Below are 106,521 nucleotides of genomic sequence, written 5' to 3' on the forward strand. Positions count from 1 at the left end.
ACTTTTAGCCTATATGATTTCCTTTTTTTCTAAGTGGAAGGAGGGGAGGGGGAAGGCACCTTTTTATTTAAACCTCAGCCACAACTTCCCCGTTTTTTCTTTACCTAGAATTGCAGGCAAACATCTCCACCTCGTGGCGTGAAAAAAAGTATCCTTTGAAAAATTCTGAATTGCTGTTCTATGCAAAGGCAGCAGGCTAAAATGACTTCTGCAAATTATTTTCCCAAGCAAACTGTGCTTGTCAGCAGCACACTTACACAAAAATTCAGGGAGGAAAAAGGCTTTCTAGACTATTGGCTACATATAAACCAACGAGTTGATAATGAATTATGATATTATGATAATGAATTAATGATTATCATAAATAAACTGGTATGATGATGAATCATGTAACATGATGCTGAATTCAGTTACCCTTTCTGTATTCAAAGATCCATATCCTGCACAGTATGAACAGTTTTCTATAGCCTTGTAACCTCTTGGAGGACAGATCATCAGGCAGTGGAGCAAGAAAAAAAAAAGGGGGTTGGCTACAGAGAAACTCCTCACCTCTGCCCTCACAAGCAGACACAACCTGCATCCCTCAGGGCTTTTATTTCCAGGACACAAGCTGACAGGCTGGTTAGTGGAAAATCACTTTTCATGGGCTGCATAACTTACAGTGTTCCAAAACCAGTGAAGTTGGTGCAATGAAATGGGAATTGTAGTTACATCGCATTTAAAAATGTACCAGTAGAGGGGGATACTTCACCATAACAGTTAATTCCTTCACAGCAGAACTTCCTGGAAAAGACAATTTAAACTGAGCAGAAACAAGTCATTGCTGTTCTAGTTCTAAGGTGTAATACAACACAATGTGTTCTGTGGTTTCAGCAGAATTTCAAAAAAAGACAACTGACTGGACTTCAATTACTAGTCAGGATCACACAGGACACCTTTAATATTGGAATTTACTCTGATCTCTTCAAAACATTCCGTGACTATGTTCCACATAATCATTACAAATTCTTTTATAATTTAGAGGGGGAAAAAAACATTTTTCATTACAGTCATTCAACAGAAGAATGAATTCTGGCTCCTCTAAAAATCCTTTACAAAACTTTCATTTAATTGCCTTTCATTTAACTAGCTCCACTGAAGGAGATCACAGAGCACAATAGTAAAGGCAGAGGCAAAGGGTGGTGGTGCAGACCTCCTGGCACTGAAGAAACTTAGAAGATTATTACTTGTCAGATAATCCTACAAATGTATTTATTAGGATGTCCAGAAGCATATGGAATTCTTAATATAACAGAAACTCAAAATGAAAATGTTGCGTTCTGCTCTGCCTCAAAATATATGAACCACACACTGATGTGTAGATGTGTTAATCCATATCCACAAAAAATGGTTTTAAAAGGCTGAGAGTTCTGTTCCTCTCTGTTCCTAGGGGATGCCATGATTCCTGTTTCTTTCATGTTATCTGATGAAAAGAACAGAAGAGTTTTGCAATCTGCCAAAAGCTGAGCTAATTCTGTACTTTTCAGACTGTTTGCCAATCAAATTCTTCAACTGTTCCTTTGCTGACCTTACAAAATATTCCTGATTTAATAGAAAGTTTCTGGTGCCTTGGGCCTTGTTCAGTACATTCAGCTCTCCACGAAAGAGCTGCAACTGCATGCACAACATAAAGACAGAAGTCATTAAAAAAAAGATGATTTATCAAAAGTTTTTGGCAAATGGTCTTTCCTGTCTTAAGGATTAATGTTGTAGTTGAGACACTATTCGCTTTTATGACCTTTCAAGGGAGGGATATTCCTCTTCTTTACATGGTGCTGGGCCTCAAATCCACAAAAAGAACTTCAAGAGGAGAGACAAGCAAGGAGTACAGAAGTTGTGTGTAGACCTGCAAGCCAAGATCTTTGCTCCCTTAGCACAGCTGCTGAAAAAATGGAACATGCTTTGCTTCCTGTAATTGCTAAATTGCAATCAATATTATAAATATTTCTCTATTTACATTCATACTTCTTAATAGTAGAGAGAAATCAAAAGACAATGTTTTAAACAAATTGTGAAAAAAATCCCAGTGAAGTGGGAACAGATCTAAGGTACAAGAAAAACATATATGCATCTACCCATCCCAGAATTTATTGTGTCTAATTTCCCATTTTCAATGACAGCAGCACCTTTTTTTTTTTTTTTTTTTAGGGTTTCATGCCAATTTTTTCAGGAACAAAACATTGTGTAACATTACAGCAGCTCCCAGCTAGTGTTTTTTTCTTTCAGTATTTCTACAAACTTAAAGCTGACCCCGTTTCTTCTGCTTTTTGATTCTACTGCTCTCTGTCCTAAGATAAATTATCATGTAAGTGTCTCTTAACACTTCTTGATGTTTCCTCTACCTGAAGCAGATTTTTTTTTTTCCTTCACTACTGTGAAGCCATCAAATTTAATTAATCCCGGAAATATTGACTCAGTGCTAAGGGAAACATTATCATTAAATTAGAAGCACTGGTGGTGGTGATGCCAGCTCCCCATCTGCAGAGCAAGGCAGACACTCTGTCTCAGAAAGTGGAGCACGTTTTAGGTAGAAGTCTTTGGAGCTGAAGCATTATTTACTCACTTAACTTCAGAAATTCATTGTACTACTTCAGATCGAGGAGCGGGTTGTTTGGCATCTTCTCTTCAACACTATTTCTCTGACATTACATATAATTTGTGCTTCAAAATTCCCTACAAATTGACTGAAAACGTGTTCTTAGAAGTTTAGGGAGAAGAGAGATAAAAGTATCATACAACCCTGAGATCGTTGTTATAAAATAGCCACTTTAATTTTTTTTTTTTAAAAGAAGGAATGCAGACTTCCTCTCTAAATCTCCTCCTTCAAATTATCAAAAACCTAATACTGATTTCCTGCGAATACAGGCCTTTTAAACTCGTCTAATTTGTTGTATGGCATCACATCAAAATTCGAGTTAACATTTCATGACATTTTGTCCAATATCTGACGTCTTTTAATAGCACTCTTTGATCCCATGGCTCTTTAACTTTCGTTGGTGGGAGATGATTTCTCCTTTCTAGGCACACTGCCTCTATTAGTCTTTTACACTTCTCCTATTTTATTCTTCCAGAAAGACTGAAAAACCTATTAAAAGGACTGATAGATACACAGAGCCCACGTTTGGGCAGGGCGGTTCCTCCCCAACTCTCAGAGCTGCTGTAGCCCCATCTCCTCTCCTTCCCAGGTGTGGCTGTCCTTGTCACCCTTTCTCCAATTCTCCTGCCTCTGCTGGGTCTGCTCCTTACCTGGGGATGGACAGACAAATGAACAATGGACCGACAAAAAAAAAAAAAAAAAAAAAAAAAAAAAACAAAACCCTCAAAGATAAATCTCTGCGTCCCAGCCTTCAGCTCCTCACGGGAGCTCCCCTCACAAAAACCCACCTCCATCGCGCCATATTTTTTTTTTTTTTTTCTTTTCCCATCCATTTCTCAGCGCTTGACCGCCGAGATGTTGACTTTACGGAGGTTAAAGGTGGCTGCCTGGGCCAACAAATGGGGTTTAGCAGGAGGGCAGGGCTGGTTGTTGTTCCAGCGGGGAGGTGTCGGGAAGACGCGGCGCTGCCCCAGCCCCCGCTGAGGCGCCGAGTGACGGCGGCAGCTGCGGGCGGTGCCGCGGGCCCCAGGGCCGCCGCCTCCGCCCCGCGGGAGAGGCCGCGGCAGCGCCCCTTCCCACGTCTGAGGCTGGGGGAAGAGCAGGCGGAGCTCCCTCAGGAGAGCAGCGGCCGAGCGGTGGAAATCGGAACGTTGAGGCGCAGTTGAAATCGGAACGTTGAGGCGCAGTTGAAATGGGAACGTTGAGGCGCAGTTGAAATCGGAACGTTGGTGTGCGGGCCCTGCTCGGGCCTGATGGCGATTGCTGCGTGGGAGCCCTAAAGCTGATCCTGACCCAAGGGGGTTTGAGACTAAGGGGCAGTCCTCCTTTCTTTTCTATCGCTATTTGCTGATCCGATAGATCTTTCTGTAGACTGAAGGCAGGACTGAATAAAAGGCTTAGTCTGAATTTGTGCAAAGCCCAAGTAGCCCGTGAAAAGTGAAGTGTTGTACGTATGACAACACGCACCCGCGTGTTGGAAAAACCCTTTTTCTGGCTTAGAGACAGGGCTCCTGAGAGGTGTTTTAAAGACTTTTATTCCATTTTCAGTCTCATGAGAAGGATGAGACAATATAGATGTTACGGTTCACACCATCACAATCAGAAGCTAAACTATTTCCTGATTACAATACATTATAAGTGGTTTTTGACCTATCAGCTTTTGCCACACGATGCTGCTAATACTTCTGACACCAATAACCGATTATTTTACCCCATGTCATCGTGCTGCAATGCCTCTTTCACAGTTCTAATTCTCCAAAATATCTGGTCTGTTTGCAAGGCCATCATTTGACACTTGTTTCCAGTACAATTTCTCTCTCGACAATGTCCTATTCCACGGACTTCCTAAGTCACCACACCTCATCTCAGTTTGCGTACAGATGTACAAGACTATGTGAGCTTTCAGTCAGGCTTTAATAATCCTCTACAAATCCCTTTCTCACACACACATAGAATATAAATTAAATATTCTGCATTGTCAAAACGTTCTGGACTCTGACTCAGATTCTGCCAGTGCCTGAAACATTTGCAGCATTCACAAATTCATCATAACCTGATCTTTTAAAAAAAGAGCAGTCTGGGGGTCTTCCTCCTGCCTGTGAGTACGAAATGCTTTTACATGTTTACTGTTTAATGCAACAGAGCAACAGATTTAAGTATTTAGGTGAGTTCTTCCTAGATAATGTGATAGAAAGGAATTTGATGTTCTTATTCGGAAGGATCTAAACTAAGATAATTTGATTCGTGGAAAAGGCCAAGTTCTAAAAACCAACAGACCCAACAGGATAAACACATTCCCCACCTCACACAGATTCCGTGAAATTTTACAGTTCTGAACTGTACAAACCCCAAAATGATGCATCACCTCAGTTCCTGTGAAAAATGAAGACCTCGTATCTGTTAAATCTCTGTGCTCCTGAGTCAACACAAAACCCAGCACCAGTGGTGGGAGAAAGGAAAGAGGCACACTCAACGTGGAGCAAGGCCTGGGGGAGTATTTGAAAGGGTTGCAAGCAGATTCTGGAAACATGGAACACATGCATAAACACATGCAAAAACACATAAACTTGAAATGTGGAGAACAACCTTGAGAGGAGCTGCAGGGACCCTGGCAAAGCAGGGTTTGGGACATTCTCAGCTGCCATACTTCTGTGAAAAAGGGATTGGGAACAGATTCCCTGTTAATATCTTCTCAGCTGGGATGGCTCTAGGGTCTAAAAAAATCTGCTTTCTGTTAGGAGAAACTATAAAATGTTCAACAAAAGAAAAAAAAAAAAACAACATGTCTTTCATTGGCATAAAATCAGGAGATTTTCTTGCAGGAGGGTGTATTGAAAATTCCCTAGAAAGTAGAATACAGAAAGAATAACTGCCACTGGCAGCAAACTCCAACTCTCAGCAAATACATGTGTTACGAATCTAACAAAACAAACATCACTCAAAGCCTTCCATGTGTGTACTAGCCAGGTTTAATAATTGTTTTAACCTTAGGATTGGGCCTTCAATTATTTATAATTATTGAAGTCCTTTCTTACTTCTATTTCCCACTTTAGTTTTTAAAATTTGGTGTCTATTGAATCCTGTTTTAGGGCTTTTTCTAAACCCAGGGCGGAGAATTTTGTTAACAGTGCAATAAAAATAACTTCATAGTGTTACAAGGAAACATTAAAGACTTTTTTGTGTGCTGCTCTTTCCCTTAAAAAAAAAAAAAATACAGACATTGTTTCTTTAAAAGGCTCCATCTGCAAATCCCATTAGATGTGCATATAAGGTTTCAGATGATTAATAGCTGCCTGCTTTGCTTTGGTTGGAGGGGCTGAGGGTATGTGTGTTAACCCCTCCCTCCCCTCGCTCACATTTCACTTCACAAACTTGTCACTGTCTCCCCAGCACAGTATTTAAAAAGTGTTTCACTCATGCCCAGCACTTCACAAGGAACCAACTCATGGCAACCCCTGCATAAATCTGGTTGCCCCAGTCAGGGCAATGAAGACCTTTAGAATTAAGAGTTCCTAAAATAGCAAACCTGCAGCAGCATCAAACCCACCAGCAAACTGTTGTTTAGGGAGGAGATCTATCCTGTAAAATTTGGAAGAGTATTCCCTCTGCTTCTCCTCTGCTTTTGAAGGCTGGGCTGTCACCAGCCAGGAGCACTGAGGTGTGAACAGGACTGGAAGCAGATGGATCCCAGCAGCAGCAGCAGCTGCATGCGCAGCCCACAGCCTCCCACCCTGCTCTGGGGGTGTGTGAGGAGCTCCCACACCGACCTGACCACAGCTCCAGGGCTCAGCCACTATCCAGCAGCACCATTCTCCTTCCAGCAAAAGCCAGATTTTGCGGCTTACTCCGATTTCTCAGCCTCCTGCCTGGTGACAGCTCCCCACAGCTTCCCGCAGCAGGAGCGGGCTCTTGTGGAGCAGCACCCCTCATTCCAGCGCTCTGACTGGCACCTGGCAGCAACTGAGGCCAGAAGAGGAATAAATCCAGGGCTGGCCTTGGCTTCTGGAGAGTCAGAGGGCAGCAGCCCCAGCCTAGTGAGTGTGGCTGTGGCTGCGGATGAAGACGATGAGGCACCAGCAAATCCTACAAGTGACTCTGAGAAAAAGCCATCCAAAAGGAAAAAGGAAAGCTCAGGTAGGTGATACGAAATCAGGGTTGTGGTGGAGTGCAGGAGACGGAATGAGAACACCTGGTGAGCCTGGGTGTTAAGAAAGAAACTTGATGAGCAAAACATTTCACAATACTTGACTGGGGAAACTTTAGACAGTAACAGCACTCTAACTATCTTATTCTGATTCTGGTCTTTGTATTTCACTCCTGAAGATCTTGGGTACTGAGCTAGGTATTTTACTCACCAGCACAATGCACATTTGCTGTAACTGAACAGGAATCACATGGCGTGTACACACACAATTGAAAGTCCTAGGATGTGGATTTGTACATTCACACCTGCCGTTTGTCTGAGCCAAAGAGAATGGCAGAGAGCAAAGATCCCTCATCTTGAGCTGCCTGTGGTAGTTGGAAATATCATACAAGAAATTTGACATCTCAGTTTATGGTGAGAAGTAGAAGAGGCAAAGTCTTCCCTTAAATGTAAATTCTGTTCCATCTCACTAAATGTTAAATATTTTAACCTTATAACAGGAGGTACTAAAAGTTTGCCCATCAGTACAATGTCCAACAATGCAGAAAATGTACATGGTTTTCATGGTGTCATCCTAGCTGGCAAAACACATTGTTTCTACAGTGTAAAAATCAATAATTTCATAGTTGTGCAAACTCTAACTTGCTGATATCTCAGATCCAAATCTGTGAAATATGCATAAAATTGTTTTTTCTTAAGGAAGATGTTAAAATTTAAGATGCTTATATGCATTCAGGTGCCATAGCACTCATTTACAAGCTGCAGTGTGCTTTTTCCCACAGCCCTGCTACCAAGTGGAGAATATCTTCCAGTCGCCCCATTTCACAGGCAGAGAATGCAGGGACAAAAATATTAATTGATTGATTTCTAGGTTTTGCAATTTAAGTTCATTTATACTACAAAGGCATGTTTAGGCAAAATTTTCCCAAATGCAAAGAAGTTTAAATAAAATAATAATTTAAAAAGTGAACAACACTTTCATTAGCACATCAGCTAGTCATTGGAAAACAGCAGATTTCAGCTTACTCACATTAGAGGGATATCTTTATCCTTAAAGAGACTGATTACAAAGCACATCTCCCTGTTTTAAGTAGAAGAAAAAAGTTCCTTTATTCTCTCTTTATTAGCACTCTTCACAGTTTCTTTTCATACTTGCTGCTGTCCCCTACACTCTTCTTTTCAGGGAGCCTTAAGCAATGACACCCCTGAGAGGTCTGGGGTTCCACCTTCGGGTGATCACTGCAACCCTGGGGAGAGGCTGAAGCCGGTTGGGATCCTGGAAGGAGACACACTCCTTGGGAGACACACAGCTGCCTCTGGTTCCTAAGCAGCATCTTCTTTCCCTTTCCCTTCCCCTTCCCCTTCACTTCCCTTCCCTGAACTTTCCTTGCTCTCCTTTCTTCTTTTTAAACTGGCAGTACAGTAGGAAAAACCTGCCCAAGATGATTTGTCCTTTCACACGTTTGTCATTTCTCACATCCTGTTGTCAAAACTGAAGCAGCTGGGCCACATTTCCACTTCTGGAATCTCACAGAACCTCAAGCCGTGGATAAGCCTTATGTTTCCTGACAATACCCTGTGGAACACAGTGTGAATGAGAGATTCCAAGTTACACATCCTACTCTGCTCCCAGAAATATCCAAATATCCCTCCTTAATTATTCCCCTTGTCTTTTGGAGATGCAAGCTGGTGAAACTGCCCCTTGGAAAGGGAGTCCTTCCCACAGGGCCGTGATGAACTCACATGTACTTTACATTATCCTCTTGTTTATAGTTTCTGCCATGTGCTGAGGGCATTGGAGAGTTGCTGCCCCCTCCGTGTGTCTGTGAGGGCAGCACAGACCCCAGGGGAAGCCCTTGAGTTCAAGGCTCCCAGGAGCTGTTGGCAAAGTCCCCAGCAGGAGATCCACACTTCTAATCCTGCTTCCCCCCTGCTCCCTCACAGTCACACTTGTGAGCCCCTGGGAAACGTGATGGTGTGTGCAGTAAGGGGTGAGAACAAAGGGGATTGTTAAGCTGTGGGCAAAAACATGGGGAGAAGCTTCTGGAGCTTTGTTCTTGCACATTACCCATCTTTATTTGTGGATTTCTGAAGCAGCAAAACCAGTATGGAACAAACCAGACTAATTCCCTTGGAATGGAAAGCAGCGTGTGACACACTGGTCCCTGTGTGCATTACCAATAACAAGAGCTGTCTTTGATTTCTCCATTCTGATGGGCAGAGATCAAATCAGTCACAAAACCCACAGTCACACCTCACAGATTTCTCCAGTTTTACTATTTTGGCCACTAAAATGACACCCAGAAGATGAAGCTGTACACCATGCTCATATTGTTACCATTTTGCTTTATCATTTCTGTGTAAAAATATTATGCTAGGACACACAGAGCTCCACTGGGTACTGGTTACACACAAAAATGAAGTAACTGATTCTCAGCATAACAAAAGCACTGCTAGCATGTTTAGTTCAGGGAATCTAGCAAGAGGAGCAAGAGGGGAGAAAGAGTCAAGGAACTCACAAAACTGACTCCCCGAAACACTGGCAGTTTGGACTTTGCTCATTAAAAGAAATGCATTTTTCCATGCATTGCTTGGAGATTCTTTGGGCACCGACTTTAAAAACACAGGAGGAAAAAAAAAAACCAAAATATAAAGAAAGGAAAAGAAAAAAGAAATAAGAGAAAGGATTAAAAAAAATGAAAAAGGGTTGCCACAGTCTAAGGTAAAGTCACTTTGTGTTTGCTTATTGTCATAATTGATAAAGCATCGCTTTGGCTATGGCTTGAAATTTGGCTTTGAAATCCAAATCTTGACTGCATTGCAGAAATGTACACAAATAGCAAACAGGCTTTTCAAGCCAGCACGATGACAAGGATGATACTGAAGCCAGTCATGTACACAGACACCAGATCTGCTGGTAGTTTTCATTTAGCAAGGATTAGAAAAAGTTTAAAAACAGGAGTGTTCAAGGTGGGTCTGGGCAAAAAATACTGTTTCTGTGCTTTTGCTTGTTTTACTGCCCCACATCCCCAGTATGTCCAGGCCAAGCACCACAGCTGAGGTGATCACTGAGTGATTTGTTCTTATCTCCTGCACCAAAGCTGGGCACCATACACTCCTGACATCCTGCATGCTGCATGTACTTGGCTGCCTGCTGCCTGGTAGGTCAGGGGAGGGTAAAAATATGTATATAAGAAATAAAAATAAAAATGTGGGGGAGGAAACTCTTTCGATGCGATTGCAACAAGGAATGAGAGCTTCTTTCCCACAGCTCCTGTTCTGTGACTGTGCAGACCCAGGCAATTCTGACAACACTGCCCATCCTGACTGAGCTGTCCCACCTCTGTCCTTTCAAAACCAAGGCTGGCAACACCTTGTCAGTCTTCCACTCAGTCATGCTGAGCTCAAGGGGGCATAAAACAAACATCTTAAAGCTTCCACTGAGCACTTCAAGGAGTCCTTTAAATCTCTGCAACTGGACATGTTCACCCACATCAGCATAACCCCAAATCACACAAGTGTGCTTGCCTCTTAGAGAACCAGAATTCAAGCAGTAAGGCAGAAACCAGCAGCAAATCACGGAAGGAAAGGACAGCTTTCACTAAGGAGCAGCTGCGGGAGCTGGAAGCTGAATTTGCCCACCATAACTACTTGACAAGGCTCAGGAGATACGAGATAGCTGTGAACCTGGATCTCACCGAAAGACAAGTACTTCCAAACCCTGTCTCCCCATCTCCTTCCTCCTCCTCCTCCACAACCTCTCCCTAATGCTAAAAACTAGATATGTTACTCTGCTTTTGCAATGGTACAGAGGTATTTTAAAACAAAGCCTTCACATGCTTTCAAAAACCTTTGTTACACATTTCTGTAAGTAGTTAATAAATTTAATTATGTTTCTCTAAATTGAAGATAGACTTAGTAATAACAGGCCTCTACTGAGTTCTTGTTTACCACCATTCATTGGTGCATATTGATATATCAAGGTTTACATATGGAATATGGATACACCATAGACTTTGACTAAGAGGAAATCATTCAAATGTATGTTTGATACATGCATTCTTCCTGGGTCAGGTGGTATTTTGAGGTGATAAGGAAAGACAATTATACAGAGTTTTGTGGAGAGAGGTATTTCTGTTCTCTCATTGTCATCTTAGCCCAGGTTTCCTTATCAAGGCTAAGTGGACAGCAGAAGAATTGCATAATTATGTGAGGCAAATTAAAATTCCTGAAGCATTCAATTGGATGGCCTGGATGTTAAAAATACATGAGAGGCACTGTGCCTTATTTGACATGAAGACAGATTCTAAGCAATACACTTGTACTGCCTTTGAGGGTTTCAGAGGAACATCTGTATGGAGCATTTTAGAAAGAATTGTCCCAGTCTGTGTTAGAGAGGTGGATTAATCAAACTTGTGAGGCTTTTCTAGAATTCCACAAATCATCTGTCTATACACATATGCATAGCTCTGCTTATACTGCTCAGGTTGAGGCAACAAGTAATTATTTTCTTTTTATCATCCAGGTCAAAGTATGGTTTCAGAACAGAAGAATGAAGTGGAAACGTGTTAAAGGTGGGCAAGCAGTGCCCCCACACGAACATGACACAGAGGATGTGGACTCTGCCGCCTCCCCCAGCTCTGAGTAGTCCCTGCAGCAATGGGAGAGGAGTTTGGAGAAAGTCATTGATTGGAATGTGGGTGCAACTGCTCAGAATCAGCTACACAATGAGATCACCCTGCCTGCCAATCCTGTAGCCTGTAGTCTTTAAAAGATGCATGATGCTTGAGGTTACAGAGGCAATTAAAGAGCACAGGAGGGAAAAAAAGCCAGAGAACATGGTTTTGATTTTTGTCTCTCAAACTGTCTTACTACCACAGATGTATCTACAGAAAAAAACAACAAACACTGAATATAAAACAGGAATAACATTCTTGAGACTCTCAAATATCCAGAAAATCCAGATTATTAGTCAGCATCTGCAGTTGTATTCCTGTCCAGGCTTTCTTTCCCTGGTCACACCTATTCAGTCTGCATTTGGACTTGACAATGCACGTTTTCCTTGTGCCCTCCTTGGAGAGAAATAAATACTTTTGATAGCCACTGATTTTTCTTGCAAAATGAGTTGAACACCTGTATGACTAGGCAATAAGATTACAAAATAAAATGTGAGACTAAAAATACATATGCACAGAAGTCTGCTCACCAGTTTCACAAGAGATGGCTTTCACAATGACAGTCCAAGAAGGTAGGTGCCTTGTTGATGGCAGCAATTTGCAGAGGGAGATCTCTTCCAAGCTTACTGCAAATCCTGAAATTAAATTGCTAGATCTCAGTTTCAAATATTTTTTCAAAGCAGTCATTACCAAATGTCCCAGCAGGCACAGCAGAGATTGAGCTCTCAACACAACAGCTAAAATATCACTATTTTGGTTTCAAGTTTTCCAATAAACTGCCACAGCACCACCAGAAGTCTTTAGGACACTTAAGAACATTCCCACTTTAAATTATCCCCACTTTCAACTGAAGCTTGTAGTGTATCAAATTCTGATGATTTAGAAAGGTGTAATGCCTGCTACCATTTCTTATATCTTTTTGTTTCATGTACTAATGCCATATTTTAAGCAGATTTTTACTCTAGTGTACCACATTATGACTATTGAGAATGCTGAAATTTTGGTTTAATTATTTCAAAGGTAACCATTATTTGCAGCTACAGCCTTTCACCTTGCTCTGATGCACTGCTGTTGTGGTTGCGTGTGAACTGTAGATATGCAGGGTACAAATTTGTATATCTGGATTGTATATTTATAAAGCTGCTAGTGGTAATTCCACTTGTAAAAGACCTCAAAACTGATAAATATCAACTTTTTTAAAAACAGGGATACTGTATTCTTTTCAAAGAGCTGCATACAATATCCACTAAGAAAAAAACATACATTGCATTCCTTCTCAACATTTCTAAACTCTGATTGACAGATGAGAAAAATCAACAGTTTAGAGTATATATTTGTGCAAAACCAATTTAAAAGAATAATTATTTTTAAAAAAGAAATTATTTAAAACTAAAGAAACTTGAGCAGTTTGAGCAGCACAGGGCAAGTGGATTAGGTTGTTGTCTGGTTTCCCATACCACACTGCTTGCTCTTAACCACTTTATCCAAAAACAACAGTTTTGTTACACAAAACAAAATGCCAACACTCCTGTGAGAACCTAAGAAAACAGCACCAGGAATGTCTCACACAGGGCCTCTCCACAAACTTGCAGTCACAGCATGGATGTAAACCCATGTAAATTCAGGGAATATAATAACTACTATTTAATCAGTTATAATATTTAGGGGTATGCATGTTCTCTCTCTGAGCTAGACCTACCCTTGTCTCTTCAGATCTTTCTGATAAGGAAAAAATACTCTCAGCTTCCTCCTGGGACACTTGTGGTAGATATTTAAATGCTACACACAGGGAGTTATGGTTGGATCCCAGTTACTGCAGCAGTGACAAAGGTGGACAATGACAGAACACCATTCTTTTGGTTAGCAAACCTAATGTTAGAAACAGGTTCATAATCTCACTACTCAGGTGACATAAAACTAGTTGGCTAAAAAAATTGCCTATGCACAGATGAGAAGAAGCTACAGTTTACTGTATCTTTAGGAACAGAAAATGTCTCTGGCTTTACTTCTTGAACCCTCATGCCTTCTAAATAGACTTCTGACTAAACTCAGTCGTTTGGCTCTTGGCAAAGACTAAAAAAATCTGTGTTTTGTGAAGAACTCTGGTGCTCAGATATCCTACCCTCTTCTCCAGGGACACAAATCACAGTGGAGCAGTTCTTTTTTACTTCTATCCTTGTAACCTCTCGAGCCATTTAACACCATACATCACCTCCTCCCCACTGTGGTTAGAAAGTTTGCAACCTGCAGGAGCAGCTTATTTTGAGATGAAAACTTCTGGGCTCTTGGCTACTAACAAAAACCAAAACCAGCTCCTCACCCAGATGAGAGGCTAATAAATCTTCCCCTTCAAGGAAGCTGTCAATGTAGCATAGTGAATCCTAATTTACTTAAAAACTAATCAATGAGATCTCAGTCTGTACCCATAATCACAGCTCCTAAACAGTTCTTGCTCTGAATTTTGAGAAATAAGCTATGAGTCACCTGTGAGATCTTCCTGTGCTTAGGCAGTTTCTTCATTAAACCATCTGCTCACTCTAAGATTTTAGTGTTTTGAGAAGGAACATTTCACTCCTGACATCAAAGCATTTGACCTCTGAACCTCTGGTGCCAAGAATCTTCCAGGGAAGGCCTGTCGTCTGGGAGCAAAGTCTTTGACCTGCAATCATTTTTCTCAGAAATACACATTAGGCTGTATTCTCCTCACAGAAGTGAGGGAAGCTACCTGGGGATGTTTGGCAATGTTTTCCATGCCTTATTCTCAATAAATAATCTGAGCTCACAATCACCCCATGACATCAGAGAAGTCTGGCAGGAATTCCCCAGGAAGCACAAGCAAGCAGAGCTGTGAGAATTTTTGCCAGTGCAAACAGCCCACAGAGAACTGGGATATCTGTATAAACTCAAAAATATGTGCTGGAGCCTTTTCTATCTGTGCTGCCTCTTCTAAACAGAGCAAGAGAAGTGCTTTCCTTGGAGTCAGAGACTTTATGGACTCTTTATCTATCTAGCCAGATGCCAATGGAGCAGAGGCCCTGATTTGTTTCACAGGTTCTGTATCCTATGACTCCTCTGTTGTTAGTCCTCAGTCCCTCCATGCCATTCTACATCTTTAAGCCAGGGATTTTTCCAGTTAATGGAGCTACTTAAACTCCAAAGGTAACCCAAGGCCAGTCCAGTGTTGCCTTGAATGTCTCCAAGGATGGAGCATCCACAACTTCTCTGGGCAACCTGTGCCAGGGCCTCACCACCCTCACAGTAAAAAAATTCATGGACGTGCTGTGAATAAACAACCAAACCCTTCAGTTCACGCTGTCTGAGAAACAAGAGAGCCCTTTAGCAAACATTTCACAGGCAGAGATTTTGACTTGGGCATATTCTACACCAGCAAACTTACAAATCCTACTTCCTACACATGGAAACAAGCGCACACAACAAATCAGGGCATTTTACAGAGCACACAATTTTTCAATTACCCCGTTTTCTTCCCCCCCACCTCTAGCAGTGCTCATATTAAGTTTCATCAGCCACTATCTCATATTTTGGATAGTTCCCGTCCCTTGAGGAAAGTGCACAGCCCCTTCAAGAAGTCTGTCTGCATTGGTTACTGCACTCAGCGAACTGGATCCACGCAGCTCCTCTAGGCAGATGGACAGGAAATCCACTTTCCTTCAGCGCTTACAGCAGGAGGGCTTTGTCTGACTGGGACTTGCCTGGTGTGGCTGTAAAATAACCTGAGGCTCAGGCTTTGCCTTTCAGGCTGTATTTGTGAGTTACGATGGGGCAGCTTCCCCTCAGCTCCGGGCCCAGGTGCCGGCTCCCCATCCCCACCCTCCCCACGCACAATGCCACATTGTTCCCAGGTTCTGCATGAAGGAAGGATTTTCATACGCCACCAGACTCTTACACCATTGTTCCCTTCCTCTAGACCATAATTGTTATTTTATTCTTTTAAATAACTCTTAGACAGGGATAAGCTTCCAGGGTTGTCTGGAAGCTCCTCTGGGAGCAGATTGCAGAGGAGATAATGGGAGTGAGTAACAGAGAGCACGGTGACTTCATACCACGGAGGTTTGAGTCGTGTTTCTCTTCCCTTATTAAAGAAGAAAACATTTTTTCAAGCCTCCCTCAGTCACGCTGAGTATCCCTGGCTTTGGAGCAGGAAACAGACACATGAATTGACGTGCTTTCTTACAGCCTTTAATTTTTAGTTCAGTGAAAGTTTGTTATGGCCCACACTCATACCCGTGGTTCATTTGTCACCCAGAATGTATTTCCTACACCCAGGAATTTATCACCAGGTGAGTGTTAGCCCAGCAATGCTACAGTTAAGTTGATGATTGTAAAGACACCCAAAAGAAGAATTGTTTCTTCTTTTCAACACTCACCTCAAGCATCCTAACAGTCTTATACTTCCATCTACTTTTAATTCCATATTTCTATATTTTGATGCTTATCTGTATATCTACATTTCAACACTTCCCATTCTCTATTTCTTTCATGAGAGATGATCAAGAAAAGTGACATAACGTTGGGAATCTGTGCAGTTTCCAATTCAGAAAAAAACCAAACTATCAGACTAATTTTATTGCTCCATCCACTTCTCTTAGCTGAGGAGGACAGACCGCTGGTCCCACTGTCAGGGTATCTTACAAATCTGGACTGGATGCTATTTTCCAGTGTACGGAAGTATAACTCTCCATAATAATTATCCACAGTTGTTTCTGTCTAAATTTAATTGAAAAGGAGATTCTGGGGGGAAATGCAGCTCAAGGAGCCAATCTTCATTCAGGTATATAAACATCCAATACTCTATTCTATGATTATACCTAGAAATGGCACGAAGTACAAAATGAGGCCTCTTACTTAAAAGTCCTGGCAGCATGGACTTGTGTCAGGCTACTTGCTGTCTTCAAGTCACCTGTATTTAGCTGGATTGAGTTATAAATTCTTTAAAGTAGCCCAATAAAAAAACTAAATCTATTAAAAAGAGGATGAAATAATGAGGTGAGAAATTGTCTGTGTCAGGAAAACGTTTTAGGCACATCTCTCACTGGTTTATTTGCAGGAGAAAACACAGACACAACTGGAGTATGTTTCACATTACAAGACTTAAGGGTTCATGTCTGCACTGAAGACATGTTTATACTGCTGGGTTCCAGTATGAATCTGGTTTATATCCTGTGAACGCTCCGGGTCCTTCACACACTCCAGGCAGGAAGTCTTTAATGCACACACTGAGAGGACATTTTCAACTATTCAAACATTAAATAAATAAGCATGAAAAAAAAGTCATTCTTCTGCAATAATTAAATTCTTCCTGTGTCTTTACAAGATTTCTGAAAAAAAATCCCAATCCTGGCAGAGCTGTTTAAAAGGTTCAAGAAACCCATAATGGCAACAAACTCAGTGGAAACCCATCCATTTACCCCTTGCTTTTTGTAGCACCATGAGATATTATTTGAGACCAGAGCTTGGCTCAGAGCAGGCCTTGTCTCAGAGACATTTTGTCACTTAAAACAGGCAAGCATCAAGAGGAAAACTAAATTGGTCATGTGTATGTACCCTCCTTCCCAAACTGCAAATCCTGAAAAGGAGCACAAAGTGGTAGATTTGTGGTATTATACTGAAATAATACAATCAATACAAGAAATCAACTGGAAAGTGAAACTGATTGCTGAATACTTTCTGACAAATCTAAAGTGCTGCAAATGCAGTGCTGGAAGAGCACTGCTGAGGGAGCTGAGGCATCTGGAGTCCTTGTCTGGTTCGATATTGATCTTCTTCAAGAGATTAAATACGGCCCACATTATCTCCTGACTCTTACACATTATAGTTCCTTTTCTTTGTGCATTGTGAGAATTTCACAGCCAGTAACAAGATGAGAGAATAGCTGGAGAGGAAGCTGTGCCTGAAACTTTCCAGAGCTTTCACTTGATAATATTCTTAGTAATGTGCTCTAACTTTTGGTCAGCCCTGAAGAAGTCAGGTGGTTGGACTCAGTGATTGTTACAGATCGCTTCCAAATGAAAAAAATCTCTTCTGGTTGCAGTTGCTTTGACATCTTTTACACACATGAATATGTAGGAAAAATATAACTCACCAAATGGAAGGCAATCCAAGGGTAACAACGTTGGATTTGTAATCTCTGTATAACTTCAAATATGGAACTGGGCTTGAATTTGCACTTTCCTTCACAGTTGCCAGGGCCAACTTGACCAGCATTATTTTTAAGAGAAAAATGATCTTCCTTTTTTACAGTCTTCTCTCTGCTGTAATTTCTTTCTGTCTCTGCCAGAATCAAGATGAGGTGACGCCAAGAAAACGGATGAGCTCATTGCATTTAATAGTATGAGGTTTCACAAATAAAAACTACATTACTCAATTGAGAAGTAGTCAGCGGCATAAAACAGGGTTGAAGGCAGGTAGCTTCAATTGGAAACAAAAAGGATTAATTAGTTTCTCATGCTGCTTGTCGGTAGTGAACTGATCTGATTAGTCTTCCTTAGGGATGGAGTTTTAGATTATTCACCATTACTGTATTGTTACTGCACTTTAATGATAACATTAAAAGAACAAGATAAACGTTATTGGTAAAATAACATAGTGAAAGCAGTGAATTATAGGAAAGAGTCATTTGTATTTTCCTGCTCAAATCCAAGGTATAAATCTCAGCCTCAGGAAGAATGGATTCAGCACTCTTTCCACCACTTTTTGATTTCTAGCATCACACTGAGTTCATAATGGTCTTATTCCACAGAACACTGTATCCGTCTTAAAGGTGCTGTGCCGGTTCAGTAGAATCTCTCAGACCTGAGGAATCTGTTGACCATCAGCTCTACAGCAGTGCATTTTCCAAAAAAAGCCAGAGGCACAGTCTATTTTCCAGGTCCCATGCAACCTTTGCCATGTGTCACATGAAAATGGAAGAGCCTTCAAGAGGGAAGGACAGTTCAGGTGCCTGTAATGCACATCTGAGCTCATGATGTGTTTGACTGAGTGCTGGACTCTTGCACAAGGTACAACTGAATCATTTTGTGCAAGGCAGGCAGCCACAGGTGTCAAAGATCACCTCACTCTCTTATGGGAGCAAAATTTAAATAAAACTTACGGATCCGTGGTTTTCCTGTATCCTTATGAAAATCCTTTACCTATGCTGCCAAGAATGCCATGACTCCTATCTGGAAAGCAAGAGGAAGATATGATCCATTCTGTCTCCCTCACTCTCCCTGCAGCACAACTGGACCAGAATCCCCCGTGGTGCTCCCAGTGGTGTCTGCTCCAGTGTCTCACTGACACAGAATGACCTAATTTGTTATGGCTGCTGAGAACTGAGAGAAATTAAATCCAGGGTCTGTAGTTAATTGGGGTCAGGTTGAGATGATTTATGACCTGAGGAATGTACTCACTCTTTGCACTATCATACAAACAACAGTATCAATTGGACTCAGCAACCTTTGGAATCAAATAGAAATCGGGATTTTCCAGAACATGAGTAGTAGCAGAGGCAGGACCCATGGGAGAAGGCAAGCTGGTGGGCAGATGAGGCTGTATCTGAACACGAAGCCAGGTTCTCTTCCCAAACTCTTGATCAGTTACCCTCCAAATCGTGATTTATTGTGATTCAGAGGAGAGATGGAATAGGTCTATGCCAAGGAAATTTCATCTGTCTGGAATCTGACAGGAAGAAAAAAAAAAGTTTGAAAATTTCAGAGGAAGCTGGGATTTGTCCCAGTTACAGTGTCTCTGTGTTCACTCAGCCAGCTCATGTTAGCAAGTTAGGCTCACTGAAAAATAGTGGCAAATGCTTTTCTATCAATCAAGAACCTCGAGTTTGGTCCCAGGTCAGTGGCTGTGCAGTGCAGCCCACGACCTCAAACAGCAGCAGCCTTCAGCAGGTTCCCCCCTGCCCTTTGCAGGGTATCTTAAACAAACATCTTTCTTTTCTTTGTGGACTTCAGAAAAAAATTAGAGAAGAGTTTCTCTGCTTTCAAGTTCAAAACATTTTATCACACTTCAGCAGTTAAGTTGAACATGAAAACAGAACTGTTCAATACTATTTTTCTTTGAAAAAAAAATCATAGTTTCTTTTTCTTCCCTAATTAGGACCCTCTATCTTCGTTTTTCCTAACTTTGTGTCCTGTTTTTGATTACACAGGATGCAGCCATTCTTGTGCCCACTGAAACCAGTGACTGACTGGGTTTGTTTTGTTTTGGTTTGTTTTTTTTAAGTAGAAAAATCATCTCTATTCTGCTAATGTCTATCAAAATAGGCAGAGAAAGTGAAGAAGAGAAAATTGCTGCAATCCCAGGAGTGGAGGTTATTAAAACTCCCCCCGTGGGTTTCTGTGCTTCTTATTGAACACATTTTTGCTCACACACACCTTAACCTGCTAGCTCAGTGGAAGTGCATCAACCTTTGCCTTCCTGTTCCCTGAGAGTGTCTTTGCATCCCACAGAGAAATGAGCTCAAAACATGTAAAGCTTCTTAGGAAAAAGAGTGGCCATTACAGAGAGGTGTAAAATGCTGTGTAAGGGCAGGGATGGCTGAAAATGCACAAACCAGTCTGCGTGGAATCATCCCTGCTGCATCCCCGAGCCTTCATCCCTGGGCATGTGCTGGGAGAGCGGGAGGGCAGCAAGAGAGGCTGAGACATCCCCTGCCCTCAGTGGAAGCCCAGAGAGCTACAGCTGCAGCACAGGAAACTCCAGGAATGTGCCTTTGCCCTTATAAATCTTTCTGACTCACTCTCATGTGTGGGATTGGCAGTGGGTGCAGAGTGTAGCAATCACTACATTTGGCAGAGCTCTTTGCTACCTGCAGTTTAACTCCCAGGCAAGCAGACTGCAAAAACACCGGGTATTTATTCAGCTGTGCCTCTCTGGTGTATCCTGGGGAGAAAAGGTATGTTCTGGCCTCTTTAATCACTCCATTCTTTGCTGGAGTAAACAAGAGGAGCCACGGGGGGTTGTCTTTGCTTGTGAGGTGCTGCTGTGCACAGGGTTTGCTGCAAGAGACCCTTCACTGTCAGAGCACAAAGTTCTTGCTCTGGGAGGAGGGAAGGTTGAGTTGGGGTGACTACAGATGTTAGAGGGAATGAAAAAAAGGAATAATGGTCCAAACAACTGCTTTCCATCCCTACCAACAGACCAAGCACCATCTTGACTGGTGCAGCCTGTGCTGCATGAAGGGTGGGAAGATTTGTTACCACACAGACATGGAGAAGGAATCAGAGGGGTGAAAGTTCAGAGCAGGCCAAAGCTCTGCTGGGTTTCTGACATTATCACTGGGCTTTGGCAGGCCCTGTGCTCCACCACCTCTGCAGCTTTCACAAGGGGCCACTGCAGCCTCTCGTGAAGGGAAGTGCTCTGAAAAGGGGAAAAGTGCTGCAATAACATGAGCAGACAGCGGAGCTCCCTAAGAAGCACCCGGCCAATTCACTACCATGAATTAGTTTTTACACACTAAAAACTCTGGCAAACAGAAGCCATTTGAAGGTTCTTTAAAATATTGGCAGAATTGGTTGGGAAATTTGTGTTTGTTTTCCTTTTTCTTGTAAGCAAGCCCTGAAACGCTCTTGCATGCTGACAATTGTTACAAGGAAAAAAAAAAGTTTATTTCAAAAATTTGGATTATTATTAAGGGCTGCTAAGAAAGAGTAATTTCAGTTGAGTTCAGAGCTGAGGAATTTTCACACTGTTGCTGCCCTTTGCACGGAAGGTGAAGAAGGAAGGTGGGATGTGGCTGGGCAGGCAGAGGTGCAGGAGGTGCAGCTGCAGCGGGGCTGCTCCTCTGCATCTGCTGCTCAGGAGCCTCAGCACCCCTGCACTCCAAAGCACGCAGAGCAGGGCCAGTGGCATGTAAGGTATCAGATGTGAAAGAACAAGTGTCTTTTATCAAAATTCATGGTCAGGTTACTTGCACCGCATAAATATATCCAGAGTCAGAAAAAGGAGACATGATTTACTTCTTCACAACCAAGAGCGGACTGTTGTATGAGGCACATTTATGTGACTTCAAATGGCTTTTAAACAGTGAATTTAAAATTGATTTCATATCTCATACATACCATGTTTGTCTGTCTTTAGGTTTTCAGTGTGGCACCCACCAGTTTGTCTAGCAGAGCAGCACGAGCCCCACCCCAGCAGGGGCTTCCCTCAGAAAATGTCGAGTGCTCCAAATGGATCCCTCACTTCTTCCCCTCACTAAGTTCTCTCTGGCAAGCTTCCTTGGCCAAACAACAGGGTTAAACAGTTTTCAGAGAAAAGAAGGTAAAGTTCTGATAAAATAGGATCCTCTTTTCAGACCTCCACAATCTGAAGATTTACTATGATGATTGCTACAGGCAGAAATATTTCGATGACCTTCCAGTCACACAGCAGGTTCTCTAGAAAACAAGTTTTCTCAAACTGTCATTCCCTGAATTTTTCTCACCACTTTCATAAAAAGCAGAGTTTACACGTGTTTTTCACACCGTCTTCCAGTGCATTTAAGCTTTCTCCCCCCATCTTTTTTCCACTTACATGGAATAAAAAAAGTCAGAGGTAGCAAGTGAAGATAAAGGTAAAAAGGGCTAAGTGTCCCTGGGGGCAGATTTGCTGTATTACTTCCAATACTTTTAAAATTGAAAATGTGAAAACACATTTGACTGATACTTCTACTTCTACATGGATATTCTTAGCTTCTTTACTTTGATTTATATGCAAGAATGAAGTCTATATTGATTGATCAAGACCTAGCTCTGGATAAGGAATTTTCCTAGATACTAGACTTACTTTGCATCACTGAATTTCTCTTCATTTTTAGGTAATGGATGGGGATGGCCTAGCACTTAAAAAATAATAAAGTAATTGAATCAAATTAATCTCAGCTGGAATTTAATGCATAGCATATTCTGAATTTTCTGATATTTCAGGAGGTCTGTGTTAATATCTTCTTTCAAGATGCTTTTCCCAGTTTTGTTGTCATTGAATTACATTCCAGGACTGTTGGATCCCCATTGAGCTTCTCAGACATATCAGAAATTGCACTGATATGTCAGAAGAAACAAGGCAGAGATTCTGCTTTTTGTCTTCTAGTCTTAGCAATCAATCAATATTGTCTATAGGTAGACAACAGAAAACTGATTTTTGGACCAAGAAAAGAATCTAATGAGAAATAGATTAATTTTTTCCCCCAAAATTTAGTTGGGTGGGATATTTTGAATCTGGGTGCCAGAAAACTCTTTCCTTCATAATGTACTCCTGGTCCATGAGATCCCTCTTCTGCCCTGTCCCAGGCTCAGGATGTCTTTAACTGAGGTTTAAATGCCTTCTGTGGTACGAAAAAGCTGAGTGGTAATTCTGGACATGATGTGAATCCACTGCTCAGCAGGCAGAGAAATCAGCTCCAAGCCTTGCTGGGTAAGCCTGTTCCTGGAGCTCCATCCCCAGCACTGCTGGATACTCCTCAGTCCTCTCTGAGAACTCCTCAATCCTCTCTGAGAACTCCTCAATCTCCCCTGAGAACTCCTCAATCCGCTCTGAGGACTCCTCAGTCCTCTCTGAGAACTCCTCAATCCTCTCTGAGAACTCCTCAATCTCCCCTGAGAACTCTTCAATCCGCTCTGAGGACTCCTCAGCTGGGTCTGGACACCTGCCCCATTGTTGGAAAATGATACAAAACTTAAATTTTTTTTTGGTAACTTTAGTCAGTCTTGTTTGCCTTCGCCTCGAGTGAAACAAATTTTGAGTTTCTTTTCAAAGGACGGTTTCATCACTCCAGGTGTGATGGGTTTGACATCTCAGCAGGCTGGGAATAGCACAGAAAATACACAAAAGATAATGACCGTAAATGAGCATCAGCTCCAAACATCACCCCTGGCATGGTCAGAGACACCTGGTCTGAGAAAAAGGTGAGAGAACCAAGAATGAGAACCTAATTAACATCGAAGGAGAAGGGATCAATAGGAAACCAAATGCCAAGAATTGCCTAATCTGGGACCAATGCACATTGAGCCAATGAATTTCCTTGGGTTCTGACTGTGTAAGTACGAGAAAAATCCAGTGAAAACCTTGTGTGGTGGAAGGATTTTCTCTGCACAAGCCACGCAGTGTGTGGATTAAATTATTTCTGTTGCATATCCTGGCCGGAGTAAAGCAATGCCTTCATTCTCTGACAGTAAAAAATGCTGTTGGAGAGTTTTTGTTTTCCCCGGTGCCGCCACATGCTCCCTGCCCTCCTCAGCACTTTCTGACACGGCGGCACCTGAAGGGTTAAAAGTCTGCTCCGAGTTTTTTTGTGGCTTCTTTCCAAAAGGTTTCAGTTAACACCAAAGGTCTCCTTATAGCTCGCTCACTTTAATAGATTTTTCCCATTGAGTTCCCACTTTATAGACTATCATTTCCTTTTCTGCAGGGGAGCTATTTTCTGGGTCACCGATCCAACCAACTTAAAAGGGATTTCATTGATTAGATTTTATTGGTGGTTACTTCAACCATAATGGCCCAAGTTGCTTGTACCTGCTAACAGCTGTGGGTCCTGCTTTGGTACCCTGGCTCTGCACACTCTTCTACCAGTGAAGTTCCTCTCTCCTGCCTTGATTGCTTGTTAATTACTGAGCACCTTCTTTACCCTCTTGCTACCTCAGTTGCTTTTTACATTTCAGTGCCCCAGGTCAGCTGCATGGCGAAGTGCTCCTGACAAAATCCCCTGTTTGCTGCGGGTGGCACCTCTCTCCTCTCGTTTCTCTGTTTGCCTCCGGTGGTCCTTGCAGTCCCACAAAAACCCCCAGCTGAAGCACCATGTCCCAGCCAGCCTCGTGCAAACAGGGGAACCTGGGAGATCACCACTTCCAAAGCAAAATGAGCAGAGTGTTTTAAAGAAGGATATTTTTTTTTAAGTGAAAAATTACCTAACATTGAAGAGTCCTCCCTTCACACTCTTGATGCTTCATTCTGCTGAGTTTTCCTGTGTCAAGGACTGGTGGGTTGTGTCTGTTAGAAGCACAAATTGGAGATCAAGACAGGCATTTCTTCCAATGCCTTACAAAAAAGGTACAACGCCCTCTTGACTCCTGAACAATGCAGACTCCATGCTCTAGTTGTTTTCTCGTCCTGTTCTTCATGCTGCTCCAGCTGTGATCCTCTTCCAGCCTTCCAGACTTTTCCCTGATCCATAACTTTTGGCTTTGCAGAGTGATGGCCTGTGCATCTTTCACTAACTTTGTTTTAAGGGATAACAGATAGAATTTAAGGAGAAATTGCTATGATATCTGCCATTAGAGCAATGAAGGGGCCAAACTACCATAAGAAAGCAATTACTACGATTTATTATTATTAATTATATTATTATTTAGTTATATAGTATATCTATATTAATAATCAAATCTATGTGTAACTTACATGTGTTATATTATTAAATATAATTATCTATAACTATATAATTATATAATATATTAATTCTTATTAATTGTTAATATTTATTAATTAGTAATTATTAATTGCAGTAATTATCACTACAACCTCCATTGCAACAGAACTTAACGCAGTACTTTCCCCTTTGTGGTGCACTCTGCAGGCTCTAATCCGTTGTGTGTCTGCACTGTCTATGAAGTCTACAAACAACCTTGGTTCTCTGCAGGGGAGAAACTGAGGCAGAAGTTGCCAGCTCAGCCAGGTGCAGCCAGGGTTGCTGCTGGTCAGTGCCTGTCCCATCTCTTCTGTCAGCCCCGGGCACTTGAGAGCTGCCCTCATGCTCCTCATCTGCTCTCAGGGATGCTCTCTGTGACACGGGACAAGTTAAACTCTTTGGTTTTGTTTCTGAGTTTCATGGTGGTGCAGGGAAGTGAAAGTACCCCAGTGAAACTACCAGCCAGGCTAAAAAACTAGGCAGGAGAAGTGACACTACATAGTGTAAAATCCATGAGTACCAGCAAGTGAAGACTTCACAGATTTAAAGAAAAGGACTCTTCAGGGCAATAATGCAAGTGATTTGTAACTTGCTGCTTCTAGGTTAATTTCCTTTCCTCTAACATAGCTGCTCTCCTGGCTAGAAGCCCCGTGCTTCTCTTTGTGCTAAACCAAGTGCACTGGCCTTATGAGAAAGGATATAATTTTCCTCCATCTTCTTTAAAAAACCATCTGACCAACAGCCCAGGAGGGTTTACAGAATGTTGAGAACCTTCAGAAAGGAACAGGAACGGTGACCAGGCTGGTACAAAACTGCCTGGCCCCATTGCCGGTGCCAGCAGAGTTACCTCTCTGCTTCTCTTATTTCTGGGATCCATTCCTGAAGCCTTTCTGCTTCCTGCAGTGGTGAGGAGCACTAAGTGAGACCTTGCAGCATCAGACCATGGAAACTGAAGTACACAAAAGCTCCCTGTCATTCACTTCATGTCCCTTCACAGCACACAGAGAGAAGGAGCTGAGGGTGACACCCCAGTGCTCATCCCCTTTTCCCTACAAGACTTGGCCCTTTCTCTGCACTGCCTCTCCTGAGCAAAGATCTCTCTATTTGCTCTCACAGCTCTGCTGGTACATTATAGCCATGTGACAATCAATTAACTGCTCACTCTATCAGAATAAAGAAGCCACCCAACCTTATATAACTCTTTTTAATTGTTTTCTTACATTATAGCATTTTGCTAAACTTGTTCTGCCATAATTCACATAATTTAATTTCTCAAAGTGCTAATAAAATAATTGCTTCCTTCCTGTAGACAGAGTGCCTGAAATGTCTTCTCTCATTCAGAACATTATAAAAAGTGGCTGTCATGAATGCTTAAAAGGACTGTTTTATTCATAAGACTTGATACAAAATTGTTCTCTCTAGAGTCTGTGATGTGTCTCAGACAGCCACAATGATGCAGGAAACCTACCCAGACACTTCCTTTCATACTGGGATTACCTGCACTGGAGAAAGTCACCTAGAGTTGAGAAGCTTGGCAAGTCTCATGAGTAAAGTTCTGTGGGCCAGTGGAAGTCTCCTGTCCTATTGCCCTTATACAATAACTGGAAAATAAAGCACAAAATTCAAATCACCAGTAAATAACTCCTACTACCATAGATCCTCTTGCAGAAAAAGACAGAACTGGAGTAACCTTTGTGATTTACATGTTTAGGCTTGAGAAAGAGAACTTCCTATCAGGAGGACATTCTGTGCATTTCAAACTTTGGTCAATAACCCATGTTTGTAATTTACACTTCCCTACGCTTCTGCCAACCACATCCACCCTGTTTCTGGACTGATTATGCCAGATCCGGTTCGGGACCTCATTGGGCACAACCTTTCTTTTCTGTGCTTTTCGTTTCAAAATGAATTAGAATGGGGAAATCTCCAAACTGTGGAAAGGTTCCTGGGGATGAGCAGCAAAATGAGTGACCAGAGTGCTGCTGCAGCGGAGAAATCCCAGGATCTGGGCTGCATCAACCAGGGCATCACCAGCACTGCCAGAGCAGTCACTGCCCCTCTCAACACTCGACAGGCCATGCCTGGAATACAGTTTTTTGATCCCTGCTATACAAAAAAAAAGGAAGATGTGGACAGGTTGGAAAGGGCCACAAAGATGATCCAAAGCCTGGAAAGCAGCCACGTGAGGAAAGGCTGACAACTGGATGTTTTAATTCTCGAGGAGAATAAAAGGCTTAGGGAAGAGCTTTTGAGTGTGTTCCAGTGCTGTGGATAACAGCTCCAGCAGCCAGAATGCTCAGGGATGGACAGGAAGGGGATTACAGAGCAGCCTGCAGGTTACCCAGATCAAACTCCCATTTTCTGCTTCTGCCCAGCACCTCTCTGCAGTCTGGTGGTTAATTACCACACTTCACACTCCTTTAGCAGCCTTGTTGATCACGTTGGTTTGGAAAGTCCTCATTAGGATTCTGGCCTAGGTCAGACTGGGTGGAAGATCACACAAACTTCAAAGGCAAAGCCTTTACTGACAACCTCATCAGCTGCCCAGGCTCAGAATTCCAGAGCCTGAGCAAGATCAGCAGGAGGCTGCTGCAGGGACAGCAAAGCTGGCATTGGTAGGTGCAACATCACCAAAATGTATCCAATAAAAACCCAAATACTGAAAACTGCCTGACTTAGGACCAGTGAACTCCAGGACATTGAACCAATGAATTTCTCTGGGTTTTGACTGTGTAAGTACCTGAAAGATTGAATAAAATTCACATGGCATGGTATGATTTTCTGTGCACAGCCCAGGCTATATGTGGATGAAATGATTTCTGTTGCACACCCATGCCAGAATAAAGTCGTGCCTTCATTGTCTAACACTAAAAATGTTGCTGAAGAGGGTTTTTTGTCTTTCCCACAGTTTTGGTGACAGCAAGGGCTTGACCCTCCCTCAGACTTTAAGTGCAGTGTGGTGTGTGCTACTGGAGAGCAGCAGAAGCACAGACAAGGAGTTTTCCCTGAGTGGGAGCAGTGAGAGGAGCTGTACATAACATCCCCCAGCCCCTTTTTGCAGCCTGCCAGCAGCTGTGCTGAGCTGGAAGCGCACCCCAGTGCTTGGCAGGTGTTTAGTGTGGGGATTTCTGTGTTTTCTTAGGCATTGCATCACCCACAGGGCAAAGAGGGCGGGTAACAATAGGCAATCCTGGACTCAGCACCTTAGCCGTGATATTCCTGTTCAGGGAACAACAGGGTATTGAAGAGCAGCTGGGCTGATTTCATGCCTGATGTTAAGAAACCTGAGCTCCTCATCCAGCTGTTTATTATTATTTTTATAAAACTGCGGGTCTGTTCATGCTCCATTCTACAGTACAGAGAGGGTTTTTTCGACTTCCAGTGTGTCACTTTCTAAGACGTTTGTAATTTGATCCCGTCTGTGTCAGCATCTCTGAGAGCTTTACATTACACCAACCACAGCTGCTGTGGAGTGCAGCGGATGCATCTGAAATTTAGGGTTGGGTTTTCTGAGACCAGTACAACGAATGGAAACAGCTAAATCTTTGGGATGGACACAGGAGGGGGAGGAGGATTAGGCACAAAATTCAGCTGGTGACTAAGAAAAATAAACCATAAATCCAGGGAAGAAACACCTCAGGCAGTGTGTGTTACAATGATGGAATAAATCTGTTGCTAATACTTTATAAGCAAGAATCAGCTCTCCGGTTTATGTATCTCATCTGTACTCTTCACACATTTCACACCTTAAGGAAAGAAAAAATAATAGAAGGCAATTAATCACCCTGAACATTAATTGGTCACATTTGATTAGCCAGCCTTTGAAAACAAATGTGACATAGAAATAGGAAAAGCCATTGATAGTATTGACAGGACATCCCTGTCAGAGACCAAAAAACCCCAAATTTTAAAAATGACATTACTGCACGGCTAGTACAACTGGCAGTGAGGTGCAGAAAGGATCATTTGGCTTTCTGAACTCCTTCTCAGAGAGGACTCTGGGTGCTTCTGGATCAAGCAGTCCAAGACTTTGTCAGCAGTTTATCTCTAAAGGATTATGTAGGTGTAATTGAAACTTTATATAGCTTTGTCCCACAGGATCAAGGATGGCAAATCAAGTATATTAATATAAAAATAAATGATTTATTATGATAATGATTAGACTAAAATATCTTAATCAGAATTTTTTACTACATAGTATGGACAGCTATAACTACTGGTACAGTTTAGCACTACTGGTATAGTTTGGCACTATTTTTGAAACAATTTTGAATATTACATTAAAGCTGGCCAAAACAATTATGAAGTAGAGATTGATGTTACTCACCCAGACCAACAATTCTTTCACTCAGCCTTTGAGGAGAGAGCTTGAGAGCCACCCCCACTCCAGGGAGGAATTTCCACACACATTCTCAGAAGGAGTTAGAAGAGCTGCTGTCCAAAAGTGGGACTGGGCTTTTACAGGCTAAAGTCCCCAGGCCACCTGTCAGCTCAACAGGTAAATATCTGTAATGGCACCTGGTGGTTCCTTCATCAGGTATTTCTGCCATATTTTCATCTCACTGTCAGGACTTTGAACTCAGAGTTTGAACTCAGGCAGGTTTCAGCATTACCCAGCACCAAGAGCAGTGTGAATCCCTCCCTTCTCCACTCCCCACTGCCAGGTTTGCAAATGGGGTGAAATTTGAGTTGTTTTACCCCCACTCCAGGCAGAGATCCCACCACTGTCCTGGGCAGCCTGTTCCAATTCCTGACCACCCCTTCAATGAAGAAAATTTTCCGAATATCCCATGGAAACCTCCCCTGCACAGCTTGAGGCCGTTTCCTCTTTGTCCTATCACTTCTGCTTGGGAGAAGAGATGAATCCCCACCTCACCACAACCTCCTTTCAGGCACTTGCAAAGAGTGAGAAGGTTTCCCTGGGCCTCATTTTCTCCCGGATGAGCCCACCCAACTCTCTCAGCTGCTCCTGATCAGATTTGTGTTCTAGGGAGCCTCTGGTCCCTCTGCACAGTGACAGAGGAGTGAAAAGACAACTATAATGAGACCTTAGGCTCCTCAGACTTCAGCATTCCTGTTCCTTCAGTTGGATGGGAGATTAGAACATCACAGAGGAAACAAATCTTACAGCAGAAAATCCCATCCTGTCTGGAGTTCAGAGCACAGTCAGGGGTTGAAGTCAGATCTCAGGAACAAAGTTTCTGTTATCTCTTACCTAGTAAGTTGAGCACTAACAACTGAGTGTCAAATTACTTTTTTTTTTTGCTGTGGTATGTTTAGGCAAAAGTGCAAAACGTGTGTGTGTCGACACTTAGACTTCATAAGATATTTGAAGTATAAATTTTATATCAACAATCTAACCAGGAGAAATATTCTCTCACAGTTGTCCGAGAAATCTGGATTAAGATTAAAAACCCAAATAGAGTGCTGCAAAGAATATAGAGCAGAAACAAATTTGGTAAAACTGAAAATTCAGATTAACTCACATGCTTTAGTGATTTTCTCAAAGCGGAGTAAGTTGGAATTGTGCCGCATTTGACCGTGTCTGCAGTGTTTGAGGATGTGGGAGCAGGTGTTGGGAGGAAATTTCCTGACAGTTCACGCTAGTGTTCCTGCTCCCACAGGAACGGCAGAACTGTGTGTCAGGCAGGTGCCCTGACACAGTGGGGAGTTGTAGCCTATTAGCAGAACGATCAAAATACACATTGACTAGATAATTAAACATCACACACACCCCTTTCACAGCAAGCAGAGCACTACAGCAAACTGGGGTGGGGTGAGATATAGAGAAAACAGTAAAAATGTGAAGTTCCATTTAGCCTTATGGATAACTTTCCCCTTTTCTTTTTCTCTTGAGTACCTATTTCTCCTCCAGGAGATAACATTCCATGAATGATTATCTTATTATCATCAGGTCTCGGCTGTCATGAATAATTTTTTTATGAAGGATAAAGGCAGATTAATAAATGTTAAATAGCATCTTGGAATTCTAAAGGAGAAATCCGGAAAAAAAAAACAACAACTGGATGCATGCACATGGCCCAGGAGACAGCATCTGGAAAAGCAAATCCACTTTTTTAGTGTGCAAATCCCAAGATTTTTAGATTTTTCTTTTTTCTTTTTTTCTTTTTTTTCCATGTTCTCATCCCTTAACATTTGCATGAGTAAAACTGATTTTGGTAGCCAGCAGGGCTTTAGTTATTTTCGCTCCCGTTGGATGTGTGAAGATTTCTTCCAACTCTGGTTGAAACTTCCTCGGAACAAAACTGAACGTGCGTGAAGAGCGTTTGAAAATGACCTCAGAGAAGGTTTGAAAATTACCTCAGGGGACGTTTGAGTGCGCTGTGCGTGAGGAGGGCAGGGCAGTGCCCCGCGGGGCGGGACACACGGACGCGGCCGGAGCCGCCGCTCATGAATGAACTCCGGCTGAATTCCATTTCTTTTTTTTATGAATGGGAGCTCGCTGTGAATGAATGGCGCGGCTCTGCGAGATGATTGGTCCTCCGCGGCATAAGCCACGCCCACCGCCGCGGGGTGCCGGCCGAGGCGGGCGCGGATTGGCGGGCGGAGCTCCATTCACGAAGCCGAGGAACAAAGGAGTGGGCGAGCCGGGCCGGTGGGCGCGGGGCCGAGGGGCGGCCGGGCCCGGGCCCACGGCGGCCTCGGGGCGCGCTCGGGGCGGCTCCGCCGCGGGCTCCGCGTGGGCCGGGGCCGCCGGGGCTGAGGGACCGCTCCGCACGGGACCCGAGCCCAGCGGGGCTTCTGTGTCCCGGGTGTTCGTCCCGGCCGGGGCTGCCGGGCTCGCTCCCGCCTCGCATTCCAAGTTTCGGCAGCTGCGACGCGGCCGCCGCCTCTCCCGGATCGCGGTGCCGCCGCCGCTGCTGCGGGTCTCGGCCGCTGGCGGCCACCCCGGCCCCCCGCAGATGCCCGAGGGGAGCGGGTAACGCCGCAGCAGGATGAAGGGGTACCTGGACCAGCAGGTGCCGTTCACTTTCCCGCAGGTGAGTGGCGGCTCGGCCGGGGGGGCTCCGGGCTGGCTCCGCTCCGCCCGGGGCTCCGCTCTGAGCCGCTCGTCCCGCAGCAGCCCCCGGGCCAGGTGGGGCCCGGCGCCGGAGCCGTGCTGGCAGCGGGGAAGACTCGCGGGGAGCCGGGAGTGCCGCCGGCGCAGGACTCGGAAGGTGAGCGGGGCTGGGGCGGGGGGATGGCCGGGGGCGGCCGGGCAGGGAGAGGGTCCTGCCCTCCCTCCCCGCTCCGCATCCCGCGCTCAGCATCCTGCCCTATCTCCGCAGAGCTCTTCCAGGACCTGCGGCAGCTCCAGGAGACCTGGCTGTCCGAAGGTAGGTTCCTTCCCCCGGATTTGCTCCTCTTTGAGTTGTTCTTGAGGTTTGTCCCGCTCCTTTGCTGTGTTTGCCTGGCTCCAAACAAAAGTGGTTTTTTCAGACTTGCCAACCTCTGGCTTGTGTAAATTAAGACGCTGAATGACACCATTGTGCTGGGTATTTGCTCATGAATGGAACTTGGCTGCTGGCCCGCTTTCCTGGGTACAATTTTCGCTCCAGGCTATTTGGAACTGGTTCGATTTTATGCTAATTTGTCACTTATCTTTGTTGGTTGCCAGAATGTTGATATTTTCTTAAACAACAAAGTAGTCTTTTAATTTGGGGAACAAAATGCTTCTATTCTTTTTAAATTTTTTTTGGTTTTTAGTACAATACTTTGTGGGGACCTTCCTGGAATTTACATACTTTTCAGTTTGGTGTCTTAATTGTTTTGACTTTGAACTTCAAGGAAAACTTCGAATGCCAGGGTGTCAGATTAATTCCAAGTGAAGCGAGTTCTAAACATGGTGATTTTTGCTCTAGTTCCAGTACTACAGATGATCCATTTTCTGGAAAATTCGAAGCACATCCTCGAGTACAGACTCTAGATAAAAACAGAAGTACTTATTGTGATATAGGTACTTAAAATATTTAACAATAATGATGTAAAAATTCATGTAACTTTTACCAGAGCAGGAAAATAGGTATTAATTCCTCGTCATGTCATTGACCTACTGAATGTGCACGAGACTGATTTCTTTTCAATCTTAGAAGATCTCGAACTGCCAATAAGTTTTCCTCCCAACTGATTTTTGGTAGAGTTTCAATTTTAGGTTTTCTAATATTATTAAATTATTATAAATATTAATATCTATATTAATTCTAATATATAATATACAATTATACATTATATATTATATAATTTTTGATATGTTAATAACACAATATACTAATATTGTATTAATATCCATATTTTTAGGATATTATCATGTCTGATAATATTTTAGCTCACCAGTCTAAAGAATTCCCATGGAAACTCTTACAATACATTTGCCAGTAGCAGAGTGTTTGTAGGATAAGTTTGTGAGTCCCCTGTGCTCTGCTTCTAGTCAGGATTAGTAAATGATAATGCAAACCTTACTGCATGTTTTTGGAATATAGGCAGAGATTTATTATTATTATTATTATTATTATTATTATTATTATTATTATTTTGCATAGCTCATAGCATCTAATCAGAGTCCAGGTGAAATCCCGGAGAAATTCAATATGAGTTTTAATATTCCAGTTTCTGATTTTAGTCTGAATGTCCAAAAAAAGCGAACTTTTCTCCTTTTCCAGACTTGTAACAAGAAAAATAACCCTCATGCAAACTACTGGTTTTTCCTATTCACCAGTATGTCAAAATATTTTCCTGTATGGTGAAAATATTTTTTACTAATGTCCTGTGTGTGTCTCCATGTCAACATTTGTTCATGAGATGAAGGCATCAGAACACTGAAGAGTACCTTCCTAAACAATGCAGAACAAAAAGTGAAAACATTAAATATATTATTTATTATTTTCCTTTATCATATTTAGGGTTTTTTTTTAAAAAAAAAAAGTTGTTTGTTTATTTAGTTAGTTAGTTTTTGGTGTTACTTTTTAAATAAAGAGAAATAAACATAGGAAGAATGCAAAGTAAAAATAAAGCATCAGGAAAAATGTTAATGAATTTAAACCACACGTGTGTCATTATATGTATTTGTGTGATTTCAGTCATAGGTATATCTCTTTGTTATCTTTTAAAAATATTTTTAGTCGTGTCAATTAAATCTTGATTTCTCTTTTGGAGAGTCAAAGAATTATTCCGTGTATGGATGGCTCTTAAAACAAACACATGCTGAAAAATCCTAGGCCTGGTTGCTAAAAACCCAGTTTTCCTCTGCACTGTTTTCCCAAGGATCTGATACACTTGGGTGTGAACCTGGCAGTTGGGGACTGTGTGGAATTCACTTCACGCCGAGTCATTTATAGAAGTGTACCAGCATTCAGAGAAACAAACAAAAAAATTTCCTTGGAGAAAAGTGGCCCAGGCAGGTCCTGTGATGGCTGCAAGGGGCAGAATCACATCTCCAGGTGTCCTTAGGCAGGAAATTTAAGTTCCAGTGCTCCAGCTCTTGGGAGCTGTGTGGGAAATGGTGGGGTCAGTGTTGCTGCCTGCAGTGTGAGTGACTGGAACCAGAGCAGAGCTGGGTTTAGATCTCTCATCAATTATCCCAGTTCTTCCAAGTACCAGTGTTGGTTTGGGGAGAACAAGAAAACACCTGGTTTGCAGCCTTAGGAAGTAGGTGGTGACTATAAAAATTGAAGTTGTCTTCTGGCAAATGTCTCTTTGGACTTCTAGCACAGGCCTGGAGCTGTGTGCAAATATCACTGCCCAGCAGTGGGGGTAGATGCCTTCACTCCAGCCTTGCCCTTCATTCCACATCTGTTCTGTGGCCTCTTGCTTTCAGTATTTAATGAAATCATCATCTCCAGTGATGCCATGGGGACCCTCAGGGCTGTGAAGTCCAAACTCTGCTCAAGCAATATGATCCCCATAATTTCTTCTATTTCCATGTTGCTTTTCAAAGATAATTCAGAGAATGAATTTTCTAGATGTTTTTTTCCCTCAGTTCCCCATCTTTTATTGTTTACATTTCCAGTTTGTTGTCGTGCAGGTTATTTGAAAGGACAGTGATTGCAGAGTGAAGGGTTTGGCCAGTTCCATTATTCACCACCTGTGAGCACAGTGTTACTCCCTGAGGTTTATTTTTGGCATGTCGAGTCTAGCTTAGTTTCCACTGTCTGAGATTAGTGGGCTTCCATCCTTTATGTCCTTTAATTTTGACCACATCACCTCTGCTTTAGAGCTGAGAGAGTGCAATCTGTTGTCCACTCTGCAATAACAAAAACTGTAGGTTTGTCTGTTAGCAGCAGCAGCAACAGAGTTTATGAAATAGCAACAATCTGCTGCAAGTTCTCCCTTCCCTGCAGTAAAAGGGATGTAAAATGGATAAGGAGTTATAAAATATAGGTAAGATTCTCCCCAAGGTTTTTCCCAGGACTCACATGCATTCATTAATCCCAAAGGGAAACAATCCTTAGTCACTAAGATCATCCCAGCAGAAAGCTCAGATCTTTCCTGCATGGATTTATTTCTGCCTTAGTGTTAATTATACTGTACAAAGTGCCAAAACTAACTCCTCCCTCTCTCTCCTGACAGCTCAGGTTCCAGACAATGATGAGCAATTTGTGCCTGACTTCCATTCAGAAAACTGTAAGTAGCATGGGAACGCTCACATCTTCTGGGAGAGGGGCAAATCCAAATTCTGGAGCCTTTCCCCCCACCGCTCCCCCAACCCCCAGGCAGTTTCCCCCACAAAAGCTGAAATGAAAACACTTCCACTGCTTGCTCTTTTTTCCCTCCTGTCCCCACACATGGCCCTGCAGCACAGCCTGGTCTCTGAGCCATGGATCTGATTTCTTTCTCTTTGACCTAGATCAGAGGAGAGGGATGGTCCTGGGTTTCGATCTGAGTGAATCAATGAGTCAGGTGTAATGTGATAGCCTGTTCCAGCTATTATGGGCTGGAAGGAATTGGTTGTTCCTAGCACATCCAGCTTCTTGAAAATTCCCTGCAGTTCAGTGTACTGGAGAGAGCAATTTGTTTCCCCCCCTGAGACCCAGGTGACCCAACAGCATTTTTAGATGGGCTGTATACATTTATACATTGAGAAGGGCTGCTACAGGCTGCACCAGACACGGAGAGACTCTTTTCCCTTCTGGGCTGTGCCTGGGCTGTTTGCAGGGCTGCAGGAGTGTCATTCCTGCTTGGAATGCTGAATCCCCCCCAGGTGTGTGGATACCCCTGGGCCAGGGAATTCTCCCCTCTCCCAGTCTGGGCAGCTCCTAGAGCTGTTTGTGGATGGTTCCTCTGCTCTGACTGACGGCAGCCACGGGAGCCAGGAGTGCCTGAGCAGCAGCCGGAGCCAGAAACCACAGAAGGCTCTGGGATCTTACGGGTTTATTTATGTATATTGATTCTGTCAAGCTCTCTGAGTGCTGGCAAAATGGGCTTTTCTGGTGTAGGATGAAACCAAAGGCAGCCAAAAGGAGTTCGGTTTTTTGGGGGAGGGGGAGGGGCAGATATCCCCCTCTTGGTGTGAGAATTAATTTTGAGGAAGGATGTTTACAATAGAAGTGTCCTGTGCCATGAGAGGCAGAAAAGCCCTTTTCTGGCCCTTTATTCAGCTGCTGGCTTCTGAAGGGACTCTTAGTCCTTTATGTGAGGGAGAACTAGCTTGAAAATGGCTGCTGCATGTAAGGTTCAGGTCACTCCTGAAATAACCTCATCAAAAATATGAGGTGTTAATGGATCAGGACCTTCCTTCCCCTCCTTAAAGGCAGGTCCAGTGCTGAACATCCCAGACCCAGAGCAGCATCATGGGACTTAAAAAGGTGGGAGTGAGCGGGTGATGAAGGACTGGAGATGGCCTTTCTAAAAGATTACAGCTTGGGTTTGGAGGGCAGATCCTTCCCTAGTTTGAAAAAGTAGCCTTGATCTATGCACCTTTCTGGGGTTACTTTCCTTCCTGAACGCCTGTGACCTCCTAAGAGCAGCAGCAGAGCCCAGAGGCGAAGGGAGAAGAGGCTCAGCCCATCCTTCAGCCAGGACAAGCCTTTCTGAGGAACTGGGAAGCAAGTTCTGTCCCCTGCTGGACTGAATAAAGCAGAAACACCCACATCCTAATTCCCGGTGCTGTAAACTGCAACCCACATTTGTTATTCATGAAATTCTGACAAGCCCAGAAATATCCCTCCTTGTCTGCATCAGGCTCTTGCCATGACCAATGCACTGAAAATGGAAAGAAACATTTTTCACTTGCTTTTCCCTGGACTGTCACTGGTGTTTTGGATGAGCAGAGTGGTTTTGAGATCCCCCAGTCCCACATTCAGGGGTGCTGGGCTGTTGGCACAGCAGAGATCCAGCAAAGGGACCCCTGCACTTGGAAATGCCTCATAAACATGACTCCCCATGAAGAAGAAAATTGTCAATTTGATCTTTGCTTTCTCTCCTGCAGTAGCTTTTCACAGTCCTCCTGCTAAGATTAAAAAGGAGCCTCAGAGCCCCTCGGAGCCCAGGGTGTCCTGCAGCCATGAGCAGCCATTCCAGCACAGCGAGCAGTGCCTTTATGCCAGGTAATGTCACACAGAGAGGCCACAGGAGCTCTTCTGAGATCAAGTGCTCAGCATTATGTGATAAAGGAGTGTGTGACAGCAGCCCTGTCACAGGTCAGCAGTGCTCAGCAGCTCTGGCCCCCAGCAAGGTCTGCCCATGGGGCAGCTTGTGAACATCAGCTCTGGGTTTGCCTCCTTTTTATTCTCCCCGTCGCTCAGCCATCCTCATACTCAGCAATCCTGACATCCACCACGTGCCTCTCCCCACTGCTTTCCAACACCTGACCCCACTGTCCACAGTGCCAGGCCCACCCTGAGCTGTGCTGTGGCTTTTCCAGTACCGACACCTTCCCCAGTTTTCTGCTGGAAGGGTGGTTGCTGTCAGCGAACGATGAGACAGCAGGGAGTTTGGGCTGGGATTTTTCTGGCCCACGTGGCTGCACAGCACCTTTGACATGCTCCAGATGCTGCCACAAATCCTTCTTGGAGAACTGAAATGCTGCAATATCTGTTTGGCTGTTGCAGTGCCTATGACCAAGCCAGACAGTCCCCCAGCCCAGGAGTCCTGATTCAGCCACCACTCCAACAGTTCCCCAGACAGGACAGGAGGTTCCTGAGCCCTGCAGGGCCACCCAGCTCCACATCCAGCTGTGGATTCCTCAGTGAGAACAGGTGAGTTGCTGCAGGAGGAGGCAGCCACTGGCACGGATTGCCTTCCTGCATCGTTACAGGAGGGAGGGCTGCAGCAGCCAGAGGGGAGAGTTCTGTAAGCACAGGATCCCCCCCTGTGGGACCCACCACTGCTGCCTGGGGTTGGAAATCCATAAGCTGAACCCTGCCAGATTCTGTGAGTGATTCTGCAGTAAAAAAAAAGGCAAATAAAAAAAAGAGAAAACACTGACAGACTCAGAAAACAACCCGACACCCAGTTGGTCAGGGTGTTGGGAGCAGTCCCGTGAAGTCCTCCTGCAGTGCCAGATGTGGTTCTGTTGGAGCAGATGAACCTGTAGGAGGCTGTAGTTTCCTCTGAAGGTCCAGTGGTGCTGAGATGGGTCCTGTCTCACTCTGGGAATCCAGTGCAAACAGGCTGTGCTGGTGTTCTGAATCCCAGGTTTTATCCAGGTAGGAATGCTGAGCTCCTCCCCCTGGGCAGAGCATCTCCCCATGGGATGATGGAATTGGATCAGCCATGCAGTGAGCCTCGATGGCCCATGAACAGCAGATATCCCCTGGAGGGAGGATGGGTCCTGGAAGAGATAAAGAAAAAACACCTCCCCACTGGTTTCAACAGCTGCCAATAGAATATTAACTGCTGGTTGCACCTTGTACTGCAACCCAAGACAGTCCCAGCCATGAGTGAGCTCCTACAGTAACGGGCTGAGAAAGTTTCTGTCCCTCAACCTGTGCCAGGGCTGACACCAGAGAGCCAAGGAAGCAGCTGTCTCACCTCTCCCTTCTCAGCTCTGCCTATCAGCCACCTGTGGAGATGTGCCACCCCTTCCCACCCTCCCAGGGCATGGCCCAGGAAGACCCCAGTGCCTACCCGTGCCAGCTGCCCAAGCCCTGCCTCCAGTACCCTCCCCAGGGCTTCAAACAGGAGCACCAGGACCCACAGTACGAGCAAGCCGAGGCAGGCAGCAGGCAGCAGTTCCCAGCAGCTGTGGTGGTCAAGCAGGAGCAGCTGGATTACGTGTACGACTCAGGTAGGCAGAACTGGCTCTCCCTGACTGCATGGACCAGGCATCAGTGGGGTGAGCAGCTCCCTGGTGCACACCCATCACTGCTGTCTCTGAGCTTTGAGGCAGCACTAGCTCACTGTACCTGGCTGTAGAGCAGGGGTCTAAAACAATTCTGTCTGTTCACTGCATCCAGGATAAGGCTGAGACACTCACTGTGTTCTGAGAAAGATTTTCTGGCAGAGAGTTGAAACCTTTGCAAGAGAGGAGGTAGAAGGTGAAGGGTTAAATCCATTCAAAGAAGGGTAGAAGGGTTAAATCCATTCAAATTAGATTAAAGTGTGGGGGTTCCCCCCCCCCAGGGGAGTAAGTAGCCAATTAGGAGACTCTCAAAATTCATGATTAGCCCACTCACACCAGCAGAAATGAAGAAAAGTCTGTTTCCAGTTTCACTGGGAGTTTTTGTCTTCAGGGGTGTTTGTGAGCTGGAAGGTTGCAGAAAATAAGTGAGGTCAGCTTTGAAGAAATCATGAAAACACTGAAAAGAGCCTGTAAACAGCAGCAGAAAGGAAGGAATCAAATGTGTTGGAGCTTGTACAGAAACACTGCCTTGGATCCTTGCAGCAGAAGACCCCTGTGGGCAGTGGCAGAGAAAGGGGCTCTGGGTGGGCTCAGCTCAGTGCCAGGGTGCTGCTCTGGTATCCCTTGGAGGATCAGCTTCCACCTGAAACTTCCCGTGGAAACAAGGCACAGAACAGATTTCAGGGCATGACAAGAAAAAAGTTTATGACGCCAAAAACAGCTCTCTAGATGCCAGATCCACCTGGTGATCCTCTTGTTTTTCCACAAGGGATAAATCTTATTTTTCTGGCAGATCTGTTCAAAGACTCCCTGCCCTGAGTTCACAATATCCTCTTCCAGAGGGAATATTGCTTCTGGTTTCCTGGTATTTTAATGGACGTCTTTAATTGTTTCCTTTAGCAGAAATAAACACAAAAATAAAAAGCTCCTATGAGGGTATCACTGTGGTGATATTGGTATTACACTTTCACTGGGTCCTTCTGTTCAGAAAATGTGCAAACCCAGAAGATGGGAATGTGCTTTTTGTGAGAGTAGTTTATGATTGTAATAACACCCAGTCTGTCAGCTCAGAGTTCTCTTCCCTTAGCATCAGCAAAATATCTGCTGGAAGCAATGGCCAGACCCAGGTGTGTGAGGGAAATGTAACATAAACCTTTCTAAAGCTCCCAGTTACAGCTTCTGTTTCAGCTGTGTAAAGGAAATAAATTTGATTTAGGAGACACAAGATACAGAAGACACAAATGGCAGTGCACAGACAGCTCTATACACTACACACAGGATCAGGAAAAGACTTCCTGCTTTTTTAAACAAATGCTGTTATTTATATTTTCTAAACTTTGTAAGAATGCCTCATCATGATGTGAAAAAGCCAGGGAGGCTTGAGGAATTTGAAATTATATTTGTGAGACTCTGTCTGCAGAAGCATTCTGGTGCTACTACTCTCTGTTTACATCATCATAGTACCCCTGGAAAAATGTAATGCCTTCTTACCTGGGAAAGCAGCAGAAAAATGTGCTGTTAATTTAACTAAGATGAGAGAGAGGTTCATATTCAGCCTGTTGTCCATGATTTTGTATGAAAGGGGTGTAGAGGTGACTGGCTGGCGATCCTGGCTGCTCTGAAGGATGGTGTGTGATAGTGCCACAAAAACCTACTCTAATTCATGAGCGGAAGGATAATCCAAATGAAGTTGTAGTTACCAGTCTGAGATTAACCCTTTAGAGGGGCTCTAAGAGGACCTTGGTTAAACAGCTGCACTCACCTCTCCAAACTTTGCAGAGCAAGATAATTCCGCCTCCTGTGCTTTTTGAATAAATGAGTTTGTTAATTGTTCTGTAGATGTTCCTGACTGTCCTTCCATGTACATAAATGCTGAGAGTTACCCAAGCCATTCAAATACAGAAGATACATTAGGTAAGAAATGCAGGGACTGTTTTCCATGCACAGAATCACCCTCTGGTACTGCCCTGGCTGCCTGTGACTGCTGACATTGCTTTCTCTTTCAGGCTGCAGCTATGATAAGCAGATGAGGTCCTTTACTGATGATGTCTGTGTTGTTCCAGAAAAATTTGAAGGTTGGAGAAAGAAGGGCTTGGAGTTTTGGTGTAAGATGGGGTTGTTATAATTATCTTGGCCAGCCACTTGACTAGTGCCTACATAGTTCATTACAGTGTTCTTGCAGTTGTGTTTGTACCCAGCTTTTTGGTATCCCGTTTTTTGAGCTTTCTTAGCAGCAACCAGGCCTTCTAACATAAATAGCTTTATTCTGATATATATCAGAACTGCTCTTGGAAGAGCTGCTTGTGGATTGGCCACTGTTTTATGTGAACCGAAATATTCCAGGTAAACGTTTGTGAAACTGTGAAATGTGCTGCCTTTTTTTTTTTCTTTTTTTTTTCTTTTTTTTCCCCAGTGGTTTTTGCACTGTTCTCCTTAGAAATGTCATGTTTGTTCTTCTCAGCAGGAGACATCAAGCAGGAAGGTGGAGGGTACCGAGAGGGACCCCCCTACCAGAGACGGGGATCTCTGCAGCTCTGGCAGTTCCTTGTGGCTCTCTTGGACAATCCCATCAATTCCCACTTCATTGCCTGGACTGGTAGAGGAATGGAGTTCAAGCTCATCGAGCCGGAGGAGGTGAAACCATTGAGGTTCTCTGCAGGCTCAGGGGAATCACCCACTGGTTTTGGGGCTGCAAATTCTCCAGTGGCTTTTCCTCTGTCCCGTGAAGCTTCTGCCAGTGGTACTCGCTAGACCCTGCAGCAAGTCAAGGTTTTTAGAAGAGGTCAAAACACTTGAATGATACAAATATCAGGTTTAAGAAAGGCTGCTTGTATATAAGTTTAGAATCTCAGCTATGCAGTGAGTCAAATTATCCACTACCTTCATTTCCCTGGATGCTTCGCTGTCAAGCTTGCAGTGACCTGTGCTGTCTTATCATGCTCCATACTGACATTGAGGTTTGGGGTTTTGAGCCCTATGGATTGCAGAAGCTTTCATAAGAATCTGGAAGCAGATATGTCCTAGTCTATCTTTATTTCAAGATTACTTTCACTGAAGTGTTATTTCAAATACTGCTATGTTCCAAAAAAAACCCTCAGTGATACCTGACAGTATCTGGGAGAAATGTCCATAATATCTGTTTATATCTTGTTCCAATTAGAGCTGCATTTAGCACTGTTCTTGTTACATATCAGAATTTATGGGCACTTCCAGTGCAGGTGAGTTGTCTTGGCAGGTTGACATTGGCTTACAACAGACTTCTGCATCTCATGGATAAAGCTGAAAATCATGTAGGAGAGGGAAGGCACAGGTCTCTTCCAGTGTGTTCCCTCATGCTTGGTCTCCTGATAAACATGGGAGATTGAAGATTGAGTGTAACATAGGATAAAGCAGCCCTTTAGCATCCTCAAGCTTTCAGAGTACTGGAGAGCGAGGAGCACTGGTGACAGCAAATGAGCTCTGTAGTGGCCAGAGTTTCTCTGAGTGCTTGAGTTCCACTCATGTTTAAAAGCTGCTAAATCATTGATGAGTCTCTTATTGAAATGTTTGTATGGTACCACCTGTGAAAAGAGAACCTGCTGGATGACATTCCTTTTTCTGGGGCTGGCTTCACAGCCATCCCCACAGCTTGGTGCTCTGTTTGCAGGTGGCCAGGCTGTGGGGGATCCAGAAGAACCGTCCAGCCATGAACTACGACAAGCTGAGCCGATCGCTGCGCTACTACTATGAGAAAGGCATCATGCAGAAGGTCAGTTTGCACAGCAGGAGAAAACTTTATGCTTTAAATGATGCTCCTCATGTTTGAGACAAGATGTCCTACAGACAGAATGTCCTTGAGCTAGCCAGGCATCCCAGACTTGCTCTCCCCAAAACTCCTCTTTGCTGTAGTTAAATGGAGAAGCTGGGAAGGAGCTGAATGTAGGCAACGCATAAGAAATCAAACAAAGGGGGAATTATGGTTTCTTTCTTTTTCTGTATGCGTCTGCAGTCAGGAGAGTTGGGATTTATGCAGCTTCAAGGAGATATAATCAGTCCTCTCTCTGGTGAGAAAAAGGCTGCCTGGAACTTGTTCCTGTGTGGTAGGGGTGGTCTGTGGCACACCCAGGGCCCTGGAGAGATAATTGGGAGTGCAACTGTCACAGTACAGACTGTTCAGGGACTGCTGCTGCTGTTACCTGGACAGAGAGTGTCAGCTGGCAGCATCCCAGTTCCCAGGAGCTGCTCCAGGGGAGGTCAGAGCAGCAGAGAAGCAAGAGGACAGCTCAAGGAGGAATTCACAACTCTTGACAAGTCTCAGGGCAGGCAGATGTTTTTTCGAGCCTTCCCTGGCACTGGGGAGCAGTGCCTGGTGCTGCCCCTGGGCCTGCAGCTCTCACCTGCCCTCATCTCATCCCTGCAGGTGGCTGGGGAGCGTTATGTGTACAAGTTTGTGTGTGAGCCTGAAGCCTTGTTCTCCATGGCCTTCCCCGAGCAGCAGCGGCCGGCGCTGAAGGCGGAGCTGGAGCGGCAGGTCAGCGACGAGGACACGGTGCCTCTGTCCCACCTGGATGACAATGGCTCCTACCTGCCAGACCTTGGCAGCTTCCCTCCACAGCTCTACAGCAAAGGCTACACCTACTAGCACTGCTGGGAGCACACTGTGGCTGTGTACAGAAGGAGATGGCTGGTTAATGTTCAGCATTTGTTAGGCCAGCACTAAACTCTGGTACCTGCTTTGGTCGGGACGAGTGTTCAGGTACACCAGTGGATAATCACCTCACAGAAGACAGGGCTCTTGTGTGCTTGTGATAAAACTCTCTCACTATGTCAGGATGGGGCATGTTCTCAGCTGTGCAGACACCTCAGCTTCAGCAGCAGATCAGGTCATTGGGGCCTCCAGATGTATCAAACACCTGTCACAATCCCTCTCACTGCAGAGGGAGGGGATGCTGTCCCACCAGGTTTTGTTTTCATGTGTGAGAATGCTACAATGCTGCTGCTGACTCCATTCCTCCAGTACCTGTCCTGAACCTCTGTGTGACCTGCTTTCAGCTCTGACCAGAAGAACTCACTCTGAAAGGCCAGTTAAGCCTTCTTCCCAGGATGGCTGCAGGAAAATGGTCACAGATCTTGTGCCTTCCTTGAGGAATACTCATTTCTTGTACATGCATGCTCCTGCCTTATCACCTACTTGCTCATGCCAGGAGTTTCTGGTATTGAGGCTCTCTGAGCAGGGTGGGTGGAGGCCTTGGCCAGGATTAGAGCAGTCCTGGAGCCCAGGGCCCAAAGCCATTTAGGGGAATGACAGAGGAGCTTCAGGGCATTGGTCTGGGGCACAGGTCAAAGCCAGTGCCTTGTTCAGGTAAAGGGATTGTGGGAAGCAGCAAGGCCTGAGACACAGCTCAGCGTAGTGTTGCGGCTTTTATAAACTGAAAAACTTCAACAAACATTCTCAGGATCATTGAAGAGCTGCCAGGCTCTTGAATGTGCCCATCCTGGGCTTGGCAAGAGAATGGTGTGATTAAAAAGTGCTATACAAAGTAACCTAAACCATACATAGGTCTCAGTATAGGAATTCAGACTTAAACTCCACAGATAATTGCATGTTTGGGGGGAATTTGAATGCGTTGAAAAAGGCAGCTCTATCTGCAGTCCAATGCAGCACATGAAACTTCACTAAACTGGCAGATTTTCCACAACAGTAAATGTTTATCGTGAGCACCACATCCTGATTAAGAGGTGTTTAATTCTTTAATTAGCAGCTCCACCACGCTCCCAGTTAGACAAGGAGCAGTACAGTGTACCCATACAGAAAAAGTCTGTTTCCACTGCTTCACGTAGATGTTTCAGCTGCTGAATACAGAGCACTGCCAATCCTGTCAGCATGGTAGCCTGTAGAAAAATTTCTGTATATTGACTGAAAGCCTGATTTCCCCTAATCTCCCCTGCATGGCTAATGCCAACCCTCCCAGCCTCATCCCTGAGTGCAAGAGCCATGAAAGGCAGCATTCCCTGCCTGAGGAGAGGCCAGACACTCAGAGCAGTCTGCTGTGCTGATGCCTTTGCAGGCCCTGTGCAGAGACCTGGTGTTCTGACAGCCCCTGACCCTCCTGCCTTGTCCTGCACCTGGCCTGGCCAGCACAGCTCCTGTGGTGTCCCAGAAGGGAGGGTGAAGGGGAACCCTTCCTTTGGTATAAGCTGCCTTTACTATTTATGAGTGTAAAAATACTACAATTAATAAATTGGTCTGTCTTTGGCCAGTGCAACTTCACTGACTGGTCCTCCTTTACTTTCTGAGCTTGCTTTGCACCTTCCCTTGGCACCAGCTCACAGCTTTGAGCTCTCCATCTGCAGGATTCCCAAGGCCTTTACATTTATCCAGTGTCCTTTGGGCCACCTCTCTGCCCTTCCTTCCAAAACAGGAATTCAGTGAGAGAGTTCACACATTTCAAAGCAATTTTAGCTGCACCTTTCATTCAGTTTTCTCAAGTAAGAGCAACAGATTAACAGCTACAGAGCAGTTCCAGGAATCAGCAAGGTAAGGTTCCCCTCGTTGACAGGCAGTGACCTACGAAGCTCAGAGATTCATAATAACCCAGATCAGAGCGTTGGGAGTCAATAAATACACTCAGTATTTCCACATCAGCTAGACTGAGAGGCAGCTGGTATGGGAGTAATAGACAAAGAGTCCTGAAGTTCTCCTGCTGGTCCTGAAAATGACCAGGAGCTTCCAGGAGGGAGATAAACAGCTCCCACACAACTCCATAAAACACTCCCAACAGAAGCTTCCATAAATCACAGACTAAGGAAGAATTAGTGCTTTTGCCTAAGCACCACATCTACCTGCCTTTTAAATCCCCTCCGGGATGGTGACTCCACCACTGGCTGTGCCAATGCCTGACAACCCTTTCAAAGAAGAGTATTTCCTAATATCCAGTCAAAACCTCCTCTGGCACAACTTGAGGCCATTTCCTTTTGGCCTGTCACTGGTTGCCTTGTGGAAAAGGCCAACACCCACCCGGCTCTAACCTCTTATCAGGGAGTTGAAGAGAGTGAGAAGGTCGTACCTGAACCTTCCAGCTGCTCCTCATCAGACTTGTGCTCCAGACCCTTATCAGAGAGATTAAAACAGTGAATGGCTGGCTCAATGTTAAAATCACCCAAGGGCTTTGCCCATTGTAGCAAACTGAAAAGAAGTAACTGCACCAAAGCCCACCCCACTCCCCACAACAGGACTCCTGACAGGAACTTGAGATAAGATAAAGATGGCACTATTGTCCCATTATCTCAGGTCTAAGGAGACGTTAACAAGGGTGGGGGAGAAGAATGTATCCACAAGGAAAGCCCAACTCTGTGCTGAGTTGAGAATTAGCTCTGACTGCAGGGTCCAGCAGGGGTGCATAGCCCAGACTCATTTGCTGTGGCCAGGTTTGCACATTCTCACCCCCAGGCAAAGGGAGAGGAGAGTTTTTGAGCGTGATCTCCAAAGGTGTGGTACAGAGGGGTGAAGACCCACCCCCCGGCCACAAAACAGGGAAGAAGCAGACCCTGCAGAGTCCTCCCTTACACAAACCGGCTCTGCTGTAGAACACACCACCCGACCCCAGGCCACATTCACCTGGGACATTCACATGAGAGGCAGTCTTGGAAGGGATCAAAAGTCATCAAATGTCCCCCAGAGTGCCCCAGACTCATTTCTGAAGACTGCACAGGATCGACAAGTGTTGCTGCGACAGAACCAGTCTGTTCTAAAACAGGGCAGAACTGTCTCCCCCAGTAGGAAGGTGCATGGGTATTCCCATCTATACCTGCATGTTCTACTTAATCTGTGTCTCTGTCACTCTCATTCTCATTCCCCACTTCTCCTTTTCCTATTTATTCCTCTCTCTCTTTACCTCGTATTTGCAGTTAAATAAAATCCACACTATTGACTTCAGCATGTGGTCTCATTTGTATCTTAATTCGGGCAGAAGCATCTAACAGCTGATCATAACACCCTGCCCAACTCCACTGCCCATCTCTGGACACCTTCAGCACCTCAACATTCTTTTTGTAGTGAGGGACCCAGACCTGGATGCAAGATTTGAGACGTGGCCTCAGCAGTGCCCAGCACAGAGCCACAAGACTGCTGGTGGAGCTGTGAACTCCTGAAGGCTGTGCTGCGCCTGCCTTCCTCAGAAAGAGCAGCTGCACAAACACATCCCTGTGCATGCCAGGCTCTGCTCAGGATGTTAATAACCATTCTCCTGGCCCCTAAGGAACTATGGAAAATATCAGGTGAGAAAGCAAAGGAGGAGAGAGGAAGGTGTCTCAGGATTGTATAGCTGCAAGAGTTTGTGGCACCTCAGTTCTTGCTGAGCTTTGGCTTTATGCTACCTGTTTCCATTTCCCTAAATTAGCTTTAAGCATGTTTTGGAGGCATTTCCATTCCTGTCCTTTTTGCTTTGACTCTCTTGAGTCCAAACTTACAAACTTTGTAATTCTCTTTAATTTTATGATGATACAACATGAGAGAAATCTTAGAACATTTAACAACATCCCTGCTCACCTCTGTACAGACAGGTATTTCCAATAAAGCTACTTTTCAGTGTGAAACATTCTTCCAATTCACTGTGTAAAAAAACCCAGTCAACCTAATTCTCTTCATTTCAACAAAAATTTTAGCAAATGTTCCAGCTTTGGAAAAAAAATAAGATTTCTGTAGCTATGGAGTCAAATCTCAACTGTTAGCAACAAAAAATTTTTTTACAGATAATTTAGGCATGGCATGGCACACACTAGGCAGTCAACTTCTTTTTAAAACACGAAACTGTTACACAATTTTTACAGACATTTTAGCTGTAACAGCTCATTCTATTACAAAAACCCAACAGATGTGATGTCACCAAATGTTCTAAGTGAAAATAAAGCACATGGCACATTGTATAAAAGGTCTAAACATTTGTAACCACCTACATTTCCAGATGGAACTGTGCTGCAGAGGGGATGTGGTAATTACTGGTTGATAAACCCTTCAGCACCCAGGAGATGCAGTCTGACCTGTGCCATTGTCTAAATATAATCGAGCTGGTTTTCAAGAATTTTCCTGCCTTATCCCAAAGCCAGAGATACCAAATATCTCACCAGAGATGGCTTAAATAAAAGACAAACAGTAACATTGAATGGGAAAATGCACAAACTAGGTAAAATAGAGAACAGGCTGCTTCCAAAAAGCAGTCACTGACCAAGAATGTTAGGTAGAAATAAATCCCTTTTAGCAGTGTAAAGACACAAACTATTCCAGCTTCTATTTGTCTGGTCACTCAGAACCCAGTCAGGTTGTGAACAACCACTTTTAAACCACTATTTTTCTGTTGTTCAGCTCAGTACCCAGACTTCTGTTTCTTAGATTTTATCTCTTAAAAGGGAAATCTCTAAAGTGCTCCAAGATCCACTTCTGAGAGGCAGCAGTGGCCTGTGCAGCTGCAGCACAGCTGGGGTGCCCCCTGAGCACCTGTTGTGCCAAGGTTGAGTACCTGTGCACTGCACAGGTGAGCTCCATGGGAATGTCTGTCTCCCAGGACAGTGGCAGCAGTGGAAAAACCCCAGTGCCACAAAGAAGAGAGCAGGCAGAGGCCAGGAGGAGCCGGGCTCATCGGCGCCGGAAGGCGCGGGAAATCCTCCAGGCGTTGGGCTCCTCGTAGCGGTTGTAGAGCGGCTCCAGCCGCTGCTGCTTCTTCTGCTTGCTCAGCTTGGTGGGGTCAGAGACCTTGAAGAAAGCTGGGGCAAACTCTACCAGCCAGCGAGGGTCGATGGTCGTCACCTCCCGCATGTATTCTTTGGTGGTCAGCACCAGTTCGTGATACACCACCCTGTGAAAAGGACAGCAGGGCTTAGAATCAGTTTATTCAAACAAGAACCAACAAGACAACGGCTGGAGTAGCTAAACTTGCTCCTTTTTAAGCTCCAGAAGAGCTATCCCTATATTCCCTCTCCTACTTCACAACTACTCTTCAGCACACAATTCCTTCATCCCATTTAAAACAATGCTCTCTCCCTCTTCAACACTCAGTGTTTTCAACTCACTTCCACAATAAAGAAACAGACAGCTGCAAACTTCAGGCCTGGCCTTGGCTCCAAAAGTCGGTCTCATCTCTACACAGGCATTAAGTTTAGCAGCAGAAAGAGACATAAGTAGACTCGAAACTTCTCTCAGTCTGCTCATTGCTAAGGAATCAGCAGTCTCTGCTCAGACCTGTACTCCACAAACAGCACACACCACGACTTTCTGTGTTATAAAGGCTGAAGAGAAACAGGAAATTACATGCTATTGCCTTCCTTACCATTCAGGCTGCCTGTTGAAGAGAGCACTGGACGGGTGGATATAGACAACCTGCTGGTCAATGAGTGTCCGATAGCCCTCCTGGGGATCCTTCTTTGCTGCATTTCGGAAGAAGCCGCTGCAAATGGCCTTCTGGACCCGAACTGTTGCCTTCCCACAGGACACCACATCCAGCTTGTGCCTGCCACATAGGAGAGAAAAAGATTACAGCTCTCCAGATTTGCATGCAGCTACCAAGATCAGTTCAGTGAATTTTCTTTAGCCATTACAATGTGAGAAGCATAAGACACACAGTCAGTGCTTGTCCTCCCTGACGTGCTCACCTGTCCATGATGCCCAACATCTGCTTGCGAATGTCCTGAGCCCGGCGCAAGGATCGGGCCTGGATAAAATTTTCATAGCACCAGGGATTGGAAAACTTATTATTCTTCCAGGAATTGTACACAGCCAGCAGCGTGAGGTGGTCACCTTCTGTTTGATGGAACTTGGCTTTCTTTTGATCAGCAAGGGCTTGTTTATCCTGACACAGAAAACATACATCAATCAGATATCTACATCATAGAGAAAATCCCTGGACAATACAAATGACAGAGGCTCCCTGTCATTCATAGCATGACATTTTAAACCTATCATAGAACAGACGATACAAGATTAAGACAACACAAAATGTTTTGTTCAATTTCAGTTCACATTTTTGAAAGAACACTTCAAAGTAAATGGCTCATTTATACGGCAGGAAGCATATGCACACACTGCACTAACTGGTTTTCTTACTGCTCTAGAAATAACTTCAGTCACTCAAGAAATGTGCTGAAGCAGTAGGTTTGAGCCTGGTGATCCACACCCTTCTCCTCACTTCTCCCATCTGCACATAAAACATTAATCACATACTGCAGTTACATAAATCAAAACAGATTACCCTGCAGAAAAAGTAATGGATCCAAGACAAACCTGACCCCACCACAGCAGAGCCTGCTGCTTACTGAGTTAGAAGAAAGCAGCACAGGCTAGAGGTGCCATGAAGAAATACTTTCTGTGTATCTAAAAGTGCAAAGGCAACCTGAACTCCAGAGCTGGGACTGACAGGTTTAGGCTGTACGTGTTAGTTGGGAAATGTAAGAGTGATTGGAAGACTTTTCCCTTCTACCTTCCCATCTGCAAAGAAACTACCAACAGCACAGCTACAGTCCCTTAAATGAAAAGGAACATCAGCGAGGTAATGCACAAGCAAATGCTCTGACCAAATCACAGGTTTCTTTTGGCAAATATGTTCACTCTTAACCCCTGAGGCATCCACACCAAACCCACCCAGGCTGTAGCACTGCTGCCTCTTGGCTCAGTTCCTCACCTTTGGCCTGTAGAACACATTCTGCACAGACAGCATGGAGACAATCGTCAGCATCTCCTCGCTGCAGCCCAGGTGCACAGACATGATCAGCATCTTACACAGCATAGGCTCCAAGGGGAATTCTGCCATCTGCAAGAAACATGTTTCAGGGCATTCAGTGAAAAATCCTCAGTCTTCTCAGTGCAAAAGAACGCAATACCTTTTCTGGCATATTTACTTTCCAAAGAGGTTTGCTAGACCCAGAATAACTTTACCCAACATGAAGCAAATTATTTGTCTGTATTCACTATCACAAGAATATCCTAATACTTACAGGAAGTTCTTCAACATTAATAAATGTAAACTTATGAATAAGGAGAAACACTAGCTGCTCCTTAAAAAGCAGAAGGTATGTAACTGTGGTAAATCAAAAGCTACCAAAAAACCACAAGAGTGACAGCAAAAGGAAACCAACAATGCTAAGAAAGGCCTGCCATGACTGCCCTCATGTCATCCCCTGAATGTTGACAGCCCAGGCAGTGGTTAAGAGGAATTTTGTTTTGCCTACCCTGCGTCCAAGTCGAGTGAGCAGCCCCTCATCATCCAGAGCTCCCAGGGTGTAGAGCTGTTCCATGGCAGTTATGAGAGTTTCCATGGGGGGAGCATCCATAAAGTCAAAGGACAGCAAATCATTGATGCCCATAGCCTGGGAGGGATTGGAGAAAAGCCAAGTTAAAACACTGAGAAGGAAGACAACAAAGTCCAGCCAGAGATATAACACCAAACAGTGAGGCACTACAACACTTTAGGCAACCCAAGCCTCATGTCCTTATCCTGACTGCAGGTGCAGCCATGAACACACAGCTGCCTTCCTGCACTTCAAATAATGAGCACTGGCCCATGGCATTCCTGCACGACTCAGCTTTCTGGTCTGTTCCTTTGGTCCTGTTCCACACTCCTCAAGCAAGATGATTCAGTTGAAGAGAAACAAAAGCTGAATGCTGCTTTTGAAGATATCCTGTCTTGTAACAGTGTGGCCTGACAGCTCCACAGGACCTTCTCAGATGTTCCACAGGATGTTGCCAGAAAGGGGAATGGCGGGAGCTTTCCCAGCTGTGACTGGGTTAATCCAGTTCACAAACTTCCAGAGGGATGGTAGACACTTAGACATGCCCAAGTCTGCAGCTCTAAACCGACTCTAAAACAACGTGTCTCATTTGTTAACAATATAAATGTACCCTACATAGGAAATGCTACTGCTCTTGAGATTTCTGTTTCTCCTACCTCCTGCAACTAACTGTAGTGTGCAGCTGAAACTCATAATTTAGCTGGATATCCAACAGAACAACCCTCAAAAGAAAAATACAGGAGCAAGCCCAGCGTCTGACAATTGCTTTTGTTGAAATCTCCCTTCCAAAAAACCTCTGTTCACTAGAAAGGTCTGAAATTACAGAACTACTTCCCGAGACTCAAAGGCAAAGACTCATTTATTGAAACACTTCCCATGCTGGCCTGCTACTAGCTGGTGAAATACCTACCTTCAGGGAGAGCACTGTACTGGCCAAATTTGTTCTCTGGATTTCAGGCACATTGGTGGTTAGCATCTCATCTCTATATGCACGTTCTGTGTACAACCTGTAGCATTTTCCTGGGCCTGTTCTCCCAGCCCTTCCTGCACGCTGCTTGGCTTGAGCCTAAGGATAACAAGGCATCTCAGTGAACAGGTACAAACCAGAACAGGTGAAAGCAAGTAAAATAAAATAGTTATTCACAATTCTACTTGTATTGATAGAAAGGCATTCAATACAACACAGGGAAGGATGTATCCTGTAGGCACAGCCTCAAGGAGCCTCATGGAGCTATCAAAAAAGTGGTTTCATCATTGCTTCATTTTGCTCACGTGTGCCTGGACGCCACATTGGGAAGATACACAACACCCATGGGGAGAGCCAAACACAGAATATCTACCTGGGAAATGGGTGTCACCACCAGCTGGTCAATTCCAGTCTTGGAGTTATAAACTTTCTGCTTCACAAAGCCAGGATCAACAACATAATATATTCCATCAATAGTCAAAGATGTCTCTGCAATGTTGGTGGCAATGACAACCTGCAAATCAGAGTCTGAGTCAGCACCAGTTCTGTGTCTGCCAAGCCAACCCCCACCACTCAACTTCACAGGTATAATATGAGCCATTTGTTATAAATGTAACCACTGTCACTTAATGTTGAAAGGAGAAATGTGTTCACAGGGAAGAGAAGGAGATGTTATCTACAAAGACGGACACATTTTAAGAATCTGCCTTTGTTTAAACTTGGAGCAGAAAGGGAAAAGAGCATGATAAAACCCACAATTAAAAGCAAGACAGAGCTTGTAAGCAGACTGCACTGACTTCAGTGAGATTTTTTACCCATCACTCAAACACAGCCTGTATTTAAGAAAAAAATCTCCCTGAGAATGTATCCCTAAATATTCACTAGCTGCTTGGTAGGAAATTTATCTCCATCCTACAGGAACTGCATTCAGAATTTAGATTTTCAGATTAACTGCAGTTAAGAGCCTTTAGATACGGCATTAAATAACACACCAAGAACATTCCACACAAAGGTTTGCTACACCAAATGTTTTTATACATGTCTTCAAAGGTTTAGATAACTTCGTATGTATACAACCAAGAATATCTCTAAGCTGTAAATCAGATTTTCTCCAAAAACTGTACTCTTTCAGCACTGTAATACATCCCACTATTAAAATGTATCAGCAGAAGATGAAAGGGCACATAGATGAAATTACCTTTCTGCTCCCTGGTGGGGCTGGGTCAAAGATCCTGGTCTGCATTTCACTGGGCAAAGCTGAATATACTGGTAGGATAATTAACTCTGGAACATCAGGTCCCAGAGACTTCATCCTCTCATAGAGGATTTCACAGGCAGTGTCAATCTCTTCCTGGCCAGTTAGAAAGACCAAAATGTCACCTACACAGGAAGTAAATTAAAACATCCAGAGAATCAGTTCTGTTTAGTACAACTCCTGCATCACCATATTTCCATTCCTCATATCTTTTTCATTGATGAGGATCCCCAACTTCTGCTGCCCCCAGAGCAGTAACTCTTAGCCAGAGGCAACGAACTTCAGTCGTTCACCCAACTTTTTCAGTATTTTAGTTACTGTATTTGCAAACAAGAAAGAACAGTCCTGACAGCATTTTGCTCACATTACTAACATGATCCATGACTTACAGAAAGACCTTGCTCAGAGGTCTTTATATCACCAATAACCCAAGACCATTCCCTACTCACCTGGTGGCTCTGTTAAATGGATCTGCATTACTGTAATCAGACTGGCATCCAAATAATCTGTCTCTGGCTCTTTTGTGTACAGAATTTCTACTGGGTATGTTCTGCCAGGAATTGTGAAGATTGGTGCTTCATAGAAATACTGGGAGAACTTCACAGCATCCAGGGTTGCTGATGTCACTATCAGCTTCATGTCCTGCCGTTTCTGCACTGTCTGCAGGAGGACAAAGTTCTCAAGTCATTTATTGTCCTTGGAATTATAGAAATATGCCATGTGACTGAAGTTAGACAAACACAACCAGTAATATAAGATGTTTTAATGTCTGAGGAGAGGGGCAGCTCATGCCAGCACCCAGAATTTCAGAAAATTGACCACTGAGGTCCTTTAGCAACATTATCACAAGAAAGCTTTTGGCAGAGAAGGATGAGCAAGGCAAAAACAATCCCCTGTTCATCCACCATTATGAACATCCAGGATGACAAATTCTCATTGCTTCTGCTGCATTTTGCTTGCTCTGCCTTCACACAGAGGCTCATTTCACCAAGATTCAGACCATAAACCCTTAAGAGCATTTGCTCTTGAAGCACATATATGAACCTGTAAGACTTTAACTTTGCTTTTTACCTCTCCTACCCACACAGAAAACACTGAAAGCAGTAAAAATCCAATGCTACATTACCTTCTTTAGTAGTCCAAAGAGCACATCTGTATGTATGGTCCTCTCATGGGCCTCATCCAGCATGATAATGGCATACTGGGTGAGATCTGGGTCTATCAGGCACTCTCTCAGTAACATGCCATCTGTCATGTATTTGATGACAGTCTCAGGGCTGGTGCAGTCTTCAAACCGAATGGTGTAGCCAACCTGGGAGGAAGGGTTGCACAGAAACAGAAGTTACACAATTATCAGCCTCATTAACTCCCAGTTTGATTATTCCACAAACTCACTTTACAGCCTACAAGGGAATAGACATATGGACACGCAAGAAAACTAGGTCCACTACTGATTTTTCCTACTTTTCCTCATACTTATTTTGGCATGTTCTTCAACATAGAAATTTACCTCTTGTCCCAAGCAGCAACCAAATTCCTCTGACACCCTCTTTGCAACAGACATTGCAGCCACTCTGCGAGGCTGAGTACATCCAATCTTTCCTCTTGAGGTATATCCTGCCTCAGCCAGGTATTGGGTAATCTGGGTTGTTTTCCCAGATCCTGTCTCTCCAATAACAATCAGAATCTGGTTGTCATGCACAGCCTAGAAAAAGGTCAGAAAACACACACTTGTCACAATTTTTAAAAAACCAAAACAAACCAAACAAAATCAACATGGGCTATCTGGGACTAGACTGAGCTGCTCTTGGTTTTGCTTCAGTTGACCCAGACCAAAAACCATGTAAATATTCCTACTGATCAAATCAGCAACCTGTTTAACTGCTCATCTGACTTAACCATTACTCACATGATCTTAGTATCAATTTTGACTGACATCAATAAATACCTGGAACTGCATTAAAGTATACAGATACACATAATACTTTAAAATACATATCATGAACTAAAGTTCTGTATTTAAAATTATCAGCTGGCTATTTCCCTGTCAAAAAGCTAAACCAAGACTATTTTAAATTACTGCTTGCTCAAACCAGAATGCCTTTTCAAGGGTCTTACTTGTATCAGCTGCTCCTTCAGTCTGAAGATTGGGAGACTCTCTCTCTGTTCAATGATGGAAAGCTGTGTCTTCTTACCATAAGAAGCTTTGTTGCCACCAAAGGCGTGTTTCTTCCACTCTGGGATATCATTTGGCATCATCCCAATACCTCGCATGTTTGCAGCTATTTGTCTTCCATCCACTGGAAAAGAAACAATTTCATTATTATTACATCCAGCTTCACACAGCACAGACCCTGATGATCCTGCTCCAACTGCTCCATCGCCCAGGCCTTCTGTTCAGTGTGTTTAAATGTTTTTTTAAGTTCCTACATGTGTACCCCCACCATTACAGGATATACCTGCACACTTCCTCGACATTCCTATTTGCATTCCAGTGGAAAAGCCTTTTTTCTTTGACTCACTTTTAAAGTGTGGCAGACAAACAGAGTAGTAAGACATTTCTCCGGGGTTGCTCAAATAGCACAAAAAAGGCACAGTTTACCACTGCTCAGACATACCATCAGGGAGAGGATCCACCCAGTGTGTGTTGAGGCCCATGGGGATGGAATCCATCTCTGCTTCTCTCTGGGCTTGTTTAAGTTCTCTTCTCTCTTTAGCTAAAGCACTTTGCATCATAGCAGCTTGGGACAGGGAACCATCTGGATTCTGGAGAGCAAAAGGAAAAGACTTCAAGCACTACCATTCCTCCACCTTCAATTATCTTTCTGTTGTTACAGTCCTTTAGAAGCACCTTCTAAAAATGCTTTAAACATGTTAAATTTTGTTTATTAGATTTCCAGGATATTTCCATCAGGCCAGCCTCATGGATTTTCATAATTATAAATAATAGGGAGCATCCTTACACTGCCCAGTCAGAAGGACTGTGGGCACAACTAATGAAAAGCATTTCTTTACTACCTTCTACTTTGAAAAGATAAGAAAATGCAGAACAGAGAAGTTTTGTACTAACACATCTATTTAAAATGGCATTTCAGTTCCATTATTCCACTTCACAGTCACCAGTTAAGTTAGAACCCAGCTTTATTTGGAAGGAGCTTCAGTTCAGTGGTTATGTTTTTCAGGACTCTCAGTAATGTCCAGGTGGGAAACTGGGTGTTAAATTCCCAAATAATTATTTCATTCAATCAAGTACATTGCTTCTAGCCCTGGAAATATCTTACCTTTACTATCTTAATGGGACTCATATCCATGCTCTGTTTAGTGTGACCTCGAAGAAATGGTGGCTCTTCTTCAACTAGCTCAATCTCAAGATCCTCATCTAAAATTCACAAATGACAATTGTTACAGAAAAATTAAGCATCTTTCAGGTACATAAAAGTACCTCTCCAAATAATGCTTCATGTGCATTCTTGCTTATAAGGTACCTAAGAGCTTTAGAAGTGAAAACACTGCAAATAAAAATGCACAGACAGGGCACATCCAGATGCCACTAATAATACAGCCAGAGGAACTCTAGGTCCAAATGTACAAGATGACAGCAAATTGTGAGATGCTTTATAGTTACTTCTATCATCAATATCATCAAGAAAGACAAGGAATTTACAACAATAAGACTACAGGGAAATACTACCTTCTTCATCATCAACTTTAGGAAGAATTCCAGTCTCCTCATCAAAGTCAGGAAACTCTTCCTTGGAAAGCACGTTAGCCGCAATCATCTGGGAACAGAATGAATACAACATGAATACATCCCCATGAAAGAACATAACTCACGCCTATGACTCAGTTCTAATCCCATTCCTGTAGAACAGGAACGAAGGAATGGTTCTGTATCCTGGCATACCTCTGCCCAACTCATCCAGCCTCTGACCAAACAGTCCTTTTGTTACTTCAAATAGCCCCAAAACAGTCCCCAATCAGAAAACAGCGATTCACAGTTAAGGAGTAAGTTCCACAATCAATTAATCCAGGAGCTGTATCCTAGTTCATGGAACTCCCTGGCAACTTGACTGCCTGCCATCCAGTATCCCTGACTGCAGCACAGACCTGTTTTATTTCCCACTTCTCCGGGTCCGAGATGCGCGTGAGGCGTTTCCGTTCCAGGCTGTCGTCCTCCACCTCGGGGGCGCTCACCAGGGACAGGTGGCTGGGTCTGTCTGGGTTCCTCATGGAGGTTTCCTCATTGCTTTCTCCAACCAGGTTCCTCCTACGGTTTGGGTTCAAGTCTTCCCCAGTGTCTTGATCAACATCCTACATTAGACGGATTAATTAATTAATCTGCTCTACACTTCTCATCATCTATTAACTCTGGTGCTTTCTAATGCCCATTCACAGAAAATGCTGTTTTGTAGGCTTTTTGGTTTTTTTTCAGCTGGTACTGCTGGGTAAGAACATCCTCACACTCTACTCTGTCTTGGCAATAGTAATGATTTAGTTTAAAATGAAAAGTTTCTCTCCTACTGAAAAATGAAGACAAACAGCAATAGCTTTAAGTTTGCCTTGCCTCTCTGATATCATGTCAAGTCAAGAAACTGTTAGGAGCACTACATCAAAACTAAGAACCTAGAGAAAACAAGTAAACAGGCCACTTGAATACAGAAAAGTAACTCTGTTTTTAACTCCCAATTGAATGGCTATGTATTAGTTTCCACCAAAGAGTAAAAAACATCAAAAAGAGGCATCATCTTAAGAATTTTAGCACTCTGTACCTTCATGCTCAGGCTGGTTTTGGATCCAGTAAAAGACAACACTTTGACTTTCACTCTTTGCCCTTTGCTCACAACATCAGCAACATTGGCAACCCGTCCTTCTCTTCGCAGCTCTGAGATGTGGACCAAGCCTTCCCAACGTTTCCTGGGAGTGAAACAGAGACGCATGAGAGGGGCACATTATTACTCTGACAGCCCTTCAGACCACTCAGAATGTATAATAAAATATTTTGCTGCTAACAGATTGTGTATGTTCACAACTGGCTTTTGTAGTGAGAATTTTATTATTCTCCACTGTCAAATTTATATTCCTGAAACAATCCTTCAAAATCCAGAATACCTGCTGGTAGGCTCAGCACATCTTTAAGGTACCAGCAGAAAAGAGAACTCAGCTGAAATAGTACCAGATCTATTGTAAACATGGAAGGGTACCTTAGTCCTTCCAGCTGCACAAAGCACCCAAACTGCATGATGCTGGTGACTTTGCCGTTGTAGATGTCTCCGATGGAAGGCTCCTCAGCAGGGGGACGGTCTATGTGCTTGTCTCTCCACCTGTCATGGCTCTTCTCAAGGTACTTCTCCCGATCCCTGCGGTCCTTGCTGGGACTCCAACTCCTGCTCCTTGAGCGGTATCGGGATTTTCCCCTGTTCCTATCCCAAGTCCTGGAACGAGACCTGGAGCGAGATCTGTGCCTTCGCTTCCTGTCCCTGCTACGGCTTCGGCTCCTCTTCCTTTTCTTGGCCCTAACAAACAAAAATTACATCACTGCAGTGGATTTCCACCTCAGGCAATGACAGCAGCCAAGACATTCCCCCCAGACACACAAGGCACCTACCTATGGTCACTGCTCCTCTGCTTGCCCTGCTTGTCTGCACTAGGCATCAGAGCTTCGAGTTCTTTCAGGGCATCAGCTGCCACTTTCACGTCATCTTCATCCAGCATATTCTGCAAGAACAGAAAACTGCTGCCCCTTTCTGCAAAAGCGCTGACAAAAAGCCTGTCACAAAGAATTGATCTACAGAATCATCATCATACGTGTATCTATTTAGAAAGAATGCTAGGTGAAAAAAGATCAGACTCAATATGTGATAAAGAAAAAAAGGTAGTAAAGCACTCTCCCTATTTGGCCACAATATTGAGACAATTCTGCTTTTGTATAATAGAAAGTTCCATCTCATTGCCCCCCATTATTACAGAAGTACAAAATGCAAGTCCCTCACAGCATCTGAACACAATATTCTTAATTAGTTTGTAACACATTGTTACTTTGAACATCATGTAAGGAAGGCCAGGCTACAAATTTAATGTCACAAGAGTCTCACCTTCCAGATATTCTGCAAAACACTATCAACAAGACAATTGCTAACAGATATTCTTTGCAATAATGTGCAGTAACACCAGCCTTCTACCTCTTCCACATTTCATTTCTCACAGTTCACATGTATCCATGCATTAGACAGAGAAAAAAGGTTGAAACTAACTGGGAAAAAAAATAGAAGTTTTCACACAGTCACAAAAGAAATCTGAAATGACCACCTTACCCTGACGTTGGGATTATCTGGCCTGCAAAGGGCTGGATATAATTCCCTCAACTTCTCTTTCTCTGATTTGGGTTTGACAACTGCCTCTGTTTTTGAGATTAAAAAAAGAAAAAATAAAAGCACAATGAAACACAAAACTTAGAACTGCTACAACAATTCACTCTAGATTTTTCTATAACCAAATATAAAGTTTAATTTTCATCTGAATGCAAAGGTTGATACAGCTTTTACAGAGATTCAAATCGAGGAATACTGTGTTACCCTCCTTCAAACAAAATTCTGATTATTAGTGAACATGTGAAAGACTGAATACTCTGAGCAGCACACTCAGAACAACAACAGCAGCGTATGTGGCGCAGTAGGATTTGCCTTACAAGACTGAAACAGTAACTGCATCAGTCTCACAAACACTGAGCCACTGGCTCCACCTACCTTTGCTCGTGGATGATTTTGCTGGAGGCCGCATTGTCTGTATGAGACGTAGCAAGTTGCTAATGAGGGAATCCTGGGAAAAAAACAGTAAAATACTTCAAGAAATGACTGCAACACTTTCATTAGTAGAACGCATAAGTGAGGGTTTATTTGCAGGATGCAAACCCCTCAATTCTGAAGATGCAGGTTGATTTTTAGAAACTATCACTGGACTTGATGTACATCCTAAAAAGGCGTAAGCTGAACCCCAAAATAATGATAATTTCATCTAAGTGACTTTTCTGCTAATCATTTTAAATCACCTATTTAATCCAACTACAGTTATTCCTGAGGAATCAATAAACACAGCATATAAGCATCGTAAGATTTATGACAACGTTTGTCTCCATGAAAAGTTGTTTCTTCCATATTTTATATGCTCAACATAACAATAAGCAGTTTGAGCCCTTAGGAAAAGTGCTTCTCAAAGACTACAAAAGTTTTTAAAAATATGAGGGAGGGGAAGGCAGGGGAGACAGGAATATCAGAAGCTAATTAGTATGTAGCTTTCCAGTTGAAGAAAACCAATAATAACTCCTCACAACTTTCTCTTTAAAACAAAAAGCTCTATAAAATATAGCACAACAGTTAGAACACGTAAATAACGTTCAGGTGTCACTTACCGTGAACTCAGCACCATTCTTCTGAAGAATTGCTTTAAATGTATCAAACGTGGTATTTTTCTCGGCAAGACTTATCACAAACTCGGCTGCGAGGAAAAAGCATAAAGTGAATCGAAACAAGTAAGTGGAAAGCAGTGTAAGGCCGGCACGTGGGGACAGAAGCTGCTCTGGCGGTGCGGGGACCAGCCAGGCCCCGGGGGCTGCTGCGGGCCCGGGGGAGCTTCTCCTCAGCCCAGACTGAAGCGTTCCCTCAGGCTCGCAAGTCTTGGGGTTTGGGTTTGGTTTTTTTTAAGAAAAATAATGGGGCTTAACGTCTAAATTCAAAACTGGCCCCACAGAACAGGAGACTGCGGCCCTCCGCCAGCTGCCTCTGGCCGGGAACACGATGCTCAGCGGCCGCCGCGTCCAGGAGCGCCCCGGAGGTGCCCCAAGGCCGCGCCCGCCCCGCTTACCCAGGTCCTTGTCGTTGATGCCCAGGTGGTTGTCGAGCTCGGTGCAGACCTTGGACACCAACGACAGGTACTCGAGCTTGGCGAGCTCCTCGGCGGCCGCCAGCTCCGCCATGGCCGCGTCCTGGGCGCGCCGGAAGCGGCGCCGTGACGAGACCGGGGCGGGGACGGGGCGGGGACGGGACACGGGGCGGGGACGGGACACGGGGCGGGCCCTACCGGGGACGGGGCACGGGGCGGGGACGGGGCACGGGGCGGGGACGGGGCACGGGGCGGGGACGGGGCACGGGGCGGGCCCTGCCGGGGACGGGACACGGGGCGGGGACGGGACACGGGGCGGGGACGGGACACGGGGCGGGCCCTGCCGGGGACGGGACACGGGGCGGGGACGGGACACGGGGCGGGGACGGGACACGGGGCGGGCCCTGCCGGGGACGGGACACGGGGCGGGCGCTGCCGGGGACGGGGCACGGGGCGGGCTCGCTGCGCACAGCCTCGATGGGCTGCAAACCTGGGCCAATCGGCACTGCTGCGTAAAGGCTTTCCTCAGGCAGAAGGGCAAAGGCGGGTCCAGCAAAGACCGACGAGCTGAGGGTACCCCGAGCGGTGCGCTCGGGGTCACACACCGGGCACGGAGCGGAACGGCGCGGGGAGCGCACCCCGGGCCGTGCGGGAGGAGAGGTCTCAGTGCTTCTGTCCCCGGCCCCTCAGGCCCGCCCTGGGCACGGCCGAAGGAGCCGAGGCCGTGTGCTCCTGGCAGTGGCGAGGGCGGGCCAGGGCAGGGGCACAAACCGCCCTGCGGTGCCCACCGCCCGTGCTGGTCCAGAGCCCGCGGCAGGAGCAGGGCTGGGAAACCCATCCCGACCCGCCAGCCCCAGAGCTCGCCCGAAATAAGATACAGAGGTCATATCTGCTCTATAGAATATATTATAAATTATATCATGCATCCATTAACAAAATATACAAAGCCAACAGAAATATATCTATCTTAAGCCTGAGCATACAGCATCTAAACTCTAGTAAAAAGTAACCTAAAGGGAACAGCATCTCACACTTGCCATTTCAATCTGCAATGAAGTAGTGTTCCTCCTCAAGTGTTTTCGTTTCGTCATTTATAGAATACATGAACATTCCAAGTACAGAGGTACACACGGCAAATGTGGGTCCTGCTGGGCCTGACAAACCACAGCAAATAACCACACTATGCTTCAAAGTGTCATCAGCTTCTGCATTTCACCCCCGTCCTTTCCTCCTCCTTGTTCTAGAGTTGGCATAACTCAAAAGATACTCAAAACAACACACCCAAATTAAGGTGGAAAGTTACAGAAGGATCTTTAACTGGTCCACAGCACACAGTTGTACAGAGAGATGGGAAACACTGCAAAATACTTCTACTGTATTTCAAAATAAACATTTAAGAGTATATCTTCCACAATCTATAAAAATAGGTTTAAAACGAAAGTGGTATGATACATTTGTTTTCTTGAACTATTTTAATGGTATTTTATCTCTATGGGTATTAAGTCTTTTAAAAAATTACTGATAACCTGGTCAGCCACAATACTGACACCGCTTCAGCTAAACGGTGACAAAACAGAACTCTAGTTTGAAGCAGGAGTAATGTAAAATATTCTAGAATCAATGATCTCTTACTGCAGCAAAGAAAAATGTTTACTTGAAAGTAAGAACGTAGCCCACACCATCATCTGCTGAGGGACTGAACTCTGAGGAGTTATCTATGGATTCCCCACTGCACAGCAGTGTCTGGTGCTCATTTCTGTCATTCTTCAGAATCAAATCTCTCAGCATATTTTGTAGGGAATTCTTAGATCTCCAAATAAAATATGGGTATCTAAAAATCTTATGAGAAAAACGAATTCTACAGGTGTGGCTATGGAAACACAGGACCAGCTAAAACCATCAGAGGAGACAGTACATTTGAAAGTGCTTAAGTCAATGCATTTTTCAAACTCTAATGTAAAGTTATGTGATCCCTGCTTCATTCTTTCCATTCCTAAACATTACCAAAATTTGTACTTCAGTTCAGGTCTGGGTTCCTACACATTCTTGCATTTTTAATGTGCTATTAACAGAGTAAAATGTTTGTGCTATAGTGAAAAAGGTAATGGTCAAATTTTTAATAATTTTACAAAGAGCCTGTAAAGATTCCTAGAAAAGCCTATCCTACCCTTACACTCTGTTTTTAACAAAATATTTTCTTAATATAGGTTATAGGTTATACTCATGTTAGAGATCTGGTGTGCACTATCATTACTGCTTCAATTGCTGGTGGTAATTCTCCTGCTTCATTCTGCTTCAACAAGCAACAACTTTTACTGGTACTCACAGGTTGAACTGCAGTTACACTTTTAGACTTTGATCATTTGATGATTCAAGATGGCTTTCTTCTATGAGTAAGTTCTTTTTCTTAGAATAATTTGTAAGATTTAAATTTGTCACCTTGCTATCACGCATTGGAAAACCAATTACTAAATACTCAGAAGAAACAAAGAAGCTTCTAGTTTCAGGCATCTCTTGTAAATTAAGCAGGACTACATTTTACAGCAGCATTTTACACTGATTTCTACTCCAAAGCTCATTAAACTAACAAAAAAGTTCCAGCTGCCTAAAAAAAAGTGTATACACAATAAAATGGGAAATTCTCATCTGGGTACAAAGTTTAGTTCTACATGATTCCCCGGTAAAAGGATTTGATCAGAAATTAAAGACTACTCATTTAACTATGAGGTCCAAATAATAACTGAACTTCTGGTATCCATTTCAAGAGATGCCACAAGGGTTGTTTGACATTTCCATGAGGGTCAAAAAAAAAGAAGTCAAATGCTCAAAGAGAAGCCGAAGTTTTAAGTCAAACCTCCAAACAGAGAGCAGCCGAGGAGCAGCCTGCTACTCTTGCAATCTTTAATTAGAGTTTACTCAATGAAGACTATTCCTCTCTCCACCAGGCAGGTTCAGCACCTACTGCACCAGTCTCGGTTGCTGATATGAAGCAATTCAGTTACCACTTCAATCATGTTATTGTTGTGTTTCTTCAGCAGGCGCAGGTTTAACTGCCTGTCACAGAATCCCATCTCACACAGACTGGACAGCAGAGCTGCAGTCTGCTCTTCTGGAGCTGCAGGCTGCTGAAAACAAAAGACAGTAAGATAAGCTAAAAAAGGTAATTTATTTTTTGCTATTTGAACCAGGGGCCCTGCATTATACTAGAATCAAACTGAGGCACAGAGGCTCTTCTGGCCCTATTTAAGCCGTTTATAATCCCTTTCACTGCTCACTTACAAAGGTGAGTTACTACTCTTACATGATGCTACAAGAGACATCTTCCATCCCTATGGCATGGATTTCCCAGTCTGCTGGGAGCAGCAAACCTCAAAGGGACACCATCAAGCTTAACATTGTACTTTTACATTAACTCCAATACAGAATATTGATACACTTAAAAAACATACACCTATAAATTTGTCATTCGATGAAACTCACGGAGCACATAGGAAAGACATTCACCTGCTCAATAATGGGTGGTCCAGAAAATAATGCTTTGTAGGCAGAAGCAGCAACTGACAAAGCTCCTTTCATGAGTTCTCCTGCAATGCTGCTTCCTTGAGGGTACCTGTGAAGAGACCAGGTGCTGCTTTAGGGTCAGCAGAGCCAAGGGTTTGTTTCAGTGAAATGCAAATCACTGCCTGTTGAGGCAAGGACTGTTGGAGACAACAGCCTGTGATCCAAAGGAATCACCAGGGTTTGGGAACTGAGCTATACAAGAAGTTCATTCCTTTTTCTTGACACCTTCTAATTGTGGGTGTACTGCTTTCCATGAAGTGACCTTTTGTAAAGAGTTTAGTGCTCTCATCTAGAAGAGGGCATACCTACATGAAAGCTGTGCACTGACATATCCATTCAGGGTAGGGTAACTTCTATTTATTTTCTATGAATACTTAAGTTAATATTCTACTCAGTGTTTTGACTTACTTCTCCAGTCCCAGTATTTTAAGATAACTTTATAGCTAACTTGTAAAATCTCCATTCTAAGAATGCTGAGATTTTCCAGAAAAAAAGCCCACAGAATTTTAGAAGCATTCAACTTGAGCTCTTCACTAACTTCGGCTTCCCAGTTCTGCCTCCTTTTGATTTGTGCCCAAGTAGAAACCAAGATCTTATGAAAACACAGCGTGTTTGCTTTAAGAAGAGAGGCCTCTCTCCAAACTAATTACTACATGAAATGTGTAGGCCAGAGCTTTTTCCTAGGCGTGTAATTAAGCAGTTCTCAATTTAAAATAGTGTTTGTGAAGTCTTCAGCTTCAGCTTCGTTACCTGGGGTATTCTGAGAACTTAGTGAGAAATGCAGAAGATCCTGACCCATGATTATCTTCACCACTGGGTTCTGGAAGAGGAAGAAAAAAGTCAACGTGTCCAGTTACTGACAATCAAGCTGGAGAAATGCAACACATACACAAACAGAAAAAAGTGTGTCTCAGTACAACAGTAATGCTCCAAGTTTATTTCTGCAGACCAGGTATCCAGGATTCTCACTGCAGTGAAAGCAGTCAGAAGATATTCAGAACCATATTCTGATTCATCAGTGGTGTTTAACACGAGAGGAACTGCTGCCTCAGCGACTGCAACAGCAGCTTAAAGACATAGCTCATTAATTCCAGAGCAAGGTAATTTTCCAGATGCCTGTAAGTACTTTTGAGTATCCTCTTACCATTTCCTTTAATAGAGGCTCTTAACTGATCCACAAAGCCAACTATTTCTTTATTTGCAACATCCATATAGGAAAAGTTCAACACCCAGAGAAAAATTAAAATCTTTACTTAGTAGATTTCTGCTCTCCTCAAGAGAAGTGAGACATTAAATTCAATACTAGGCATAAGGAACAGGTGATAGCAATAGTCTGCACCCTTCACACCCTTTATTAAATACTGCCAATACCTTCTCTTTGTATTTGATCATGAGAAGCAGAAGAGATACTCTCTGAAGCTGGTGTGTTTGGTTCTTGGAAGATAGAATTCTGAAGAGATGAAAGGTTCCTGAGAACATAAGGCAAAAACATCACTACTTTTATTCTATATGCACACATATAAGTAAGTCATGATCAACAGAAAAAAGAAAAAACTTTGCATGCTCCCTTCTCTCCCTCTCTTGCATTCAGCTAAATCAGTGAGTACAGCCTCCATAAAAAGTTGCAGGATTTAAGAACATTTACCTCAGTACAAGATTTTGTTACAACAATTCTTGTTTGGAAAGGACTAGACCTTGCAGACTCTACAGCAATACCAGCATCACCATTTTGTTCTTGTCCCCAGATCATACCTTTGTGCCTGGGGTAAGCTGTCCACAGTCGCTGGGGTTAAGGGTACTGCAGGCAGTGTTTGGGAAGCTGTCAGTGTATCACTGATCCTCTGGAGCTGTGGCTGGCTTCCCTCCTCTGGGTTCTCTGCTACCGTTTCAGCTTCTCCTGTCTTTTCTACACCAGGCTGAGAAAGAGCTGAACTATACATGGAGTCACCCAAAGGCCGACTGGTGTCGAAGCACTCAGGGAGAATAATGATATAATCCTCTGAGGAAGCAGAGGAGCACTGACTCTGAACATCATCTTTATCATCTTCCTCTTCAGCACAATTGCCAGTACCACTACGGGGACTTGTGCTCTCATCAGACAGTGGAAGGTCCCCTGGTAGGAAAAAAAAATGGGGTATTAATCACTGTCCATTTTGTATGGACAAAAGCAGTGACAGAATCATCCCAGTTGTTAAGAGACAAGGATTTAGAAACAACTGTAAACCTTAGCTGCTGCCATTAACGGTGTAATTTTCCCTTTTGTGGGGAGGGGGTAGTGTGAAGAGTAACAGACCTTAACATTAAGCCCATGCAAATAGCTGCTGGTTTTAATGCTTATAGTAAAAACAGGAGTCAGAGCTATATAGAGAACTTAAACTGTATTTTTCAGCACCTAAATTACAGACCTTAGAAACAGGTCAAAAACATTTCAAGCTATGTGTATAAAATATGGAAGCACCAGCACACGTATAACATATGAGCACTTACTTGAATCCCAACTGGAACTTTTTGGTCTCAATTTCACTTCCTTAAAAAGTTGTTAAACTAGCTGCTTGTTAAAGTACTGACACCAATTTTCTGATGCAATGATTCTCACAACTGGGACAATCTAATTATTCTCTTAATCTAATCAAGATCAGTTTCATAGAACAGTGTCAGATCATCTTACATATGATTTTTTTACTATATCTTACATTCAAGCCCATTTTACTTACCACAGGAATTTTCTGTCACTGGTTCTGACTGATGAATCTTTGCCTCCTTTTTGGAAGTGGAATTACTATTTATCATAGGTGATTCTTCATTTATCATATTGCAACTGAAGGTGTCTTGCAATGTTTGTAGAGAGTCTAATAAAACCAATCAGGAAAAACAATTAAATGGTATCAAACCACCTGAGATGAGCAATTTGTGTCTCATGTCTGACTGCAAACAAATCAAGCCAGAGTCACGGCAGCTAATGACAGTACTTACTCTGGAGGATTTTGGGTGTTTTTTGAGGAGGCTTGTGGTCAGGTGCAGCATCCAGGGTCAGAGATCGAATTACAGTTTCGCAGACAAACTGAGTCCCACTCATATCTTCCTCCCCTTCCTCCTGGTTCAATCCATGTTCAGCTTTCACCTTCACCACAGAAGAGTCCACAGAAAGGCAGGCTTCTGCCATTCCTTGGAAAGGGAAACATAACAGATTTTACCACAAGGAGATACAACTGTAAGAATTTTTAGATTAGCCACAGGTAATATTGACTATGTGTATTAATTCTTTCTAAAAATGGAAAGATTTTTGAATTCAGTTCAAGTTGAATGCAAAAGTGATTGAGAAGGATGGGGAGCACACCTGGAGTGCTTGCAGTATCACCTAGTCTATAAAGGGCAGATTGTTAATTCTCCCAACAATTCTAGTGGTCAGACAAATCAAAAGAAGCATTTGAAAGGACTTTATACAAGGGCATGCAGTAATAAAACAGCAGGGAATGACTTTAACATGGAAGAGGGTATATTTAGATTAGAGATTACGCAGAAATTTTTCCTTTTGAAGGTGATGAGGCCTGGTACAGATTGCCCAGAGCAGCTGTGGCTGCCCCATCCCTGGAAGTGTCCATGGCCGGGCTGGATGGGGCTTGGAGCAGCCTGAGACAGGGGAAGTTATCCCTGCTCATGGCAGGGGAGGTGGAACTAAATAATCTTTATGGTCCCTTCCAACCCAAACCATTCTGTGACTCTATGATTTCTATTTCCAAACCTACCTATATTATGCTCCAACCTCTATAATCACTAATGTAGTGTCAGACTCCAGGTTTATGAGCCAAACAACCTTTTTTTTTTTTTTTCCCCCCCAAAGAAGGGGAAGACAGTAGTTAGAATTCCTTTAGACATCAGGTTTGCTGACTACACAGAAGTGACAATATCCTCCCTTCACCCCCAAGCTCCTCAGGACTACTGCTTACCAGGCACTAGTTTAAATCCACTCCCCTCGTTCTCCTCCTCTATCTGACCTAAGCCAGGTTTCTCCAGCAAGGGGCTGTCACGTGGCAAAGGGGACATGCATGGAGTCATGTCTGGAAAACACAGGGAGCAAAGATAATTGGCACTAAAGAAGGAGCCTCCATGAGGTAACATTTTTAAAAGTTATTCTTTCTACGGGACATTCTTTCAAGACTGAAGAAACTTAGTTATTTTGCAAGATAATCTGGTGGAATAAACAACTAGCTTTGCATTACTCTGCCACTGGCTGTGCAAAAAAAATGGCAGCATTCCTCAGCATCTGGAATGTTATGTTCTTGGGGATAAGAAGGTGAAAAGAAGCCAAGACTGAAAAACACAAAGGATAGCTGTCTGTGCTCAAGAGAGCACACAGAATACAGGAGCCTTACCAACAGGAGTATTGTGTGGCACTCGCTCCAATTCCTGCACAATATTAATGTCCAACAGCTCAAAGGACAGCAAATCCTACAGGAAAAAACACACACGGCTTCCATGAGCAAACTCTGAGACTGAATCATATCTGTACTTGGCAGCACAGATCCCACTGATGTACAAATAACACTTTGTTCCTCAACTCAACCTTAGGGAGCAGTTTTACCACAACACATATTTACATCATTGAATATGGTGCACAAATCAGGGCAAGGGACAAAGCTAAGAACTCCCTTGCTGGGGCCAGAGAAAGACTCGATGCTGACTCTTTTTTGAGAATCTTAATCTGTCCTACACACACCTGCCATGTAACGACAGTGCCTAACACCAGTTTGAGAAAACAGCTCTGCTATATAAAATGCAATATACTCTTTCTGAAAATAGAGAGGCCATTTTTAGAGCTCAGCAGCTTTATTCTTACAACTGCCTACCTACCTAGACAATAAACCCAAGGTGGTTTCCTTTACATCTACCCGAATTTTAGCACTTTACCTGTGCAGTGAGGAGATCGACAGAAGGGATATAAAATTCTCTCTCACTTGGCAGATTTTTCATCTTTAAAGGAATAGTTGGCAGAGATACTTCAGCCTGCTCTGCAATTTCACCTATCAGTTGAGCACCTGTTTCTGTCTTTAAGGAAGCATCCTGCAAAAACAAACAAAAAAAAAACAGAAGCCCCTCAGCCACAGTAAATAAAACATCACATGAAATCTAAAGCCTGAATTTTGTGTAAACACTCAAGTAATTTGGAAGAAATTTAAATCAACTCATTACAGTGTCAAAAGAAGACCTAACAAAGAGAAATGCAGTGTTTCAGTTCAATCAAAGTAGACAAATGGCTGCAACAGACTGATAGTTAATGCCATGCCTATCAAAAAGAACAACTACTTTAGAACTCATAAATGCAATATATGTTGTATTTCCCTCCTATTAAAAATAAAATTTAGAAGCAAACAGCTAAAAGAATCCCCTTGAATAGTTAGTCAGGAATCCTATGCCAAAAAATACACAAAGCTCAGTCTCCCAGGGAATTCTGAACTGCCCCAAATACCAGGTGAGTGACTTGCCTGTTTGGTACTGGAAGTTTGACTCTTCTGACAGGAGTCAGAATCCTTCCAATCACTTTCTACATAGTCAGCAGCTGGAGAGGGATCCACAACAATACTGCACCAGATCCTCGGCCCAAACTGTTCCCCTCTGTGTGACAGTCTCCAGTGAGAAGTGTAAGTTCCTTCTATGTTGGGAGCTACAAACTCAACTGAAACAGTTCCTACTTGTCCAGATGGAAGAGATGGCACCAACACATCTTTTTTTTCAGCAGATGCCAACGTCAGATTACCCCACATAAGTTTCAACTGAAATATACAACAAAAAAAGCCAAAAATTAACTTCTCAAGCTTCCTTGCAAAGTGTGGGCAGTAGGAAGCAGAGCTCCTCTGCTAAAAGGCCTTGTAGATACCAGGCATGGAGAAGACAGGATGTGTGAATCACACATCCTCACATTAGTCACTATCAACACAAAGATAACCCATCTTTCAACACAAATGCAGCTACTCACAGAACAAAGGGGTTTGGAGGTGAGAAAAGAACAGAGCAGTTGTAAATGGGGTCAAACTGTACCATTAAAACATGGGGGACATACTACTAATGGGAAACATGTTCAGTGATGGTACTCTGAATGGCTTTCTTCCTATAGTCCAAACTTATAAAGAGTACCTACACAGATTATTGCCCCAGAATTCCCAGCTGTGAATCAACAGGCCAAAGGAAACCTTAAACAGGTCCTAACACAGAATTCACGTACAAACGTTAACTTCCAGAATGATTTTAGTGTGTAGAAGGAGGAGCAAAGACAAGATACCTTTGTGTCTGAGCTCCATTCCACATTGCCAGTATTCTTCATCCTCCAGTGTTTGATAAACTTTGTTCCTGGTTTCAAGTGAGTACCATCAGGCAAATTCTCATCCACAAATACTGCACTTAGTGTTGGGACAATTGCTTGGAAGGGTTGATTAGGACTCCTGGGATTGAAGAGAAGAAACAAAAAAAAACCCAAAATACATCAAAACTGAAAAAGTTCAGCTGCTGATTAATGTTAATTTGGCTTTTAAACACCCTAAATTGAAGGGATAAAATAAAGAAACAAACTATATAAGTTTTACTTTAACTGCACATTCATAAACTCAAAGGGAGTGGGAATTGCAGAGGAGTTGCCTGCAAAGGCTGCTGTCTAACAAACCTCATCTTAAGAGTACATAAAAAAAAGAAGAAATAGCACTGAACATAAATATACAGAATGTACTTGACTTTATGCAGACACACTTAATAAAGCAGGGAGACACAGACTTTTCTAAAACTGGCAGCAATGTTAATTTACACTGTATGAGCATGCACATATATGTATAATCCTAGGCACTCCTCCCTAAATCTACATAAATCACAAAGTTTTTGATAATAACCATCAGTCACTTTTTTTTTCCTTTCTTCTACTCTCAATTAAAAACACTTTACCTCGCAAATCACATTTAGACAAAATTCTCACACAGTCAAATGACAAATCGTATTTCAAATGAGGAATTTCGTAACCTCCCTCCTGTTACTTTAACTTGATCTCATATCAAAAGGTCAGACAGCACAACTAGGAGATGCTCAGTTAACAACAAGCCTTACAGGAAGGTATTAGGCTGGAGACTCTCAGATTTCAGAGTAGGTGAGCTATTTGTTTCCAGTACATGGATAGAGTTCCACAGATGAATTTTCCTGTGCAATTTCAGCTGCTTTTTGAGTTCTCGGACCTCTGCTTTTCGCTGTTTCTTTTCTGCCCGCAATCTTTGCTTCTCTGCCTTCAGAAATCTTTTGTCCATCTGTTTCTGGAGCCTGCAAAGCAATTAACACACCTTATTACCATAAACTGAGCAGAATTTATCTGTAACCAACACAGTCTCAGTCTCAAGGGAACCCTTCATGAAATATCCCATGGCTCTAGACTGGGTAACAAATTATTTTAAAAGAACATCCTCACAGTTGCTTGTGAAACTATTCTGAATGGTCTCTGAAAGAACAAAAAAAAAAAAGCCAGACACAGAATGCTCAGAGAAAAAGCAAGCTCTCAAAGTTTACTACCCATCTATGACACAAAAGTCTGTATTTTCTACTTTGCTATTAAAAGCACTGTAAGATTTATGACTTAGGCCCTTTATAGGTATGTAGCTATTTTTAGCTACTCACAATAAAGTCTGAGTACCACTTCCATTTCTTATTATCTCTAAAACAAAAGCTGAACCTCAACTCCAACACAGGTATTTCCACTTGCAATCAGGACAATCTTGGCAGGTATTGAGAGGTGCCACCATTTACCTGACTTGCTCCAGAGTAGCAGGCAGGCGTGGGGAGAGCTCTGCCAGGCTGTAACTGTCAGCGACACAGGGGATGGGCCTGCGCAGCTTCAACAGGACGTGGTTTGGATCATGTGCATATGTTCCTGCTTCACACTCCTCACAGATATTGTAGGCTGGGCAAAGGCTGCAAAACAGAGAAGACAGAAGGTAACGATGAGGTAAAGAATCTCTGCAGAGAAACAACTTTATACCACACTGTGTCACGCTGTAAGCAGTTCCCAAGTGACAACAGCTGGATGTCTCACTTATAGATCAGTAGATCTCACTTATAGATCTCACCTATAGATCAGTGGAGCCATGTGAAATACCTACATGATTATCTCTCCTCTTGGCAAAACTGCAACACAGTTCCCTCTTCTTTGTAAAAAAAAAATTTTAAAAAATTGATGCTTTCATTAGGATAAGTGACTAAAATTGTTGCTACAAAGGGCAGAACATTTTACCAAAATCCAGTGCCAGAAACAGCACCGTATTTATGAAAATACAGAGGCTAAGTCAACAAGTATTCAGGGATGCAAAGCAGATTGCTCCTCCAGGAACAGGGCTGATAAACAGACTGTCATCTCCTGCCAGCAAGGAAAAAAAATCCAAAAAAAACTCCTGTTGGCATTTCATCCACTGCTTCTGCCCAGTCCCCAAATGCTGATCTTTACAGCAATTTCTTCATTCAAATAAAACTCTCATTTTTAATACCTCACTTAAGACATTCATCAAAATCTATTTCATATTTGTAGACAGACAACAGTGCAATCATTAAAAAAAGGTACGACCTGCCTTAGTCTCACTGACTCTCACAACCAACCAAACAACTATTATAGACTAGTGGTACTAAGTCTTGCTTTTTTGTTTAATTAACCAAATAAAAGATTTTCCATTAAAATTACTGCATGTCCTATGCAGATAAGGTAGAGTCGTTGAGAATACAGCATTACAAAGTTCTCTCGCTTTTTCTCTCAAAATAGCATTAATCTTGCTTTTAAGCAGATAAAGTCTAGTGAGCACAGCAGAGAACATCAGCTGCTGGTGAGACACAAAGTAGACATTCTGAAACGTACAGCAGGCTGCAGATTAGGAACCCAAAAGTATCTAAGCCCAGGAGAGTTTCTCCCACTCCCTCCCAGGCCCCCCACACTCCCAGCACACTCTACCTGCACTGGTAGCGCACCCCAACAATGCGAGCCTGGCAGTTGCAGCAGGAGATCAGCCAGTCACACGGGCTGCTGCTCTCAGAAGGTGCAGGTGCTGCTGCTGTAATGGAGGTCTCACAAAAATCTGGAGGCTGACTGTGATGAACAAGCTTCTCATACAGCTTCTGCTCCAGCCTCTCAACAGTCTCCTTAACTACTTGTTCCCTGAACTGGAAAGAAATTAAAGCAGTCCTGAATGAGACCCACCTACTGAGTTTGAAAAGTAGAGTTACATTGTCACAAGTCTCCCAATGTGTCAGCTTACTTCAGAATCACTTCCCCTATCCCCAGCATACTCTACATAAAATTAAACAAATACCACGTTCCTTAGAGAGGATTTTATTTTAAAAATTACCAACCCAGAGCTTTTAAGAAAGCAAGTTAAAAAATCACATATTTAGGCTTACAATATTCTTTTTCTCCCATAAGTTTTCATGAAAGGAAGGAAAGTCATCTCCAAAACAACTACCACAACTTCCAAAGCCCTCTGGACTCTCTGCCATTAAGTTCTGATTTGCCCATCAGTGATGTTTTAAACATAACCATGAACTTCCCTTATTTTTAGTTTGTACTAATAGGTGGCAAAGGAAAGGAGACTTTAGAAAAAAAATCTGAAAGATAAATGCACATAGTTTCAAGAACTTGTTAGCTAATTAATTCTTTGCAGTGGTATCAAACTGCTTTTCAGTGATGTTTATCAGCTGTTCAAAACAACATCCACATCTCTACCTGCAGCTTATTGTCAATGCCTTCCTGAAAATATTTTCTCAAAGTGAACAGCCAAGAAAAGTAAGGTCATCAAATGCTCTGCTTTCAATCACAGGAAACCAGAAGTATTGCCCTGCTGAAAAACTGGGCAATCAAGAGCCTACAAGAGCAACACTGTTCCATGCTCTCCCACAGTGAGTGGTCTGGAATTCCTATGGCTGTCTGGAATGCCACAAGAATTCTGTTATGGGAGTTACTTAAAGCTACACTCAAACTAATCAAATGCATAATCTAAACATTCCACTTTTCACAAGTGGTGTGGAACAAGTTTATTGTTTTGGGTTTTTTTTAAGTTATCCCTTACACTGCAGACATAGTTAGACATCTAGTTCTCATTAAGATCCTGGTCACAAGTGCTGATGGCAGGAGTGTTCAGATGTCTAGAGTCAGGCAACACAAAGATCTCTTCCATGCACAACTTCTCAGGTATTTAAGTATACCAAAACTTGCAAGACAATACACTTACTGTTTCCAAGTAGCTAGTAAACCATTCTGGAGGATTTTCATTTGTGCTTCCTGTTGTGGTCTGATTTAACTTTTGCTGAGGGAAAAAAAGAAACAAAACAAAGTACGCAAAGTTAAAAAAAAAAAGCCCTCAACACAGCAAATTAAATGGTGAAAAGCTTTTAAGCACCTTTATAGAAAAATATTTGAAAATATTTGAAAAGTTCTTCAGAAAACAGTGGAGAAGTGACACAAAGTAACCAGTGACATCTTCCTGAAACATTTCTGCCTCATTAGCATTTGAGTGTAATTACACACCAAAGAAGTCAACCCGAAGTTACCAGATGGCAATGAGAGCTCCAGGAGATGAATTGCTCTGTTTATCAAAACACTTAAGAATGGTCAACATGAAAGCACCTGTATCTCTAACAGCATCAAATTATCCTCTTGAAGACATTCAAACTATTTGGTGAGCTTCAACAGGTGAAGGTAATTGAAAACAGAGACCAACTTCTGAACACAGTTTTTCTACATGGCTAAAGAGGACAATCAGTCTACAAATTGAATTATATTTATTAATTCTTTGTCCTAATGCAGCTCAGCTTCTTACCTGAATGGTCAGCTCCTCACTATTTTTTAGTTCTTCCTCTAATCCCTGAGCTAGCATGGAATAACGCAAAAGTGGTTTCTTCTCATCTTTAAGAAGCACCAGCTTTTCTGCCACAGTTTTTTCATGCAGTTGCAAAGCAGAAGAATTCTCTTCATAGGCATTCATCTGAAGCTGATTTCCTTGTTTAACTGCAATCTAAATAAACAGCACATACATACACGTTTTCCACTTATGATCAGCATACAAAATCTGTAAAAATACAGTATTACACTACATTGGAGAGTTTGGGGAAAGAGGGGGGAAAGACAGAAAAACTCAGAGATGACAAGGTAGAGTCAGCTGATATTCTACTTCTGAAAGGTTACTAATATGCTTATTAAAAAGTTTATTAAAAGCCAAAGGACAATCATGCAAATATCCTACTGGAATCTTTCAGCCTATAATAAAGTGCTCATAGGAGCCAGTAAATAATAGACTGTGTCCAGGAATTTATGACTATTTTGAAATTATCAGATTTGAAATTCAAACCCTGAGCAAAAAGTTCTGAAAGACATAATACTGTAAAACAGAAACGTAAAGGAATTCTTACTTTGTCTAACTGCTTATAAAGTAACTAAACATTGACTCTAATAAGTTTTAATGATATACTCCAGCAGCAGAGTCTATGTGGCAAGATTTTTGAAGGGTTTCAGTAAAGCCTAGTATTTCCAAATGTGGGATTACTGTGGAAGGGCTTGAGAAAGTCAGTCCCTTAACCAACCCACTGCTGCTCAGGGTCCTGAACCCTAACTGCCTATTCAACTAACTCATAAAAACAAAGACCAATTAGGATGGAAGAAAAACATAGTAAGACATCCAAGCTACTCTCCAAAGCTAGAAAACAGCTATTCTGATTTCCTGGGTCAGGTAATGCCATTTTTTTTTCTCAGCTACACCAATTTTAAATGGAGAAGGATGAATATATTAAAAAAAGTCAAAGAGCACATTTACCTTCAGAGCTTCTTCATATTCCTCTAAAGAAAAATAGAAAGAAATGTGAATGGCCCCTATCTCACACAACAGATCTAAGTTTAGCACACAGTATTTAGAAGTCCTTACACAAGGGGCCTCCCCTACCTTCTGCATATTCTCTTAAAATAGTGGAAGAAATGGTTTATACAGCAGCAAGCAGACATTTTCACAACCAAGAGCCAACATTCCACTAATTTAGTCACTTCCAATTTGTTCCTATGGATCAAGAATCCTTTGCTTTGGGAAATTTGATGCCAAATGATATATAAAATACAAAAATCAAAAAGCAAGTATTCTCAACTGCATCTTCAAAAAACACAAAGCAACAGTTGTGGTCTCTTTCTTGGTTTCACCTCAATAAAGCAGCAGCTCACCTTTGCTGTTCACAGAGACCTGCAAAGAGAAGTAACAGTGAGCAAGAGCCACAGATACCTTTTTGCAATTCTCTTAAAATTAACATACTTCAGAATAAACATACTATTACTCACAGTTTCTAAATCACCAGTCCTTTAGACATTTGTTATTGCAGCCAGGTTTAATCATTACCCAGAGCTGTGGTGTTTTGAAGCAGCTCATGTTTGTTACTGGATTGGCACAGGAGGCAGTTACTGCCCTCAGAAAGTCAGTGCCTGTACCCCTGGGCTCACTGCACAAGCCCAGAGCTTGGCCCCAGCTGCTTTAAATGCCCAGTTACATGTTTCAAAAGACCAATTAAGTGTTTCATAAGCCCATTCTTCTACAGACACTCATCAATTCTGCACATAGAAGTTTCTAATACAAGAAGCTATTTAAACCCCACAGCATTGCCAGATTCTGAACAATGTTTGCTCAGTGTTTCAGAAAAAGCTTTCATAAATGTATCTATATATTTATATATTATACAGGCTGGAAAATAAGGGGAGAATCGTTCTCTGAAAGGTTGTTAGAAGCTTCCTGACATTTCCCCTTAGGAGAAAAGAAGTAAGAACAAGAACCCCCATCTCATTTAGCAGAGTGGAACACTGCACTTGCAAATATCCGTTCTGTGTGAGAGTTACATTCCCCTCTGAAACTCCAGATAAACAAAAATAATATCAGAGGCTGAGACTGTGCCAAGCAGGAAGTTACTCAACAAGGACAACTAGAAGTAACCAATTTGTTTTCTGAGTCAGTAATCTGCTTGGAGATTACAGCAATTGCATAAAGCAAGCAGAGGATTTGAGTACACCAGATCACTGAAGAAAACATATGCTAATGACAGGGGACCTACATTTTCAGAGGAAGGAGTCTAGATTGAAGAGACAGGGCTTTACCTCAGCTGCACACACAAATAGTTACACTACCTTATTCTTGTTAAATAAAAATGCTCCTCAACAGAAACATTCCTCCCTCAGAGCACAGAGAACCACTGGCTGTTTCAACAGGATGGGAAAAAGAAAGGCAGTAGTCTCTAAAAAATTATTTTAAAATACATATGCTGCCTTAAGAGTAAAACCACAAGACTATCAGCTGTTCTCATATTAAATGGAGAAACATTTCCCCACCCCAATCTGCATAACAGACTCTCCTGAAGGACAAATCATCACGAGGCAGAAAGTCATTTCTGCCACCAGTCACTTTTCAGTTGACTTATTGTTAGGGTGGGGTAGCAGATATTTTACCTCATCATTATCCTCATCAATGTACTTGATCTGAATGTTGTCCAGGTCAAATGAAACTTTAACCTGTAATGAAAAAAAAAGAAGACAAAGCCATAGTGAAGAAGGACGACAGATGCCCTCAGTTAATAATGATTATTAATTGGGAATAACATTAAAACCCTTCAGTTTTAATATCCCTCCCTTCAGTTTCTCAGTTGAAGCAAACACTGTTTTACCAAATCCATTCCTCTGGAGTTGAACTCTTCCCAGTGCCTTCTCTCCAAGCTTTACTAACTTTCCCTAATGAAAAGAATAAACACATTTCTTTCCTGCTGCACCTTGCCCAGTTAATGTTTACTCCAAAATAAATAATAATAACCCTCTCATTCTGAGAGGACAAGCTCAGGGTTAATAAACTCCGTCATGGTAAATAAACACTGCAAAATACGAAGGCAAAGGCAAACCCTCCCTAAACTCTATTTTTTACATTTAAAAGCACGTGGAAGACAGCTCACACAGGTGATCAGCCTTTTTTCAGCCTATCAAAATTCAGAGAATAAAGCTGAGCAGGTATTTTGCTTTTTACATTAAGAAGGCAGAACGAGCAGCACCAAGTGAACCACAAAATGAAAGCAGTTGTTTCCACATGCTGAGTCTTTGAGGCTCCTGTACATTTTTTGTACCAGGTTCCTACAAAAGCTGCATTTTTCCCAACAGAAACTCTCTGAAACAACTAACACACATCCTGCCAGTCCAGATCTAAGAGAACAACAGCAGCAGCCCCAGCCAAGAGTGGCTGCCTGGGGAGTCAAAGAGCCCCATGGACAGGGACACATTCTGCAGTGAACCAGGCAGGTTCTTCCAGCAACACATCCCAAATTTTGTGAATGAACTGAGAGAACCAACTTCTCTTGTCAGGAATAAACTGTGGTCTGTACTTACATGGTCTAATACCACAGACTGTTCCCCTAAACCCAAGGCAGAACAAAGAGCTCACGTTATCCCTTATAAATATCAAACACCTTTAATAAAATATCAAAATATAAGGACACAAGTTTAACTGATACTCCCTCAGAAGAGTAATTCACACAGCAGAAACAACCCGTGTTTCTGCCTCTGTCAGGGAAACACTGTAATAGAACACCACACCTTGAACAAACACACCCCGGCTCTCAGAATACCTAAGATTAAGGGCAGCACAGTGCTTACACAGTAATCTGCTTCCAGCTTTGATGCAAGCAGGATTCTAACCAGCTCAGACATTCCTGCAGGCTCTCCCTGCACTAAGTATTTTAAGACTGAACCAGTGCCTCTTCCAGAGGGCTGAAATACAAGTGAAGACGATGCAGTTCAAACTCTGAGCTTGAGCAATTCATAAAGCAAAACTCTCCTGCATGTATACTGGAATATACTACCCAGAAAAAGAGCTGAAAGACAGAAAATAAAACAGCTAGGAGATCTCTTCAGATACGACTTTGAGAGCAAGCTAAAAAAAAAAAAGAACTGTTGCTACAGAATTAATAATAATAACAACAGCAATAATAATGTTAGTTTCATCATAGCCGTGGGAATCCTTACAAAACAATTTCACCCTAAGCCCATACGGGAGTTATCACTAAACAGCCCTAAAACGAGCACCCAAACAAACTCTTAACTATATCAAATACATGATACACAGATTATCATAAGCAGCTGCCCACACATGGATGACCCTACTCTGTCCAAATTAGCACACACAAAGCTCCGGGAACCGAGGGACCAAACAAAAATGTTTTAGTGACTCAGTAGCTCAGGGAGAACAGATGAAACTTCAGAAAAGCAACAGACTTGCGTTACTTCACCACAGTTACTTCAATAAGAATGGGAAATAATAGGACTAGGATGTACTTTACGGAGGGACACAGAGCCAAACCAAGTGTCCACAGCTGTAGCTAAGACCGCCTGCTCAAACAGAAAAAAAAAAAGGCCATTGAGAATAATTTTCCAAACCAGGCCATTCCCGTCAATCTAAGCACAGGGCGCAGAAGTAAACGATACAATTACGGGGAAAGAAAAAAAAGAAAAAAAAAAAAAAAAGAAAAAAAGAAAAAAAAAAAGAGAAGATCGCAGCCGTATAAACCAATAGTTCTACCAGCCTGTGAAATGGGGGACACTGCTCTGGAAGGCGCGGCCGGAGACGCTGGGCCCTCACAGCCTCTGGCACGGCAGCACCTCACCGAGCCGGCTCCCACGGCGCACACACACCCCGCTCCGCCTCCCGCGGCCAGCCTGCGCTCACCATGGCCTCCACATCGGCCCACGTCGTGCGCGCCGGGTCGGACACGAGGAAGGTGCGGGTGTCGCCGCGGCAGGTGACGCGCAGGGTGACCCGCGGTTCCATGGCGCGCTCCCGCGGGGCCGCGGCCAACGGCGCCAGCCCTCCCGACAGGCACAACATGGCGGCCCGAGAGCGGCCGGCCCCGCGCCCGCTGCGCGCGGCTATTGGCAAAGCCGCCTGTCACTCATCCCGCCCGCCGCTCCGGTTGGTCGCGGGGCGGAGCCAGGGGATCCGCGGAACCACAACAATAAACACAGCCGGGCGCGCGCGCGCGCACCGCGGCCACGCACGTCCGGCGACTGCGCCGCGGCGGCGCCGGCGTTCGCCGGGATCACGTGGCGGCAGCAGCCAATCAGGTGCCGAGCGGAGCCAAACGCGCTCGGCCCGGCCCCGCCCCACCGGGGCGGAAGGAGCCCGTCAGGGGGCGTTGCAGGGGCGCGTGCCCGCCCCGCGGCCCCGGATTGGCTGCGCGCGGCGGGGCGGGAAGGGCGCGAAACGCGGCGCACGGAGCGGGCTGAGGCGGGACGGGCCCGGCCGCGGCCTGGCGGTGACCACACCGGCGCTGACCGCCCCGGCACTGACCGCTCCGGTGGTGCCCTGACACTGACCGCCCCGGCCGTGGCCTGGCGCTGACCACACCGGCGCTGACCGCCCCGGCACTGACCGCTCCGGTGGTGCCCTGACACTGACCGCCCCGGCCGTGGCCTGGCGCTGACCACACCGGCGCTGACCGTCCCGACACTGACCGCTCCGGTGCTGACGGCACCGGCACTGCACTGGCGCTGCTCCGGCACTGACGTCTCTGGGCTGCCCCGGCGCTGACCGCTCCGGCACTGAGCGATCCATCACTGACCGCTCCGGTACTGCTCTGGCGCTGACCGCGCTCCTGCCGCCCGTGCGGGGACGCTTCTCCTCGCCCCGCGGTCAGGCCCCGCTGCCGGGCCGGACCCGAGCTGCCGCCGCTTTCTCTTTGTTTTGCTGGGAGGCCTCCGCCGTGCTGGCTCGTGTGGGCACGCCCAGGCTCCTTTGCATAAGCCTGTCTGCCGTCTTCTTTGCGTGCTTTTCCACCTAGCAAAGCCCCTCTCGCTCTTGCTGTTTTGTGCTCTGCGCCCTTGCTGAGTTTCACCTGAATAAACCCTTTTGGTGCTCCTTGGGGTACAAGGTACTCGAGAGGTTTTAACTGCAAACGTTCAGACTAAGAACCGTTCCGTGCTTGTAAAGTGTTGGTTAAGTAATAACAGCAGCGTGTTTGATACCATTGTGCGGTTAGGGCAGAGCCGTGCGGGGGAGAGCATGGTCACGGGAGGCAACAGAATTTTTTGCAGGAAGAAAGCTGATAATACTTTTTTTTTCCTGTAGGGTATTTCTGGATGTGAAGGATGGACTTCTCAGTGATTACTATTGGACAAGTACAAAATGTGCTTTCAGCTATGCAGAAGAACTTGGAGTGCCCAATATGGTATGTCAGGGAATAATGTCAGTATAGTTGACTTTTTGGAGGTGTATTTTTTTGTTTCTCATTTTTTTGAAAATGCTTTTTGTCAGTTCTATGGCTTACCAGAAAGCAAGGAGATTTGTGCTTAGGACTAAACATATTGATGTTTTGTAAGGCTCAAATAAGAAAGTGCAAGAAAAAAAAGTTATATTTTGCTCTTATGTTCTAGTAAATTTTGCTTTTCTGTTAAAACCTGAATGTGTCAGTCCTCTATTCAGTGAGGGGTAAAATGCATCTGATTGGGTTAGAGCATTGTTTGTAAAGCTGTGTGGGGTTTTGTCCCTTGTTGCTGAAAGGTAAATGAGGTCTGTAGTTCTTTAATGCAAACAAATGCTGAAATAGCAAAGGTTCTGGTTGAAGTCTGGCTCCCAGTGTCTATAACCTCTGTGCTCTTGTTTTTGTTTCCCTCTTTGTAGCTTGGATGTGGTACAAGAGCCTGTTTCAACAAAATGTGATCACATATTCTGCAGGTAGGTTTGGAAACTTGCAAGTGCAATGCAGTTTTTCATTTCCATATATAATTTTGGGGGGGTTATAATTTTAATTCCATATATACTGGTTTTTATTGCCATATATACTTTTTCAGTGCTAATCCTGTATGTATATTGTGTTTTGATACCTTCATGTGTTAGGGGAAAAAGTTGAGGGGAAAACTTGAGGGGAAAAAGTCAATTCTGTAGAAGGGAGAACTGCAGCTTCACAAAGGTGTCAAAGAGGATCAATTAACTCATTAACACCAGAACAAGAATGCATACTTGATTGTCACTAAGTGGTAAATGCGAATTCCCAGTTTTAGGGAAAAGAATACCCTTCTCTTGTTACCATCGCAAGTGTTCTTTCTTTCTAGGTTCTGCATGTTCAAGCTTATCAGCAAGAAGAAAAAAGGTGTGGTAGAGTGTCCTCTGTGTAAGACTGAAGTCACCAAGAGGTGAGGAATGCATCTTTGTAAGGGGGCTGGAGGATGAGGTGTTAAAACTCTGAGAACAGACAACAAGAGTCTTAAAATATATTAATATAAGACTGAAATACAGAAGAAAAAGTGATTATTAAGTAAGCTATTTGTAAAGGAGTAAATTTAGTAAATCTTACCTCAATGTGAGCTTTTTCCAGGTGATCACACCTCTCTAGACAAATGTCTCTGCTATATTAGTGTTTAATCCTTGCAATTAATTTCTCTCTAACAAACCTCTGAGAAAATTACGTGTTCACTTTTGTGATAGTTTCAATTCCCATAGTAATGCTTCATTTGGAGGAGTTGTGTTGTTATTTCTTGGCAATGTTTTCTTATTATCTCATCTTCCACTTCAGAGCTTTACCCCTTTTTTGGTTCAGCCAAAATTCTAGAAATATTTGTAGTTATCCCATTCATTTGTCTTAAAATGACTGAAGTACTGATGTTATTTCAGAAGCCTGAAAGAAAATTCTAGATTTAAGCAACTGATTGAAGGGTTGTTGGAAACTATCCGTGCTTTTGAGCTTGACACTGGAGTGAAGTGTAAGTGTTGTGAATTTATGCCCCCATTTTAATTTTTTTTAAATTCATGGTTATTTATAAGGTACCCCATTTACTGTGCAGTAACAAATAAGGGAAGAATTATCAAAAGGTTTTTTTTCTCGGATGAAGAAACATAAGTTCCATTAAGTTTCCAAGATTTTCTTAGGAAAACCTCTAAACTGTGTGTGTTTGATGACTCTAGCCAATCTTAAGTTCAGTTCCTGAAGCATGGCTGGATGTGTATCAAATCATGTTTAATCTCTAACTGTGAGGAAAAGTCCTGCTTTTGATTATGCCCAGCCTTGCAGTTTTAATTTGTTAAACAGTCCAGAGCCTGAATTAGCAGTTCTGTAGCCATGCTTGTTAATTCAACCCACTCAGATGGATCCTCAGGGAATCCAAATTTCCCCTTTCTGGACTCAGTGCCTTGTTAAGGATGTTGTTAGGATATTGGAAAATCAGACATGTGCCTGTTTATATTTTGATAAACCAGGCATTGTGGTTGGGGGCAGATGGTAGTGTTTTGTATATTCTGCTATAAAAAATGGACTTTGTTTTTTAATTCTTTTCAACTTGCTCAGACGTTCTGAATTAATTAGAATTATATCCTGCTCATGCTAGATTATCTGTATAACCAAAATTGGTTGAGAAAATTAGTTGGCAGGATCAAGATCTTACTTATTACTTGAAGAGTGCTCAGAAAGAATAGTCAGACTAGGAATTCAATAAGATTTCTTTTTTGGATAAACATATTTTAGCTGTATAGGCACTAAGTGCACAAAGTCTACAAGTCAATGTCATTAATATATAATACTTGAGTCATACTCAGTGTAAATTTTATTTTTTTCCTGATAACATCTTTTAGTTTTAAAGAGTCATCGCTTTCCTAAAACATCCACAGAAGGCACTGCTGCTGAGTCCCTGTGCAAAGAAAGTTCTGTCATCCAAAGTAAGGGCTTCAGAAACAGGAGAAAAAGTGCTAAAGAAAATGGACAAGAAAACTTGACCTTGGTAACTGTTTTTTCCCGTTTTAATTTAGTGGATTGTTTAAAAATGTATTTCGAATGTGAATATATGTATATACATAAAAGAATGAAGTAGGAGATTTTGGGTTGATCTCAGATTGTTGTTTGACCTGAGTGATATTCTGGACAAGGACATTATATAGTTTTGTCTTCAATCTACTTGAGAAAGATGTTTGCATAAAATGACCCGAACTTATACGTAATATTGCCATAATACAGTCAGCATTGAAAACTTGTTCCACCTGATTGTTTCATGAGGCTGTCTAACTGTTTGCAGGATTTTTACCTTTTTAGGGTATTAGGATTAGGATTCATAAGGCATTACCCAGCTTGGGGTAATTGCTGTGTGTGTGGGACTGTCCATGGCATTTGTTTTTATCTGCTTAATGCTGCATTGAATGTTAGACAATATAGAATTAAGATCAAACTGTTAATGATTTGATCTGTTAAATGCATGATCATTGTTTCTATTGAGACGTTTCATTACTGAAGTCAATATGATAAATTACTTGTATCGTGCATTGAAGCTCCCAGTGCATATGAACTAAGTGTTTATATCAGCCCCCTGTTAAGTTTAAATAGCTATGATTTTTTCTTTAATACCACACTGTTGTAAATAACTATTCCTTTTTATTTTCCTGTCAGCAGGAAGCTAGTGTGAATAGTCAGCTTACAGATGCCAAAATGTGTCACCCAAGAAACAAACCCCAGAAATCTGATTCTCAAAAGGGTACTTATATAGAGTTTGGTAAGATCTGTTGTAAATCCATACTAATTGATCCTACGTACAATGCTTGCAAAGTAATGAAAGGTGATTATGTTCAAAGTCTTTATAAACACTAATTTTATCCTTAACACCCAAAATGGCAACAAAGGGACAAATTATGGACAATTCAAAGTTGGTAAATCTAAAGGGGTTTTTTTACATAATTTATTATATCATGGCAAATAATGCTGCTGTAGTGAACACTTAAGCCTTGGTGTACAAGATCCACAGAAGGTGCTTACAGATGTGCAAAAAATTATGCTGTTACAGCTAAAGGTAGCCATTGTTTTCATAAGAATACTAAAACTTGTCACCAGTGCTTGAGATGAGAATGAAATCTATTTGAGATATTATTTTTTTGCTATCTCTAGCTTTTCAGAATTGTATTTTATCTAGTGTTGACTGCTATGAGAAACAAGACATGCCATGCATAGCTTGTTTTATATGCTGTTTCTTCAAGGAAGGAATTGCTGCCTTTAACGGGTAGAACTTATTTCCTCACTTTTTACCTTCTTGCATCTGCCAGGATCAAAGGATCTGCAAGAGATATTTGAATATATTTCTCTGACTTCCAGCTAAAAACTCTAAATACTAATAGCTGTTTTGTGCATAAATTTAAAAATTAGAAGCTAACTTTTAGCTAATTAACTCTTAGTTACCAGTCTGCTACCAGTCACTGTATTTAAACACAGTTTTATGCCGGAGCCATGTAGTTATACATAGAAATCATTGTAATTAGGTAAAATACTTCACAATTGGACTTGATTTCATCTGCTAAAAGTTGAAAGCATCTAGCTCTAGAAAGGAGTAGGCATGTATGTGATGATAACCACTGAATCTGGCAAGTCACCTTTCTCTGAATCATTCCAACCAGAGTAACAGATTATTTGTTTTCAGGCTCTGAATCATCTGAAGAGTTTTTTAAACAGCCAAGCAAAACTGGGTAAGTAAAGGTGATTAAAGAATTCATATTTTCTAAGGACAGTAGTTCAATATTCTCATTTCTTGTGTTCTAGTTTCTTAGCATAAGACTGATGTAATTCTTAAGCTGACAAATGGTTTTCAACTTTGAGGGCATTCGGGTAGAACGGGTAGCTGAATTCCAACAGTTTGCCATATTAAATGCTTTAAAACTGTTTTCTAAATGTTTTGTTGTTGACATAGATCTTCCATAGAAAAGTAGGCTCTGTGCTTTACAAAGTAAATACCAAATTCAGGATTGCAAGAGAGAATCTTTTAAAGAAATGGCCTGAAACTCTGGAGGGATCTGGTTGTGATGAGTGTCAGTCATGCAGCTTAACTTCTCCAGGAGCTATTTCAGGGAGCAAAAAGGGAAAAATAGCCATCATCTTCTATTCTGTCTATTATGATTTTATCTGGAGTGAAAGTAGATTTCCTTTCCCGACAGGTTTGAAGACAAAGGAGCAGTTCAGATTTCTTCTCAAGTAAGGCTGGAAGGACTTGAGAGTGCTGAGGAAGGGAATGAAAATTCTTGCAATGCACAGCCTGACAAGCTGTGTCCCAAAGAAATAACTCTACCAAAAGTCAAAGGTGTGTTGTTATTTTGGTGACAAAGGTGATTAAGCTTGAAAGAAACCACAAGTTAACATTTTTATTTGGCATGATTGTGTATATACGTGTGTGCTTGCAGTCTTGTATAATGTAGTTCTGTTAATGCCTACCGCTAATACAAGACTATTCCTGTAGACTTGATACTTAAAATGTGGATGTTCTATGCATGGGAACAAAAAGGAAAAAAAGTAACTTGATCAAAATACAAAACTTAATCAATTCTACACGAGCCATATTACACATGAAAAAGCATTGGCTGGTAATTCTTGTAAATATTTAGAAGAACATGTAATAGGATCTTTCTGCCTTTCTCTAGAGGGAGATTTGTGCAGTGTAATATTCTGGTTAGAGGGGAAATAAGAGCAGTTCTTTTAAAACAAAGTAGCCATTAAGCTTGTTATTTATTGTGTTTGTGTGTGTAAAATAGAGGTTAATAATTTATTATATCTCTAAATCTAACAGGTGAAAGTAATTTCTCAAAGGAATGCTTGAGCAAGAAAAGCACTCAGAGCTTCGCTGAATGTGCCAAACCTGACCAAGTGAATGTGACTGAATGCCAGAGTTCTCCTTTAAATGTTCCTGCTGGAGACCTGCTCCCAGAGCAGTGTGACAGGACAGGTGATGCCAGCCCCACAGTGAATGGGGACACATCATTCTTTAGGAACACAGAAGAAATGAATGAACAGCAAACCCCATACAACAGTGAAAACCAGGGGTTTGATTTAGAAGATAGCTCAGAGAGCAGGCTGGATAAAAACAAGGAAATGGACACTGATGTACAAAGTGTGGGAGCTGTTGGGGAAAATGAACCTGAGAATGACTCTTCCCATGATAAAGAACTTTCTATGGAGAAGCTGCCTCAGCCAGGGACACTTCACTCTGCCACCCTGAATAAAGTCTCCAAGAAGAGACTGAAGCAGAGCATTCAGAAAGTCAATGAATGGTTTTCAAAAAGCAATGAGATTTTGTCTTCTGGTTCTTCCCTGGATGAATCTGCTGCATCAGCTGATGTTTCAGGTGAAGGAGATCTGTGTTTATCAGATAAAGAGTCCTGTATTTCGGAAAGGACTGACCCTATGGTCGATTCCATGGAAATTGCAGCAGTGGAAGGAAAAAAGAAGTGGTCAAAAAAACAAAGAGCAGAAAACATCAAAGACAAAATATTTGGAAAAACGTACGTGAGAGGGAGGAAATCAAATCCCCCTTCTACCTTGAGAGACATTTTGCCTGCTAGGAGAAAGGAAGATGTGGCTGCTGATAAATGCCAGAATAATTTCAGCAAAGACAGACTCAAACGAAAGAGGAAGAGTGCCAGTGTCCTGCAGCCTGAGGATTTCATCAAGAAAAAAGATACAGATGAAGCAGATGGGGGCCCTAAAAGTGTTAATTTGGGCCTTGGAGATGCTGAAAAGAAAAGATGTGATGAAAGTGTTACTGTTAATGAGAGTCACCTCTCTCAGAATAGAGCAAGTAATACACTAACAGAACCTGAGGAAGGAGGAGAGTCCACGTTGAAGAAAGCTACTGAGAAGGTCACTGCCAAGCACTGTGATGGGGAACCAGAAATGTATAACTGTGATCAGAAAAGCACCAAAAAAAGAAGTTCTGCTGCAAAAAGATGCAGGCGTTCTAGTAGAACTATGTGTGCTCTGCAGTTAGTAGTGGATAGAAGCTCTGTTTTCCCTGATCCAGCTGAGCCACAGATTGATAGCTATCCAAGCAGTGGAGAGCCCAGGAAAGCTGATTCTGAGCAAAATCCAGTCAGGCGCAGCAGAAGGCTGCAGTTACTTTCTGAAGAGATGACAAAACAAACAAGGGAAGGAGTAAAGGGGGCAAGAAAGAATAACAGTGATCATGGAAAGTCTGTCTCTGGAGACCAAAGGAATGTGGCAATTCACTCTGCTGAATGCAAAGACCTGTGTGAGCCTCAAGATGAGCTGAGTGACAGGCCGGTCACTAATTTGGAGGGAGGTGATCTGGAAGCAAACAAAATGCAGGTTAATGTAAAGAATTTATCTGACACTGTAGAAACTGGAAAAAGTCTGTTCAGTCCTTCATGTCAGCCTTTGAAGTGTGGTTCCACCGCACCTGATACAAGTTCTCAAGACAGTGAAATAAAAGGTAGCCCTCTCCTCCTGCAGCTTCCTTCAGCATCTTCTGGGCAAACTGCTTCTCCCCGGACTGAAGTGGTGGCTGAATCACCTTTTCGCCAGGAGTCTGGGCATGATGCACAAAATGTTCCAGGGGACTTCAAAACTGAAAAGCTGCCAATGGCTAAAAACGTTTTGCAATTGGCTAAGGAAGCTGAAGACAGTGACTTAGACACACAATATCTGCGAAATATATTTAGGCATCCAAAGCGCTCGTCCTTCAGCCTTTTTTGGGCTGCCAGGCAGGCACGTGCAGTGGAAGATCCTGCTTCTGAAACCTTAAATCTGTCATGTGCTGCTCAGGGGGAAAATAAGGCTAGCGAACAATTGCAACCAGAAGGCTTACAAGAGGAGAAAGCAGCTGCTCAGGACTTGAGCAGGGTTTCTGAGAAAGAGAAGCTTAAGACTTGTGAGTCTGCCCGTGTTGATTCTGTGCCTTGCCTTGCTGTCTGCACAGGAGAACCCTGGGATGACATTTCACAGGCTGCAGAGGAAGGGACTCTGACACCAGCAGGAACAGGGACTGCTCAGACTGAGCATGGATTGCTACAAGAAGAGCAGGGCAATGGACAGCCAGTGTCAAATGAGATAGGGATAGAAAGTGAGTTGAGACAGAATCCCATCAAAAGTGATGGAGGCCAAAGTGATCAGAGTAACACAGAGAAGCATGATTCCAGACAAGATGATTTAAACACAGGCCAGGAAATCAGCTTCAGTTCAGAAAGCAATCAGGCAGGAAAGACTGAAACTGTTGCTTGCAAAGGACCAGTTCTACATTTTCAGCCCACATCAATGATTTGTCCTGCAACTTGTCAGCAAAGCCCTGCTGAATTCAGCTGTGAAATCACTAGGACAAAAAGTAGCAAAAGAGAATGTGTAAAGGGGGATGAAGAACAAGCAGCCCAAACTGTTGTCACAGCAGTGCCCAAGTATTCAGCTGCAGGAGCTCTAGAAGAACCTCTTGGGGAGAATCATGATCTCACAGGTTTGTCTGAAACCCCTAATGGCTTATTGAGCTCTGACACTGATATAGAAGAGAACACCAGCTTATGGGAAACTGATAGGAAAGAGCAATCTGCAGTGTTTGTAAAAAGTGACAATGCCCTGGGAAAAGAACTGCACAATAGAAATGCAAGGTCTAAGCCAAGATCTCGAGGAGTTCGAAAGTCTCGAAGACAAGTGCAGAAGCTGCCGTCTTCAGATGAGGAGTCCTGTGAGGATGAAGAGTTACCGTGCTTTCAGACATTAATCTTCAACAAATCAGCAAGCACACCTTTGCAGACTGATAAACAAATGACACCTGTGGTAGAGTCTCCAGTGGTGGAGTGTCCAGTGAGTCCCAGTGTGTTGCCTCACTGTGTGAATAATGATGACAATAATGTGCAGAAAGTGCCTGAAGCTGCCCCAAGTAATGTGTGTGTTTCACCAAGCCAGGAGTCAGAATGCTCTGTCAACTTATTTTCTTCCCAGTCCAACATGTCTGAAGAATCACTTAATGGAGCACAAGAGCTGAAGAAACATTCACCACAAGCTCATGTGTCCAAACAAATGAGCAGTGTAGATGACAGAGAAGAAACTTCCCAGAACTGTAGCAGAGGGCTGAAGACAGCCAAAGATGAATGCCAAAAAGACCCAGACATGGGAGCAAATCTAGGTACAAAGCAAGATTTTTCTCTCTGCAGCTGTGTTTATAATGTCCTTACACCAAGGGTTTTGGTGTTTGCATGGAAACTTTATTCTGTATTTAAGGGGTGCTAGCTCTTCCAGAAAAATGTATCAACCTTAAACAATCAAACAAAAACCCCTCAGTTTCAGGTTTATATCCTGAAAATTATGTTCTTCCAGTGTTCTTTGTTCAGAGCACAAATGGACAGGCTGGGCACTAGAGACTGACTGATGGGAATTCATGTTTGAGGGAAATGCTGGTTTCTCTTACTGCAACTTGGTACTTCCTTGTCAGCAAAATTTCACCGCCTATCCAGGCTTTTCCCCGAGATGAAATGTTTGTTGAGATTGGCTGTAGAATTTTTTAGAGAATATTTTGCCATTTTTATGGCCTTTGTAAATGTTTAGGACTCTTTCATCCCTGGTGAAACACTGAATTCTGCTTTGTCATGTGTGTGATATGGTATTCTTTGAAATGTTCACTTAAAGGAGATCTGTCCTTCTAACTTCAGTGTTTTCAAAGCTTGTCACTCTAAAAACTCTACATGCTAAGAGCTAATGGATAATGTTGGTTGGTTTGTTGTTGTTTGGTGGGTTTTTTCTTTAACCCAGGGATTTTTTTCCACCTTTTTCAAGGTGAAGCATCTGGATATGACAGTGAAATAAGTATTGTAGAAGATTCCTGTGGACCATTCTCCCAGGCTGAAATCCTCACTACCCAGGTGAGTTTATGCACTGAATGCTAGAAGCAGCTTGTAAAGAGTGTAAAAGTCTCTCCTTCCAGGAGATGAGCAAGCACATGCAACCTGTGAAGTCAATACAGTGAAAAACTTCTTTCATCCTAATTCCTTGTCACTAAATTACTTCCAAAAGCATAATTAATGAAGGACTGTAGAACTGCTTCTATGCCATTATTTATCCAACTTTTCCTCACCTGGTGACCTTACACTGCAATGGCCACAGCTCGTTATTTGCTATTGGTTACAGGGCTTAATTGTGGGAGATGCTAATTAATGCACCTCCACACTTTGCCAATGCTGGAAATGTCAGCTCCCTATATTAAAAAGCTTTATTGGTAGGAATTGATAAGGATTTGGTGATAAGGATTAGATTTGTTACAACATGATATTTAGAAGTACGGAGACTTGTCTTCTCTGTGTAAAGATTAAATCAAATAATTCCATATTAGAATATTATAGATACAAGTCCCAACAGGCAGTGTCTAATGAAAGGTGTGTCTGGCAGTGTAATTTTTGTCTGCTGTTAAAATCCTGAGTGCTGCTCAGTGGACTGACTTTATGTATTGGTTGATTTGGGCTGGGAGTTCAGTTGAGCATTAAGGACTTGGGGTTTTTTGTATTGCTTTGGTGTTTTTCTTGGTCCTGTGTGACTTTAGGGTAAGTCTTATGCCAACTCTCTCTTCAGCGTTGTCAGCCCTATAGGGGTTTATGTAAGTCCAAAAAAAGGTGAATTTAATTTTTGTGCTTTATAGGTGCTTCTGTTTACAGCATCAGTGTAAAATGTAGTCACTGGCAGGAGATTCCTTCCTGCTGTATCTTCAGGGATGGAGATACTGGGTTGTGCACAGGCTGAATGGATTCATGGCAGTGTGGGTGAGGGGTTTGGGGTTGTGTGGTGATGGTTTTCTGTTTGCTTGGGGCTTTTCATGGGTTCAGTAACAAAGAGGCTCCACATGGTGCCAGTGCTGGAGCTACAAATGGAATATTCAGTTCTGTGGAAATTGCTTCATCATGTAAGGTGAAAGGTTTGGGTTTTTAGAAAGGTCCTTTGAAACCATGAGCTATTCTTATGAGGACCTGCCTGTGGCATGTTTTTGATCATGTAATGTAATTTTTGAGGGGGAACATAAGGAAGAATATTATGAAATGTTTTAGTCCTTTAAATGATCTTTGGGGCTTTTAGTAACAGTGGAAAATGAAGACTCAATTTAAATTTAATAATGAACATCATAGATTGAACTACTAATGGAGTTTGGACTTAAAATTGTAATTGAAAATTACTTTCAAATAAATTTGTGCAGGAGTTGTGTTGTTTTCTCGTTGGTTAAACTCTGAGACATATAAACTGCAATAACATGACTGGCAAAATGAGTGTGTGGTTGTTTGGGTGTTTTTGTTTCTAATGTGGGATGTGTGCAATATTTGTTACAGTAAAAGCACCATAGTCACCTTTTGAACACATGGCAAAAACTTAATTCAAAACTATTTTGCTATTTCTCATTTTCAAGTGTTTGTTAAAGAAATTAATCCTGAGTTTGCTTATGTTGGCTTTCTTGTGCCTGCTTTGCAGCAAAAGAATGCAATGCAAAATAGCCTGAAAAAACTTCAGCAAGAAATGGCTGCGCTTGAAGCAGTGCTAAAGCAGAATGGAAGTCAGAACTGTGAAGGTTTACCTGTCCATAGGAAGCTGCCACATTCCAGTACTGAAGCAGCATCTGAAATGCATCAAAAGAGAGAAGAAAACAACAGGTTAATTGTTTTGTTTGGAGTTTTGGGGGGAGTTAATGTTTATTTCTGAATTTTTATTTTAAAAAAATTAAGTATCTCTGAGCCTCTGGGAAATTACAATAGTTTCACTGTTGCTACATTTTTCTTATTCTTAAAAGAGGGAAAAATTATTAAAATCAATTTCCCTCTCTCAAGGTCTCCAGAGCTGTTGCTTCCATCTTCTAAGTCCTCTTTAACAAAGAAATCAGATCTGGAGAAAGGCCCTGAGTGTGACAGTGTTGTAAAGAACAAAACTCTCTCTGAAAAGACAAAACTTGTGCAGGAAGCAGAGCAAGAACAGACGCAGTGTCAGCTTGAAACAGGTAACATTTAAGAGAAACCCAGTGCATTTTGATTTCTGGTGGATTTCTCCTGTTCTTTTCATGTTTTTTTACATATCAGCAAGATACAACTTTTCCCTGTAAATCAAGGATTTTAATTTGTATGTTCCTGGTCATTTAAAAAAGGTGTTACTGCTTTGTTTGGTAGCCCAGCTGCAAGGCAGCCCATCAAATGGGGTGTGACAGCATTTTGACAGTAATAGGAGTTTTTCTGTCTCACTTCTAAATTCAGACACTTTGGCAAATATGCTGCTTAAAGTTCCACAGGTGTTCTAGTGTCTTGCCTATAGATCAGGAAAAAGTAATGATAGAGGCAAAGACAAAGTAATAAACACATAAGGAGGAGGAGTAACTGCAGAATTTGAACCTAAAAGAGAGAGCAACAACCTTCTACCATGACTCCAAGGAAGAGATGCAGTTTTCTCAAGGAGTAATTTTGCTTTTTCTTCAGAAAATGCAGAGGAGCAGAAATCTGGGACCAGGCAAAACAGTGGATCTGTCTCATCAGATCTTTTTGGAAATGTGACCCAGGGTACAGATAAGTCTTCCTCCTCTGCAAGGCTTTTTACCCCTCAAACTGCAGAAGCCTCAGATGGGGCTGTTGTAGCTCAGAACACTGCTAAAAGCTGTGGCCCAGGACACAAATCAAAGAGAAGTGAATGTTTTCCTGTACCTGTTCTGCACAATGCAACTGGGAAAGAAAATGCTGCAAGTTCAGTGGTGACCAAGAGGAAAGAAATGTCAATTGTGGCATCAGGTCTGAATCACAGTGAGCATGTAAGTAAATTTCAAAATTTTAGATCAGTAGTTAATAATTTCTGATTACCCCTATAGTCCTCAGGAGAGAGATCTTCAAGTGTAATAAAACTAGTCTTGCAGGAATTGCAGGTGAGTAATGTAACAACTTAAATCAAAGTTTATCACTCCATAAACTGAGAATGCTGCCTGTAATGGCACTGTTGAGCTTAGTGAAATTTGAACTTTTTAAACAATCCCTAATGTCTGGGGGGGAAACACGGGATTCCAAAGCCACAGGATTTGTAGAAAGCCTTGGGGCTGTGTGGGTGTTTGGTTCAGGCACTGTTCTCAGATGATGCAGCTTTACCCAAATTCTGATCCATAGTGAGTATTTCTGTAAGTAGTAATTCTGAGTTGCTAATAATCCTGCTTCTGCACTCAGTTTCCAGAAGGATTTGGCTTTTGTGTTACAAAACACACACCAAGAGCCTTGCATTGCTTCAGTCTGTTGAATAGTGGCAAAATTAACTTAAGGAAATGAACATTCTGTGTGCCAACACATAAAACTGTTTACTTTAAAGTAACTATCACATTATGCTTCTACAAACCGTGGCTGTTGGGGGATTTAAAACTGTTGCTAACTATTATTTTCTTAACTGCTTTTCAGTTGATGGTCCAGAAGTTTGTGAGAAAAACTCAGAGCACTTTATCTAATCACATTACTGAAGGAACAACCCATGTCATAATGAAAACAGGTTTGTTGGGAGCTAGGGCACCAAATATTGACAGACCATGTAGAATTTTACCTTTAGTTTAAACAATGAGCAGACAGGTCAGCAATAAATTTAATAAGTTTGAGGAAGAGGTATTGATTGTTCTCTCCATTGTAAGTTTTTTGTTTCAGCTTGTGAGTTTTCTCATTGTGTTTCACAGAATCCGTGTGAGGGCAGTTTTCCCTTGTGTTACTGTTACTTGATATTTGTTTCTCCAGCTGCTTGGTTAATTTTCAGGTGTTGACAGCACACTAGTTGTGAAGTAGTTCAGAACCAACCAGAAGGAAACAAAGATAGTTCCCAAAGAAGGCATGGTTTTTCTTGCCTCTTATCTTTATTGATTAATTTTTTTTAAAAAAAGGGCTCACAATGTGATTAGTTTCTGCTCATTTCCTTCAGTTTATTAGGATCATGACAGTGGATCTTTGGAACCTTTGTATAACTTTGATGTTTTGCTGCTGCACTTAGCAAAAAATGTTTGCTTTTACATACAAATACCCTGAACCTGTGTTTTTTTTGCTAATGGCAAAACTAAAAGAGCTCTTCCTGTTGTTTGCTCTGCAGATGAGGAGCTGGTGTGTGAACGGACTCTGAAGTATTTCCTGGGCATTGCAGGAGGAAAATGGGTAGTTAGTTACCAGTGTATGTATAACTGATCTTTGCCCTTCTACCATGAATGCAGCCTTCACTTGTTACAGCAAAGAAAAAGGATCTCTTCATGTCTTGCCATGTGATGCTTTGCCGTGTTTCTTCTAAATACTTCAAAAGAAATTAAAATTAAGAAGCACAAACAAGCAGCAGTATCAAACTTCTTACTCTTGTGAATACTTTTTCTACTTTCAGATAGCCACACTGGTCTGCTCCCCACTATGGCAAAAGCTTTTTGTCCCTCTTAGTTTAAATCTTTGCAATGCATGGCATCAATTAGTATAAAATTAGTATTATTTATAAATAGTAAAAAAAAAACTTTAAGTACTTTCAGTGTTATACTGTATTCCTTTAGTACAAACACCTACAATTTAATATAGCAATGAAGTCAGAATACTGGTAGTGGAATAAGCATTTTACTGGATAAAATGACTTTTCTTGTTCTGATCTTTTTATTTAGGGATAATTCAGTCTTTTAAAGAAGGAAGGATACTGGATGAGGTAGGTCTTTTCTCTTGAGTGAAATGTCAAATGATTAAGTAATGCAGTTACTGATGGTCTTATCAGTTACCTCAAATATTATCCAAACATTTAATATGGAATTTTAGCTCTGAAACCTGGGGTCCTAGTTTTACCAAAAGCCACACTTAGGCCCTGTGCATTCATTGGTGCTGAAGACATAATGAGTCCCTAATTTTTTTTAACAGGTAACAGACATATTTTTATAAGTATTCTTACTGATATTAATAGATTAGAGCAAAAGATCTATTCTTTGCTTAAAGAAATTACGTTATGTACAGACAATACCTATCAAATAAGACTTTACTGATAGGCCAAGTCTTGGAGTGTGCTGCTTCTTTTATTTAGTTTGCTAGATTGCTATACAGTTTGACTATATTTTGTTTCTTTAAAAATTGCCAGGTGCTGCAGGGGTTTCATCACTCCAGCATTTCTCTTGCAAAGCCTTTTTAATTCATATTCTGAACACACTCATAGATTTTCAGTTCTGAAATCTGACATCTTCCTGTTTTGAAGCAGAACTCTGACAGGGAAGTGTTCTCAGTCTCTAACTCCTGATTCCTTGCTGGTTTTTATGTTCCAGGAGAACTTTGAAGTCAGAGGGGATGTAATCAATGGGAGAAACCATCAAGGTCCTAAGAGGGCCAGACAGGCTCTGACTGAAAAGGTACAAGCACATCAGGGATGCAAACTCTGACTGTTTCAGATTTGTGGCTGTGCTGGCTGAGTATCTGGAACTTCTTCCAATTTCTCTGCTACTCTGTACACTCAGAGTTGTACAAATTCAGCATTTTTATACATGAAAGGTGAGCTCTGTCAGCAGCAGAGCAGATATTCTGAAGGGGCTCACTGAGCTTGGAGTGAATGCTCTCTTTTTACAACGTAGGGTTAGTGGTCTTTAATATTCTTTTGGTTTGTAGGTTACAAAGAGCTTTGGAAATGTTTTGTGAAACAGTCATAACTTGATAACAAACCCTGGAAGTGCAATGAAAACGGCATATAAAGCATTGTCCTTTAAAAACCCCATATGAACTCTAACGTGTCCCTTGCTTTTCAGATCTTTAAAGGCTTTGAGATCTGTTGCTGTGGACCTTTCACTGATATGACTACAGGTGTGTCATTTTAGTGGAGTTGGATGAATGGTTAACATAAAAAATATTTGGAAGGGCATTGTGCATTCATTAGAATTTTACATTTGACCTTTTCTTGCATAATTTTTTACCTCTTTTCCTCTGGGACTTTTAAGATACCTACATAGGGTAAAGTGTAGGTTAATAACTTTATCCAGTTCTTCTCGAAATGGAGTGGAAATGGTGTTCTCTTCTATTTGGATGTCCTCAGACAACCCCCTGGCAATTTTGCTGCGTTTCAAACTCAGCCTTTTATCTAGTTTATCTCTGATTCTCTGGCACTGAAGGAAAAGCATTAATGTCATGCTGTCTGGTAATTGTTATTGCTGCTCTTGATCACTGGTATTTGAGCATTTTTTCTTCTGTCTTAGTAAACAGTTCCTAAATATCCTTTTTCTAGCAGCTGACACATCCTTATTGTAGCCTTCTGTCTATAGGAGCAAGTGTTAAAAGTGAAACATCACAAAGTTAGAAGTTAATCTACAAAGCTGCTCAGGATAGCTTCATTTTTTATTTTTAAAATTTAATGAAATATGTGACAAGTTTTTGAAAATTTAATCTATAATTTTTCTACTTCAAATATTTGTACCTGACTTCCCTTTTTTTTTGCTTATTCAGCAGATACTTTCTGATTTGTCCAATTTTGACTGGGTGAAAATTTGACTCTGTGACTTTATTTTTTGATTGGGTTGAATCTCCTTATGTTTCTTGACATTTGCACTAATTGGATACAGTGCTTTCACCTGCTGCAGTGATCCTCAGTTGTGGCTCTTACACTTGAGAGACTTAATCTTCTTCACTACCAATTCAACAAATTGGTGCAAATGAAGTACTTTTATTTACAAGTAGTACTTGGCTGCTTTTCTTAATGAGAAATAACCACAGTTCTAACTTCTGATTTTTAATTTTCATTTCACATCTTGCATCCTTACGATAAGAGGAAATAAATTGTGATTTTAAGTTTTGGGCATGTGTTCCAGTGCTTTTTCCGGGTTTTGTTTTGTGCAGACCTGTCATGGGGGTGAGGAAGGAGGGAGTTGATGTTCCCTGGCAGGTTTGGAAGTGAAAGGACTCTTTTTCTGCTGAGGCTCACATCTCTTTCAAATTATGGTGGTCTGTGAATTGGAACAAACACACGAGGGCTTGGGGAATAGTGTCAGCTTCAATGTGCCAGAAAACACGGAGGTAACTGACTGATTTCATCTGATTTCCTCAGAGCATCTGCAGTGGATGGTGGAGCTGTGTGGTGCCTCTGTGGTTAAGCAGCCTGACCTGTTCTCACACACAGCAGTAAGTGCTGAGCAGTTTCTACCCTCCCGCAGTTTCAGAGCTGCCTGCACAGCCTGGCAGTGCCCCTTGGCTCTGGGCAGCCTTCACTGGAAGAGAGGCTCCCTTGTACTGGAGAAATGATTGATGTTGGCCACATCGCTAATTTGTCTTGAAATTAGCACTGAGCCTCCCTTTCCAGCTCCAAAAACCTTTTAGTGACTGAGTGTAGTCACAGCATTTCTGGGGAGAAATCACAGAAGAATCTTACGAACTAATGTCTTCCTCCCTCTACTTCCTCTTAAATTCCTCTCTGAAGTGATGCTCTGAAGCACAGTTAGCCCAGTTACTGCTCTCTGTAGATAAATATGAGAATGAGAATTATGTAAAGATAAACAACAATAGGATTTTTATTTTTTTTCTCTTAAAATCCTAGAATTCTACTGCTGTTGTGGTTGTGCAGCCAGATGCTTGGAAGGAAGACGTGGATTATAGAGGTAAAGCAACACTGTCCTGAGCTGCTTTCTGGTACACATCAAGTACCTTCATCACTTCTGTCCTTTTAATAGCTAAATATCAGAGGGATGTAGAGAAATCAAAACTCTGCTGCCTCTGGAGATGGAAATATGTCTCGTAAGAAAAATCTAGAAGGTCAAAGTATACTGTCTCAAGAACCAGCAATAGTCTTAAAAGCTATTGCCTCAGTTGTCCTCTGTGTATCATCAGATTTACAGAAACTTTTCTAATTGAATGGTTTTTTAAAGGTGAGGAAGTGCGTCCTTGGAGGACCAGTAAAATCTAGGAGAAAGTCTCAGATGGAATAAGATTCCCTTGGTCTGAAAAGGTCGTGTTAAAAAGCCTTAACAGATGTAGTTTTGCAATTTTTTTTTTCTTTTAAGCAAAATGCTGGGGAGAAACCATGAGGCTTTGAAAGTGCAAGTGGTCCAGACTGACTCAGAGATAGTGAGGTTCTGGAAGGAGTGGGAGCTAGTGAGGCTGCAGTGAAGTCCAACAAAACAGTGGAGCAGGATGATGATGTAAAAAACCCAGCTGTTTCCATGGCACTGGAAAAAGGAGAAAATAGGTCCTGGAATGAGGAAGAACAGTCTGAAAACACTTCAGTCATTTTCTGTTGCTTCTGTCTTAATGAGACTCATTGCTTGTCACATCCTCAGTATGTCTGGGCAGACAGGAACCAAAGCTCTGTCCCTGAGATCCTCAATTAAAAGACAACAACTGTGTTGTTTGTTTTTAGTGTTTCTGTTGTGGGGTTCACTGCCTCCTGCTTGGCCAGTTGCCAAAGAGCCCTTCTCTGTTACCTGCCTTGCTGAAGGGAGTGGCAGTGCCACATCTCTGCCTTCAGACTTCTGCTTTTTATCAAGACTTTTAAAATGTCACAGATAAAGCAAACAGCTTATTCTGAAAGACATCAGTGGACTCACCTTAAGCTTGTTTGGACTCCTTTGATAACAGCTGCATCATTTATTTATTTGTGTCTTTGTCTTGCAGCAATCCAGCAGCACAGCAACGTTGCCGTGGTAACTCGGGAATGGGTCCTGGACAGCGTGGCTTGCTATGAGTGCCAGGAGCTCGGTGCTTACCTCGTGTCCTAAGGGTGAACAGCACCTCTTAATAATAATAAAATTACTTAAACATCACTGCAAGTGGAATTACCCACTGTTCTTTAAAGCTTTACGTTAACTTAAAGGACTACGAGATTGTAAATGTTGAACAAATTTTAAAAGTTAGGAAATGTAGTATATGGCCTCCCCAGAGAAATGGTGATCTATTATTTGGCACTGCAGGCAGTTTCTGTTTTGGTACTTGGGGACGTTTTGGAGATAGTAGTTTAAAGAGGAATATTTGGCTTAGGGTTTGAATTAAAACATACCTGCACTCTGGAGTAACCTCCGTATCTTCATTTTGCTTAATACAAACCCTGAATACTGTTTTGTGATTATTAATGCGTCAGCCTTGGCCATTGATTGATCACTGGTTGTGTTGAAAACTCTACAAACAGCTTTCCTGTTGTGCATCAAAATGTCAACTCACCCTAACCAGAAACACTGGCCACAGGTGTGGTCCCCAGAAAGGCAAAGATTGAGTCCCAGCAGAAGGCAAGGCTTAAAACCAGGAATCTGTACCAGTGCTGCCAGGCTGATTTCTGACAAGTTTATGAGGCACTGTGAAAGGATAATGAATACATGCATTTTAGTATCCAGGTGACACATGATAAGCCCAGTAAGAATCTGCTTCTAATAGTCCCTGCTTGCAAAACGAGGCTGCAAAGAAATTGGTTTTTTATGAAATAGAATATCTTGCTTGTTTCTGTTGCCAAGCAATTCAGTTTCATACCTAATTTTGTACTTTGAGAGCAGAACTGCTTGTTTAAAAAGAAAAAAAACCCCATAGCTAAGTTTAGAAAATTTTTTTGTGATAAGATGCTGCTGTCTTGGAAAGTTGGAGAAAGTATGTTTATAAATATTTGAATGTGCAAAAGAAATAAAATTATTTTGGCAAGTATTTACCTAGTTGTTTAGCTTTTATCTGAACCAGTCCCTCAGTCTCTGCATTGAGGCATATGTGAAAAAACAGCTTGGTCCAACCTCCTGAAATGGGGAAGGAAGTGGAGACTTAGTAGAGAAAGTAAAAAATGCAAATGAGAATTTCAGAGATGCGATCAGAATTGCAATTGCTATCAACCTGAGAAGTGAATGTGTTATCAACTTCCTTGCAGCTGCCAAGTGCAGGTAGGCTGATCAAGCATTGCTGCTGGCAGAGTGAGAGCTGGAAGCATTTGCTCAGCTGCCACACGCTGCTGTTTCCTTCTGTGTGACAGTATTCCACAACTAGCAGGCTGCTCAGCACAGCCTCATTTCCAGCCTGATGCTGCTCTTATCTCCACAGCCCATGCTGGCAGTGGGTCTTTTATAATCTACATTTCAAAGGATAGCTGGAGGCAATGACTAAACATTGCTTGTTAGATGCAAGGAAAAGGCCAAGAAAACTGTTTTGCTTTGGCCATTGTGAAATTGTCCCTCAGATATCGACGCAAAGATCCTTTCTATCGGGTCAGGTACCAGCATGACACCCATGGTGCTGCTGTTGCTCCTTGGAGGGGACTAGATCTGTGGAAACTCACTTCCTATAAAGTGTTACCTGTGAATTTTTGTAGTGATCTCCATCTCGTGTAAGATTTGAGTGAAGTGAAATGACTCCCAAACAGCTGAAGCCCAGATCTGCTTCCAGGGGAGCAGGCAGTGTGAGGGGAGCTGATGAGGCCCCTGGAATCCATCTGCACTTCTCCAGTCAGATTTCCAGCTTTGGTAACAAAGTCACAGCACCTAGAGTTTCAGACCACTCTGGGTCGTTCTATGTCAGCCTCAAGCTCCATTTCTTCTCTGCTCATATGCCAGAGCAGATCTGTGACACTTTGCAGGTTGGGAAAGTTGAGGTGGATGCAGTTTGCAGGTGTGGCTGGGCTGCAAACTGCCCTCAGCAGCACGGGCTGTCGATCCCATCCCCTGAGGGAGGGAGGAAACCCAGGAAATGTTGATGCCTGCTGTGTTTGAGTATTTTTTTACCTCTTGGACTTTTGGCTTTGCCATCAAATCAGTACCTCGTCTGTATTTAAAACTGCTCTGGGTTTGTAACTCAGAAACTTTCCTCCCTGCAGCTGCATGGGTGGAATTGGAGAAACCTGAATTCTGCTGTGTTTGATGCAGTAGCTGAGCTCCAGCTGCAGGAGGAATGTGGTGGACGCGGGGTTGGGACTCTCTTTCCTGACATCCTGTTCGGGCCATGCTTCACTGTGCCTGAGTTTTCAAACCTACACGAGGGACATTGAATCCTTTCCTTCGGCTTCTCGCGAAGCTATTCACTGATTATCTCGTTTCTAAAGCAAAGGAATTTATTTAAATTTACTACTTTGGGGCAACAGTGATAGGAAAGACGTGTGCTAATATGTTTACAAACACTTCGATGGGTGAGAGGTGGGTGTTAACTTCTCTGAGATGGGTGCTGGTGTCTGTCCACTGCAAGGATCAGGTTTGTTACAGAGCCCAGTTTGGCTTCTGACACAGACAAGGGTGTGCACAAGGCTGATCTGAACTTTGGGGTAGGTTCAAAGGGGGATGTGGGGCAGGCGGTTCGGGAAGGCTGCACCTCCCTGGTACCTCAGCAAGGGGAAGAGAGCAACGTGTGGCCGGGAGTTTGGGATACAGGGAAACTCCGAGAGGGAAAACCCCGCGGGGATGTGCCCCGGTGGCCTCTCTCCCTTTATTCGAATACAGTTGCAGGACTGCTTTGTCTCCTTTGTGGCCACTGGCTTTTCATAGCCTGACTGTTGTACACAAAAGCGCATCCTGAGCTAATGACAGTGAGCCCGCACAGGGCAAGGCTGCCTTTGTCTAGGAACCATCGCTGCAGCCCGTGTCTCCTCCTCCCCGAGGTGTTGGTGAGAATCCCTCGCACCTGATCCTCACCAGGACGTTGTTTCCTGCTGCCTGGCTGGGCCATGCCCTTTTCTGCTGTCCTCCAAGCCTTCAGCTTTGCAGAGTAACAATCACAGCTGTAGTACCAGGCAGGCTCTTCAGAAATATTTATCCTGGATCTTGTCTGGCAGAGCACCTGAGTTCTGGAGCAGCCCAAGGCTCTCCAGGGGTTCCGGGGCTTTGTTTCTGCCTTTTCACCAGCACAAAGCAGTTGAAGTATTGCTGTGGGGGTGTCTTGCCCTAGCAAACACTGTTAACAAGCTGTGGGGACAGGGAGGCAGAAGCTGTCCACAATTTTTTCCTAATGTATGTTAATTAGGCATAACTTTATCTTGCATTCTTAGGAGCTGTGATGATGTGGAGGTCAGCAGGCTGTTCAGACCGTCTTTACATTTTGCTGCTGAGCATTGGCAGAGTTCACTTGGGTTCCAGTTGTGCTGTTGGGATAAATTTGTAATTGATTTCGCTTCGTAACTATTGTGAAGACTGCAGACTGAAGCAGCGGGGAGAAGCTTGTGGACTGAGGGGGTCATTAAAGAGTGAAGTAAAAATAATTTGATAGTGAATAGCCCTTTGCCTTTGGCAATACTGAATGTTGTCACAGGATTCTAGTGCTTCTCAAGGGGAGTTTGTGACTTGAAAGGACAAACAGCAGGCTTTCTCCTGGAACAAGGTGCAGCACATCTGTATCCAAAATGTTTGAGCAGTGCCACTGCTGCCTTTCTCCTTGCTCTGCCTGACACTGAACCAGATTGTTGTTTCTCTTTAGCCCTCCTTGCTCAGAACTCTCAAACTTGCAGCCACAGCTGCTTTTGCTGGAAACACCTGCATGGCATTGAAGACAGATGTGCTGGAAGAATCCACATGCTGGGTTTGCCTAGGCTGGAGAAGGATAAAGCAGTAGGGAGTGGGGGATAATTGAGAATCTTTAATACCGCTGCCAAATTATGTCAGTTTTTAATACAACTTGAATGTGCAGGATGGTGCCAGCACACTTTTTCCCATCCTGCATCCTGATTTGTAGACTCAGCACACAAGGTAAAGATGGTTGTGGTGGATTGCCTGGAAACACCCTTTACATCCCTAACAGGTTGTGGAGAGCAGCTTCTGCTCAAAGGAGGTGGAGATGATGCCTTAAGTTTCAGCTTTCATGTTTTTCAGATTCTGTGCTGCCTAGGGGTGCAGTTCTAAGCCTCATATTATGTGTCAGTCAGCTCTTCACAGAGCAGGGTGACAAAACAAATCCTTTTCCTGCTGCACACCAAGGACAACTTTCAGGCCCAAAAGCACAAACAAGGGTGGCTGAAGGGAGGAACAAGAAGGATGGGACCTCACAACCTGAAGTTGTAATTGGACAATTAAACCCCAATATGCAAATGGACCAAAACTCATAAAAATGTAAGGTCTCAGGACCAGTCAGCCATTTTGGGACCATTTTGGGTCCATCTTGGGTGTAGCCCTGGCCAGGTCCTGTCCTGCCCAAGGTGAATCCTTTAAGGCCTTTCAATAAATCTCTACTTTATTCTCTAGCTCTGTCCAGTCTCTGTTTCAGGTCAGCCATCCCAAGGCACCAGAGGGGAGCTTGGTCTCTCTGCTCTCTGTGTTAAGATTTTAACACATCTTCTTGTCATTATGCATTGTCAATGAGCTGCTGTGAGACTTGCTCTAAAAGAATATTAAAGTGACAAGTCCATTTATCACGTAGGAGGCAAAGGAAGGAATCAGCAGCTGGGATTCCCACAGCAGACTCTCCTCCCTGCTCAGGGATTGCATGAAGAAGCTCTGTGCTCCATTTCGTGCTGTCACACCTTTCAGGCCATTATGGTTTGGGAAGGGACTTTAGTGCAAAAGTGCATCTTTAATTTATTGAAACTCCAACTCTCCTATCTCATTCCCTTAGAGGAGCGAGTGGGAGCTCCCTGCTCATGGGATGGACGGCAGAATTTGGGGTGTCTGCTTAGTATGGCACAGAACTTCCAGAAGGGAAAGTTGAATTCCAGCAGGGCTGCGCCCTTGTGTGGTTGGGGTCTTTCTCTACCCAGCCCCACAGTGGAGCACAGATTCATGAGACTTCCCTGATTTATAGAGTGCCTGAGCCATTTCTACCCCAGCACTCTATAAATCCCAAGGAACAGGATGCTGGCAGGTGAGTTGTGCTGGCACTACCCAGATTGTGAGGGTCAGCCACACAGCAATCCCAGTGAATCCCAGTAAATGGTTGGTATTAAAACACTTTGCAGGTGGGATTGATCATTCACTCCTGACTGAGGTTGGGTATTGCTGTCTCTGCTTTATGAGCTCTGTTGTTTCTGTGGGATTGTTTGCATCTTGGGTCTGGTGTCACTTTTATTTGCTGATGTTATGAATTAACCACTTGTGCTTGACCTATAACCATCCCTCTGGGTAGGAAATGCCCATGACCTCACCTGGCCCACAGGACAGAGGGTGTGATCTGAGGCCAAATGGTGAAGCTGCCACCCAGCCCCTTCTAAGCCTCAGCTTAGACTGGAAAAGAATCAATTCTTTTTTACTTTTAATGCAAAGAGCACTTCTGCACCTTGTTCTGCTGCAAAGCAAAGGCATTCCAAACCCATCAGGCTCTGAGCCTTTGGTGTTTAGAATGCTGGTAAGATTTGGAAGGCAACAGGTATTTATCTTCACAGGCACCTGAGGAAGGGCATGCTCCACAGCCTGTGGCTTATTCGTGTGTCAAGTGCTGCTGTAACATTTAATTAAGAAAAAAAAAGGTTTTGGGAGGTGATTTACTGTAAAGTTCAGATTTTCAGCAGAACACGAAGTCTTTTTCCCTAAAGCAGGATGTGACACCGTCATACCTACAGATCAGCAGCCAGGCTCTCTCTTCCTCCTTGTTCAATGCCATCCCTGCTAAATCCTGCAGCACTCAGCCTTTGGAGAGGTTGAAGGCCAGAGTAGAATTCAAGGCAGTCATTTGTCCTGCGTGGGCTTTGGATGTTAGGGTGAAACCCTTATGCCTTAACCCAGCTGCAGAGGAACAATTTCAATACTGAAATGGTCAGAAGTCAAAAGGTTGCAGGAGAAACTCTAGACAGAAGGGTTTGGTTTGGGGGGGGGGGTTTAATGACTTACGAGTCTGGTTATTGCTACCTTTGG

The 106,521-nt window shown here is 43.0% G+C and overlaps 5 protein-coding genes across 15 annotated transcripts; 3 read left to right on the top strand and 2 right to left on the bottom strand.

Annotated features, from left to right (window-relative positions):
- Positions 1 to 6,315: 6,315 nt before the first annotated feature.
- Positions 6,316 to 11,661, top strand: MEOX1 (mesenchyme homeobox 1). The gene is made up of 3 exons (XM_066205239.1): positions 6,316 to 6,769; positions 10,315 to 10,487; positions 11,305 to 11,661. Exons 1-3 carry the CDS (start codon positions 6,316 to 6,318, stop codon positions 11,425 to 11,427), a joined length of 750 nt encoding a protein of 249 aa, XP_066061336.1. The 3' UTR covers positions 11,428 to 11,661.
- A 20,061-nt stretch (positions 11,662 to 31,722) lies between these two features.
- Positions 31,723 to 45,392, top strand: ETV4 (ETS variant transcription factor 4). 6 transcript variants are annotated; one of them, XM_066205167.1, is made up of 12 exons: positions 31,723 to 31,846; positions 31,927 to 32,023; positions 32,135 to 32,182; positions 35,412 to 35,465; positions 37,270 to 37,387; positions 37,892 to 38,038; positions 38,828 to 39,069; positions 40,963 to 41,037; positions 41,130 to 41,198; positions 41,585 to 41,757; positions 42,770 to 42,871; positions 43,523 to 45,392. In XM_066205167.1, the coding sequence occupies exons 1-12, from the start codon at positions 31,802 to 31,804 to the stop codon at positions 43,742 to 43,744; spliced, it is 1,392 nt and encodes a 463-aa protein (XP_066061264.1). In that variant the 5' UTR covers positions 31,723 to 31,801; the 3' UTR covers positions 43,745 to 45,392. The 6 variants fall into 6 exon arrangements, with proteins under 6 accessions (XP_066061264.1, XP_066061265.1, XP_066061267.1 ...); XM_066205168.1 differs by having other exon boundaries at positions 41,588 to 41,757; XM_066205170.1 differs by having other exon boundaries at positions 37,273 to 37,387.
- Positions 45,393 to 47,567: 2,175 nt separating this feature from the next.
- On the bottom strand, positions 47,568 to 61,602 carry DHX8 (DEAH-box helicase 8). 2 transcript variants are annotated; one of them, XM_066205010.1, is made up of 23 exons: positions 61,458 to 61,602; positions 61,006 to 61,091; positions 60,344 to 60,416; positions 59,912 to 59,997; positions 59,206 to 59,315; positions 58,802 to 59,113; positions 58,370 to 58,514; positions 57,708 to 57,911; positions 57,292 to 57,379; positions 56,882 to 56,979; positions 56,219 to 56,366; positions 55,719 to 55,900; positions 55,111 to 55,305; positions 54,727 to 54,912; positions 54,050 to 54,260; positions 53,544 to 53,725; positions 52,719 to 52,859; positions 52,289 to 52,444; positions 51,319 to 51,456; positions 50,772 to 50,900; positions 49,747 to 49,943; positions 49,425 to 49,604; positions 47,568 to 48,953 (listed from the first exon to the last, which is right to left on the bottom strand). In XM_066205010.1, exons 1-23 carry the CDS (start codon positions 61,567 to 61,569, stop codon positions 48,734 to 48,736), a joined length of 3,579 nt encoding a protein of 1,192 aa, XP_066061107.1. In that variant the 5' UTR covers positions 61,570 to 61,602; the 3' UTR covers positions 47,568 to 48,733. The 2 variants fall into 2 exon arrangements, with proteins under 2 accessions (XP_066061107.1, XP_066061108.1); XM_066205011.1 differs by lacking the exons at positions 56,882 to 56,979; positions 57,292 to 57,379; positions 57,708 to 57,911; ... (5 more) ...; positions 61,006 to 61,091; positions 61,458 to 61,602 and having other exon boundaries at positions 55,796 to 55,900; positions 56,219 to 56,308.
- A 761-nt stretch (positions 61,603 to 62,363) lies between these two features.
- Positions 62,364 to 80,935, bottom strand: NBR1 (NBR1 autophagy cargo receptor). Of its 4 annotated transcripts, none has more exons than XM_066204950.1 (21): positions 80,768 to 80,935; positions 78,511 to 78,573; positions 77,245 to 77,263; positions 76,850 to 76,872; positions 75,860 to 76,054; positions 75,272 to 75,346; positions 73,999 to 74,207; positions 72,810 to 72,974; positions 72,123 to 72,329; positions 71,314 to 71,473; positions 70,520 to 70,807; positions 69,945 to 70,097; positions 69,410 to 69,485; positions 68,984 to 69,094; positions 68,010 to 68,201; positions 67,751 to 67,885; positions 66,789 to 67,149; positions 66,408 to 66,505; positions 65,787 to 65,856; positions 64,980 to 65,085; positions 62,364 to 64,597 (listed from the first exon to the last, which is right to left on the bottom strand). In XM_066204950.1, exons 1-21 carry the CDS (start codon positions 80,924 to 80,926, stop codon positions 64,427 to 64,429), a joined length of 3,036 nt encoding a protein of 1,011 aa, XP_066061047.1. In that variant the 5' UTR covers positions 80,927 to 80,935; the 3' UTR covers positions 62,364 to 64,426. The 4 variants fall into 4 exon arrangements, with proteins under 4 accessions (XP_066061047.1, XP_066061046.1, XP_066061049.1 ...); XM_066204949.1 differs by having other exon boundaries at positions 62,364 to 64,600; XM_066204952.1 differs by lacking the exons at positions 76,850 to 76,872; positions 80,768 to 80,935 and adding an exon at positions 80,625 to 80,667 and having other exon boundaries at positions 62,364 to 64,600.
- A 586-nt stretch (positions 80,936 to 81,521) lies between these two features.
- On the top strand, positions 81,522 to 101,419 carry BRCA1 (BRCA1 DNA repair associated). Of its 2 annotated transcripts, XM_066204954.1 has the most exons (22): positions 81,522 to 81,666; positions 82,166 to 82,265; positions 82,718 to 82,771; positions 83,149 to 83,229; positions 83,708 to 83,796; positions 84,662 to 84,807; positions 85,467 to 85,569; positions 86,485 to 86,530; positions 86,996 to 87,138; positions 87,622 to 90,963; positions 91,611 to 91,696; positions 93,285 to 93,463; positions 93,638 to 93,804; positions 94,274 to 94,599; positions 95,228 to 95,315; positions 95,898 to 95,975; positions 96,442 to 96,482; positions 97,084 to 97,167; positions 97,558 to 97,612; positions 98,847 to 98,920; positions 99,333 to 99,393; positions 100,406 to 101,419. In XM_066204954.1, exons 2-22 carry the CDS (start codon positions 82,186 to 82,188, stop codon positions 100,507 to 100,509), a joined length of 5,427 nt encoding a protein of 1,808 aa, XP_066061051.1. In that variant the 5' UTR covers positions 81,522 to 81,666; positions 82,166 to 82,185; the 3' UTR covers positions 100,510 to 101,419. The 2 variants fall into 2 exon arrangements, with proteins under 2 accessions (XP_066061051.1, XP_066061050.1); XM_066204953.1 differs by lacking the exon at positions 81,522 to 81,666 and having other exon boundaries at positions 82,177 to 82,265; positions 85,470 to 85,569.
- Positions 101,420 to 106,521: the final 5,102 nt, after the last annotated feature.

The sequence above is a fragment of the Chamaea fasciata genome, unplaced genomic scaffold (genome assembly GCF_029207755.1).
Source record: "Chamaea fasciata isolate MVZ Bird 193981 ecotype frontalis unplaced genomic scaffold, bChaFas1.0.hap1 SCAF_27, whole genome shotgun sequence".
NCBI classification, from domain to species: Eukaryota; Metazoa; Chordata; class Aves; order Passeriformes; family Sylviidae; genus Chamaea; species Chamaea fasciata.

Excerpts from the sequence above, each read along its gene's own strand:
- ETV4 (XM_066205167.1), top strand. The coding sequence starts at position 31,802 with ATGAAGGGGTACCTGGACCAGCAGGTGCCGTTCACTTTCCCGCAG. Across the intron at positions 37,388-37,891 it reads GAGCAGTGCCTTTATGCCAG|TGCCTATGACCAAGCCAGAC; the intron begins GTAATGTCACAC and ends TGGCTGTTGCAG. Across the intron at positions 41,038-41,129 it reads AAATACAGAAGATACATTAG|GCTGCAGCTATGATAAGCAG; the intron begins GTAAGAAATGCA and ends TTTCTCTTTCAG.
- DHX8 (XM_066205010.1), bottom strand. The coding sequence starts at position 61,569 with ATGGCGGAGCTGGCGGCCGCCGAGGAGCTCGCCAAGCTCGAGTACCTG. Across the intron at positions 54,913-55,110 it reads GTTGCTGCTTGGGACAAGAG|GTTGGCTACACCATTCGGTT; the intron begins GTAAATTTCTAT and ends CCTTCCTCCCAG. Across the intron at positions 49,605-49,746 it reads ATGTTGGGCATCATGGACAG|GCACAAGCTGGATGTGGTGT; the intron begins GTGAGCACGTCA and ends CCTATGTGGCAG.
- NBR1 (XM_066204949.1), bottom strand. The coding sequence starts at position 80,926 with ATGTTGTGCCTGTCGGGAGGGCTGGCGCCGTTGGCCGCGGCCCCGCGG. Across the intron at positions 70,098-70,519 it reads AAACTTCCAGTACCAAACAG|GATGCTTCCTTAAAGACAGA; the intron begins GCAAGTCACTCA and ends TTGTTTTTGCAG. Across the intron at positions 69,486-69,944 it reads TCGATCTCCTCACTGCACAG|GATTTGCTGTCCTTTGAGCT; the intron begins GTAAAGTGCTAA and ends TTTTTCCTGTAG.
- BRCA1 (XM_066204954.1), top strand. The coding sequence starts at position 82,186 with ATGGACTTCTCAGTGATTACTATTGGACAAGTACAAAATGTGCTTTCA. Across the intron at positions 95,976-96,441 it reads ATGGGTAGTTAGTTACCAGT|GGATAATTCAGTCTTTTAAA; the intron begins GTATGTATAACT and ends CTTTTTATTTAG. Across the intron at positions 97,168-97,557 it reads GACAGGCTCTGACTGAAAAG|ATCTTTAAAGGCTTTGAGAT; the intron begins GTACAAGCACAT and ends CTTGCTTTTCAG.
- MEOX1 (XM_066205239.1), top strand. The coding sequence starts at position 6,316 with ATGGATCCCAGCAGCAGCAGCAGCTGCATGCGCAGCCCACAGCCTCCC. Across the intron at positions 6,770-10,314 it reads AAGGAAAAAGGAAAGCTCAG|AGAACCAGAATTCAAGCAGT; the intron begins GTAGGTGATACG and ends CTTGCCTCTTAG. Across the intron at positions 10,488-11,304 it reads TGGATCTCACCGAAAGACAA|GTCAAAGTATGGTTTCAGAA; the intron begins GTACTTCCAAAC and ends TTTATCATCCAG.